We start from the raw sequence: 144,179 nt of genomic DNA on the forward strand, positions 1-144,179 counted from the left end.
ACTTTATAAAATGCTAGTTTAGTGCACATTTTTGGCTTAATTGTATAAATGGACTGAATAGCAAACCTATTAGTTCCAAAAAGATGGCATAGTCACAAGAGGGATATGAGCAGATCAGGGCATTCCTGCAATTTATTCATGCTGTTATTGAATAAGAGGGATCAGCACCTAATTTAGGTGCAAAGATTTACACCAGGATTTAATTGGTGTAAATTCCTGCACTCTGCTTTAGCCAGTTAGCATGCCATGATTGCACTGTGCTAGCTGGCTAACACTTCCACACCCACTCTCTACCCATGCCATGTCACTGCCTGGAAAATTCTGAAAAATTTGTATGGAGTGGACCTTCATGTATCAAGCAATGGATTGGTTTGGTATTGGTTCTGGTTTTATTCAAATGATTCAAACCTTGTATAGTTCCCCTTTTGCTAGATTATATATTAATAATACTTTTTCAGAGCGTTTTCGTTTGGAGAGGGGAATTAGACAAGGGTGTCCGTTATCTCCTTTGCTGTTTGACATTGTACTGGAACCCTTGCTATTGGCTATTCAACAGTCAAAGGAGATTCAGGGTATTCCTTATGCAGGTTGGGAATATAAAGTCTCTGCTTATGCAGATGATATTTTGCTTCATTTGAGGAATCCTTAAATACCATTCCACATTTACTAGATTTGATTGATAAATTCAGAAAATTTTCTGGATATAAAATAAATTGGAGTGAATCAGAGGTTCTTCCGCTAAACGTATAGAGAGGCATAATAAAAAAGTCCCCTTTTGGCCTAAGGCCCTAAACGTTGAAAGTAGAAGCAGGAAAAATGTCCATTATCAAAAAAAATGGCCAAAAGGAGTTTTTTAAAAATAATGGCCTGCCTCTACGTTCATCTGTTTAAACGTCCAGACCACCACTACGTCTAAACTTACACCATATAATCAACCTAAAAAAAGCCTAAATCCCAAACGCCCAAAACAAGAGCTTTTAGGCGAAGGAGGGGCCAGTCCTTCGCCCGCTGATCCGATTGGGCCAGGAGGGAGCCCAAGCCTACATCGAGTGTGTGTGTGTGTGTGGGGGGGGGGGGGTCGCTTGGGCAGGAGGGGTTGGGCTCCCTCCTGCCCAGATCGTTTCAGTGGGGGGCAGTCACCGGGCCAGGAGGACTTGGGCTCCCTCCTGGCCCGATCGCTGTCGGCAGGGTGGGGGTCACCTAGACAGGAGGGCTTGGGCTCCCTCTTACCCCGATGTCATCAGGGGGATTGGGGATCGCAGGGCAAGAGGACTTGGGCTCCTTCTTGCCCCGATATTGTCAGTGGGGGTGGATTCTGTAACCGGTGTTGTATTTGACAGACACCGGTTACAGAATCCAGATTTTAGGTGAAGGACTGGCTCCTCCTTCGTCTAAAAGCCCTTGTTTTGATCGTTTGGGGTTTAGGCTTTTTATAGGTTAATTATATAGTATAAGTTTAGACGTAGTGGTGATCTGGGCGTTTAAACAGCTGAACGTAGAGGCAGGCCATTCTGAAAAAATCTCCTTTTGGACATGTTTTTTTTTTTTATAATGGACATTTTCCCTGCTTCTACTTTCAACGTTTAAGCCCTTAGGCCAAAAGGGGACTTAGAAGTTTTTTTTAATTATGCCCCTCCATATGTTTAGAGGCAGGGGAAAGGCCTAAGCTGGTTTTAGATAAGTCTAAAACCAGCTTTGGTTATGGGTAATTGGACGATCAGGCTTTTTGATCGTCCAAGTATCCATTCAGGCCACTTTTTCGACGTTGTTTTTTATTATTATTATTATTATGAGCCCCATACTATCCAAAAGGATTATTTGATACATTCCCTTTTCTTTGGAAGGAAGAGGATGTAAAATATTTATGCATTTGAATTCAGAAAACGTTGGAAGAGACGATGAAAGTAAATGAAAGATCCTTATTGCTGAAGGTCACTGAAATATGTGAGCAATGGAACGCATTACATTTGTCTTGGTGAGGAGAGTCTAAATGGTTAAAATGATTCTGCCCGTGGTTTGTTACCAAATGGGTATGTTGCCAGTTTATTTTCAGGGGTCTTTTTATAAGAAATTAAATAGCATTCTTACCAAACTTATTTGGCTGGGTAAAAGTGCGAGAATTGCTTTAGTATCTTTAAAAAAAACCAATTGCAGCGGGTGGGGTAAATTTTTCTAACTTTTATAGGTACCATCAGGCCTATATAATGCATCAGAGTATGTATTGGATCCTCCTTGAGCTCATGGAACATCTCCCAGATTGGTTATATTTAGAATGGAAACTTATGTCCCCTATGTGACTATCTCATGTGTTGAGTATCAAATTACCTAGATATGCTAAAGACAATATTATTCTATTGGACACATGGAAAACTTTGAAATTTATTGATTAATTGACAGATGTTCTAGTGGAGAAATCTACTTTTCATTCCTTATGGTTAAACTCCAAGATTCAAATTGGCAAGTCTGGGATCTTCTGGAAGCAATGGATGCAGGCATGCATACGTACACTAGATGATGTTACATCTGATGGGAGAATACTTGAGTTTTCACAACTGCAATAAACATTTGGTATTGGTAACTCTCAAAATTATAAGTGGTTACAGTTGAAGCAAGCCATTCAGAAGGGGTTCCCTGATTGTCAAAATTTAAAAAATCATTATAGTTTTCAGGTCTTTTCCTTCCAGATGGATTTATTAGGACATCAGGCTGCTAGATGGTATAAATTAATATCTGATTTCTTGAATAAAAAAAACAAAAACTGGTCTTCATGACATTTGGAGCATCGAGATAAAGCAGTTTATTTCTGCATCTCGATGACCACGTATTTGGACTTGGAGGATGAGATGTACAGCGTCAGCATCTATGAGACAAACATGTTTTTTTCTATGACATAGATCTTTTTGGACCCTTGTTAGGTTGCTTAGGTTAGACAGTTCTAAATCTAATAGATGCTAGCACTGTCATCTAGACATTGGGACACTGGATCATCTGTTGTTCTATTGTCCTTTGATACTTAACTTCTGAAGGTCAATATGGGGTAGAATTAACAATATATTGGATTCATCAATTCCACTGACATATGAGTCGGTCATATGTGGAACATTGTTACATATTAAGCCCCCAATGGATCAACATAAGAGCCGCCTTTATGACGGGATTGCCATCCAGATGATTACCCAAAATTGGAAGAATTGCAACCATTTAAATTTCCCTTTCTGGTGGGCAAATCTGTGCTTCAGTTATAGATGTGAACGAATGAATGCTGATAATTTGGGGCACAGTAATTCATTTAGATTGGTATGGGATCCATTGACATCTTATATTTCTTCAATATAGTAGGTCTTTGATCATGTGTTAGTTTTTATTTGTTTTCATGCATATCCAGGAAAGGGGGAGAAGGGGGGATTATTTCTGTCTTAATTTTGTTCTTTGGGGTATTGCACTTGGGTGGGTGATTGGGAAGATTTCATTAATTGGATTAAGGTAAGGTTTTTTGTGATAATCTAAGTTTTTATGTTTTATTGAATAATTATTGGGTGGTGGGTGGGTGGGAGAAAATGGTTGGTTATGAATTTATGTAAGCTGAATGTGCTTTTATTGTATTAGTATATGTTACATTTTATGTATTGCACTATTGAAGTTTGTAAATCAATAAAGAATTGTTTTTAAAAAAAGAAAATTCTGAAAAATTCAGTGATGTGGAAACAAACTACTGCAAAACCCCTTAATGTGGTTATGTAGTACAGTAGCCAACTTCCATGCATTAATCATGTAAGTGCATAACACACTTTAATGGAAGATCCCCAATAACTAACAGCAAAAAGAATCACTTTCTTTTGAAAAAGGTTTCAGAAGATTATTTAATACAACTTTGCAGTTGTTTTAATGTTGCAAAATATTTATCTGATTAGATGAGAAAATACTGAGGATTTAGAGAAAGGGGTTGGAATTTGATATACTAAACTAATCTAATCTGAATTTATGTATTGCACTTATCCAGTGCAGATTCAAGGCGATTTACAACTTAAGATGCCCATTAAGAGCATGGGGAATATTGGTTACATCACAACAATGATAATAGGGTACATTGTTACAGGTAGATATTGGCAATGGGAGGAAAAGGTAACATAAGCACAGAAGGAAGGTAAATACGGTAACAAGGGGAAGGCACTGAAATAAAGGGAATATAGTGATTGAGTCAGATGAGGTAACAAAATGCTGACAGTTCTTATCATCGGAGAGAGGCTGAGTTACTGAGTTGTTAGGAACTTATCAAATAAGAATATTTTCAGCATTTTCCTGAAAGTGAGGTAGCGAAAGTGAAAGTGGAAGATGACAGAAGGTAGTGGTCAATAGATATCGCTAAGAAAAGGGATGTTACCAGTGCTGTGCCTCAAGGTTCTGTTCTTGGGCCTGTTCTTTTTAACTTTTTTATAAGCGATAATGCTGAAGGGCTGTCAGCCTAAAAAATCAGCACCAAAAAGGATGGTGTGTAGTGTGATTCTATAAATTGTTTCTTAAGTTAGGTATAATTTATAGAATCACGCATAGTGCCCATCCATGGCCAAATTCACTAAACCTCCAAACCGTGCACGATCCGATTCCATTTGCGAATTCAGTAAAGGCCTGCATGCAAATGGGGACGATTGTTAACATGCCCCCTACCCATGGCCAGAGTAATCCCTGCTCATGCGCACACCCTGACAGTAGTGACAGGAGAAGCAGCCTCCTGTCATTGCTGTCAGGACTCAGTCTGATCTCTCCTGCCTGCCCTGCTCTGCCCAGATCGCTCTTGCCTACTCCCGGACTCTCCTGCTCTCTACAGCCGTTCCCTGCAGTGCAAGCCCATGATTTTAAAGCGGGCCTGCACTGCAGGGAACGGCGGCAGAGAGCAGGAGAGTCCGGCGAGCAGGGAAGAGAGATTGGGCACTGGCCTGACACACAGGCCCTGCCCGACACCTCCCCCCCCCCCCCAGGCCCCGATCACCAAAAAGTTTGGAGCAGGAGGGGTGCTCAGTCCCTCCTGCTACTAGGCCTTCCATCCCCTGGCCCACCTCTGATCGGCCCAGGTGGTTGAGCCTGGCCCACCTACCCTGGTACCTTTAAAATAATTGGGAGCAGGAGGGGGAGCAGTCTAGGGAAGTCTCTGATTGGCCAAAACAATGGCCAATCGGGGACTTCCTTAGACTCCTCCCTAAGGAACTCCCTGATTGGTTGAGGTGCCCCAGGCCCGTCCAAAGGGAGGATCCTGAGGCACCTCAGCCAATCAGGGCCTTATGCCTCTCCCCATGCATCAGATGATGCACGGGGTGGGGCCTAAAGCCATTATTGGCGGACAGCCGGAGCAGCAAGAGCAGGAGGACTTTCCTCCTGCTCCCGAAGATTGGTGGTGTAGGAGTAGGAGGAGGGTCCGGGCACCCCTCCTGCCCGAAGATTGGTGGCGTAGGAGCAGGAGGAGGGTCCAGGCACCCCTCCTGCTCCCAATTATTTTAAAGGTACCGGGGTGGATGGGCTGGGCCCAACCGCCTGGGCCGATCAGGGGTGGGCCGGGGGTGGGAGGCCTAGGAGCAGGAGGGACAAAGCACCCCTTCTGCACCCAACTTTTTGGTGCCGGGGGTGGGTGGGCCATGCCAGGAGGGGGGCGAGGGCCATGCCAGTCATGGAAAGGGAGGGTGAGGGTCATGCCGGTAGGGGGCAGCAGTGCTTGGGGGGGGGTGTTTGTGTATGGGGGCATTTTTGACAGGCCTACCTGTCTTTTTTTATTCATTTTTTTTTTTTAGGGATTAGATATTTTGCATGTGTAAGACACGCAAAATATCTGTGCCATGAAAAAAAATGAATAAAAAAGACAGGCAAGCCTGTCAAAAAACCTGCAGACTTGACAATATCTCAGTTATTGACAAGTCTCAGCAGTCGGGTTTGTCAGTAGTAAAACCTGACTTAAAATAGCCAAGCAATTGTTAGTGAATCAATCACTTGGCTATTTTGCATGGGGTTTTGCTAATTTACAAGGGAGGGTCGGGATCGGATCACTACAGGATTTAGTGAATGAGGTTGAAGGGAAATTTGGTCGCAAAAAGCTCGCAAACCAATCGGTACACGATCGGTTTGCTTAGTGAATTTGGGCCCTTGTGCCTAACATTTAGATGCAGCCATTTATATCAGTGAAACCAGGTCTAAATACCTAAGTTGTACATGGATCAATATTCTATAATAGTGCACCTAACTTTTAGAAATACTTAAAACCCATCCATGCTCCTATCCTGACCATGGCCCCTTTTGAGATCTGTGCACTAGAATTCATACCAATTATTACTTGCTAATTAGCATTTATTAAAACAGATTTAATTGTTAAACAATTAAGTAGTGCATGCAGATCAGCAATGCACATAGATTTGCGTGCATAACTTTGGTCACACTATAGAAAATCAGGTCCTTAGTGTGTGGGAAAGACCTGGTTAAGGGCATGCTAAACTGATTTACTAGCAGAGCTTAGTAAAAAAAAAAAAAAAAAGCCCTTTTATTTGCTATAGTTTTTTAAAATAAAAATAATAAAAGTATATTAACAATAGAAATAAGCTATAGATATTCTTGTCTCTTCTTGATATAGGTAATATGGATATAGATATTGAGTAAAAAATAATTCTTGATATCTTGCTATATATATCTAAATAAACTAATATCCTTAAATCTGTAAGTAGCTTACATCTGTATTTCCAGACACATAGACACACACATAGAAGAGCTTTGCATGAAGAAAACATGTATTAGACTTTTTAGGAAGGTGAGCAGAGGCTATGACATTGCATATGAAGTCAATAGTGTAGTTGTTATTATTTATACATGAGTAAAGATTACAAATGCAGGCACTAGCTCAGATCTCTCACCCCCTGGATCTGTGAAACCTGTCACTCAGTCTCCTGCGGTGTGTCTTCCTGTCTCCAAGCCATTGGACCACCTGCTGCCATGACTCTCATCTATTGCATCGCCCGAAGGCTTCGATGATAACAGCATTGATTCCAATGTACATCTAATTACTTCTCATAATCTATTCATTTCACAATAGTGCAGTGAAACATCTGTCACATCATAAACTCTTTAGTATCCTTATCAAACCACCAAATCACTCTTTGTTGCCAATTGGAAGCCACCTTGCTTTATTGCTTATTAACATGACAAAAATACCTACATTTTGGTGCTTTAGCTGCATTTCCCTAATGAACAGTGAAAGAAAACTGGAAAACTATGGCATTAAGGTATCACACATGAGGAAGTGTTATTATTCCACTAGTGCCATCTGAAATACCATTGTTTCTTAGAGACCAAACCTCCAAACGGTGTGCTAACATTCATAGTCATGCAATATACAGTATGTCTCTTCCCAAGCTCAGTGTGACTGATTAATTTACTAAATTAAGTATCTTGGGGATTACTGCATTGTATTATCTAGAAATAAAACCCCTTTTCTTTAATAGTTTTGACTTTACCTGTGGTTATGGCACTGACTATTTCTTCTTACCATTACCAAGAGCATGAGACTGACCAACACATATTTTTAATATATCCACTTGGATGAGACTGTGGAAACAGCCTTTTCTAATACCATAGGATAGTGACAAAGCTACAGGATATTTGGGAAGTTGAGGAAGGTGTTAATAAGAAATAATGTGTGTGATACTCATAGAACACAAAAAAATTATATTATCAGTTAGTCCTACAGCTTTATAGGAAAGGATAGTTTACCATTTTATCATAAAAATAATGGAACACTTTCCTCCAAATGCCTGCTCTTCACATACAAGGGACAGCTGAAAAGTTCTCAGCCCAATGAAGAAGAGAATGATGTGGAGCCATAAAACTTACAAGTTATTCCACACTTTCTTGACACTTTTCATTTCAATGATATGAAATATTAGTTGTTCTGTCTATCTGCTGTATATGAAGTTATAATCTTGTTGCTAAACTTTCTACTGTATATGTAAACTTGTAAATGGTTCTGGGCTCTTCTGGGAGGTTGGGCTAGAAATTTGACTAAATAAATAAGTTGTTACTTTTCTATCATATTTTGTCATTCCTTTCATATATGTACTTTTTAGACTATACAATGCTTTAATATGCATTCACAGTAGTTAAAGGTGGTATAGAAAGTTTGGAAAATAAATATATCAGTTCATATGGAAATTTCTAGATATTTGCTCTTTACAAAATTGATACACTTTTTTAAATTTACATGGTGTTAGCTTAGTTTTAAATTGAAAACTAGATCAAGTACTGTATATGTGAAAAGAGTGGAAAAACAAACTTTTTAATAAAGATTTTTGTTCAATGAAGACAGGAGTGCAATAAAAAAATGAAGAATTTCTGAATGATAAAATTAGCTTTTGAGGAAATAAGCTGTCACTTTTACCTTCTTTCCACCTACCCCCTTAACTCTTTCTACCAACAGATACAGTAGACTGCAAGACCATTTAGGATTAATTTCTATGTATGGTGCCGCCAAAAAGTGCTATTCTATATGCCGTGCTTAAATTTAGACATAATTGGCCTTAGTTCAATTTTTAATATTATTTTTTGATTCTAGATCCTCTGTGTTCATCCCATGCTTCTTTGAACTCAGTCACAGTTTTACTCTCCACCACCTCTCTCGGGAGTGCATTCCAGGCATCCACCACCCTCTCCGTAAAGTAGAATTTCCTAACATTGCCTTTGAATCTACCTCCCCTCAACCTCAAATTATGTCCTCTGGTTTTACCATTTTCCTTTCTCTGGAAAATATTTTATTCTACATTAATACCCTTCAAGTATTTGAACGTCTGAATCATATCTCCCCTGTCTCTCCTTTTCTCTAGGGTATACATATTCAGGGCTTCCAGTCTCTCCTTATACATCTTCTGGTGCAAGCCTCCTATCATTTTTGTCACCCTCCTCTGGACCGCTTCAAGTCTTCTTACGTCCTTCGGCAGATACGGTCTCCAAAACTGAACACAATACTCCAAGTGGGGCCTTACTAATGACCTGTACAGGGGCATCAACACCTTCTTCCTTCTACTGGCTACGACTCTCTTTATACAGCCCAGCATCCTTCTGGCAGCAGCCACTGCCTTGTCACACTGTTTTTTCGCCTTTAGATCTTCGGACACTATCACCCCAAGGTCCCTTTCCCCATCCGTGCATATCAGCTTCTCTCCTTCCAGCATATACGGTTCCTTCCAATTATTAATCCCCAAATGCATTACTCTGCATTTCTTTGAATTGAATTTTAGTTGCCAGGCATTAGACCATTCCTCTAACTTTTGCAGATCCTTTTTCATATTTTCCACTCCCTCTTTGGTGTCTACTCTGTTACAAATATTGGTATCATCTGCAAAAAGGCACACTTTTCCTTCTAACCCTTCAGCAATGTCACTCACAAACATATTGAACAGGATTGGCCCCAACACCGAACCCTGAGGGACTCCACTACTCACCTTTCCTTCCTCCGAGCGACTTCTATTAACCACCACTCTCTGGCATCTGTCCGACAGCCAGTTTCTAACCCATTTCACCACTTTGGGTCCTAACTTCAGCCCTTCAAGTTTGTTTAATACCCTCCTATGAGGAACTGTATCAAAGGCTTGGCTGAAATCTAAGTAAATTACATCTAGCATATGTCCTCGATCCAGCTCTCTGGTCACCCAATCAAAAAATTCAATCAGGTTCATTTGGCACGATTTACCTTTTGTAAAGCCATGTTGCCTCGGATCCTGTAACCCATTAGTTTCAAGGAAGTACACTATCCTTTCTTTCAGCAACACTTCCATTATTTTTCCAACAACTGAAGTGAGGCTCACCGGCCTGTAGTTTCCTGCTTCATCCCTGTGACCACTTTTATGAATAGGGACCACATCCGCTCTCCTCCAATCCCCAGGAATCACTCCTGTCTCCAGAGATTTGTTGAACAAGTCTTTAATAGGACTTGCCAGAACCTCTCTGAGCTCCCTTAGTATCCTGGGATGGATCCCGTCTGGTCCCATCGCTTTGTCCACCTTCAGTTTTTCAAGTTGCTCATAAACACCCTCCTCCGTGAACGGTGCAGAATCTACTCCATTTTCTCGTGTTTCTTTGCCAGACAATCTCGGTCCTTCTCCAGGATTTTCTTCTGTGAACACAGAACAGAAGTATTTGTTTAGCACATTTGCTTTTTCCTCATCACTCTCCACATATCGGTTCCCAGCATCTTTTAGTTCATCTTCCTCCTTTCACTAATATATCTGAAAAAATTTTGTCTCATTTTTTTATATTTTTAGCCATTTGTTCTTCCGCCTGTGCTTTTGCCAGACATATCTCTCTCTTGGCTTCTTTCAGTTTCACCCTGTATTCCTTTCTGCACTCCTCTTCTTGGGTTTTTTATATTTCACGAACACCAACTCTTTCGCCTTTATTTTCTCCATATCAGCTTCCTTTTTCTGTTGTTTGTATTGATTTTTTTTCACATAAAGATCCATAGCCAATTTTATCGCTCCTTTCAGCTTACTTGTTTTAAGATTAGTTTGCTCCTAAACATTTTTAACATGTTTGTATATGGTATAATATATTGAAGGGCTAAATTTGTGTTCCAAGGGACTTTTCTTGAAACAGCCTTCGGGTGAAACATGTCGAAATGACAGGTCCCTTCCCGATGTGAACAAAACAACAATACATTCCCTCTCATTCCCATTCCAGTGATCTGACATCTCTTTCTTCTGTCCTTTCATCACCCTTCTTCAGAATCTGACATCTCTCCCTTCTTTGAGTCATCTCTCCTCCTTCCAAGTGTAACATTTCTTCCTCCCTCCTCTCCACCATTATCATGTCCAACAATTCTCCCTCTTCCCCATGTATACCATCTCTTCTTTCCCTCCCACTCTACACACCTATGTCCATGAATTTTCTTTTTCTCTTCCCTCACCCACTGGCAGTATCTCTTTCCCTTCCTTCCTAACCCCCAGCCCCATGCAGCCTCTGTCCTTCTTGCTTTCCCAACCCCCTTCCCCGCAACATGTCCTTCCCTCATTCCCATCCCCAGCCCTCCCCTCTCAACAGTCCCCAGTTATTGTCTCCCCTACCTACCATTGAAATTTAAAATCTTCGGGCAGCCAATGTGAAGCCAGCCTCCTGCCATTGGCCTGTTCCAGAAGTGTTCTTTCTACAGCACTTCCTCTTCCCACCCTTCCCTCTCAATATCCAATATTTCTCCCTCCTTCCTATCCACCACTAATATGTCCAACAATTCTTCATTCCTTTTCCCTCCCCCCACAGCATTTCTTTCTCTCCCTTCCCACTACCCCACCTGTGCAGCCTTTCTCTTTTCCTCCTTTCCTAACCAACCCCAGCCCCTGCATTTGTCCTTCCCAACCCTCTCCCAGTACATGCAGTATATGTCTTTCCCAACCACCCCCCAAAGCCCCTGAGCATCTGTCCTTCCTGCCTTCCCAACTCCCTAACCCCAGCCCATGGCATGTATCACGTTATTTCCTTCCTTTGCCCCTAGCGGGACCCTGCTTCACACCCTTTTTCTTCAGCTTTTGACTCTCAACTCCCATTTCCCCCATACCTACCTCCTCCCCGGTGTTTGGTTTTTTTTTTTTTTAATCTTTGGGCAGCATCGGCAAGATCAGCATGCTACCATCGGCCTGCTCCAGAATCCTTCATTCAACAGTAGCCCGCCTATGCGGAAACAGGAAATCACTGCTGAATGAAGACTTCCGGGGCAGGCTGATGGCAGTATGCTGATCTCGTGACGCTGCCCAAAGATTTAAAAAAACAAACACCGGGGAGGAGGTAGGTGTGGGGGAGTCGGACATTGAGAGTCGAGAGTCAAAGGTTGAAGAAAGAGGTCATGTGGCAGTGTCCCGCTAGGGGTGAAGGAAGTAAATACCTAACGTGATACACACCGACCAGTGGGGTAGCAGATTCGCTGCCAAGTTTGGGGGAGGCCACAGCCCCTGTGCCCCCCCCCATTCCGATGCCTATGAGTTGGGCTGAGTATTTTACAGTATCCCTTCGTATGCTTTATAAAGTATAAAAAACGAGGATAGTGTAATAGTCAACTGAGAGTGAGGGACACAAAGTTTTAGACCAAAGATTTTGACAGTCAGTTACTTCTGAAGAGATGCTTGTTCCCAGTCAGATTCTAAAGATTTACAGGAATTAGCAACAGATATTGACAAGGATTTGTAAATCTCTGATGCTATTTTGGAAGAGATTGAGAAAGTTTAGCACCATGACATTAATTTGTGAGATACAAGGATTAAATTCAGCAATGTTTATGAGTTTACAGATATTCATAGTTATATTCTGCCAGTTAAGGTATTCAGTGTAGTAGATCATAACTGACTTGTAGGGACTTAAAAACAAGTATGATCCATTGTGTACATTGTTTGATATAGACCAAATACCTACTTTTTTTCCCCACACACGCCAATTTAAATAAGATTTGTCTTTTCTAAAGGTACAGCTAAACCATAGTGATATATCATTGAATATTTTTCCTTCAATTAAGTTTTTTTAGTAGTTCTTTAATGATTTGAGAAGTAGATTTTACTACATAGGATTTGGAGGGGACATAAAATTTGCTCATGGGCAGTGGCGTACCAAGGAGGGGAGGGCGGGAGGGGCGTTCCGCCCCAGGTGCGAGCCCTGAGGGGGTGCTCCGGCGTCCGTTCCCCCCCCCCACCCGACGTCTGGTTCTTCCTCTCTGGCTTCCCCGCACCATTAAGAGTACTGAAGCAGCCTGCAGCAAGATCGCGATGTCAGCAATCTTGCGCTGCTTCATGCTGTCCTCCGCCACGGTCCCGCCCCCTCCACTGATGTCAGAGGAGGGGGGGCGGGTCCGCGGCGGAGGACAGCACAAGTAGCTCAAGATCGCTGACTTCGCGATCTTGCTGCAGGCTGCTTCTACTCTAAATGGTGCGGGGAGGCCAGAGGGGAAGAACCGGACATCTGGATGGGGGGTGGGGGGGCGAGCGGTCCTTCGGGGTGGGGCGGGCAGGCAGGCCTTCAGGGGGAGATGCAGGCCTTAAAGGGGGGGGGGGACAAGCCTTCATGGGGGAGACAGGCTTTTGGGGGGGGACAGGCAGGCAGGCCTTCAAGGGGGGGGACAGGGGGTGGGACAGGCCTTAAAGGGGAGGACAGGCCTTCAAGGAGGTGCAGGCTTTCGGGGGGGGTGCAGGCCTTCTGGGGGGGTTCAGCCTTCAGGGGGGTGCAGGTCTTCAAGGGGAGGGACAAGCCTTCAGGGGGAGATGCAGGCCTTAAAGGGGGGGGGCAAGCCTTCATGGGGAGAGACAGGCTTTCAGGGGGGGACAGGCAGGCAGGCCTTTAAGGGGGGGACAGGCAGGCAGGCCTTTAAGGGGGGTCAGGGGGGTGGGACAGGCCTTCAAGGGGGGGACAGGCCTTCAAGGGGGTGCAGGCCTTCGGGGGGGTGCAGGACTTAAAGGGGGGACATGCCTTCATGGGGGGAGACAGGCTTTCGGGGGGGACAGGCAGGCAGGCCTTCAAGGGAGGGACAGGCAGGTAGGCCTTTAAGGGGGGGGACAGGCCTACAAGGGGGTGGGACAGGCCTTCAAGGGGGGGGACAGGCCTTCAAGGGGGTGCAGGCCTTCGGGGGGTGCAGGCCTTCAAGGGGGGAGGACAGGCCTTTGGGGGGGACCCTGGTATAGAAGTACACAGAGGGAAGGGGGTGTTCAAAGAGATTTGCATATGCCAGACTTTGGGGGGAAGAAATAATGGGTCTGAAAATAGAGGAGAGGGAGAGAGATGATGGACCATGGGATTTAGGGAGAGAAGGAACAGAAAGGGCGAGAAATTGGACACAAGGGATGGTTTGGAGGAGTGATAGAGATACTGGATAGGAGGGTAATTGGGAAAAGAAAGGGAGAGATGGTGGGCCCTGGGGTGTTGGGGAAGGAGGGAGAGATGCCGGATGAAAGGGTAGTTAAGAAAAGGTGGATCTGTGGAGGGAGATGAAAAAAAGGAAAGATACCAGACTTCTTTGGGAGGGAAGGGAAATGGAAAGGGAGGACAGAGATGGCAGATGGATGGTTAGCATGAAGAAAGAAGGAGACCCTGGCAAGCAAGTTATCAGAAGACAACCAGAGCCTGGGACCAACAAGATTTGAAAAATAACCAGACAAAGGTAGAAAAATTAATTTTATTTTCTGTTTTGTGATTACAATATGTCAGATTTGAAATGTGTATCTTGCCAGAGCTGGTGTTAGACCGCAAACGTGAGCTAGGATTTAACAGAGAGAGGAAAAGTCATTTTTGTTTCTTTATTTTATTTATACCACAGCGCCAGTGTGGTTAGGAGAAGCCAAAGGGGGTGAAAAAGCTATAAAACACACCAGGAATTTTGAAAAAAATCACCCAACTGGGCAGAAAACTCGAATCGAAAAACCAATTAAATAGGCTGAATCAAAATTTTTCTTCCTGAATCGGGCAGTTTGCGCTACTGTCTCAGACTTTAGGACCTGGGATTGGGGAGAGATGGCATCCTCAGTACTTTATAATACAAGTGAAATGAGGATTTGGTCAGACTTTTGAAGGGTCTGCAGAAGAAAAATATTGTATAGGCTGGGGACATGAGACAGCAGGAAATGGGAACTTTTCTTTCTTCTATTTTTGTGAATGGAAAGGCTGAGAATGTCAGAGAGTTCAGTTAAAATATGTGCTTTATAAAAAAAATATAATAATGTGTTTTATAAAGTTTATAAGCATTGCTTGCCTACCCAGTGAGGTGTTCCTAGTGATGGTGGTGGTGGCGGCGGCAGTGTGTCAATGTGTTGAGAGGAAGAGGTGGTCTGGGAAATTCTCCTGAGCAAACTCCGGGCCCATTTCCACCCCCCAGTTAGTCCACTCCACTCAACTGGTTCACACACTGAGTGGGTCTTTGGGTATTGTGCCTAGGTAGTTGTTTTGGGATCTCTTCCAGTGGTTTGTCAGTATCTCCTTGTGGTCCAAGGAAGGAAACTTTGTTAACCTTAGCATTGACCTTTTGTAACAGTGCTGCTTGTGTGGCATTAGGCTATCTAGTGATCGAAAGAAAAAAAAACAGACCTTTGCACATTTTTGCACTATAGGTGGGTGTATGAGGAGATTCACATTTCCTGCACAGCTAAGTCCGTGTGAAGTTCCCTTGTGTTGTATTTGACATCTAGCAAGGTCTCTGTTTAGAAGGAAAGATCTAAGCTTAAAAATGAAGTGGCCAGAAGTTATGGTAAAAGCAGATAGCTTAGCTGGTTTTAAGAAAGATTTGGACAAATTCCTGGAGGAAAAGTCCATAGTCTGTTATTAAGACATGGGGAAGTGTCTGCTTGCCCTGGATTGGTAGCATGGAATGTTGCTACTCTTTGGGTTTTGACCAGGTACTAGTGACCTGGATTGGCTTCCATGAGAATGGGTTACTGGGCATGATGGACCATTGGTCTGACCCAGTTAGGCTATTCTTATGTTATGTTCTCATCTGTAGGGGCCTTTGGTTTCACTTCTTATTTTAATGTATTTTTTTCTGGGAACTTATCAGTGTTTTTTATAATGGGAACAAAAATGGAAGAGAATTAATGTGTGTGGAATGGGGGGGGTAACTAATTTCTTCAGCTAAATAATTAAATGCACCTCAACCAGACATAGGAGAACTCGCACACCATTCACACACACCCTCCAACCAAAAACGTCAAAAGAAAAAAACTGTTCCACAACCTCCTAACACTCGACCCCCAACTCTACAACCTATTGACCTCGACCACAGACTACAAAACCTTCAAAAAAGAAATAAAAACCCTTCTATTCAAAAAACACATAAAACCGAACTAACACAATCAGAACTGTCCCAAGCATCACCTGCAACTACTCCATACGTACTTCTGATGTCATGACAATTCAGACATAATTTATGTTATGTTTGGAATAATGGTTACATATATGAGGTTCAATAAAATAATATTTTCACTCCCTGTTTCTATTCTGACCATTTATACCGTTTCATGGTTATTACAAAAAATATTTTTTACATGGAGGGTGGGGGGGGTGTAAAAAAATGATGGGCCCCGGGTGCCACATACCCTAGGTACGCCACTGCTCATGGGGAGCAATAAATGCAATTGATATGGGTTGCTTAAAGATTCTTCAAATGTGATCCATCAGGGAAGGCTGCACATTAAGGATTGACCAAACCATTTAACTGCCTGTGAAGCTTACAATGCAGTGAAATGTTTTGAAATCAGGGAAATTGATGCCTCCTTTATTTTTTAGGGAGTTTTAGTTTGGCAAGGGCTATCCTTGGAACTTTTTTCCCCAAACAAATTCATTGAGCATACTATCTAGTTTTTCGTAAAACCTGAATGGAAAGTAAATTGGAATCATGCTGAGGATGTGGAGGGGCATTTTCGATAGGACATCTAAGTCAGAGAGTGGATGTTTTGAGAAAAAACATCCAAAAATCAAATGGCCCAGCTAGATATTTTGTCCAGCTAGATGTCTAATTGTTTTTGCCATTAATTAAAGAGGTCCAAATTAAAAAGTCCAACACAAGCCATTTGTATGTAAGAGAGGCCAGCACTTTTAATGTACTGGCCACACAGACATGCCAGCAGAGAAATGGGGCACCCTAGAGAGTACTGCTGTGAACCTCACATAAGGGTGCCAGGTACACATCTCATCAACACCCCCCCTCCCCCAAACATTAAGAAAATAAGAACAGCCTTACTGGGTTAGACCAATGGTTCATCTAGCCCAATATTCTGTCTTCATGGAGGCCAATCCAAGTCACAAGTACCTGTTTAAAACCCAAATAGCAACAGCATTCCATTACACCGATTCAGAGCAAGCAGTGGCTTCCCCCATGTCTGTTTCAATAGCTGACTATGGACTTTACCTCCAGGAACTTGTCCAAACCTTTTATAAAACTAGCTACATTAACTGCGCTTACCACATCCTCTGGCAATGCATTCCACAGCTTAACTATTCTCTGAGTAAAAAAAATATTTCCTCATATTGGATGTAAAAGTATTATTCTGTAACTTCATGTAACTTCATGTCCCCTGGTCTTTGTAAATCTTGATGAAGTAAAACATCGATCCACTTGTACTCGTTCTACACTACTCAAGATTTTAGATTTCAATCATATCTCCTCTCAGCCATCTCTTTTCCAAACTGAAGAGCCCTAACCTCTTTAGTCTTTCCTCATATGAGAGGAGTTCCATCCCCTTTATCATCTTGGTCACTCTTCTTTGAACCTTTTCTAGTGTCACTATATCTTTTTTTGAGATAAGGAGACAGAACTGAACACAATATTCAAATTGAGGTCATACCATTGAGTAATACAGAGGCATTATAATATTCTTAGATTTGTTTATCATCCATTTTCTAATAATTCCTAACATCTTGTTTGCTTTTTGGGCCGCCAATGCACATTGGGTGGAAGGTTTCAGCATAGTGTCCATGATGACACCCAGATCTTTTTCTTGAGCGCTGACCCTGCAAGGTGGACCCTAGCATCCATGTTTTGGATTATTCTTCACAATGTGCATCACTTTGCATTTGTTCACATTAAATTTCATCTGCCATTTGGATGCCCAGTCTTCCAATTTTCTAGAGTCTGCCTGCCATTTTTCACAGTCTGCATGCATTTTAACAACTTTGAACAGTTTAGTGTCATCTGCAAATGTAATCACCTCACTCATAGTTCCAATTTCTAGATCATTTATAAATAAGTTAAAGAGCACCGGTCTCAGTGCAGATCCCTGCGGCACTCCACTGTTTACTCTCCTCCACTGAGAAAAATGATCATTTAACTCTACCCTCTGTCTTCTATCAGATAACCAATTCTTAATCCACAACTGAACTTTGCCACCTATCCCATGACTCTTTAATTTTCTCAGTAGCATCTCATAGGAACTTTATCAAAAGCTTTCTGAAAATCTAGATACACTACATCAACCAGCTCACTTTTATCCACATGTTGCCTGTTGTCCTCTTTTTGCAATCTTTTTTAGTTTGTGAAAACTAACCTCTTTTTCCTTACCCTCTCAGTTACTACTTTTCAGAACCAAAGCAGCCTTTTTATCCTCTTACTTTTCTTACAAAATGGTAATTTGCCCTTACAATAGCTCCTTTCAGTTTTGCCCACTGCTTTTCTATTTCTTCCAGATGATCCCATCCAGACAACTCATTGACCTAATCCCCCATCTGAACAAAGTTAGGGCTCCTTTTACAAAGGTGCGTTAGGGCCTTAATGCGCAGAATAGCGCATGCTAAAATGCTGCGTGCGCTAGCCGCTACCTCCTCCTTTTAAGCAGGTGCTAATTTTTTGGCTAGCGTGCACTAATTATGCTAGCGCACCTTAGTAAAAGGAGCCCTTAGTCTTTGACAGTCTAGAACCCTTACTTTCAAATGAACCCTTTCTACACCTGTCTTATTATTAAACTACTGCAATTCATTTGATAATATTCAAAAACTTTATTTCTCCAATGTCACAATGATGCATACATAAGAACATAAGAACATAAGCAATGCCTCCACTGGGTCAGACCTGAGGTCCATCATGCCCAGCAGTCCGCTCACGCGGCGGCCCAACAGGTCCAGGACCTGCGCAGTAGCTCCCTATCTATACCCCTCTATCCCTTTTTCCAGCAGGAATTTGTCCTATCCTTTCTTGAAATCCAGTACTGTACTCTGACCTATTACGTCCTCTGGAAGTGCATTCCAGGTGTCCACCACACGCTGGGTAAAGAAAAATTTTCTAGCATTTGTTTTGAATCTGTCCCCTTCCAATTTTTCTGAATGCCCTCTTGTTCTTATATGTTTTGAAAGTGTGAAGAATCTGTCCCTCTCTACTTTCTCTATGCCCTTCATGGTCTTGTAGGTCTCTATCATATCTCCTCTGAGTCTCCGCTTTTCCAGGGAGAAGAGCCCCAGTCTCTCCAATCTTTCAGTGTATGAGAGGTTTTCCATGCCCTTAATCATTCGTGTCGCTCTCCTCTGGACCCTCTCAAGTGTTGCCATATCCTTCTTAAGGTACAGTGACCAATACTGAACACAGTACTCCAGGTGCGGGCGCACCATTGCACGATACAACGGCAGGATGACTTCTTTTGTTCTGGTCGTAATACCCAACATTCTGTTTGCCTTCTTCGCGGCTGCTGCACATTGTGCCGTTGACTTCATTGTTGTATCCACCAGTATACCCAAATCTCTTTCAAGGTTACTTCCCTCTAATACTAATCCTCCCATTTGGTAGCTGAACATCGGGTTCTTTCTCCCTATATGCATGACCTTACATTTCCCTACATTGAAGTTCATCTGCCATTTATTCGCCCACTCCTCCAGTTTGTTTAGGTCCCTTTGTAGGTCCTCACACTCATCCGTAGTTCTAACCCTTCTACAGAGTTTAGTGTCATCCGCAACGATTCAATGATTCGACATGTACATGTTTCAGCAAATAGGCCTGCCTCAGGAGTCTTAAGAGTCACAAATGTGGACATTTGAAGTGTACTGCCGCTCAGATAGATTTTATACAGAATTCAACCATACCAGAATGTCATCTATGTCTTCCTGTAGTATGAATGCTGTGAACTCGCAACGAGCGTCCCGCTACAGTAGTTAAGATAGGCTGGTCAAGTAGTCATGAAACAAAGATGCAAATGGAAGAAAAAATAGCCAACATGATAAAATGGGGAGACAAGACATTTTTTTAAGCTATGTTAGTGATAGGAAGAAATTCAAAAATGGCTTTGTGAGACTCAAAGGTGAAGGGAAGGAACATGTAGAATCTGATAAAGATAAAGCTGAACTGTTTAACAAATATTTCTGTTCAGTGTTCACAGCTGACGCTGGGAAATGGACCACAAAAGATAAACACAAATAGACATGGAAGTATGGTTAGGGTTACCAGACATCTGGATTTCCCCGGATATGTCCTCCTTTTGGTGGTCTATCGAGGCATCTAGGCGGCTTTCCTATTTGCCCTCACGTCCTGGTTTCAATGTTTAGGGAGCGGCAACAGCAGCAGGGATGGAAGGTGGCAACGTCAGCAATGAAGGGCAGCTATGTGGTGGGCCATGACCCGTTGATTGCCCCCACCCCTCCCTCCATGAGATCTCAATTTTTGAGCCTCATAAAAGCAGCGGTGAACAGGCTGCTCCTAGCCTACTTGCTGGGGCCTTCCTTCTGCCATGTCACTGATGACATCACTAATGATGCAGCAGAGGGAAGCCCTGGCGGGCAGGCCAGGAGCCCCTGATCTTATAGTGTAACAGTATCGGCAGCAATTTCCACACTCTGCTTGCCATTGAATCATAAGTCTCTCCGCAGGAGAGGGAAGACATCCGGGTTAGCGGCAGGCAGCATGTGAGAGTCACTGCAGATACCACGACCCGAAGAAGCAAACCTGGAATACAGGGGAGGAGAGAAAGGAAAGTTGGTGGCACAGGTGGAGGGAAGGGGTGAAAGGAACTTCAGGAAGGAAAGCTGGTAGCACAGGAGGGGAGGAGAGAGAGACATGCATGTTGAGGGGAGAGGATAAAATGACACATAATTGAGGGGTGGAAGGGAGAGATGGTGCGTGGAGGGAGATAGAGAGATTTGAGATAGGACACAATGAAGGGAGAGAGAGAGGTGTTAGACATGGTGGTAGATGAGAGGGAGAGAGATATACAGTAGGTGGAAGGGGAGAAGGCGGGAGATGGATCCATGAGCAGAAAATACTGTCATGGAAAGGATGGTAAATGCTTGGAATGGTAGTGAAAACAAAAAGTATATCTGAATTCAAGAAAGCTTGGGACAAGTACATTGGATTTCTAAGGGAGAGGAGGGGATAGTAGAAGGCATGGTTAGGCAGACTAGATAGAAACATAGAAAAATTAAGGCAGATAAAAACAATTTAATCTAAGTTAAATCTGGGTGGCCTGGCCACTCTGAGCTTATGCGATCCCAGTCAATATTCAACTGGAGATATGCAGCCTGACTGAATAGCTGGTCAGCCAATAGCCCGTTAGAGCTCTCAATCCCTTTACCAAGTCCCTCAACCATGTCTCCAGCCCCCTGTAGTACTGCAAGCTGCTTTGAGAGGTTGCAGCATCCATTTTGTGAAACTAATGCAAGGGGTAGGAATAAGGAGGTTGTGCTCTTGCCTCTCCCACATCCTCCACTGGATCATCAGGTATGGAAGTAGGCCCGGGGGGGGGGGGGGGTCTTGGGGGGTAGGGAGGCCTTTTGCCACCAGAAAGGAAAGGGGGAGGGAAAGGGAAAGAGGGGCATGGTGAGGGGGTAAGAGGGGGTGCAAAAACTCTTTTAAATTTAAAAAAATGCTTATGTGAGTCCTGGCCTGATATTCAGCCAGGGCCTAACTAAGATAAGTTGGTGAATTTAGGATAGCTTTTGAGGTATGACTCCTCACACACTCTCCCATTGGTCACTGACCCCTTCCCACTCCCTAAAAATCTGATTGAGAGTACATACCTGTCTCTAGAACAGCAGCACTTAGTATGGAAAAACCTAGCAGAGCATCACACAGGTGTCTTAAGTAATCTGGTGGGTGGGGTAGTGAACCATAGAGAGGAGAACCCAGGCCCATAAGCCACTCTAACCATTTGTGGTATGAAGTGTGAGGTAACCAAAACCCACCAAAATCATACTATACTGCTATATAGGTATAATAGGTTTGGGGGTGGTAGACAGATGGATATAGCAGGTTTTGGGGGCTCACAATAAATTATAAAGGATTATAATGAGATGTACTTCTGGTACACTTATGTGAAGTTCAGAGCAGTGCCTTCTAAGGCAGTGGTTCCCAACTCTCTCCTGGAGGACCACCAGGCCAAATGGGTTTTCAGGATAGTCCTAATGAGTATGCATGGAGCAGATTTGTATGCCTGTCACTTCCATTATACGCAAATCTCTCTCATACATATTCATTAGGGTTAGCCTGAAATCCTGATTGGCCTGGTGGTCCTCCAGGACAGGTTTGGGAACCACTGCTAAGGTGTCTCACTGCTCTTTTGGCATGTTTGTTTGGCTAGTCCATCACAATGATGGCCATTCCAAAGTCCAAATGGTCTGGATTTGGACATTTTCAACTTGGACAATTTTGTGGTTGAAAGTGGGGTATAAAATTAGGTGTCCTACGGGTTGGATGTCCTGCCGGTCTAGATGTCCAACTAGGCAATTTTAAAAAATATATATATTTTGGATGTCTAGTGGTTCATCTTTCAAAAATTGACCTTTCTGTGCTTCCAACTTTGGATGTTTAGCAGGAAATGCCCAAGTCAGACTTAGATGTCCTTTTCGGAAAAGACCCTTTACTTGTATAGATTTAGGAACAGGATTTTCACTTAAATTTTATGCATGGGTCCAGAAAGAAGGAGTAGAAATGGATCATGGGCTGATTGTGGGCATTCCTTGATTTTATACTTGTAGTTATAGAATAAGGGGGATCGATGTCTAATTTAAGCACAAGCATTTATCCCACATTTCAGTTGGTGTAGATAGCCACACCTAAAGTTAGGCATGGTTACTGATGTTAATCACTATTCTATTCAAGTTGTGCAGGAGGCTTCCTTTGTCCATCATTGAGCATATACCAGAAGTCCTGAGAGTGGTGAACTACCACTTAAGCATACTTTTGACACATCTAGCATGGACTATGGTAAAATAGTCTATGCATGAATATCTACTTCAAATATTAGAAAATACAGGCAATGAAAAATGCATCCATTAGGCTCCTGGGGAATATATCAAGGTTTGATTGCATAACTCCTTTGTTTGTTAAATTTCATTGGTTACCAGTTTGGTATAAAATAATTTTAAACTTTTGACATTGGTGAAAAGTTCTCAGCCCAACCAAGAAGAGAATGACATGGATATGGTTCAATCAGTGATCTGAAACAATGTCAAAACATAGAATTTTGTTCCGCAAATTGGCACTTAACAAAATAAGCTAACACTCTTTTCAGCTACAGTAGCTATAAAACACAACACTCAGAATTTAAAAAGTTGGTTGGTTGGACTGAGAATTTTTCAGCATCCCCTCATAGGGCATACTATAGCCATCAATCTGTTTATTTACATTCTTTAGTAATACCATATACAGTGGTGCCTCACACAACGAACTTAATTCGTTCCAGGAGCAAGTTTGTTATGCGAAAAGTTCGTTATGTGAAACGCGTTTTCCCATAACAATACATGTTAAAAAAAATTATTCGTTCTGCAGCATAAAATATGCTAAGATGACATAAAAAAAGATAAATTTGTCAAAATGGTGAAAATGGTGGTCTTGCTGAGGCCAAACTCTTTGACGAGGTCACACTGTTTTACCCCACATTCACTCCTTCTAATTATTTCCCGTTTCATTTCAACAGAAATCACCTTCCTGCTTTTTTTAGAAGCCATGATATATAAAAAATATTGAGTTTATCTTAAAAGGGCGACTGCCGTGATACGTGCGTGCGTGCGTGATTTAATTCGTAATGAAGAATGATTGCCGCGATACGTGCTTAAGTTAAGCGCAGTGACTAACGACTGCCTGCAGTGCCTGCGCGGAAGGATGCAATACATCGGCAGCGATTGTGGAAGCTCGGGCGACTTCGTTGTGTGAAACGAAGTTCGTTGTATGAATCATGACATGAAGTTCGTTGTGTGCAGCGTTCGCTGTGCGAGGCGTTCTTTATGCGAGGCACCACTGTACTCCTGTTAGGATTTTTAGATCCTTACAGGACTATAAAATAGTTATACCTCAGATGTGGAGAAAATGGGAATTTACCCACTCAAGAACTTATTGTTGGGTGGCACCTGTGTTCAGGGAAGGATTAATAGGCCAATAGGCCAAATAGGCACGTGCCTAGGGCCCAAAATGGTCAGGGGGGCCCGATGAAGAAGGGCATCAATATTGTTTTTTCCAAACGGCAATGGGCCCCTCCAGCATCGATCAGCAACGCAACGCAGGAAAGAAAGACAACGGGAACTGTAATTGTGCAAGTGGTGCTGCTTGCCCAAAGCTTCCCTCTGACACAGCTTCCTGTTTCTGCCTGGGCGCATGGTGGGGTGGGGCGGGGCAGGGGGCCCAGTGTACTTGTGTGCCTAGGGGCCCTCGATGAATTAATCCTGCCCTGCCTGTGTTATGGAACTATCTTCTATGAGTGATAAGAACAGAAACAAGTTTTATAAAATTAAAAAGACTGTTGAAGACATATTTCTTCAGACAGGCATTGGGGAGCATTGAGACATTCAAAGACAGATACATTAGTGGATCACTACTATAAACTATAGATATTGATGTGATTGTGTGATTGTATCTTGAATGAATGATGAATCTTTCCTATCTGATAAAAATTGAGTTCTTTTAATATAAGTTTTTCTTAAATTGTGAACCACATTGTACTGAAAGGTTTAGCAATATATCAGGTTTCAATAAAACATAAAACATACAGGCGATAAAACTCTAAAAACAGCTGGGAAAAGTCTAGTACACCATTTCAGAGTGGCAGTAAGAAGGAGGTGCCACTGATGTCAACAACCCTTAGCTCTGTCCACTGATAATGTGACTGGGCTAGTTAGACTTTCTGATATTTTTCTAAGAAGCACTTATATGTGTAGTAGAAGGCTGAATATTGAGTTCATGGTGTATGGAGACATTTCTCTGACTGTACAAGCCTTTATTTTCTCCTGTACTGTATCATTATATATAAAGGGAGATTTGGTCTATTTTTTATTGAAAAAGATAAATGTTTTCAGGATTCCATGATTAGGATAGGTAGCTGTTATACAGAATAAAATATCTTCACAGTATAAATGGTTATTGTCATCAGCTTCTTTTTATGAGACCCAGTTGACCCGCTAACCTGCCCTGTTACATTTCTGGATCTAAGTTTGTTACTTAGAAGTTTACTGGTGCTCCAACTCTAGCTCTGATTCTCAGGGACTAAATGTGTTCCCTTTACCATTTTTTCCCTGTGAATCTGTTGTTTAGGTTACTATGTTTAAAGAAAAGCTTACAGTTCATTCTTGCTTTACCTTACCTCGATTTGACTTTGCTTCTTCCATAGAAAAGAATATGAGAGGAATTCTGAGGTGTTGATGGTTCCACTGACTGGATATTGTTTTAGCAGTCTCAGTGCAACTCTAACTCAGATGAAGGCTTGCATTAGTTGTACTATTATGGCAGCAGGAGTGATAACGGAACCATTGACCTTATTTTCACATATTCAAACAATGGCTGTATCAATACATTTCAGCAGGAGTCCAAGTTTTCCCTGAGTCCAATTTGCATAGAGGAGAACATCCAGGCATTGGCAATAGAATAAGGTGGTCCACAGAGGCAATAGCCCTATCAAAGTTTTGCCCCCATGAGCAACAGCAACCAGGAAGACTTGGAACAATGAAAGAACTTAATCCATTGGCCATGCCAAGTAAAAAAGATGTTCTATTGCCTCTGGGTCTAGGTCTAGTCCTGGCTGGCCTTTTGAGGCATTTAGGATGCGAGTCATCGCATTCAAATTCACAAACCTTGGCAGACTCAGTTTAAACCTCTCTCTTTCTCTCTCTCGTCAGTAGCTGTTTCTTTGGAAATGATTTCTTCAACCAAATATCTGGCTGGCAAATTTAATTTTCATTCCTTCTTATGGGAATACAATCAATGAAAAGGAAAACTTCAGGACAGATTATGCTTTACTTTCAAGGAAGGACTAAGAATGGTGGTTATCAATGTGGGCTACCATTAAGACATGCTATTTTACCATAACACATGCTGTTTTAATACAGGTCCCATTTTACGCAGTGAGACCTGTTTATTAATAACTGGGATTGACAGTAAAATAACACATCTTGATAATGTTCCCACATAGATAATTTTCCCCCTTAGTCATCTGCCTTCGCTACGGAGGATCCCTATTTTCTACATGCATTTGCTTTTCACATTGGGGGTAAATGATTGCTATCTGTCAGTGCAGTGTTTCTATGCCACCAGGAAGGGAGTTCCAGTTAGCATAGGGTTACCAGACGTCCAGATTTCCCTGGACATTTTTTCAAAACCTAGCACTTTGTGAAGGTTTTGAAAAGCTTCCTGTAAAAATTGCATCGGGAGGGGGCATCCAACATGTCATTGCATCGCGTCCATCATTGTGTCGTGTCGCATGCACGGATGCCGTCTGGGGGTGTGGCGGAACGATGCGTGATACAGGTGGAATGGGGCAGAAGGTGGGCCTGTGAGCGTGGCCATAGGTCCGGATTTTCCTTTGGGAAAATCTGGTAACCCTAAGTTAGCAGACTTTTCATATTGTATTATTTCTGCAATATTAAATGTTAAAGATACACATGTGAGATCAAAAAAGTAGGAGGAGTGAGATATTTCCAACTGGGATCTTTATTACAAATAAGAACTCAGTGCAATATAAGCAAAGACTCAATGCTACAGGCATTTCGGTACTATAGCAATTCGGTACCTTCTTCAGGAGTCTGTAACAAAACAAATAAAATCCACTTATTCATAGATATACATATAAAAAATAAAACATAGTAAAATATCCAATATAAAAATGTATTAAATGTCCTACATAAAAAGCAAGTGATGCAAACACTAAAATAAATGAAATAGTATGAATATGCAAATTAACGGTCTTATACAAACAGTCACAAAATAATGATGAGTATATGGCTAAACATGGATACCTGCAAATATGCTGAGAATAAGAGTATTAATTGTACAATGACAGCAATTCCACAATACACTTTGTTTCCAAATACGTGAAGTTGGGGATTGATTATAAAACCCTGAAGCTAGAAATCAGTTTACTGGAAGCATGATTAGATTCTAATAGTGCTCTGATCTCTAGATTGATTTGGAATAGCATGCATTAGAAAGGCAGAACAAATCTCTAATGTGCCAATATTCTAACTCATGGAATCCTCAGCATTTTACGGGGTTTTATGTATTTAGTGCATATTTACAAAGGTTTTTACAGATTTTGTCAGTAGTAAAATGTCATGCATAGTCTGCAGTGTGCAAAATTTTATTCAGATTTAAAGATAATGAGCTGCTGTAATAAATTTGCAAGCAATGTAGTTGATTACTTATGAACCCAAAACCAGCTCACTAAAAAGGCCTTGTATATCATTTCTCACAAAACAACACACAGATCACTAAGGTACAGGAAATCCCATTGATCTCTAAGTAACAACTACATAGGTAAAAATTTAACTGGAAAGCAGCGTGGCTCAACTTATTCTTATCTGCCATTGTCAGCTCCTTTGTATTCCTTTGTATTACCATCTCCATAAAAAGAAATCTAGAGAAAAGTACAAATTTGTTAAGTGAATCTTAGATTTCAGTCAAGTCATTCAATTTAAGAAATATTACTTTACAGAACATCTATGTCAGGGCTGCCCAAGTCCGGTCCTCGAGATCTACTGGCAGGCCAGGTTTTCAGGATATCCACAATGAATATGCATGAGAGAGATTTGCCTGCACTGCCTTCTTGGTATGCAAATCTCTCTCTCATGCATATTCATTGTGGATATCCTGAAAACCTGGCCTGCCAGTAGTTCTCGAGGACTGGACTTGGGCAGCCCTGATCTATGTTATAGATAGTAAGTTGGATATAGTCGATACCCTTAAAGGGGTAGTTCTGTAAAGCGGGAACTAATATTTATATGCTGGTTATGTGTGTAAATGAATAGAATAAAGGCATATATAGTCATACATGTGCAAATAAATGTTAAAAATATTGCCTAACCTGAATTCTGCAAATATGTACATAGCTTCCACAGAATATACACATAGGTGAGGTCAGGGCAGACCATGGGTGGGACTGACACTTCTGTGCATAATTTATAGAATACCACAAGTTACAGGCTAGAGTGATGATTTTGGCGCCCAAATTTGTTCACCAGGATTTACAGATTACAGATTAAACTTAATATGCTGCCTAGTCACCAAAAAGGCAAATCCTGCAGTGATGCAATTAAAAAACAAAAATAAAAGATAGAAAATAATTACATCATCAATAGGACAGTCTCCCCTCTAAAAACATCCACCTGGAAAACAAATCAGATAAACCCTCAAGTTTTAAACAAATTTACTCATACACTCTCTGTGCTCCACAGTATTTGACACCATGCTGCATCAACCATCTGACAATAGAATCCCAAATGTTTGCTGAAAAAAGTAAGCTTTCAAATGCTTCCTAAAATGAACCCCTGTGATTTCATAGTAAAGAATTCCACAGAACAGGAGACAAATAATAAAAAGTCTATTTTCATGTACTTGTCAATCGAGCGACTTTAAGAACTGGAACTTGAAGCAACGAGGCCTGACTGGAATGCAGATCCTGAGAAGGAATATATGGTGTAATTAATTTATACAAAGTACTAGGCTGCCCTGTTCGTAAAACTTTGTACATATATTTACTGACTTCATGAACTGCATGTTCATTTACTCTTGGCCAAAACTCACCACGATTATGTGAATCGCACCTCTGGAGCTGCCTACCAGCGCCTAACACCACTTCTGGTGTTATCCATGTCTATAGTGGTGTTAGGTGCCTCTGGAGGTATAATTCCAGTGCCATTTGTTTAGGCACCTTCAAATTTTATTTAAGTATCATTTAAAATGGCATTTTCCTCTTAACATAGGCACCAGTAGGGTGCCTACTGGTGCCTAAGTTAAGCTGCTGTTTACAGAATTTCACTCTATGTCCCTCATGTCAAGTGGTCATATGTCTGCAAACTACTAGATTGCCCCAAACAAGAATCTTCAATCTTAGCATGCACACACACACACAAAGCAAATTCAGGATGTTGAGTGGTCATGTGACCACAGCCTACTTGATTGTCCCAAATAAGGCTCTTTACTCTTAACACACACACACACATACACACAAGAAGTTCAGGATAGCAGCTGAGGAAGATGAACCACCTCATAGCATTTGCTCATCACAGATAGATGAGAACTAAAGATAGTGGTTGATAAAAACAGATGTAATTCCTGGTGCCCAATTTGAGCACACATCTAATGAAAAGATAGCCACACAGAAAAGTTCTACCTTACACATTGCAGTTGGGTGCTGTGTATTACAACATATAGTAACATAGTAAATAACAGCAGATAAAGACCTGAACGTTCCATCCAGTCTGCTCAGTAGTCACACTCATTAGACATTCATGCTTAATTTGTCCTTTTAAAAAATATTTCTGGGCAATAGACCATAGACGTCCACCCAGTACTGCCTGTAGGTTCCTACTGCTGGAGTTGCCATTGAAGCTCACTCCAGCCTATCCTAACCATTTTGTCACTGGCTCACTCCAGCCTATCCTAACCATCCTGTCAAAGCCCTCACCAGCTCATCCTAAACCAAATCACCATATATGGGACACAGACCATATAGAGTTGCCCAGTACCAGCCTCAGTTTGTTTTATACATGTATCATTCATTTTCTAATTAGAGATCCTCTTTTTTATCCCACATTTTTTGAATTCCATCACAGTTGTCATCTCCACCACCTTCCTCGGGAGGGAATTCCAGGCATCCACCACCCTCTCTATGAAAAAATTTCCTAACTTTACTCCTAAGTCTTTCACAAGTTTATATACTGCTATGGTCATAGTGCAGGATACATTTTTTTTCTGTTAAAGGTTCATTCTGAAGTCATAAGGGTTCTAATTTCATAACAGGGCACCTATATGCCTTTATAAAATAGGCTGCCAGAATTATCCCTAGTATTACACAAATTCATAGTAACATACATGTTCTTCTGAATCGGGACCAATACTACTCCCCATGACATCACCTGCCACCTCCATCATCTTTTTGAAGTAAATCTAAATTCTTTAAATTTGTATTGCTTTTATAATATTGTATTGTAAACTGCTTAGATCTGTGTAAGCTGAGCAGTCTATCAAGTTTTAATAAAGCATAAAACATAAACATCCTTAGTATTCCTTAACACTGCACACAAATTTTTGGAATGCCTCCTACCCACCCATGCATCTCCTATGGTGATGCCCCCTTTTGGGTTACGGACTATAGGTTTTGGACGTACATTGTTATAAAATAGTATGTAGCACCAATTATTACACACTAGCACCCAATTACTGAACTAATTGGTTCCTCGGTCAATTTAATTGTTTACACATCTAGGACTGGCATCCTATTTGGGACATCACAAACAACCATACTCTCAAAATATTTGCAGCACAGTAAACACACACACCACGTGAATGCTAAGGAGTAATCCACAAATAGTCTCCCAAGAGTCTGAATAGAAACAAAATAGGGATTGGCAAGCAATAACCAAACGGCTTAATATTGTGAAAATTATCATGAGGTAGGAAAAAGCCTCATATCCCCTCCTCCAACCCAACAATATGTTAAAATTGTAGATAAATAGGAGGCTTTATGGGGTTTAATATAATCACTGGCATAAAAAACCTCCTCTATAATATTTCACTATATAAAAGCCTTGTGCAAAGCAGTAGAATCCCTAAGTTGTTTATGCTGCATTGAGAGACTACAGAAATGATTAAGCAGCTAATGCTTCATCAGAGCAATACTAATTGTGTCTGGAAGAGATATACCACCCGTCGACGATGGCCAGCGTTTTGCTTCAAAAAAGCTGCCTCAGGACAGACAGGTAACCAATCTCTTAGTGAAGCTCCGAGTCAAAAAACATGGTGGCTTCTCAGACCTATATATATATATATATGGTGCCTATTTGGGGCACCATATATATAATCCAGGGGTGCATGCATATCTTCAGCATTTAGGTGCAAGCGCTTACACCAGCTATATGGCTGGCTTATGTGGTTTATGTACTCCTGCCTAATTTATAGACATGTATCTAACCTGTTATGGTAGTATTCTATAAATAAAAGATGGCATTAAGGGCCAGATTCTATAAATGGCACCTAAGTGCATCTACATTGTAGGTGCTGCTCCACACGGTTGTCAATCAACTGCTAGGCACAGCTTATAAGTGGACCTAAGATGACTTAGGTGTTGCTAGGTGCTGTTGAGCTAGATACTGGAATATTAGACTATGTTTTACTGAACCTAATTTACCAAGACCTAACTCAGATGCCTAACATTACCTAAGTCAACCACACCTACTTTTCAGGTAGGCGTCTGAGGACGCTGCTCTGATTTCCACACAAAATTCTTAATTGCTTAATTTAATTTTTTTTAATGTATCTATTAACATCAATGGCATGTTCAAGTACCACACCATTTAAGCTAATTAACATAATTTGGATTGCACACAGATTTTAGTTAGGTGTTGCTAGTCGTCCGCAATCAGGATGCCTAGCAACGCCTAACGTAGGCAGCATTTATAGAATCTGGCCCTTAATTTTCTTTATATAATAGGTATCACATAGGTGGAATTACTCCTAAAGTGACTGAGAATGTTTCTCTGTTCTTTTAATAATAGAATGAGTTCTTGAAGTGGGGGAAATTATGGTTGTTAATTGTCTCGCAGAATTCTCTATGGGTGAATTTTTGACATTGATAAGGAAAAGAAACTAATTAGAAATAATGACTCAACAGTACATATTTTTCCTGGCAAATCTCAAGCTACTCGGGTAAGAAGTAAAAAATGATGGCACATTATATCTGACAAAATTCTGGGTCAATATTTGAGGTAAAAAGTCATTGTTTATTGATGTAATGAGGTCTGGATAATTTTAGATGTGAAACTTAATAAAATTAAGGATTTCAGCACAGTAATTGTCAAGGACAGTATCTCCAGAAGTTAGAAATCAAAAACCCAAGACCAGAGCTTGAAGACAGTATCAATAACATATGTTTTTTGAGAAAAGGAATTCAAAAATTTAACAGTATGTGATAAGTTTTGAATATTCAGAACCTTTGTCTTGAAGGACATTTTGGTTTCTCAGCCACTTTTTTTCCTTTCATTCAAAGGTGCAAACAGTGATTTGGAAGAAAACTGGCCTGTAAATGTGATTAGACCATATTTGGGATTGGTAGGCTCTTATTTTAGAAGCTCTATTCACATTCTGGATGTCTGAGAACTGGTGTTTAGACATTAAGTTTCAAGTTTGTTTTTTTTAAATTCTTTATTCATTTTCAAAATTACATTAAGTGTTAAATATATTCATTCAGATTAACATGAAGTTTTTCAATTTTTTATTTCAAGTTATATACTGCCTATCAAAGTTATCTAAGCGGTTTACAATCAGGTACTCAAGCAATTTCTCTAGCTGTCCTGGTGGGCTCACAATCTATCTAATGTACCTGGGGCTATGGAGGACTGGGTGACTTGCCCAGGGTCACAAGGAGCAGTGTGGGATTTGAACCCACAATCCCAGGGTGCTGATGCTATAGCTCCAACCACTGCGCTACACACTCCTCCGGGATAAGCATGTGTAAAACTGCAGTACCGTACTTTTTTATGGCAAGTAGGTATGGTCTGGGAATGTTTTGGGTGAGACTAGGAATGTATCCAAATATGGATGTCTAACTCCAGTGTCAGAAGGAGAAGGGCCACCTATGTCCAAGAATTTGGAATTAATATTTAGACCTGCTACTGGTCATGTCCAAATTACAGAAAGGTGTTCTTACTGAGCGGTCCACTGGAGGGATTAAAACAAGTCTCCTCCTTATTCCACCAGTGATTGCTAGCCCCCTTCCCCCATGTGAAACCACCAAGAGATATACTTCTGTTTTAATGGCCATGTGCTAATGTTGCTAATAGTATGAAGCCATTTAAAAGAAAATTAGAGTGTGTGCATTTAATGTCTTCCATTTTGTAGGTAGTAAAGACTCATTCCTGCACCAATCAAGAATGCCCACTTTCTGCCTTCAGATATATCCCCTCAAAAGAAATTGAAATACATATGCATATTTGGCTCTTTTCACAGGAGTTCAAGCATGCAATATGAAACAGAGGTTTCTCCAGCGAGGGAATCCTAGGCAAATTGTTCAATAAGCATACTTGAGGGCCAAATATGCTCAGAAGGATTTACAGTTGCAATATAAACAAGACAAAGTAACTGATGGTAACATTATGTTCATTCAAAAATTCTACCCCCCTCTCCATCAGGATCAATCAAATTATTTTGAAGCATTGGTGTGTAGCAAAATTGAAAGGTGATATAATTGGGGATAAACCATTGTTCTCCTATCATCGTTAAAAGAATATAGGTGAAATTATTAATTTGAGGATTCAAATAAAGAAGCCACAACATTGAAAAGGCTATCATACTAATTGTGGAAATTGTCAATGATAGGAAATTCACTATGATAGGAGACAATTGGTTGGATCCAAATACAGGAAAGATCTATCAAGCAAGAGCTATAACCGACTGTAATACTTTGTATGTAATATATTTGATACAATGTCCCTATCAGAAGATATACAGTGGAAACTTGGTTTACGAGCATAATTCGTTCCAGAAGCATGCTCGTAAACCAAATTGCTCATATATCAAAGCGAGTTTTACCATAGGAAGTAAGGGAAACTCGCTTGATTGGTTCCACCTTCCCCCCCCCACCTTCCCCCCCCATGTGGCCACCAGCACTGCTCCATTCCCCCCCACCCCCCGCAACCTCCCCCCAAGAGCCGGCATCGCTCCTGCCCACGAATGCATCCCTGAGAACCGGCATCACACCCCCATGCAGGAAGCGGCATCCCCCGCCCGCTCAAACAAGCCCCTTACCCCATCTGACACTGGCACGAGGCACCAACCCACAGGACGTGCCGGTGCCAGTGAACAAAGATCCTGCCTCTTGCCTGGGCTGGGCTTTGAGCATCTGCGCATGCTCAAGGCCTTCAGGCTCTCGTTCTCAGCCTTATTAAATATTGCATCTCCGACCCTGAGGAAGTAGTTGAAATGTGTCAGAAGAGGTGTTGCTGCGAGAAAAGCTAAGTTAAAGTTATAGCAATAAGAATGAGGCAATAATAAGAATGCTATTTATATAAAAAAATATAGTGATATAGGGTGGAGGATCAATGAAGATTGTGGCCATCATAGTTATATTGCTCGGATGACAATCTGAGGATCCCCGTGAGAGTATGCAAAATATGCACATGAGAGAAATAAGCATATTATACAGGCATTAAGATTGTCATAAAGAAAAATCGTACACAAGTCTGCTATAAAGAAAAAAAACCGTTCTTGTTGTTTGAATGGTTTCTGCAAATTAGCACTTAACAAAATAAGGTAACACTCTTTTCAGCTGCAGTGGCAAAATAATGCTCAGAATTTAGGAAGTTGGTTGGTGTGGGCTGAGAATTTTTCAGCACCCCCTTGTACATTATCTTTAAGTTTACAAACTTATCATTTACAATGCAAGTTGTACTGTTTTTAAATAGTACAAGACTGAGCGGAATTTATTTTTTTGTAAACATCATTTAGCATGCCACTGGTACAAATATGTTCATGTAGTTTCAGTTAGGTGGCCTTACTTAAATTACTTAACTATTTGGTTAGCTGCTGAATATTATTGTTTGTAAAATAATCTCACTTTTCCCTGCAACTATATGGGTGGAGGGCTATTTTTGGTAGTTTGTCTAAGTCCGATTTGGACATCTTGAGAAATGTGCCCAAAAATTGGGAGGCAAAAACATTCATTTTCAAAACTGCTAGATGCCTATTTTTTTATTATTATTATTCAAAAATTGCCTATCTAGACATCTTGGTCCTTAAGACATCCAACGTTTTCAGCCATTTAAAAAAATAAAAATATCCAAGTTCAAAGCATCCAAAACCAAGCCATTTGGACGTATGTGGGGCCACAATTTATTCTACACTGGCCATACAGACATGCCAGCAGAGCAGTATGATAAGCCCTCCCAAAACTCCCCCAAAACCTACTATACTCACTTGTCTACTCCCGAGCATCCCTTATGGTTATAGATGTCTCCTATATGGCAATATAGGAGGTTTTTGATGGGTTTTGTTTGTCTCATACTTTCCACCATAAATGTAGTACGTATGGAGGGATATGGGCCTGGATCACCCTCTCTGTGGTTCACTACACCACCCACCAGACTACTCCAGATACCTGCTTGCTGCTCTATGTGGGTTTCCTATACCAGGTGCTGCTGTTATAGAGATAGGTATGCACTGTTTCTTTCACATCTTTGGGAGGTGGGAGAGAGTCATTGATCACTGAGAGAGTGTGAGGGGGCATGAAAATCCCTCCAGTGGTCATCTGGTCAGTTTGGGTACCTTTGTAACATTCAGACACTTTTAAAACAGGTCTAGCTTGGGACATCTAAATGGCATCCTGGGTGTCTTGGGAAATGTTTGATTATCACTGCAAGACATCCAAGCGCTAAGCTTACCCAAACCCTTCCCATAACATGCCTCCAACATGCCCCCTTGAACTTTGGATGCACTGCAAACAAAAAGCCTAGCAAGAAGTAGGTTTTGAAAATCAGCGATTAGATGTTTTGGCAAATAAAACATCCAAGAGCTGGTTTTTATAGAAACATAGAAAAATGATGGCAGATAAAGGCCAAATGGCCCATCTAGTCTGCCCATCTGCAGTATCCATTATCTCTTTCTCTCTCCGAGAGATCCCACGTGCCTATCCCAGGCCCTTTTGAATTCAGCCACAGTTTCTGTCTCCACCACCTCTTCTGAGAGACTGTTCCATGCATCTACCACCCTTTCTGTAAAAAAGTATTTCCTTAGATTACTCCGGAGCCTATCACCGCTTAATTTCATCCTATGTCCTCTCATTCCAGAGTTTCCTTTCAAATTAAAGAGACTCGATTCATGTGCATTTACATTATGTAGGTATTTAAATGTCTCTATCATATCTCAAGTTTCAAGTTTATTTTTAACTTATTGAATCACTTAATTTAATTTGCTAAGCGATTTACAGATAAAAACAAAAGGTGTACACATAAGCTTATTTATAATAAATTACATGAGTTTGACATATTGACATATAAACTTACAGATACATAAGGGAGAAAGGGCAGAACTACAAATGTATTTAATAAAGCATAAAAGAAAACATGAATGATGAAAACAACAGGAAGACGGAATAAGATATAAAAAAGAAGGTAATCGTTAGATATAATTATAAATTAAAGGCGTCTTTAAAAAGGAAGCTCTTCAGATTGTCTTTAAAATGGTTTAGGTCATTTTCTTCTCCTGCCTTTCCTCCAAAGTATACAGTCTGTCCTCATGCGCCTTATGATGAAATCCACATAACATTTTAGTAGCCTTCCTCTGGACAGACTACACTTCCCCCTCCCCATTTGCGGTTTTGACACTCACAATTTCACATATTCGCGATTTGGGGGGGAAAGGAGACACCCCCCCCCCCATAGTTTAGCACGTTCCTGCCTTTCTGCAGCCTTCCTCCCAGCATCCCTGCCTTACCTGGTGGTCTAGCGGACTTTCAGGGCAGGAGCGATCTTCCTACACTCCTGCCTCGTGTAGATCGCCAATAGGAAATGGCTGCCATGAGCTGCTGTTTCATCCCTGTGTCCATGTCAAAGCGGATCATATTGTGATCACTGGTTCCCAGCATCCCCTCTTCTTCTACACCGTGTGTCAGTATTCGTAGTCCATTTTGAATTAAGTCCAGAATTGGGTTTCCTCTCTTATTTTCTTTGACAAGTTGTTCTAGGAAGCAATCGCCTACAGCATCCAGGAACTTGGTCTCCCTACTGCAGCCGGAGGTGCCTAGGTTCCAGTCTATCCCCAGATAATTGAAGTCACCCATGATAACTGCGTTGTCTCCCTTGCAGTTGCATTTAATCTCGTCCGTCATTTCGCCATCAATTTCTTTGGACTGCCCTGGAGGTCGGTAGTAGATGCCGATCTTCATTTCTGTTCCATTTGGTCCCGGAATTTTGACCCATAGAGACTCTAACTTATTCTTTGTGTTCTCTCTGGTAGACTCAATTCACTCTTTGACATATAGGACAATGCCCCCACTTTTTTGAGCCACTCTGTCTCTGTGGTATAGCTTGTATCCTAGTAGCACAGTGTCCCAGACGTTTTCCTCATTCCACCATGTTTCCATGATGCCGTTGATGTTAAGGTTATCTTTTTGTGCCATAGCTTCTAATTCACCCATCTTATTCTGACAGGATTACGGAAAGCTGACAGGATTGACGGTCAGTCTAGAGGAGGTATGTAGGCAGATTGATAGGCTTAAGAGCGATAAATCCCCGGGACCGGATGGCATCCATCCGAGGGTCATCAAAGAACTGAAAGGGACCATAGCTGAACTGCTTCAACTAATAGCCAATCTGTCGATCAAATCGGGAAAGATTCCGGAAGACTGGAAGGTAGCGAATGTTACACCTATCTTCAAGAAAGGTTTGAGGGGAGATCCGGGGAACTACAGACCGGTGAGTCTGACCTCTGTACCGGGAAAGATGGTAGAGTCACTGATAAAGGACAGCATCATTGATCACCTTGACGGAAATGGGCTGATGAGGACCAGTCAGCACGGTTTTAGCAAAGGCAGATCGTGTTTGACAAACTTGCTGCACTTCTTTGAGGGAGTAAACAGACAGACAGACAAGGGCGATTCAGTCGACATTGTTTATCTGGATTTTCAGAAGGCGTTCGATAAGGTTCCGCATGAATGACTACTTCGGAAAATTGCAAGCCATGGAATTGAGGGTGAAATACTCATGTGGATTAAAAACTGGCTGGAGCATAGGAAACAGAGAGTGGGGGTAAATGGACAATACTCGGACTGGAAGAGCATCACCAGTGGGGTGCCGCAGGGCTCGGTGCTTGGACCCGTGCTCTTTAACATCTTTATAAATGATCTGGACATAGGTATGACGAGCGAGGTGATTAAATTTGCGGATGATACAAAGTTATTCAGAGTAGTAAAGATGCAGGGGGATTGTGAAGATCTGCAATGTGACATAATTAAGCTCGAGGAATGGGCATCGACATGGCAGATGAGGTTCAACTTGGATAAGTGTAAAGTGATGCATGTCGGTAACAAAAATCTCATGCACGAATACAGGATGTCTGGGGCGGTACTTGGAGAGACCTCCCAGGAAAGGGACTTGGGAGTTCTGATCGACAAGTCGATGAAGCCGTCCACACAATGTGCGGCGGCAGCAAAAAGGGCAAACAGAATGCTAGGAATGATAAAGAAGGGGATCATGAACAGATCAGAGAAGGTTATCATGCCGTTGTACCGGGCCATGATACGCCCTCACCTGGAGTACTGCGTCCAGCACTGGTCGCCGTACCTGAAGAAGGACACGGTACTACTCGAAAGGGTCCAGAGAAGAGTGACTAAGATGGTTAAGGGGCTGGAGGAGCTGCCGTACAGAGAAAGATTAGAGAAACTGGGCCTCTTCTCTCTCGAACAGAGGAGATTGAGAGGGGACATGATCGAAACATTCAAGGTACTGAAGGGAATAGACTTAGTAGTTAAGGACAGGTTGTTCACCCTCTCCAAGGTAGGGAGAACAAGAGGGCACTCTCTAAAATTGAAAGGGGATAGATTCCGTACAAACGTAAGGAAGTTCTTCTTCACCCAGAGAGTGGTAGAAAGCTGGAACGCCCTTCCAGAGGCTGTTATAGGGGATAACACCCTCCAAGGATTCAAGACAAAGTTAGACAAGTTTCTGTTGAACAAGAACGTGCGCTGGTAGGGCTAGTCTCAGTTAGGGTGCTGGTCTTAGACCATAGGGCCACTGCGTGAGCGGACTGCTGGGCATGATGGACCACTGGTCTGACTCAGCAGTGGCAATTCTTATGTTCTTATGTTTAGGCTCCTTGCGTTCATGTACATACAGTTGAGCTTACGGCCTGTTACTTTCTTATATTTCCTTTCCTATTGTGTCCCTTTCGAACCGTCAGGATTTCTGTCTTGCCTTTGATCCGGTGAGTCTTCCCCGCTGTCTTTCTGCATGGTATCCTCTGAGTATACCAGTTCCCGACCCATCGACTCTCGGTTGACTGTCGGATTTCCCCTTCTTTTTTTTTAAGTTCAATCAGTTTTATTAGCATTTTGTCATAGAAATACAAGCATAGACCTCAAACTTCTCAATTTCTCTCTTGATGTTGCCTGCAAGTAGCCTCGTTCCGTCTCCACTGAGGTGGAGTCTATCCTTCCTGAATAGCTTGCAATTCCCACAGAACATCGTCCAGTTGTGCACGAAGTGGCATACTTTTTCCTCACACCAGCCCTGCATCCACGCGTTGACTGCTTCCAGCTCTGTCTGCCTCTTCTCGTCGGCCCTGGGTACCGGCAGGATCTCTGATAATGCTACCTTTTGTGTTCTGGTCTTCAGCTTCCTTCCTAGCATCCGGAACTGGTCTTTCAGTACTTCCCTGTTGTAGTTCCTGTTGCTCACGTTGTTTGTCCCCAGATGGATCACCACCGCCGTATCTTCCTCTTCCATGCTGTTGATGATCCTGTTAATGCGGCTCACTATGTCTTCTACCTTGGCTTCTGGTAGGCAGGTCACCAGTCGATCCTGTCTTCCTCCCACAATGTGGCTGTCAACTTGTCTGATGATGGAATCCCCCATGACGATTGCTGTCCTCTCTATCTTCTCTAGCCATAGGTCCATATCCCTGGTGTATATCCATCTCTCCAGCTGTAGGTCCATGTCCTCTGTGCACTTCCATCTTCAGCAATATCATTTATAAAAATGTTAAAAAGAACAGGCCCAAGAATAGAACCTTGAGGCACACCACTGGTAACATCCCTTTTTTTTTAAAATGAGCCCCATAGTTCCAGAAAGATCAAAAGAAAATTTTGGCAGCACTATCCACATAGAGCCACTGAAAATTCACAGATTGGATATTTGTACATTTAAAAGTTGCTGCTAAACACACAAGTCCCTTTGAATATAGACCATATTATGTATTTCTTATTGATATATGTTTATTTCTTGTCCTATGTATGTTTCTTCTTTATATGCTATCTTTTTATTAGAATAGCAATTGTATGCGCAAAACTGATTCTGTCTCACTTTGTATTAAAAAGATTGACATATTGAATTTAAACCTCAAGGAACCACAATCAGATGCCCTCCAACTCCTTTTCCAGTATCTTCAGCAGCCATCATCCCAACCCTCAGAAAAAGCTGACCTTCATCACATAAGCCTCTATTACCACACTAGTTAGAAGAGATGATGAACCCCTTACAGTGCAGGATATCACAGAAAACTCATTGCTTGATGCAGAGGCTGTACATACCTTCCCAGATCACACTTGAAAGCAGTGCATGCACATTGAAAGTATTGAAAGCAGTGCATGCGCATAGATTTCATGCATATTCATTGGGGAAATCCTGAAAACCTGACTGGATTTGGCCCTCAAGGAGGGACTTTGGGGACCCCTGGTCTATCCAGTCCGATCAACAAGATAAACTCACAGCATATTGATCTTAATTTGTGATGTGCAATCTAGATCCAAAGGACTCAACAAGAAACTTTTAAACCGGTAAAGAAACTTTTGTCATTCAGTTTGACCTTTCCAGAGCTTTTGATGTAGATGAGGTCCATAGTGTAGCCTATTTTAGTAAGAATCTATATCATACTTTTCATCAATCAGTTTTATAACTAAATATAAAACTGGAAACGTCTCACTGCTACTTTCTGGTGTTACTTGTGCACAGTTTGGGTAAGTATAGAGGGGTAAGTTCCATATATGATGCCTAAAAAAAACAGTACAGAAAAAAATGACCAGCACTATTCTATAAATGGTGCTTAAAGTTAGGTGCAGTTTATAGAATAGCACTTACACCCGGGACCCTCCTCTAACTTTAGACGCGGCCATTTGCACCAACTGAAATGTGGTACAAATCCTCATTCCTAAATTAAACATGGATCCCCCTTATTTTATAACTATGCACATAAATCCAAGAAACCCTCCCAATCCATCAACCCATTTCCATGCCCCTTTTTTGACTTGTGCATAAAATTTGCATGCAGATCCTATGTCTACTGTAAATTTGCATGTATAACTTTAAAATACAATTAATTAGCACCAATAATTTCTTGTTAAGATCCCAATTATTGGTGCTAATTGGCTTGTTATTCAATTAAACTGTGCATGCAAATCGGACATGTGCATAAACTGACATGCACAACTTTTTAATGCTTTTTATAGAATTCAGGAGAAAAAAGCTGTTAATCATGATTTTTTTAAAATATGTTCTCACAAGGTTCCTGTTTCAAAGGATTTTTAACTGCATCTGCATTGACTTGGGAACCTAAACATGCCCGTCCTATTGGGAAGTACTTGTTAAAATAGCTCTCACAGTTCTCAGCCTGTGCTTGCAGTTCCTGGGACTAGAGGGTAACAATCTCCTGAGAATTTAGCAAAGGGCTGATGACTGCAAGCTCTGACAGTCCCCAGTGAGTCTCATTAGTTCACATTCACAGAACCAGATTTAGATTTTGGTTGCAGCTTCAACCAGGCAATATGTTTGGGCTGCAGTTTTGTTTTTTAGGCCAAAAATGTTTAGACGTTTCAATTAGGGTTACTGGGCGACCAGATTTACCCTCTTTTTAGAGGACTGTCCAGGCATCCTGACAGCTTTTCAAAACACGGCCCTTTGTCCAGGTTTTGAAAAGCTCTGAACTCATGGCCATGTCTGGAGGGCATCTGCGCATGCACGGATGCAATGTGGTGACATCACATGTATACATGCATGCATATGACATCACCGTGTCGCATCCATGCATGCGCAGATGCCCTCTAGACATGGCCCAAAAAGATGAGGTTTGTGTGGGGCCGGAATGGGGCAGAGCTGGGAGTGTAACAGGGCACAGTTGTGGGAGGAATGGAGTGAGGCCGCACATCCTCTTTTTCCTCAGCAAAAATCTGGTAACCCTAGTTTCGATAGCAGTTTCAATTTCATCCTAAACTGAATAAAACAGCTTTTGCAGCCTCTACAAGAAGAGAATGGAAGCCAGGACTGCAGCCATGTTATTTTGACGGGAAAGATGGGATATAATAGAAAATGTAAATACCTCCATGGCATAAATAGATGAGATGGGCATCTTTCACTTGAAAAGAAGATCTATGTAGAATGAGGATGCATGGGATGAAGGTTTAACGGGATAGCTTTGGAGGTTATCTATAGTAAGCAAAGTAGTAGATGCATGGCATGGACTCCCAGCAGAGGTGGTGGATCTCTGAGACACAGAAAGGGTTTGCAGAGCGCAGTACTTGGTATGGATGAGTAGAATTGGTAGGCCATATGGTCTTTATCTAACCATCATGTTTTCTATTTCTCTGTTTTAGATGTCGGAACCCAGGCCATTTAATTCACCATTTGGTATTCCTAATTTTCAGTGACACTGTACTGATTTAATTCAAGGTATTAACGATGTAGCTCTAAATTAAAAAACAAAAGGTAATCCTTGTTGAAGAATCTACCTAGAAAATAGAAGAACACATGCACATCTTATACACTTTAATAGCAGAATATAATGAATGCCTGAGCTTCTACTGTGTATTATTATCTAGCAAACGACTTACACATTTAATAAGGTTTTGCTGTATAAATTATAAATGAAATAAACAATTCTGTCACCATGGTGTGCAATGAATACACCACATGTTATATGTAAATATATTACTCATTTGCGTTGTGTTTATGGGTAACAGGAATGTATCGTCTTCCTGGTGTACTTTCTATTCCCTATGGGCATCTTCCAAAGTCATTTCAAGCCTACACATACCAGCCTTTTCAAGTGGAGTGCTGCTGTTATTGTCCTTTTTCTGCCCAGTTTTAATAACACCTCCTTTCGTGCCAGTCTCATTTACTACTGCAAATTGCAATTTAGTTCTTGCTGTAGAGAGAAGACTGTTAAAGGCAGCAGAACTAGATAAAATAATCTCCATTATGGATCCAGGGAATGCAAATATCTTTTTTCTTTCCTCTTTCAAAAATTAAAAACTATCCTTTGTAAAAAGTAATCTTCTAATAGACTTTTCTTTTATCTGCTCATGATTGCTTTTATGATGTAGGAAACTCAATATTTTTGTGAACTTCAGCCCTTTTGGTTTTAGTCGACATCAGATACTGTAGATAAAAGGCCTAAGCAAACCTGCACTTTTGGGGCAAAAGTATAGATGAAAGTGGATGACTGTTGCTGACAAAAGCACTGAGCGTTCAGGAATAACTCCGAATCAATGACAATTCTGGCATAATGATCCTAATCAATAATGCAGATTTTCTCAGTTCCGTCACTGCATGGCCATGCTGAAAATGATGTGCAATTTTTCAGTGTTTCCAACAGAGCTCAGCTTCAGTTCAGATGACAGGTCATACCATTTCTGAAGCAGCTTGAATTGCAAATAAGTTACAAAAGTCAATGAGATATCCCCAAGAAAACAGTCAGCACCTCCTCCATCATTAGAACAATTATTATCAAAGGGGATGGAATTTGATATATCACCTTTTTGTGATTACAGAGTGATTTATGTATTATATACATACACTTATTTTGTATCTGGAACATTGGAGAGTTAAGTGACTTGCCCAGAGTCAAAAGAATTGGGAATTGAATCAATTTCCCTTGGTTTACAGGTCATTGCACATAGAGAGAAACACTTGAGTACCTGAATGTAACCGCTTACGTAATAAGTGGTCTATAAATACTAAATACATAAATAAAATTAGACTACTCCTCCACTGGTTTACAACTTGTGTCTTGGAGCTGATTTGAGGATTTAGAAAAAGCTAGAGTCATTTGCTATCTTAGATTTTGTGTGTGTGTGTTAAAGGAATTTAAAATGTTTTGTCCTATATAAACCTTCAATGTATTAGGGTCTCCAGTTTTCCAGACTGTGCCTCAGAATGGATTATGAAAGATGTCTAGCTCATAAACCACAAAGTGGGCACTTAAATTTACATGGAATTTAATGTCTAAGCTACCTTTTATCAGCTCTATCTGTGCTCTCAAAGCACTTACCTACAGCATTTGCAGGGCTGTATATAGATGTCAGTTAATAGTGAATGGCCTGCTGTAAGTAGTGAGCTCCTTCAATGCATACAACAAAATATTTCCTAGCAAAGATTCCAGTGGTAATATTTTACTGTTTATCCTAGCTGTCAGCTTGTAGTGTATCATACATTTCAGCTGGTTTATATTCTGTGTCGAGATTTGTACTTCAGTGATTAGATTTAAATTCCTGAAAAGATGCGTCATTTCAAGCACTGGAACAGGATCTTGTCATTAATCCCATCCTATTTGCCTGTTATTAATAAGGCACTGTACAGTGAAGTCTGCAGCAAAACTCCACCAGGCATGACTAATTCACATAATTAATTTGCTCGAACATTAGCACTATCAAATGAGTCTGCTAAACCGGTAAATTTAAAGTAAATTAAACTTAATTTGCAGGTTATTGCAATTAAGCCTGCCTTGTCTTTCTGAGGGATTTCAGTATCCTCGGTATTTAAGAGGCAATCATAATGCATGCAAGGAGGCGGGCTTTTGGGCTAATTAACACGAGAGTCTAATCTGCTTTTCAATTAGGGGGGATGTTTATAATGTGTAAGTGACAGTGTTGCAATTCAGAGCAGCAGAACAGGAGAGCATGGCATAATTATAGCTGAAAGGAGAAGCTCACGCAGGGCCTGTTTAGGGGTTAATGAGACATTGGCAGCTTCCAGCTGAGGGGATCCAGCCAGTTTAGTGCAGCTTCAAGAAGAAACCACCCATAGGGGTTTCCTTTGAAGTGTCAAAAGGTCCCCTTGTTCTGGGTGGCTTGTGTTTCATTTGTCTGAGTGGCATATAAAAAATTGATGAGCTGCCAGCAGCAGTCCTCCTGACATTAATTCACCAATTGTGTTTGTAATAGTTTCATCCTTAAATAAATTTGGCTGATAATGCTAAGGGGGAAAAAATCAAGCTTTTGGAAACAATGGGAAAGAATCTGCTCTTCTGAGAAAGGTGCTCAGAGTAGGTGAAATGTAACAGCAGTCAGTTCCAAAGACAGTGGTGACCTGGACTGTACTTTTTTTTTTTTGTAAAGCCCTGAGATAAAACAGATGTATTTGCAATAATTGATACTTCAACTAATGCTATCTTGAAAAAGTGACACAAGAGTGACTTTCATTTGCTCTTATAAACAATCTTATATCTCACTACATTAAATAAACTTGGAGTCAATAAATGCCTTGTGAAGAGTAAATTATCGACCACCTTAAAAGTACTTCAGATGAGCTGATGTTCTGTCCAGTAAATATAACAGCAGCTATAAAACAAACATGGTGAAGGAGAAGAATATAACAGCATTTGTATTATGGAATTTTTCATTAAGAGACATTGCAAACTGCATTACTAGGGTCCTCTAAATGAACACTATTTCAATAAGAGAAATGCATATGCATCAGTATCAAATGGATAAAAATAATGTGATCTCATATATCTACAGTATACAATATATCTAGATTGAGAGAGAGAGAGAGATGTGCAGAAGCAGATTGACTAATGATTTCCTTAGTGAGGGCATCTTTGAACATTAAATTCACATTTTCACAAGTTTATATATTGCCATGGCCATAGTGCAGGATACTTTTTTCTGTAAGGGGTTCATTCTGAAGTCATAAGGGTGTTAATTTCATAACAGAGCACCTACATGTCTTTATAAAATAGGGGGCCAGAATTGTCCCTAGAAGCACACAAATTCTCTTGCACAAATGTACATCTGTTCCAAAGAAAGTATAAATGTGTATGCATATTCCCCCAAACCTGATATATGGCTCAAAATAGCATGTGGAAATTTGGGCAAATGCACAGTTCCCAAACATAATTTAATTGAATGAACCAATTAGCACCAATTGGTTGCTAACAATCAATTATCAGTTAATTGGCAACAATTAGAATTTTCTGTGCGCATCTTGTTGAAAGTATTCTATAAAGAAACACATGTAAATTCTGCTGCATGAAACTGAAAATGGGGTATGGCCATGAGCAGTCCAAGAATTTGTGTGCAGTGTTATAGAGCAAACCCAATTTGTACCCATTTTTACTCACAGGAATTTATGCCAGGTTTCAGTTGGTGAAAATCTTCAAGCCTAAAAATTAGGAATGGTTTCCGACCCTGGGTGCTAGTCTAAAAATGGTACCAAACTTGAAGTGCCATTTATGCCATATATATAATTTTGTCCATTGTCCAAAATCCATACAATAATTGAAGATACGTTGAGGGGCATTTTTGATATGACATTTAAGTCCGAGTTTGGACATTATATGCCATAGCTTAGTACAAACGCATGGTGCATATGTCAACTATACAAAATCTTATCAGCACATCTATGTGTACTCAGCTGCACTTATTTTACAAATTATTTTCTACATGTAAAATATGCTTTATACATAGAAAAATACTTTTAAAAATTGCCCTCAAATGTAGATGATTCTATACAATAGATGCTAACATCTATAAGCATCTATAATTTAAGCATGAACATTTATACCAGCTAAAACCTAGTGTAAATTCCTGTGCCTAATTTCCATAGTAACATAGTAAATGACAGCAGATAAAGACCTGAATGGTCCATCCAGTGTGCCCTGTAATCACATGCATTACAATTTCATGGTTTTTTCTTTGTTATTTCTGGGCCATAGGCCTTCAAAGTCTACCCAGTACTCTCCTTAGGTTCCATCTACTGGAGATGCTGTTAAAGCTCACTCCAGTCTTTCCAAACCATCTCCTTTGCTTGATTCAGACAGTGAAAGTTTGCCCATTCATATTCTAATTAGTAATCCTGTGTTCATCCCACACATTTTTTTTTTAATTTCATCACAGTTTTCCTCTTCACCACCTTCCTTGGGAGGGCATTCCAGGCATTCCTAACATTACGCTTAAGTCTACCACCCCTCAACTTCATTTTACCTCATCTAGTTGTTTTTTTTATAATTTTTATTGCGGTAGCAGCCATCACCATAACAAGGAAACAGAGGCTACAACACAACAGTATTAAATAACAAATAACAAAACAGGCAGGCCTGGGAGGATGACAGTAACACTCAACCATGAAAAGACAGATGTTAAAACCCCAGCAAGTAAATGTGTAAGTGATGAATAATGCAAATATACAATATCAATGCCTCTAGTTTTACCAATTTCCCTTCTCTGGAAAAGATTTGGTCCTATATTAATATCTTTCAAATATTTAAATGTCTGTATCATAACACCCCTGCCCCTCATCTCCTCTAGAGTATACATGTTGAGGTCTTCTAGTCTCTTCACATACTTCTTTTGTCTCAAACCCCATATAATTTTTGTCACTTTCCAATGGACTGCTTCAGGTCTTATATCCTTGGCCAGATACGGCCTCCAAAACTGAACACAATACTCCAAGTGGGGCCTCACCAATGACCTGTACAGGGGCAGCAACACCTCCTTTCTTCTGCTGCTTATATCTCTCTATACAACCTGGCATCCTTGTGACTACAGCCACTGCCTTGTCACACTGCTTCATCACCTTCACATTCTCAGACACTATAACCCAGTGGTCTCATACTCAAACCCTTTGGAGGGCCACATTTTGGATTTGTAGGTACTTGGAGGGCCTTAGAAAAAAATAGTTAATGTCTTAATAAAGAAATGACAATTTTCCATGAGGTAAAACTCTTTATAGTTTATAAATCTTTCCTTTCGGCTAAGTCTTAATAATAATATTGTAATTTATAGCTAAAGAGATATATGATCAAGAAACTGTTTTATTTTACTTTTGTGATTATGATAAACATACTGAGGGCCTCAAAATAGTACCTGGTGGGCTGAATATTATCCCCAGGCTGCGAGTTTGAGACCATTGTTATAACCCCAAAGGCCTCTCCTCCTCCATGCATATCAGCCTCTCACCTACCAGCACATACATCTCCCTTAGATTTCTACTCCCCACATGCATTATTTTGCAATTCTTTGCATTGAATTTTAGTTGCCAGACATTAGACCATTCTTCCAACTTTTGCAGATCTTTTTTCATATTTTCCACTCCTTTCTGGAGTGTCCACTCTGTTGCCAATCTTGGTATCATCTGCAATATCACTAGAAGTTTTGTGTGTATATGCAGTGGCAAAGCAAGGGTGTGAATTGCTCAGTGCAGTGGCACCCCACCCTCTTTTCTACTAACTCCCCCCCCCCAACACACACACTGCATGTAGTGCCTTCCCTTTCCCTGTACCTCTTTAACTCTTCATTGGTGTGAGTAGCACCTCTAACCTGCTGTCTATGCCGACCTCATGAGCAGATCTTGGACAAATTTTGCATGCATATGCCTTAAAAGGACTTAGGTACCAGTATTTAGGCCAAGAAAACCCTGACATAAATAAGGGGTGCCTAAGGTTTTGACACCTACCTGTGCCTAAGTGTAATTTATGCGCTACTAGGCATGATTCTATAAAGGGTGACTAACTCATGATTGAAATGTACTATTTGCCACGTTCCTTAGTGGCTATGCTTTAGGCACCATTTATAGAATTGGGGTATGAGTGCTATTCTAGAAATAGCACTCCAAGTTGGGCACTGTTTAAACAGTAGAATAGCATGTAGTACTGGGATCTGTGCCCAACTTTGGGCAACGGGATTTACACCAACTGAAACCAGGTGTAAATCTTTATGCGTAAATTAGGTGCTGATCCCCTGAATTCTATAATAGTTCATGCATCTTTAGAGAATGTCCTTGACCCACCCATGCCTCTTCCATAGCCATGGCCTCTTTTCAATTGAGTGTTAAAAGATTTACACCTAAGTACCAAGAATTGAATGCTAGCACCTAATTATTGATGCTAATTGGCTCGTTACTCAAGTGCACATTTGGTGAACCTATCCTTTCAGCCAAGTTTCCTGGGAACTAATTCATTTGATCATGTGCACTATTAATGGGGTGTGTATTTTATTTGGTGTTTCCATGTTTGGCCTTAAGCAACCTTGGCCAGTTAGAGCCTTAGACCCCTTCCTGGTACATCCCAGGATGCACTGGGAAGGGGAAAACCCACCATTTTGTAAGAGGCAGGCCTGTCAGCTGGAACAGGTAGGCATTTCTCCAGCTGGACTTTTTGAATAAGGTGTGTGTGTGGGGGGGGGGGGTATCATCGGGGGCATGGGGAGAGTTGGGGGGTTGGGAAGTGGCAGGAGAGATTGGGCATCTCTCCCACTGCGGGGGATGTAGCAATGATGGATAATTGTGCAATGAGCCAGGAGAGAGTGGGCATCTCTCCTGCCGATCTTCAATTTTTTTTATTATTTGTATGTGTGTGTGTGGTGGTGGTGGTGGGGCTTTGAGCTGTCAAACCTTACTTTCCTGTCAGTACCTGAGCCAATCAGCGCTCAGGCACTAATCAGAAAGTAAGGCTATGACAGCTTAGACCTGTCAGCAAATTTTGGCCTCAAATATGGCACAACGAAGTAAGGGAATCACTTGGTGATTATAAAGAAATACTCGGAGTGCTCATTATAATATTAATGACCTCTTTGTACTACATTTGTATGACAGTATCGGAGACTGTTAGAAAACTCAGAAAAGACCATGGTAAGCTGTTTTGATAATCCACCGCTTAAATACATGCACGCTTAACCGGCTGGAACTGGTTTATCTACCGCTTTAATGTCAACCTTAAGTATTGAGAATCTGGCCCTCAGTGTCTGGTCTGAGTTGCACAATTACAATCACCAAATCCTGGAAGCAGAGTTCTCCCAAAACTATTATGGAGTGAATACATAAGTCCGGGGATGTGTCTATAATAGAGGAATGAGCTAAGTATGGGGCCCTTTTATTAAATTGTATTAAATTTAGCAGTTACCATGGCAGAAAAGTAAGACACAGTGGCTGCAAATCTAATGTAATTATTGAGGTTGCCCAGCTCCCTGCATTGCAGGACCTGCATTAACATTTTTATTAGCTTGCGGTAATCAAGTTGCAGTTTCATGCATAAATTAGGCAGGGATCCCTTGAATTTTATAATACTGCATGCACTGAAGAAGAAGCTGAGGAGAGGCCTCAACGATGAGAAGAGCATACACAACAATGGAGTCGTGAAGATGAGATGTCAAGTAATCAGCCACGGATACAGTATATAGTTTGAAAGTCACTTTATTAAGTTTATTATTAGGATTTTATATACCGCCTATCAAGGTTTTCTAAGCGGTTTTTACAAATCAGGTACTCAAGCATTTTCCCTATCTGTCCCGGTGGGCTCACAATCTTTCTAACATACCTGGGGCTATGGAGGATTAAGTGACTTGCCCAGGGTCACAAGGAGCAGTGCGGGGTTTGAACCCACAACCCCAGGGTGCTGAGGCTGTAGCTTCAACCACTGCGCCACATATACTACAAAAACCCATACAGTATATGAGCTTTTATAGCATGGTTATCAATAAAGTAACTTTCGAACTACTGTATATACCCGTGGCTAATTACTTGACATCTCATTCTCACGACTCCATTGTTGTATGCTTCATGCAGCATTAGTGAAAACTTCTGACCCGTCCATGCCCCACCCCTGAGCATGCCCTCTTTTCAGCTGCAAGATGTGTGTGCAAATCCTAATTGGAGCCAATTAACTGCAATAACTAGTTGTTAGAACCCAATTATGGTTAGTTATCAACTCATTGCTCAATTAAATGGCACATAAATTGGCATATGCCCAAATTTGCACAAGCAATTTGGGGTACCATATACAGAATTTGGAGGTTAGTACCTCCCATTTAGGAGGTGCTCAGTGGGCCTGTACTAACTGCAGAAATGTTTACATTACCTATAAAACAATTTCCATGCACTTTCTGTGTCAGTGCCCTACCTCATTACTGTCCCCTAACACCAAATGCCCATAATGCGTGGTTTAGTGTGTAGTAGCTGTCAAAATAATGCAAAACCTATTACAACTCTTGTGTGGTAGCAGTTACTACTGGTAGCTCCGCTGACTGATCTTTTCAATGTGTCTCTAGAGTTGGGACTGGTACCGGAGGACTGGAGAAGGGCGGATGTGGTTCCTTTCCACAAAAGTGAAAGGAAGAAGTAGGGAATTACAGGCCAGTAAGTCTGACTTCTGTGGTAAGCAAATTAATGGAAATGCTTTTAAAACAGAGAATGCTCAAGTTTCTGTAATCCTGTGGATTACAGGACTGGAGGCAATATGGATTCACTAGAGGTAGGTTTTGTCAGACAAATCTGATGAATTTCTTTGACTGGGTGACCAGAGAATTGCACAGAGGATGTACGCTAAATGTGGTATTTAGATTTTAGCAAAGCCTTTCACAGTGTTCCACACAGACATCTAATAAATAAACTGAGTGCCCTTGGGATGGGTCCCAAAGAGACAGGCTGGGTCAGGAACTGGTTGAGTGGAAGGTGACAGAGGGTAGTGATCAATGGAGATCACTCTGAGGAAAGGGATGTGCCTCAAGGTTCTGTTCTTGGGCATGTTCTTTTTAACATTTTTATAAATGATATTGCTGAAGGGTTGTTGTGTAAGATTTGCATCTTTGCGGATGATACCAAAATCTGCAATAGAATAGGCACACCGGATGGTGTGAATAACATGGAGAAAGATCTAGCGAACCTTGAAGAATGCTCTGAAATTTGGCAGCTAAAATTTAATGCTAAGAAATGCAAGGTTATGCATTTGGGCTGCAAAACCAACGGTACAGTTTAGGGGGTGAAGAACTTATGTGCACGACGGAAGAGCGGGACTTGGGTATGATTGTATGTGATGATATTAAGGTGGCCAAACAAGTTGAAAAGGTGAAGGCGAAAGCTAGAAGGATGCTAGTTTGCATAGGTATGGCCAGTAGGAAAAGGGAGGTATTGATGCCTCTGTATAAGACTCTGGTGAGATCTCATTTAGAATATTATGTACAATTCTGGAGGCCACACCTTCAAAAAATATAAAAAGGATGGAGTCGGTCCAGAAGAAGGCTACTAAAATGGTGTGTGGTCTTCGTGATAAGGCATATGGGGGAAAGCTTAAAGATCTCAATCTGTATACTTTGGAAGAAAGGTGGGAGAGGGGAAATATGATAGAAAAGTTTAAAAATGCTACTACTACTTATCATTTCTATTGCGCTGCAACCACATATTAAACCACATCTTAAGTGCCTAACATACTTTAGTGAAAGGGCCTCAATATGTTCCACTTTTTCTATAAAATTAATAAAAAGATGTAGGAACAACAACTACAAAAGGAAGATCAAAAGCATCTACTAGAGGAAGTGGTAGAGTGGCAATAAAGAAAACATCACCAAAACTCATGGTGATATCAGCAAGGGGAAAAGTTCATCATAAACAGTTTCAGTGGCCACAAGAAGTAGGGGGAACTAGACAGATATGTATTAGGGATGATATTTCTGCTCCTTTTATGGATGACTATTACATTATTATGGATATGTAATAGAATTGTACATATACTCTAAAGGGAGAATATTGTCTTTTATGAAGGAAAACTAAATGATTTGAATGGAAATAGTTTTATAGGAACCTAGGTTTTTCATCTATTCATTCAACTTTTCAATCAAAACTGACATTTTACGAACAGTTAAAAATGTCAAATGGGAACAAATAAACTAAGACTTATGATGAATTCATGTGAAAAGTAATGCACCGGTATGCATATGATGCCGGGAGCGGAAGGTGGACAGCAGTGCCGATCATCTTGGATGTGGAAGGAAGGGAGGAGAGCAATACTGGTAGCCTTGGGGGGAGGAGTTAGAGTGGTGGATAGCAGCACCAGTGGTACTCGGGGGGGGGGGGGCAGGGGGAGAGAGGTTGGCATGGAGGAATGTAGTGCTGATGGTCTTTGGGGGGGGAGTTGAACAGGCAATAACAGTGGTCATATGGTGAAGGGGTAAAGTGGTATAGTGAGGGTGGGAGGCACCCGGGATGATGGCACCCCCTTGCCCTCTTCTCTGCCCCCACTCCCCCTGCCACATGCACTTCCTTTCCTTTCCCTGTACCTGTTTAGCTTCCCTGGTGCAAGCAGCATCTCTAACTTGCTGCCCGTGCAGGCGTTGGCTCTCCCTATGATGTCACTTCCTAGTTACAGGAACCATAAGTAATGTAAAAAGGGAGTGCTGAGGCTGGCGCAAGCAGCAGGTTCAAGCTGCTGCTCGTGCCAGCAAAGTGCTAGAGGTATGGTGGTAGGGAACTGAAGGTGCGCAGACAGTGGGGGAGGAGTGGGAAGGATTGGAGGGCGGAGAGGAGGAAAGGTGCCAGGCTAACGCCCCCACCAAGACAGCAACTGGGGCAGTCTGCTCCTCCCCCTTACTATACCGCTGGGGAGGAGTTAGCTTATACTTGAATATAGACCTTCCAGTTTATATTGAGTTAATAGTTTTCCCCCTTTTATGGAGGAGGGGGGGGACTGCTATCTCAGTTTATACTCAAATAGGTTTATATTCAAGTATATGTGGTAGGCACTTTACAATGCTCCTGAAGCTGGGTTGAAAACATAGGAAGGAAAATAGTGTTTTTTGTGAGAAATTTGCAGTGTTAAACACTCCATTGTTTACTGTACATGTTTCACTTTTGTTTTCACAGTTGATAAAATAATTCTGTAATACTGTATGTATTTTGTAGCCAATACACTGGGTCTCCCACAATTCTGGGCTACAGTAGGGACCATATAATCCACCTATTATTGCATAATTCCTCATTCACTCTGGAAGTCACTGAAATGAGGCCAAAGGCTAGAAATAGCCAGAAACAGTGGCAATGGTAGCCTACATATCTTTTCTCCTGGGCTAAGCATTGAAGTACTGTGAATCTGGATTAGCAGGGAGAGTGGATGGAAAGGAAAGAGGAGATCACTGAAGTGGAGAGAATTATCATGGAAGTAGGATGGGGAGATGAGAGCAATGGTAGAAGAAACATTTGACATATGCAAGAGTAAGAGAATTGAAGAGGCTGTAGGGTAAGTATGTGATTGGAAAAAAAATCAAAGGAGGTTTGGAGAAAGTGAATAAGTAGACTTGGAGGATGTGTGTGAGTGTGTGTTTGAGAATGATTGCCATTTTATTTATTTATTCATTTTTCTATACCATTCTCCCAGGGGAGCTCAAAGTGGTTTACATGAATTTATTCACTCAAGCATTTTTCCCTGTCTGTCCCGGTGGTCTCACAATCTATCTAATGTGCCTGGGGTAATGGGGGAATTAAGTGACTTGCCCAAGGTCACAAGGAGTAGTGTGGGTTTGAACCCAAAACCTCAGGATGATGAGGCTGTAGCTTTAACCACTTTTTCACACTCTTCCCCTCTTCCATCAGGAGGATCTTGCTTTGTACCCATAATAAACGAATGGATTGATATTCAAAGCAATTTCAATGGCCAAGAATGGCTCTTGGCTGGTTAAATTGTCTGTTCAGGATTAACACTGTTCAGATACTTAACTGGTTAGTACTGAAAATAACCGGTTAATGCTGAACTTAAAACTGGCTATTTTGGGGGGCATTCCAGGAGCAGAGTCAACACTTGGCTTGTTAAGGTTAACTGCATAAATAGTTAAGGTTAACTGCAAAATAGTTTTATTTAGTAACCCAAAGCCAGATAACTTCTGAGCATCAGGTTTTGTGTTAGCTGGCTCCACAAACTGAAAATTCAATTCCAGTGCCTGGACATGGTCTGACATTGAATCTCCCAGTTTAACTCCAGTGGCAGTCTGCAAAATGTTGATTGCTACTACCTGAAAATTGAGCCTGCAGCTCCTTAATTTGTCCTGTTTATCTGTCTTGAATACATTATAACCTTTGCTGAGCTGTTATAGGGGAAAACACCCTCCAGGGATTTAAGACAAAGTTGAACGGGTTCCTGTTGAACCAATATGTAAGCAGGTAGGGCTGGTCTCAGGGCACTGGTCTTTGACCTGGGGGCCACCATGGGAGCAGACTGCAGGGCATGATGGACCACTGGTCTGACCCAGCAGCGGCAAATTCTTATGTTCTTATGTTGTATAAGTTGTAAAAGTAGAAAATATGTGTGCATTATTTTATATGGCAAAGCAAAAAAACAACCAACAGAAACTACAGTAAGGATGCAGAGCAGAAAACCAAAAAACAAAACTGCAGAAAAATATACAAGGTGCAGGAATTTATTCAATAAAAGTCATAAAAACATATATAAACAGCATACATGAAATAAATGTATCCAAAAACTGGTTCTTGTTCTCATGTGTACCAGACCCAACACGGTCCATGTTTCGAAAAACACTTCTTCCTCAGGGGTCGTACAAGAAATGGTGTAGTCAAGTGTGAGGAATCAAGTGTTGGAATCATGTGTCAGTGATGTGAAAATATTGTGAAAGCATGAAGACAATGGTGCTTTTAAAAGAACAATGTAAAGGGAGAAATTATAAGAGTGGAGAAAAGTCACTGTGCAGGTATGTAAAAGGAGTGATAAGGTGTCATGTTATGAAAACCAGGCTACTTGAATTTGAACAACGCTGTACGGATATAAGAAGGGGGTGCCTTATACATAAATAGGTAATGAAAGCATGGACATTAGATCAGAGACCATGCTATAGTACTATTTTCTATGGAGAGTCTATAAAAATTTTCTAACTCAAGTGACAGAGCCTTCCTCACCACAGGAAATTGAGGGCTATGATTGATTCTGGAAGCCTAAATTTATTGGCATTAAAGTTCAACTTGATGTAATGTGGAAACTTGATCCATAAAGACAGAATAATTGCAAAAATAGAAATTTTATTCCCCATCCTAATCCCATTAGACTTTAGACTTTACAGTTAATGTTTAATTGATTCTTATGTAAGCTCGGCCACTGTGCAATTAGAATAGAAATAAAATCAAGAATATTAGAATTTCCAGACTGAGCAAGACAAAAGTTTCATCTAATGCAGCATCCTGTCTCCAACGGTGACAAGCTGTGGTTACTAGAAGAAATGTATAAGAAACTCAGCAAACATAGAACTGTCTGTCCACTGTCATAGAGTAACATAGTAAATGACCATCCAGTCAACCCTGTAATTACATGCATTACACTTTCATAATTAAAATGTAATTTTTTCTTTATTATTTCTGGGCTATAGACCTTAGAGATCCACCTGGTACTGTCCTTAGGTTCAAACTACTGGAGTTGCTGTTGAAGCTCACTTCAGCTTATCCAAACCATCTCATTTGTGGGGTTCAGACTGTGAAAATCTATCCATTCGTATTCTAATTAGAGATCCTCTGTGTTCATCCCATGCTTTTTTGAATTCTGTTACCATTTTCCTCTCCACCACCTCCAGCATCTACCACCTACTCCATGAAAAATAATTTTCTAACATTACTCTTAAATCAACCACCTCTCAACCTCAATTTATGTTCTCTAATTTTACCAATTTCCCTTCTCTGGAAAAGATTTGGTTCTATATTAATACCTTTAAAATATTTAAATGTCTATATCATATCACCCCTGTCCCTCCTCTTCTCCATGTTGAGATCTTCTAGTCTCTTCTCATACATTTTTTGGCACAAACCCCCCTACCATTTTCATTGCTTTCATTTAGACCACTTCAAATCTTATTATATCCTTGGCCAGATACGGTCTCCAAAACTGAATACAATACTCCAAGTGGGGCCTCACCAATGGCTTGTAGAGGGGCATCAACACCTCCTTTCTTCTGCTGGCTATGCTTCTCTTTCCACAGCTTAGCATCCTTCTGACAACAGTTACCATCTTGTCACACTGTTTCTTCACCTTCAGATCCTCAGACACTATCACCTCAAGGTGCCACTCCCCATCCATGCATATCAGCTTCTCACCTCCCAGCACATACATCTCCCTACTCTCCAAATGCATCACTTTGCACTTATGGTAGAATCTGTAAGCCTTCCAAAATCCACCCATATCCCACTGTACCTACATGTAGGTGATACCTGCAGATATAAAGGCTATTGCCACGGTATACAGTAGGGATATCCAAGCAGCCAAGAGGTGACCTGGGAAACTACAGACCGGTGAATCTGACCTCGGTTCCGGGGAAAATGGCGGAAGCATTGATAAAAGAAAACATCTATGAACATTTTGAAAGAAACGAACTTCTGATAACCAGCCAACATGGTTTCTGCAAGGGGAGATCGTGCCTAACGAACTTATTGCACTTCTTCGAAGGAATTAATAAACAGATGGACAAAGGAGACCCCATAGACATATATCTAGATTTCTAAAAAGCCTTTGACAAGGTGCCCCATGAACGCCTACTTCGGAAACTGAAGAACCATGGGGTGGAAGGAGATGTACATAGATGAATCAGAAACTGGTTGGTGGGTAGGAAACACAGGGTAGGAGTGAAGGGCCACTACTCGGACTGGATGAGGGTCACGAGTGGGGTCCCACAGGGCTTGGTGTTCGGGCCACTGCTATTTAATATATTCATAAATGATCTAGAAACAGGGATGAAGTGTGAGATAATAAAGTTTGCAGACGACACCAAACTATTTAGTGGAGCTTGGACTAAAGAGGAATGTGAAGAATTGCAAAGGGACTTGAACAAACTAGGAGAATGGGCGACGAGATGGCAGATGAAGTTCAACATTGAGAAATGTAAAGAATTACATGTGGGAAACAGAAACCCGAGGTACAACTATATGATAGGAGGGATGTTATTAAATGAGAGTACCCAAGAAAGGGACTTGGGGGTAATGGTGGACATGGCAATGAAGCCGATGGCACAGTGCGCAGCGGCTGCTAAGAAGGCAAACAGAATGCTAGGTATAATCAAGAAGGGTATTACAACCAGAACGAAAGAAGTTATCCTGCCATTGTATCCAGAGATGGTGCGTCCGCATCTGGAGTAATATTGGTCGCCGTACCTTAAGAAGGACATGGCGTTAATCGAGAGGGTTCAGAAGAGAGCGATGCGTCTGATAAAGGGGATGGAAAACCTTTCATACGCTGAGAGATTAGAGAAACTGGGTCTCTTTTCCCTGGAAAAGAGGAGACTTAGAGGGGATATGATAGAGACTTACAAGATCATGAAGGGCATAGAGAGAGTAGAGAGGGCATTCTGAAAAGTTGAAAGGGGACAAATTCAAAATGAATGCTAGGAAGTTCTTCTTTACCCAATGTGTGGTGGACACCTGGAATGCACTTCCAGAGAACGTAATAGGGCAGAGTACGGTACTGGGGTTCAAGAAAGGAGTGGACAATTTCCCGCTGGAAAAGGGGATAGAGGAGTATAGATAGAGGATTACTGCACAGGTCCTGGACCTGTTGGGCTGCCGCATGAGCGGACTGCTGGGCACGATGGATCTCAGGTATGACCCAGCAGAGGCATTGCTTATGTTCTTAGCAAATTAGTCACAGATAGCCAAGCAGAGCAAAGCAGAACAGAGAGGCACTCTAGAGGATACTGCAGTGAGCCTCACATTAAAAAGTCCCAGGTAGAAATGTCACTATAACCTGCTTATATTGTATTGTGAACTCTCCAAAATGAACCCAAAACTTCCTATACCCACTTGTACACTACAATAATAGCCCATATTCCTGCAGGTGTCATCTTTATTTAGGTACGGTAGGATTTGGATGGGTTTTGGAGAGCTCGAAAAACTTTTTAATGTGACATTTACTGCAGTACTCCTTTGAATGCCCCTCTGATCTGCTGAGCTTTGTATCTATGGCCATCTTAAGCTGTAATACAGGTTGGAATGAACTGTTTCTTTCACATCTTTGGGTGGTGGAAGGGGGTTGGAGACCACTGGGGGATTAACCCCCTTACTCTACCAGTGGTCACCAACTCCCTTCCCCTTCCACCAGTGGTCATCTGGACAGTTTGGGTACCTTTTTGACCCTTATTCTTTTTTAAAACAGGTCTAGCCCAGAATGTTTACATTAAGGACAGCATCTGTGATCATATCGAAAAAAATGGACAGCTAAGGTCGAGCCAGCATGGGTTCTGCAAGGGTAGGTCGTGCCTCACAAACTTGTTGTACTTCTTCGAGGGGGTAAATAGCCAGGTGGACAAAGGTGAACCCATAGACATAATTTACCTGGACTTCCAGAAAGCCTTCGATAAGGTACCACATGAGCGGTTGCTCAGGAAGCTATGGAATCACGGGGTGCGAGGGGAGGTCCACCGATGGATCAAAAACTGGCTGGCAGACAGGAAGCAGAGGGTTGGTGTAAAGGCCACTACTCGGACTGGCAAGGGGTCACGAGCGGGGTTCCTCAAGGGTCAGTGCTGGGACCGCTCCTGTTTAACATATTCATTGACGACCTGGAGGCGGGAACAAAATGTGAGGTCATCAAATTTGCAGATGACACCAAACTATTCAGCAAGGTTGAAACCACGGTAGATTGCGAGGATCTCCAAAGGGATCTTACGACACTGGAAGAATGGGCGAAAAAGTGGCAAATGAGCTTCAACGTAGGGAAATGCAAGGTCATGCATATAGGGAGAAGGAACCCGATGTTCACTTACAAAATGGGGGGATCAATGCTAGGGGTCAGTAAGCTGGAAAGAGACCTGGGAGTGATGGTAGACACGACATTGAAGGCGTCGGCACAGTGCGCCACAGCCTCGAGGAAAGCAAACCAAATGTTAGGTATCATTAAGAAGGGTATCTCGACCAGAACGAAGGAAGTCATCCTGCCACTGTACCGGGCTATGGTGCGCCCGCATCTTGAATACTGTGTACAGTACTGGTCACCGTACCTCAAAAAGGACATGGCAATGCTTGAGGGAGTCCAGAGAAGAGCAACTAAACTGATTAAGGGTATGGAAAACCTTACATACACTGACAGACTGAAGAGGCTGGGGCTGTTCTCCCTGGAAAAGCGGAGACTCAGAGGAGATATGATAGAGACCTTCAAGATCCTGAGGGGCATCGAAAAGGTTGACAAGGACAGATTTTTCAATTTGAAAGAAACCACAAGAACAAGGGGACACTCGATGAAATTGAAGGGGGACAGGTTTAGAACAAACGCAAGGAAATTCTTTTTCACACAGAGGGTGGTGGATACATGGAACACCCTTCCAGAGCCCGTGATAGGAAATAGCACAGTACATGGTTTCAAGGAAGATCTGGATAGGTTCCTGGAGGAAAAAGGGATTGAGGGGTACAGATAAGAGCAGTGGAAGGTTTAGAGATAAGTGTAGAGGTAGGTATAAAATTAGTCAGGGACCGCTGCTCAGGCAATATGCCTGATGGGCCGCCGCGTGAGCGGACCGCTGGGCGGGATGGACCTCTGGTCTGCCCCGGCGGAGGCGACTACTTATGTACTTATGTACTTATGCCCTAGACATTTTGTTAAAAGTTTAATTAGCCCTGCATAACATCCAAGTCCTAAATCTGCCCAAAACATGCCTCTAGCATGCCCCCCTTAAGATTTAGATGCATTGGGGATAAAACGACCAGAAAGACAGCTAGAAAGTGTTTTGAAAAAGGTTGCTTAGATGTTTTGTCTAGTAGGATGTCAAAGTGCTAGTTTATGCCAACTTTTGGATGTCCTATGTTTGAATTAACGATGCACCATCCTATGTTTGAACTAATGATGCACCACCCATCTGTGCAGCAGCAGATAGGCAGTATTGGAGGTAGAGAATTGTGTTTGATGTGGCAATGGCAACAACATTGAATTTATACTGTGCAGAAGAAAGGCCCAGAAATATACTTCTATATTTTGCCATGAAAACTTGATGATTTTCATCAAGTCACTAGGACTCAAACATGAATCAATAGAACCTAAGAACAAATGTTTGAACTTACATGTCAATTCAGTTTGCTTTTTGTAGACTAGAAGAGTAACCTAGTGATTAGAGCACCATGCTGACCACCAGGGAGGCCTGGTTCAAATCCCACTGCTACTCCTTATATCTTGACCTTACATTGCCTCGGGTATAAAATTAGATTATAAATACTCTGCAGACTGGGAAATACCTACTGTATCTCAGTGTAACTTATCTTGAGCTATGACTGAAAAAGATGTGAGATAAATTTATATTGCCCAATATTGAACAATATTTAACTGGTAAAAATGGCTCCTGTCCGGTTAAATAGCATTTAGCCAGCTAAGCACTAATATTTAACATGAGATAGTTGCTGAATATTAGCAGCGGTTAGTCCAGTCACTGGCTATGTCACGTAATATAGCTGGTTAGCACCAATATTCATTGGCTGACTGGCTAAGTTGGGCAACCAGATAGACCAGCATAAATAGCAGGTCTATCTTTACAACTATAACTTAGCTGGTCAGCCAAAAAATATTGGCTTAACCAGCTATGTTAATAGTGGCTAAAAACAAACTGGAAATTCAATGGTGGTCACCAAATATGGCATGGTATTGAATTTCTGGATTTATTCCCCCACCATAGGAGTCAGTCCAACTAACTTCTGCAGTCTGAATATCAGACCCATAGTCCTTGATTCTAGCCATTGAAATCAGTGTTACATATGTATTTATTAACTGCCTTTTCATGAATAGATTCACCCAAAGTGGTCTACAATACATTGAATAGTAATCAGGCACTCTTAAATATTTTCCCTATCTGTCCTGGCAGTCTTATAATCTAATTGTGGTACCTGGGGCAATGAAGGGTTAAGTGACTTGCCCAGAGTCACAGGGAGCTGGCTGGGATTGAATTCACAACCTCAGGGTGCTGAGGGAGCAGCTCTAAACAATAGGCCACATGTATCAAACAAAGGCCCGTGGGCCGAATTCGGCCCACCTGGCCATTTTATGTAGCCTGTGATGACTGTGCACCTGACACTACAATATAGTGAAACCCTCTCCAAGTTGCTGCTTTATAAATAATAATAATAATAACAACTTTATTGTCTATACCGCCAACACCCAAAAAGTTCTAGGTGGTTCACAGAATAAAGAGGACTGGACATTCCAGTGATGATACAAAGCATACAGAAAAGCAGTACAATATTTCAATAGTGAAAAATACAATAAGAAACTATGACATAGTCGTCAATCAATGGGAGTGGTACGTAGATAAACTACTGAAGTTGCTTTCCCAACCCCTTCCCCCCACAGCCTGTGCAGCATGTCCTTCTCTCATTCCCAACCCAAGTCCTCCCCTCTCAGCTGGATCCTAAGGTATGACCTGTCCCCAGTTCCCAACTCCCCCACCTGCCACGTCCTTGTCACTGAAATTTAAAATCTTCGGGCAGTCAATGGTGCAACGAAGCCAACCTCCTGCCATCGGCCTGCCCCGGAAGTGTTTTTTTTCTGCAGCATCTTGCCTATGCAGGAAGAGGAAGTGCTGCAGAAAGAACACTTCTGGGGCAGACCGACGGCAGGTGGATGGCTTTGCATCGACGTGGTAGGTGGGGGAGTCGGGAACTGGGGACAGGTCATACTATAGGATTCAGCTGAGAGGGGAAGACTTGGATTGGGAATTAGAGAAGGACATGTTGCATGGGCTGCGAAGGAGGGTGTTGAGAAAGCAAATAGGACAGAGGCTGCACTGGCTGGGGTTTAGGAAGGGATAGAAAGAGAGATGCTGCAGTTGGATGAAGGAAGAGAAAAAGAAAATTCTTGGACATAGGTGTGTGGTGTGGGAAAGAAAGAGAGATGGTATATATGGGGAAGAGGGAGAATTGTTGGACGTGATAGTGGTGGAGAGGAGGGTGTGAGAAATGTTACACTAGGAGGGAGGAGAGATGACTCGAAAAGGAAGAGATGTCAGATTCCAGAGAAGGGTGATGGAAGTAGGGAAGAGAGAGATGTCATACCACTAAAATGAGAAGGAGAGAGATAGAAATATCAGACCACGGAATGGAAGGGAAGGAGGGGAGAGAGAGTGATGCCAGACTGCATGAAGGAGAGATGCCAGACTGCAAAAAGAAGAGGAGAGCTATGCCTCTTTATATGAAGTTGCATAGCTACATGATCAAGGTTCCACCCCGGAAAATGATCTCAATGTCATTTGATATGTTGAAAACCTTTTTGCAGTGTGCAATAGTGGCTAGGAAAGCAAATAGAATCCTGATAATTATTAGGAAAGGAATGGAAAACAAAATTAGAATGTTATAATGCTTTGTATCACTCCACAGTGTGACCTCACCTTGAAAATTGTATGCAATTCTGGTCACATATCTCAAAATGGATATAGCAGAATTAGAAAAGATAATGAGATGAGATAAGATGACTTCCCTATGAGGAAAGGCTAAAGCATCTAGGACTCTTCAGCTTGGAGAAGAGATGGCTCAGGGGAGATATAATAGAGGTCTGTAAAATACTGAGTGGAGTGGAATGAATCAATTGTTTACTCTTTGCAAAAATACTAGGACTAGGGGGCATGCAATCAAGCTACTAAATAGTAAATTTTAAATATATCAGAGAAAATATTTATTCACTCAACACTTATCAAAATCTGGAATTCATTGCCAGAGAATATGGTAAAAGCAGTTAGCTTAGCAGGGTTTAAAAAGGTTTGACTAATATCCTAAAAGAAAAGTCCATAAGTTATTATTAAGATAATGGGAAAATCCACTGCTTATTTCTAGAATAAGCAGCATGAAATTGGCTATACTCTTCTCAGATCTTCCTAGGTACTTGTGACCTGGATTGACCACTGTTGGAAACTAAATCCTGGGCTTGATGGACAGTTAGTCTGTCTCAGTATGGCAATGCTTATGTTCTTAAGAGACAGAACCTGGCAGGCCATGAGTGTGCAGTACTGGAAGATCTGGCACTATGATGTGTTTGATTTTGATATAGGCTGTAGATCCAGAGTACAGAGGTAGTATGAGAGTGGCAGAGAGAAGAGAAGAGAGTAGAACTGCTGGAAAACTGTGGAAGTAGAGAGATGCTAGATTTGGGAAGAGTAGGGAAAGGACTTCTGGGTGGCAGGAAGGGGAAAGAGAGATGTTAAGCAACTGGGGAAGGAGGTACAGAAAATGCCAGATACCTGGGGAAGGTAGGAAAGGGGAGATGCTAGATAGCAGCACTAGGCAAAAATAAAGTAAATTATTCAGAGCTTAGGAAGAGGTAGAAATGGCTGAGCTGCTTGATTCTGTATCAGAAAAAAACAATTTAAGGTTGTATGTGATGTAATTGCAGATTAAACAGCAGAAAACAGACTCTATTGTGAAAGGTTTAACTGTCAAAAAAGCAAAGCACTGGCATGGAGAGGGAAGGGAAAAGCTGGGCAAAGGGCATACACACACACACTGTCTTTGTAAGTGTGAAATTCACTCTGCCAATAAAGTTAGGAACATTCTGTGAATTCACATAAATGGAGGTTATGTTCAGAGTGTTGCAGTGTTACAGTATCCTTATTAAGCAGGGCAGAGGGCGTACACATACACTTACTCTGTGGATGTGAGAGTCACTGCTAATGAGGTCAGGCATCCTGTGAGAGTGCACAGAAGTAAGTGATTTGGCTACATTATCATTGTTAAAGGGTAACATAGCTTTCTCAACTCACTTTAATGAGTCCAAATAATTCAAATGACTATAAAATCAGAGTAACATTTTTTTCCCCAGTCAACAACCTTGTGGGTGTATTTTGTACAGCATTGGTATGATTAAAGTTAACCAGAAATATGTTGTTCAATTACCTTCCCAAGATGACTGAAATATTATTATTATTTAGGTATTTATATACCACCTATCAAGGTTATCTAAGTGGCTTACAATCAGGTACTCAAGCATCTTACCTATCTGTCCCAGTGGGTTCACAATCTATCTAATGCACCTGGGGCAACGGAGGATTGAGTGACTTACCCAGGGTCACAAGGAGCAGCACAAGATTTGAACCCACAACCTCATGGTGCTGAGGATGTAACTCTAAACACTAGGCTACTCCTAATATAGTTCCATGCCACCTAATTTTCAAACAATTTAGATGGCCAAGAGAGACTCCAGCCTGTTTAAATCACTCAGGGCTACCTAACCACCAATATAGCACAATTATTTACCTATAACAGGTGTTATCTAGGGACAGCTGGCAGATATTCTCACAGATGGGTGACATCATCCATGGAGCCCCGGTATGGACGGTGCAAAAGTGTACTGCTACTTTAACTTCTTTAGAAGTCTCGAGACTGCCCTTACTACTCATGCGCCTGTGCTTTCCTGCCCAACGTTGGCTCGCGGAACCTTCAATTCAGTAAAAAAGCTAAGAAGCCAACTAGGAGATGAGGGAAGGTTGTGAGAATACCTGCCTGCTGTTCCTGGATAGCACCTATTACAAGCAAGTAACTGTGCTTTATCCCAGGACAAGTAGGCAGCATATTCTCACAGATGGGACTCCCTAGCTAATATTGAAGGGATGAAGGAAAGTTGGCACCTAAACAGCAAATACATTTTGTAGAACTGCATGGCTAAACTGACTATCTCATCTGTAATATGTCTCCAGACACTAGTAGAATGTGAAAGTATGAATTGAGGATCAAGTTGCTGCTTTATAAATGTCCTCAATGGGACTCGAAAGTAGATAAGCTACTGAAGTTGTCATTGCTCTTAATTTTATGTGCTGGGACATAACCTTTGAGTGGCAGACCAGTCCGAGCATAGCAGAAGGGATACAGTCCGACAACCATGCTGAGATTGTTCTCATGGTTACAGGAGCTCTCAGCCTTTTAGAATTGAATAACAGGAATAGCTGATTGGAATTTCTATAAGGCTTGGTCCAATCCAGGTAGTAAGCCAAAGCTTGTTTACAGTCTGAATGCAGTGCAGCTTCACTAGGGTGAGGATGTAGTCTTGGGACGAAGACAGGTAGAAATATAGATTGGTTGAGATGAAATTCTGAAACTAATTTAGGTAGGAATTTCGGATGAGTGTGAAGGACAACTTTATCATGAAAGAATGTTGTATAAGGTGGATCTGAGACAAGTGCTTGCAATTCAATAACTCAGCATGCAGATGTGATGCAGATTAAGAAAACCACTTTCCAAGTGAGGTGCTTGAGCAAAGAATTTGTTAGTGGTTCAAACAGAGGCTTTATCAAAACAGAAATAATAATGTTGAAGTCCCAAGCAACTGGAAGAGATTGCATCTTCAGATGGGGGTTACATCAAGGAATTGTTGTCTGGATGGGAACATCTGGAAGGAGTAGAAATGCAGTGGGCAAAACTAAAAGGAGTTATTATAAGGGTGACAAATCTTTTTGTGAGGCAAGTAAGTAAGAGGAAAAGAAGGCCATTTTGGTTCTCAAAAATAGTAGCTGAGAAGGTAAGGAATAAGAGATTAGCTTTTTAGCTACAAAAGATTGCAGAAAGAGGAAGACAGGCAAATATATCTGGAGAAGTTAAGAGATGCTGGTTGAGTAGACAGGAAAGCAAAGATACAAATGGAAGAAAAAATAGCTGGCATGGTAAAATGGGGAGAAAAAACATTTGTTTGATATATCAGTGATAGGAAGAAGTGCAAAAATGGCATTGTGAGACTCAAAAGTGAAGGGGAGGAATATGTAGAAGCTGATAAAGACCTAGAACAATTGCTTTCGCCCACTACTTATGAGGAATTTAGGAAACGTCTGAAAACACACCTGTTCCTAAAGTATCTAGACAACTGATCCTCTCTTCTCTCTCCCCTCTATAGCAATTAACTTGTTCTATTGATCACTCTCTCCTCAAAAATGGATTTCCTGTCCTATTAACCCTCTTTCTTCCTCTCCTCTTAAAGTCAATCAATTTGTACCTTTGCTTAATCTTTGTAAACCGCATAGAACTTCACGGTATTGCGGTATATAAGCTGTTATTATTATTATTATTATAAAGAAAAGGCTGAATTGCTTAACAAATATTTTGGTTCTGTGTTTGTGAGTAGCTAACTAAATTAAAGGTAAAGTTATAGGGCTGGATGGTGTACATCCAAGGGTGTTGAAGGAACTTAGGGAAGTTCTGGTAGCTCTGCCAACTGACCTTTTCAATGAGTCTCTAGAGTCGGGAGTGGAAGACTGGAGAAGGGCAGCTGTAATCAAATTAATGGAAACGCTTTTAAAACAGAGAATGGTGAAGTTTATTGAATCCAATGGATTACAGGACCAGATGCAACATGATTCACTAGAGGTAGGTCTTATCAGACAAATCTGATCAATTTCTTTGACTTTGTGACCAGAGAATTGGATAGAGGGAGTGCACTAGATGTGGTATATTTGTAGATTTTAGCAAATCCTTTTACAGTGTTCCACCCAGACATCTAATAAATAAACTGAGTACCCTCAGAATGAGCCCCAAAGTGATGGGATGGGTCATGAACTGGTTGAGTGGAAGATGACAGAGGATTAATGGAGATCGCTCTAAGGAAAGCGATGTTACAAGTGGTATGCTTCAAGGTACTGTTCTTGGGCTTGTTCTTTTTAACATTTTTATAAGTGATATTGCTGAAGGACTGTCAGCTAAGATTTGTCTCTTTGCAGATGAAACCAAAATCTGCAATATAGTCGACACCCTGGATGGTGTGAATAACATGAAGAAAGACCTAGCGAAGCTTGAAGAATGGTCTGAAATTTGGCAGCTAATACTTAATGCTAGAAATGCAAGGTCAAGCATTTAGGCTGCAAAAAACCAAAAGAATGATACAGTTTAGAAGGTGAAGAACTTATGTGCACGACAGAAGAGCGGGACTTGTGTATGATTGTATGTGATGATCTTAAGGTGGCCAAACAGGTTGAAAAGGTGATGGTGAAAGCTAGAAGGATGCTATGGTGCATAGGAAGAGGTATGGCCAGTAGGAAAAATGAGGTATGGATGCCCTTGTATAAGTCTGTGGCGAGACCTCATTTAGAATATTGTGTACAATTCTGAAGTTATCTTAGACAATAATGGGAAGATATACAGTGATATTCTGTGAACTGCTATCAATTAGCTTGCTACTAAACTTCACAGTAACTGACTCTTTACATTCGTTTGTATTTATCCATATAATAGATATATATCTAAAATTATTATGGTGATGTGCTCAGACCTGTAACCCAATTAATAGTGAAGCCACTACCATGAGTTTAACAAGGGGACCATCATTGCAACCACCTGTCCCCGACCTGCCCTTAATGATCTAATAGCTGTTCAGATACTATATTTGTACTTATCTGAATTGGGAGGTTTTAGCTGTTGAACTTGGTCTTGTTAAATCTCAATGGTGACTGTGTTGTAACAAATAAAGTGAAGATTAAAATTCAAAGGTGATTGTATTTGTCCTCATCAATTCCCGTCCCCCCGACTCGAGTTTCGTCTACTTCGTCGGGGAGGGACACTGGAAAATTAAATCAAAATATATTCATTAATTCTACTTTTCTCGAAGATCATATAAATCATTATAAAATACGATCTAAGCTGCATCTCTTCTAAATTCTCTATCAATGCTTAACTAATAAAATTATCATATTATATTACCTAATACCGGTTTACTGAGACCAGATTCGTTCAAAATCTTCGGGCCATCTGGATAACTCTACTCAGCCTTTATTCTTATATAGGGAAATGAACGGAAAGGGCTGGTCTTGTTGAATCCCCGGATGTAAACACCGCCAGGGAAATTCCATGTTGTACTATATAGCTAACCACTCAATATCCACATTCAAACCTTGTGGATGCAAGGTCTGCCAGTTATATATAAACCGCTGTTCTTTCTGGATTAACATTTTCGAAATATCCCCCTCAGTGCTGTGAATCTGTATTAAGACTGTATATTTGAGGTCATCCAGTGCATGTGATTTTTCCATCCAATGGGATACCAGGGGGGCGGAGACACGATTTTTTCTTATATTGCTCAGATGTTCTATGATTCGTGTTTTAATCATACGGATCGTTTGGCCTATATATAGTTTTCTACAGGGACATTGTATGCAATAAATTACTTTTTTTGATTCACAATCTGTTCCTGTATTTAATTTAAAGTGTCGTCCTTCCTTCCCCGGTATTTCGACGTAATCCATGTCTAATATATAACGGCAGACCCTGCATTTACCACAAGGTTTGTGGGAAGGCTTATTCCTAATATTATAATGATTTAAATTATGTTTTAACTGTTCACCTATATTTTTAGCTCTGGAAAAAGCGAATTTGGGTTGGTTATATAAAGATGGATAATATTGCAATATTCTCCAATGCTTCAATATAATCTGTTTTATGGCGTTGCTTTTGTTGGTATAAGGCATAACGCAAACTATATTTTGTTCTTCTTTCTTGTTTTGCTTGTCATGCATTAACCAAGATCGGTGACAGTTTTTTGCCCTTTTCCATGCTTTCTTAACGGTTTTTGCAGGATACCCTCTATGTATAAATTTATAATACATTTCATTAGCCTCTTTCTGAAAATCAGTTTCCTCAGAGCAGATTCTCCGTAATCGGAGAAACTGCCCAGTAGGAATACTGTTTCTTAGTGCCCGGGGGTGGAAACTCTGATACTGTAATAAAGTATTTCTGTCCGATGACTTTTTGTGTAGAGAGGTGGAGATGTATTGATTTTGTTTGATAATCTTTATATCTAAAAATGTAACTTGATTTTTGTTTATTGTATGAGTGAAAGTTATATTTTCATCTTTTTGATTAAGTTCTTCTAAAAATATGTTTAAATTTTCTTCACCACCTCTCCACACAAAAAAGATATCATCGATAAAACGCTTCCAGCAGACAACGTGCTGGAAGTGTGATGATGTATAGACATGTTTTTCCTCGAACTGAGTCATATAGAGGCAAGCTAATGTAGGGGCCACCGTGGCCCCCATTGCTACCCCCTTTGTTTGAAGGAAAATATCATTTTCGAATTTGAAATAATTATTGTATATGACTAATTCTGCTAGTTTTATCAGTAAAGATGTTTTCAGATCTGTTAATTTAAGTTTTAATAATTGTGTTTTCACTAAGTTTGTTGCTTCCTTCTGTGGAACATTAGTATATAATGCCACTACATCGGCCGTGACTAATACAATTCTGAAGACCATACCTTCAAAAAATATTAAAAGGATGGAGTTGGACCAGAGAAAGGCTACTAAAATGGTGCATAGTCTTCTTCATAAGGTGTATGGGGACAGTCTTAAAGATCTCAATATGTATACTTTAGAGGAAAGGTGGGAGAGAGGGGATATGATAGAGATGTTTAAAAATCAATAATTTTCAAAATGTTACTCACCAGCACTGGGTTTTACCTAAGAGATCCACATTAATCAAAACGTTGGAGAAAAAGCCTCAAGATAAATTGTTCACGCAGCAATCAAAAACGATTTCAAGCTGGCGTTTCTATTGTCATTGCCATAAAAAAACTCACATCTAGAAAAATGTCAAGATCTAACAAGGATAATATCCCACTACTGTGCACCCATAAACTTAAGATTGAAGAAAAATTTGACTTGGCTCTGACACATGGTGCAAAGTGCTACAGCTGCACTGTAAATGCCATTCACTCTTCATCGGCGTTAGATTCGCTCAAAGCTCAGTAGCAAAAAAGCTTACAATATCAGCGTAAGAGCTCCTAGGTTCTCCTACAAGGCCTTGTTTCACCAATATATGGCTTCCTCAGGGATTCTCATATTGCTACTTCTTTCCAAATAATATCATGCACAATATCTTCTTGAAAGACATTTAAATACCTACGTGGTGTAAATGTGCATGAGTTGAATCCCTTTCATTTAAAAGGAAGCTCTGGAATGAAATGGCATAGGATGAAGTTAAGGGGTAATAGGCTCAGGAGTAATCTAAGGAAATACTTTTTTACAGAGAGGGTGGTAGATACATGGAACAGTTTCCCAGAAGAAGTGGTGGAGACAGAGACTGTATGAATTCAAGAAGGCATGGGATAGGCACATGGGATCTTTTAGAGAGAGCAAGAGATAATGGTTGCTGTAGATGGGCAGACTAGATGGGCCATTTGGCCTTTATCTGCTATCTTGTTTCTATGTGTCTATGATTGGAGTTCTTGAATGTAGTAGGCCTTTCATGAATCTGGAAACCAAAGGGTGTGTAGCCAGAGGTTTATTGTTCAAAGGTATATGAAAAGTGCTCATAGTTTCAAGTTCCAGGTTTCAAGTTTATTTATGCTTAATATCCCACAAATTGTATTAAAGCTAAGTGGCTTGCAATAAAATTATTAAGGGTGCAAAAAACTAATAGTAATAAAGATAAAATACTGTAAACATTAAAATAAAGTTAGAAACATCATGCAAAAGAGTAGGATAGGGGGCAGGAAATACAATTTATAATAGGAAAGCAGGGGAAAGGATAGAACACAAAGTCAAAGAATGGTCTATATCTCCAACTGGTATGATCTACATTATAATAATAAAATCAAATGCATAAGGGAAAGCATCAGTAAATAAAAAAAGTTTTGAGATCGCTCTTAAAAATATTCAGAGATGTCTGAAGTCTAAAATAACTTGGAAGAAGGTTCTATAATTCTGGACCCTGAAAAGAAAAGATTGATTACGGATGGATTTTGATTAAGAGATCTTAGAGTTTGAGGGGGAGTATAAGGTGTTAAAAATTTACTGAGAAATAAAGGGTTATCTGTAGAATAAATTTTGATACTAATAAAATAATTATGTAGGTGATTCAATATTGGTAACCAGAGTTGGAGAGATGTAAAAGATATTGTAGAATTAATGGCAGAGTACATGTTCCTGGAAGTAATGCTTGCTGTTGACACCTAGGGTAAATTACCACTTGAAATGGTAACAACATTGAGGGGACGGTTTCCTGGAAGCATTTAATATGGCTGATATTGGAGCAGAGAGATCAAATTCATCTATTAATTGGGAGAGAAGTACCAGGCTGTGAGAGCTAGGGAATATAGATTGGGATGGAGAAGGGATCCTTTGTTCTGAGTCAGCAGAGTCGGAAAAATCCATAGTGGAATGTGTTTTCCTGTGCTGAAGGATAATGGGAAACCAAGGTAGCCATGAAAATGATGCTATGAAAATCATGATGCTATGAAAAATAATGCTATGAAAATCATGGCAGGCAGCTCTTGTCTCAGTTTGAAGAGTGTCTTTCCTATTAGAGGAATTGGAAGGAACGCATACAGAAACTTGTTCATCCAATCTAGCAGGAATGCATCCAACTCCAGACATTGAGGTGAGTGTAGTCTGGAACATAAGTGTGGAAGTATGTGATTGCTGAGAGATGCAAAAAGATCTAATTATGGAGTTCCCCAGGTTGAGAAGATCTGATGTAATACTGTGGAGCTGAAAGACCAAGCATGAGGTTGAAGGGATCTGCTCAGTTTATCTGCCAGAGCATTTTGCTTGCCTGCTAGATATACAACCTTGAGAAAGATATTGCAGAGGAGGTGAGAGCCTGTGCCTCTTTGCTTGTTTATATGGTACATGGCTACTTGATTGCCGCACAGATCAATATTATTTGGTTGAGCAGGCGATCTTGAAAAGTTTGAAAAATATTACAAATCATTTGTAGCTCTAGGAGATTAATGTGAAAAGATTTTTATTGAATACTCTAAGAGCCCTGAGTGTGAAGGCCATTTGGTGGTCACCCCACCCATACATTGAAGCATCTATTGTTAGTATCCTTTGGAGAAGTTTGTTGGGTTCAACCACTACTGAAGGAACTGATGGAGTGGGGAGGTGACCTTGAGTTGTTGGGAGAGCAGATCTGTGGATTGTGACCACTGAGAGGCAAGAGTCCATTGAGGATCTCTGAGATGAAGATGTGTGAATGGGATTACATGGACGGTCATTGCCATGTATCCTACGTATCACATCATCTGCCATGCTGTGATGGTTTGGAGAGTAGATATATACTTACAGAGATTAAGTAGAATATCTAGTCTCTGTTGAGGAAGGTAAGCATGAGTTTGAGTTGTGTCTAGGAAAGCCCCAACAAATTTCAGATTCTGGGTTGATTGGAGATGGGACTTTTCGTAGTTGACTGCAAACCCTAGAAGTTTTTGAACAGCTTGAGGTGATGATGCCTTTATCAACCAATCATCCAAATAAGGGAATACATGATAGCCATAAGAGCAGAATGTTTCAGCCACTATAACTAAACACTTTGTGAATACTCTGGGTGCTGATGCTAGGCCAAAATGTAGTACCTGTATTGGAGATGATTTGTTCTTATTCAAAAGTGCAGCTATTTTCTGTGGGCTAGAAGAATGGGAATATGTGTATATGCTTCCTTGAGATCTAGAGAACAAAGCCAATCATTCTTCTCGAGAAGGGAATACAAGGTTCCCAGGGAGATCATCTGGCATTTCTCATTGACTAGGTATTTTTTGAAAGTGCAAAGATCAAAGATTGGATATAGACCTCCGATCTTTTTAAGTATGAGGAAGTGTTTGGAGTAGAACCTCAGACCCTGTACTAAGAAGGTACTGCTTCAATGAACAGTAAAGGGGATGATATTGGAGAAGAGCTGGTGGTTATGTGGGCGTCAGCAATATTCAGTGCTGGAACTCGCATAATTAAACTGGCCAGGTTAGGAAAGCTCAAAAGCTGTCCTAACTTGGCCAATGTAGCTATGGTGAGACCCAGCACTGAATATTGGTAAGGATTTGCATAAATTTGTTTTCTTTTTGCCAGTCCCTGAAACAGTCCCTTCCTTCCAGGAATCCTCCCTCTTCCTCAGCCTGAAACACTACCGATCCCTCTTACCTGCCCAGAATGTTCCCCTACCCGCCCAGGTTTAATAAGCCCCCCCCCCCCAGCTTACCTCCTATCTCTGGTAGTCCAGTGAGGGCATTGGGAACAGGAGTAAAGCCTACTGACTTCTGCCTTTTGAAGCTGCCTTATGAAAATGGCTACTGTGCAGTGGCAAAGTAAGGGTGAGTGGCACCCAGAGCAGTGGCACCACTCCCCCTGCCACACGTGCACCTCCTTCCATTTCCCCATACCTTTTAAACTTCTCCAGCATGAGCAACATGCTGTCAGTGTCCACTCACTCTTTGACATCACTTCCTAGGTGTGGGTCCCAGAAGTGACATCAGAGAGAGTGCTGATGCCAACATGGGCAGCAACCTCACACCGAGGAAGTAAAAAAAGGTACGGGGGAAAGCAAGGAGGATGCGTGCATGGCAAGGAAAGTAACGGGGAACAGAGAAGAGGAGGGATGCTGTGCCTTTAGGAAGGCTGTGCTCGGGATGGACCACCCCCCCTGCTCCTCCCTTATTAAGCCACTGCTACTGTGACCTCTCAAGGAAGTCTCATGGTACTACACAAGAACCTCAAATGAGAATTCACAGCAACCATTTTCTTAAGGCAGCCACAAAAGGCAGGAGCGAGTGGACTTCACTCCCACCTCCATCACCTCACTAGAGCACCAGAAATATACTATAGGCCTGGGGGGGGGGACTATCGATCCCTAGAGGGGTGAGAGAACATTCTGGGAGGGGGGAGGATTGGTAATGTCATTGGTTGGGGAAGGGTGGCTGCTTCAAGGGTCAGAGAAGAAAAAAAATAAAAGTTATGCAGGTCCTGGCTAATATTCAGTCAGGCCTCACATAATTGCCTTATGTGGGCTTTAGCTGAATATTGGCCTGGATCCGCATAAGCTCCAGCACTCAGCCCAACCAAAATTAGCCCCTAGTATTCAGTGCCAGTGCCCAGATATGGCCCAGCACTATATATCTGTGGCTAATTCTGCCCACAGTTGTTAGTGTCTAAAAAATACTGACTGAATATCTACCCTTGTTTCTTTACTGACCTTAGGAAGAAAAAATAACTCTTGAAAACTGATTACAGATGTACTTAGTCCATGAAAAAAAAAACCCTCAATATAACTTAGAAGTTGTTTATTGTTCCTTATTTCTTTTCAAAATAGTTTTTAAACATACTAATAAAGTTAATTGCTACATCAATGAATAAATAAATAAATAAATAAAAGCCACCAATGAACAAGACACAATGAGGAAGAAACGGATTCCAGAAATGGATAAGTTGGTTTTAAACAGAATCTAGATTAGAACAAATGTGTTAATATTTTACAGGTGCTCTAAATTTGTTAGGTAAATTAGGCAATCAAATGTGTAAAATAGGCTTTTGGAATAAACAGTATGATGTTGGAAATGCATGTTTAAGAATTGTTTTTTTATGTCAATATCAATTTCAGATTTAATTATTGAAATCATAGCTATGCCTCTGTGATTTTATGCATTATTTATTCAACACATTAAAAAGTGGACACTGAAAATTGCTTTACAGATATTACTGCTACAAGGATTTATCTGAAAAATGTTATTCATATTATGGTTCAATCGTTCCTTATCTGTGATTTAGATTGAAAGCATCATATTTTCTTTACTTGTAATTATGCCAGTTAACAAATCCCAGGTAAGATACATTAATAGATCTCATAGACAGCACTCAGTTTTTATTTACTGATTAAGAATGCTGTTAAACCAAGTTTTTCGCCTATTGTAGAGCTATATTTTTTCCTGCCTTGATAATTAAATATTACTATCCTCCTCAGTTACTGGAAGAGTAAATTGCCTGTGAAACTACTACTACAACTACTATTATTTCTAGAGTGCTGCCAGACATACGCAGCACTTTCCAGAGTCATAAAGGAGACAGTCTCTACTCGAAGGAGCTTGCAATCTAAACAATCAAGACAGGCAAACAGGATGCCAGGGTAGGGGTTACAGTTAGAGGGGATGATTAAACTGCTGACTAGGGTGGTGAGCAGGGGCAGAGTGGAGTATGGTTATGAGGGCTGTCTCAAAAAGATGGGTTTTCAGCCTACTTTTGAACAAGGGAAGGGAAGGGGTGTGTCAGACAGAATCAGGTACTCTAGGTATATGGGGCAACGAGCAGAAAGGAATAAAATCTGGAATTGCAAGTGGAGGAGAGGGGTACAGATAAAAGTAATTTGTCTGATGAACAGAGTTCTCGGGGAGGTGTATAAGAACAGACAAGAGCGGAGTGACACTGAGGGGCTGCAGAATTAACCCACTTGTAGGTTAGTAATAGGAGTTTGAACTGTATACAGAGGCAGATAGGGAGACAGTGAAGTGATCTGAGGAGAGAGGTGAGGTGAGTGTAGCGAGGTTGGCAGAAGATAAGTCTTGCAGTAGGCGGTTCTAGAAACTGTTCTGAAATGAATACCAAATGCATTGTGAAGAATGTAAACAAGAAATTTATAGTATTTTATAAGAGATATGCATTTGAAAATTTTATTATGTTTCATTTCTCATAAAAGAATGTTAAGAATTATTTAAAAAGGGATGGTTAACTAGACTAAGAATGTTATAATGCCCCTGCATCGCTCCATTGTGTGACCTCATCTGAAGTATTACTTTCAATTCTGGTCTCCTGATCTCAAGAAAGATATAGTGGCACTAGAAAAGGTTCAAAGAAGAGCAACCAAGATGATAAAGGGGATAAAACTCCTCTCGTATGAGGAAAGACTAAAAAGGTTAGGGCTCTTCAGCTTGGAAAAGAGGGGAGATATGATTGAAGTCTACAAAATCCTGAGTGGAGTAGAACGGATACAAGTGGATCGATTTTTCACTCCATCAAAAATGACAAAGACTAGGGGACATTCGATGAAGTTACAAGGAAATACTTAAAAAAATAAATAGGAGGAAATTTTATTTACTCAGAAAATAGTTAAGCTCTGGAATGCATTGCCAAAGGTTGTGGTAAGAACATATAGCGTAGCTGAATTTAAAAAAGGTTTGGACAATTTCCTGGAGGAAAAATCCATAGTCTGTTATTGAGAAAGTCATGGGGGAAGCCACTGCTTGCCCTGGATCGGTAGCATGGAATATTGCTACTCCTGGGGTTTTGGCACCATGAGAATGGGCTACTGGGCTTGATGTACCTTTGGTCTGACCCAGTAAGGCTATTCTTATGTTTTTATGTAAAAGGTTGTCGATAGTGCCTATTATTTTTCAATAGCACACACTGGGGCTCTTTAACTAAAATATAGAAGGTGTTGCAGCTACATCATGTTTAACTCAAGAATCAACATGCGGTAACTGGAAAGCGTTTGTAGTAAATGTTCATCATCTGCCTAGCATTTATCACACAGGGAAGATGCTTTTAATACCTCAGGTCACTGTTACATGCAGTGGCAGATACGAGGGGATGCTGAAAAGTTCTCAGTCCATTCAACTTCCTAAATTCTGAGCGTTATTTTGCCATTGTAGTAGGGAAGAGTGTTATTTTATCATGCAAAGTGCCAATTTGTAGAATCATAATGCTATGTTTTGCATTGTTTCAGATCATTGATTGAACCATGTCAACAAAACGTGTGGATTTTTCAAGTATGGAACTCTAAGCCATCATGAAATTCCTAAATGTATCTTATATTGTTGGCTCTCTTCTGAACCCCCCTCCTTTTGGCTTTGGAGGAATCGACTTCATGAACTTATGGGCTGGGAGGCCTGTTTGACCTGTTCTTCTCGTCGCCGGAGCAGAGACTTTGTCAACATTTGGACTCCAAACTTGAACATTTTGTCCCCTACGAGTCGTAGCCATATCCTGAATCGGGTATACTTGTTTGATATCTGTCCCCCCCCACCCCGTTTGTGGGTTGTAGCAACTCTCTTGGTGGGGGTGGGAGGGGAAAGAGGGTGGGTGGGTTTCTTTCTGGGGGGTGGGGTGTTGCTCATGCTTTTGGAGGACATAAGAGTCCAGTCCTCCACGGAAGCTGGTTGTTATTGTAAACCTTGTTTTCTGCTTTAGTTGTATCTTCTGTTGTTACTGTTTAATAAAAAGATTTAAATAAAAAGAAGAAAACTCCAAAGGATATCCATGAATGCAGTGGCGTACCAAGAGGGTGGTGGTCCGCTCAGGGTGCATGCTCCAAGGGGGTGCACAGCCGGCCACCCTCCCTATTCTGCCACTGCTGCTTTCCTTAACCAGCAGCAGGGGCAGTAAACTTCAAATCAGGGATGTCCGCCGCCCAGCTTGTGCTCCCTCCAGCAGGTGTTTAGTTTCTGACTGGCTCCCCTGCAGCAGTTTTTCCGCTCAAAAATGCAGCTGAGAGAAGGTTTCCGATGCAGCCGTGGATCACGTAAGGTATTGATGCCCGCAGCTTTGAATGGAAAACCGGCTGCAGCAAGGAACTGGCCAGAAACACTGTTGATCCACAGGGCAGGGATGAGAAATGTTGCTGCTGCAAAGGCAAGGGGAGGGAGAGAAATGCTGCTGCTGCACAGGGAAGGGGGGAGAGAAATGCTGCTGCTGCTGCTGCACAGGGAAGGGAAGAGGGGAGAGAGAAATGCTGCTGCTGTAGCACCCAATTGGGGAGACAGAGGGAAGGAGGGAGAAGAAAGACAAAGGAGAGGAACCAAAGATGCCAAGTCCATGGGAAGGAGGGAAAGGAAAGGAGATACCAGACCATGGAGGGGGAGGGAGAGAAGCCAGGGCTTGGGGGGGGAGGGAAAGAGATAGATGCCAGACCAATGACGGTGAAGGGAGAGATGGAAGGAGGAGGCATAAAGTTTCTGGAAGGGGAATAGAAGGAGAGAAGATGCCCTATAGAAGGGGCAGAGAGAGCGTAGACAGTAGATGAAAGGAAGAGAGTGACAAGAACATGAGGAAAGCAGTAACCAGAGAAGACAAGGTAGAAAAATGTATTTATTTTTTTGGTTTTAAGGGACATGTTTTGCTGTTTCTGTGGTGTTGCATTGTATGCAGAATCCAGCTTCTTGGTGGTTCAATTTAACCTTTGTCTACATCTTTCTATTTTATCTCCCCTTTTACAAAACTGTAAAGTGTTTTTTTAGCTTTGGTCGTGTTGGTAACAGCTCTGATGCTCACAATTCTATGAGAGTTTGAGCTGTTACCACCATGGCTAAAAACCACACTACAGTTTTGTAAAAGGGGGAGGGGTTAGTTTGTGATTACATATTCCATACTAGGCGAAGGTGTTTTCTGTGTTCTGTGTGTTTGAAAGACATGATTTTCTGTTAGGATTTACAGAGCAGGATTGATCTGTACTAGTCTGGCTTGTTTAGTTCTACAATGGGTGTATTGATGTTGTACTGCTCACTGCAGTATGTAAGATGCTGCATTTTCCTAGCTACTCATGTGTGACGTGTGGATTGTTACTAAAAATCATGTTTTTCATGTAGATGAGGGGGGGGGGGTGTCAAAAGATTTTGGGCCCCGGATGTCACATATGATAGGTACGCCACTGCATGAATGTATGATGCAAACATTGAGCAACAAATGCCCATCATACCCCACAGTTAAGAAGTAGTGTGCAAGCTTTCAACATGGAGATTTTGAAACCGAAGATGCAGCAAAGTCTGGGAGGCCACAAATGGTGTCTACTCCTGAAATTGTTGACCATGTCCATGACCTGATTTTGGCAGAATGGCGAATATCAGCTAAAACAATTATGGAGACACTACAGATATCCAGGGAATGTGTTGGATGTATAATTCACGAGCAGCTGGGTATGCAGAAGCTGTCAACCAAGTGGGTGCCTATAAGTTTGAATGCTGACAAGAAAGGGCATCAAGTGGACACTTCCAAGTTGATTTTGCAGCATTTTCAGTGAGCTGGTGCCAACTTTTTGGAATGACTAGTTACTGTTGATGGAACATGGTTACACCACTATGATCCTGAGACAAAACAACAGACCATGCAATGGCGGCACTCAGGTTCTCTAAGCCTAAGGAAATTCAAGACCCAAAAGTCAGCAGTAAAGGTCATATCCATAGTGTTTTGGGATCAGGAAGCTATTGTAATGACTGACTATCTTCCAAGGGGCCAAACAGTTAATGCAGACTACTATTGCAACTTACTATGCTAATTAAAGGAAGCATTTAAAAACTGGCTAGCGGATAAGAAACAGAGAGTGGGGATAAATGGACAATACTCGGACTGGAAGAATGTCACCAGTGGGGTGCCGCAGGGCTTGGTACTTGGACCCATGCTCTTCAACATATTCATAAACGATCTGGAAATGGGTACGACAAGTGAGGTGATTAAATTTGCAGACAATACGAAGTTATTCAGAATAGTGAAGATGCAGGGGGGATTGTAAAGATCTGCAACACGACATAACCATGTTCGACAAATGGGAAGCGACATGGCAAATGAGGTTCAACGTGGTTAAGTGTAAGGTAATGCATGTCAGTATCAAAAATCCCATAAACGAATACAAGATGTCCGGGGCGGTACTTGGAGAGACCCCCCAGGAAAGAGACTTGGGAGTACTGGTCGACAAGTCAACGAAGCCGTGTGTACAATGTGCAGTGGCGGCGAAAAGGGCAAACAGAATGCTAGGAATAATTAGGAAGGGGATCACGAACTGATCGGAGAAGGTTATCATGCCACTGTACTAGGCCATGGTATGCCCTCACCTGGAATACTGCGTCCAGCACTGGTCGCTGTACATGAAGAAGGACACGGTACCACTCGAAACGGTCCAGAGAAGAGTGACTAAAATGGTTAAGGGGTTGGAAGAGTTGCCGTACAGTGAGAGATTAGAGAAGCTGGGCCTATTCTCCCTTGAAAAGAGGAGACAGAGGGGACATGATCGAAACATTCAAGATAATGAAAGGAATAGACTTAGTAGATAAAGACAGGTTGTTCACCCTCTCCAAGGTAGAGAGAACGAGAGGGCACTTTCTAAAGTTAAAAGGGGATAGATTCCGTACAAACGTAAGGAAGTTCTTCTTCACCCAGAGAGTGGTAAAAAACTGGAACGCTCTTCCAGAGGCTGTTATAGGAGAAAACACCCTCCAGGAATTCAAGACAAAGTTGGACAAGTTCCTGCTAAACTGGAACGTACGCAGGTAGGGCTGGTCTCGGTTAGGGCACTGGTCTTTGACCTAGGGGCCGCCGCGTGAGCGGACTGCTGGGTGCGATTGACCTCTGGTCTGACCCAGCAGCAACAATTCTTATGTTCTTATCTAAAAGGAGATGGAAGCTGCTTAAAGGAGTTCTATTTTGCAAGATAATGTACCTGCTCACAAGGCTGGCAAAATGATGAATGATTTGATGCAGTTGGGGTTCTGCTCACCAGATCTTGCTCTGTCTGATTTTCTGTTTCCAAACCTTAAAAAGAGTTTGGAAGGGTAAGCATTTTTGAGTGATTCAGAGGTGACTGAAGCAGTGGAGCAGTATTTCAGTGACCAGATATCAGAGTATTTTGTGCCACATATGTTGAACTTAGGAGTGAATATATGGAATAACTTATAAGTTTCATGGCTCCATGTCATTCCCTTCCTGGTTGGGCATAGAAGCAACAGTGCTGTCTTTGCATGTAACCTGGTACAGAGTCAGCTATCAATAAATAAATAAATAAACTGTCCTTGCACAGTGGGTAAGCATTCTTCCTACTGCACCTCTAAATCCAAAGTATGAGCCCCCACCTCCACCCTGGTACCCTGATCTGGTCAGTGTTGTATAGTAACTAAATAAATGTAACTAATTACTGTACTTAAGTAAAAGTTTTCTTACTTTTACTTGTAAAGAAATACAGGATAACATTTGTTACTTTAACTGAAGTAATAATTTTGCCATTTTACTACTACTGATTGCAGTTAATAATAAAAAATAAAAGCAGAAGGAAAATGTAAATGACAATTCCTCAGTAAACCAAATGAAACAGCAAAACTGGGAACATGATTTTGTATTGCAAACCTAGCCATCTTAAATTTTTCTGTTTAGTGAATATAGCCTATAAGAACAGTGGAGTTTCTTGTGTTTGAACTTGTTACTGGCTTCCAGCCAAACAGTGTGATGAGCTGGGTCATTTTAAAGCAGAGACGAAGCTGCTAGCAATTCTTGGTGAAGAGAAATTGTAGTTGTGGCACTTTTACTTTTTCCTCAAAAAGTACTATATTAGGCAAGAACTATTTTACTTTTACTTAAGTATTAAAATATACATTTATTTTAACTTTTATGTAAATACTTTGACCTAGTACTTGAAACAACATTGGATCTGGTTGAACTTATCCTGGCACACTTAATCCAAAATTTAATTCCCCCAACACCCCCAATCCAAAGCTTAAGCCATTTTCCCCAACAATCGCCCCCAACATAAAAGCACCATCTTTGCTCTAAAAACCTAACTTCCCTCTTATCAATCATTCCCCTCCCCCCATCCAAGGGTTTACTCTATGGGGATCTATATCAGTGTCCAGGCAGCAGCAATACCCCCCCCCCCTCCCTTAACTGTGGTTCAGATAGGTGCTGGAGTTCAAAATTGTACCAATAACCCCTAGCAGTAGTCTCACGGAGTTTTATTGAATTTGCTGCCTTTTTAATGCAGGAGACAGTAGCATTGGTATATGTTACTGTCTATCATGTGGTAAACTTCATGTTAGTTGTTTAATGCAGGTTAGAAAAAGGGCCCTATTATTCTTTGCTAACACACTCTAAAAAAAATAGAGTGTACTACAGATAGCACAACAAAAGCACAGCATTTCAGGGGTTTTGTTATCTTTTCATTTTTAAAGCAATCTGAAATGAAATAGGAAATGCTATTGAGTTGCTGAAGGAATGGATAGTGAATTTCTTAGAATCTAATGGATTACAAGATCTGAAGCAACATGGCTTTACTAAAGGTAAATCATGCCAAATAAATCGTATTGAATCCTTTGACTTAGCAACCAGAGAATTGAATCAACGACATGTGCTAGATGTGATTTACTTAGATGTCAGCAAAGCCTTTGACACGGTTCCTCATAGGAGGTTGCTGAATAAGCTCAGAGAAGGGAAAGGTGAGTAGTGGAGTGCCTCAAGGATCGATGCTGGGGTTGATCCTGTTCAATATGTTTGTGAGTGAAATTATCAAAGGGTTAGAAGATAAGGTTTGCTTTTCTGTGGATGATACTAAGATTTATAACAGAGTAGACACCAAAGAGGGGGTGGAAAACATGAAAAGTTAGAGGAACAGTTTACATGAATTAATACAGATATTCAAGCATGTTTCCTTGTCTGTCCCAGTGGGCTAATAATTTATCTAATACTAGTGTTTAAGCCCGTTACATTAACGGGTGCTAGAATATATGCCTGTCTGTCTATCTTTATTTCTGTCTCTCTCCCTCCTGCTATTTTTTTCTCTCTCTCCCTGGCACCCTTTGTCTGTCTTTCTTTCTGTCTGTCTCTCTGGTCCCCTGTCTGTCTTTATTTCTGTCTGTCTCTCTCCCTGGCCTCCTTTGTCTGTCTGCATTTCTTTCTGTCTCTCCCCCCCCCCCCCAACTTTCCTTTGCAGAAGCAGCAGCGGTATTTCCCTTCCCCTCTAGGTCCCTGTGAAGTAGTAGCAGCATTTTCCCTCACCCCCCATTCCCTTCTCTCTCCCCCCCCCACTTTCCTTTGCAGAAGCAGCAGTGATATTTCCCTTCCCCTCCAGATCCCTGTGAAGTAGTAGCAGCATTTTCACACACACCCCCATTCCCTTCTCCCCCCCCCCACTTTCCTTTGCAGAAGCAGCAGCGGTATTTCCCTTCCCTTCCAGGTCCCTGTGAAATAGTAGCAGCATTTCCCCCCCCATTCCCTTCTCTCTCCCCCCCACTTTCCTTTGCAGAAGCAGCAGTGATATTTCTCTTCCCCTCCAGATCCCTGTGAAGTAGTAGCAGCATTTTCACACACACCCCCATTCCCTTCTTCCCCCCCCCACTTTCCTTTGCAGAAGCAGCAGCGGTATTTCCCTTCCCTTCCAGGTCCCTGTGAAGTAGTAGCAGCATTTCCCCCCCCATTCCCTTCTCTCCCCCCCCCCCACTTTCCTTTGCAGAAGCAGCAGCGGTATTTCCCTTCCCCTCAGGTCCCTGTGAAGTAGTAGCAGCATTTTCCCCCACCCCCCATTCCCTTCTCTCTCCCCCCCCACTTTCCTTTGCAGAAGCAGCAGTGATATTTCCCTTCCCCTCCAGATCCCTGTGAAGTAGTAGCAGCATTTTCACACACACCCCCATTCCCTTCTCCCCCCCCCTTTCCTTTGCAGAAGCAGCAGCGGTATTTCCCTTCCCTTCCAGGTTCCTGTGAAGTAGTAGCAGCATTTCCCCCCCCATTCCCTTCTCTCCCCCCCACTTTCCTTTGCAGAAGCAGCAGCGGTATTTCCCTTCCCCTTCAGGTCTCTGTGAAGTAATAGCAGCATTTTCCCCCACCCCCATTCCCTTCTCTCCCCCCCCCCACTTTCCTTTGCAGAAGCAGCAGTGATATTTCCCTTCCCCTCCAGGTCCCTGCTGAAGCACTTCCCTTCTCTTACCTGAGCTGTCCTGCTCCGTTCTGCCCCTCCCTGTGATCTGGCCTGCTCTGTTCGGCCCCTCCCCCTTCCCTTCCCGCGGGCTGGCCTGCTGCGGCCGAAGGTTTTTGTTTTAAGTTTTAAAAGTGCCGGCGGCGGCTCCTCTGACACTGCTAATCCTCCTGTAAAGAGCAGCCTGCGATGGTGGCCGGCTTTAGCGAACCTCGCAGGCCGCTCTCCAGCCTCGGTAGCACGTTCCCTCTGACGCACGGGAGCGTCAGAGGGAATGTGCTACCGAGTTGGAGAGCGGCCTGCGAGGTTCGCTAAAGCCGGCCACCATCACAGGCTGCTCTTTACAGGAGGATCAGCAGCAGCGGCGGCGGCGGCAGCGGTGAGTGAGGGCCGAGGTGTGTTCCCTGCCGAGGAAACGGGCAGGGAGAAAGTTTGCCTGGTTTCCAGGGTGAGTGAGGGCGGGAGGAGGGGAGTGGCCACAATGTTCCCTGCCGCTGGGTTGGCTGCCACAGATCACACACCACAGGGGCAGGCAACACGAAATCTTAAGTGCGCATGTGCGTTTAGTCGTTTATTATATAGGATACCTAGTAGACAGTGCGGCAAACATAATATGGTAAATACGGCGCATAGTATAAGAACATAAGCATAGCCTTACTGGGTCAGACCAATGGTCCATCTAGCACAGTAGCCCATCCTCACTGTGGCTAATCCAGTTCACTAGTACCTGTCAAAATCCCAAAGAGTAGTGACATTCCATGCTACTGAACCAGGGCAAGCAGTGACTTCCCCCATGTTTGTCTCAATAACAAACTATGGACTTTTCCTCCGGTAAATTGTCTAAGCCTTTCTTAAAACTAGCTACGCTATCCACTCTTACCATAACCTCTGACAATGTGTTCCAGAGCTTATCTACTCTCTGAGAGAAAAAAATATTTCCTCCTATTGATTTTAAAAGTATTTCCCTATAACTTCATTTAAGTGTCCTCTAGTCTTTGTAATTTTTGACAGAATAAAAAATCAATCCACTTGTACCTGTTCTACACCACTCAGGATTTTGTAAAATTCAATCATATCTCCTCTCAGCCATCTCTTCTCGAAGCTGACGAGCCCTAACCTTTTTAGTCTTTCCTCATACTAGAGGAGTTCCATCCCCTTTATCATCTTGATTGTTCTTCTTTGAACCTTTTCTCGTTCTGCTATATCTTTCCTGAGATAAGGTGACCAGAACTGAATGCAATACTCCAGGAGAGGTCGCACTATGGATCGATACAGAGGCATTATAACATTCTTAGTCTTGTTAACCATCCCTTTTTTAATAATTCCTAGCATCTTGTTTGCTTTTTGGGCTGCCACCACACATTGGGTGGAAGGCTTCATCACATTGTCTACAATGACACCCAGATCTTTTTCTTGGGCCCTAACCCCCAAGGTGGACCCTAGCATCTGGTAACTATGATTTTGGTTATTCTTCCCAAAGTGTATAATTTTTAATTTGTCGACATTAAATTACACCTGCCACTTGAACGTCCAGTCTTCCAATTTCCTAAGGACTGCCTGCAATTATTCACAATCTGCATGTGTTTTAACAACTTTGAACATTTTAGTGTCATATGCAAATTTAATCACCTCACTTGTCATTCCAGTTTCAAGATCATTTATAAATAAGTTAAATAGCACCAGTCCCAGTCAAGGCCAGAATAATCAATAGGCCCAATAGGCATGTGCCTAGAGCCCGAAACTGTGAGGGGGACCCACTGATGGAGGACGACTCACCTAGCCATTTTTTAAACAGCAACAGCCCCCCCCCCCGGCATCAATGGCAATGGTCCCCCCCACACAGCAACGGCAATGTGCTCACCACCCATAGCAAAGGCAACACCCCGCCCCCTCCCCCCCCCCCGCAGCAATGGCAATGGACAGGCCCACCCACCTGCAGCAATGCAGCCAGATCTGTTACAGGAAGGTCCCGCGATGGCTGCTTCTGCTGGTCCATCACCCTCCAACGTCACTTACATGCTCCGGAAGAAGTGACGTTGGAGTGGGATGGACCGGCAGAAGCAGTCATCATGGGACCTTCCTGTAACAGATTTGGCTGCGTTGCTGTTGCTGTGGGGTGGCCCGTTGCCATTGCTGCGGGGGGGGACCGTTGCCGTTGCTGCGGGGCGGGCCCATTGCCGTTGCTGCGGGGGGCTGTTGCCATTGCTGCGGGGGGGACCGTTGCTGCAGGGGGGGGAATTGCCTTGGGGGTAACTCGTTGCCATCAGCTGTTCTAATGCTGCTTTCAAGCAAAGGAGCTCAGCGGGCAGAGCCAGCAGCTGCAATGTTTGGAGGGGGAGAGAGACAGGAGCATGGAAGGGTGGTGGAGGGAGAAAAAGGAGGCAGGGTGGTATGGAAGGGTTGTGAGAAGGATGGTATGGAAGGGTGGTGGAGAAAGAGAAAGGAGGCATGGTGGTATGGAAGGGTGTTGAAAGGAGAGAAAGGGGCTGATGGAATTGGTGTGCAGGGGAAGGGGAGAGATATAAAGGGAACGATACTGGATGGAATTGGGTTGAAGGGAAAGAAAGGGGGCAGATGCTGATGGAATTGGGATGCAAAGAAAGGGGAGAGAGACATAAGGTGGAAGGATCCTGGATGGAATTGGGTTGGAGGGAGAGAAAGGGGGCAGATGCTGATGGAAGTGGGAGGAAGGGAGAGGAGAGAGTGAAATGCCCAACCATGGGGGTGTGGGAGAGGGAAGGGAAGGAGAGGAGAGGAGAGAGATGCCAGACCATTGGAGGAGTGAAGGGAAGATGATGGATGCCACACCAATGGGGGAGGGGGCGGGTAAGAAGAGATGGAAGGGAGAGGAAGACAATTTCTGGGAGAGGCACAGAAGGACAGAAAATGAAAGGAAGAGAGTGACAAGAAGATGAGGAGAGCAGAAACCAGAAAGACAAAGGTAGAAAAAAAATTTCTATTTATTTATTTTTATGCTTTAGGGGACATGCATCGCTGTTTCTGTGGTGTTGCATTGCCATGCAGAGTCCAGCTTCTTGGTGGTTTTATTTAACCTTTGTCTATGTATTTCTATTTTATCCCCCTTTTCCAAAACTGTAGAGCATTTTTTAGCTCTCTATCCCGATCTTGCCTGATCTTCCAGCCCTGCTCGGTTTCTATATGCCGTTGCTAAACTCAGCTCACAATCTCCACTTCCCCCTGCTCTTTGCCGCCCAGACTGATCTCTGCTGCCCCAACTCTTATTCTCTGCCTCCTTCCCTGCAGTGTAAGCCCACGAGTTTATAGTGGGGCTGCACAACGGCGTGTTCCATGGGCTCTCACTGCAGGGAAGACGGCAGAGAGCAGAAGAGTTGGGGCGGGTGAAGGCCTAGTAGGATTCTGCTCTCATAGGACTAGCCATAACATCTGAAGCTGTCATAGAGGCAGATATGCAGTGGCGTACCTAGGGTATGTGGCACCCGGGGCCCATCATTTTTTGACACCCCCCCCCCCCCTCATGGAAAAATTTTTTTTTTTTTTTTTTGCAATAACCATGAAATGGAATAAATGGTCAGAATAGAAACAGGCAGTGAAAATTTTCTTTTATTGAACCTCATTTATGTAACCATTATTCCAAACATAACATAACATAAATTATGTCGGAATTGTCATGACATCAGAAGTACATATGGAGTAGTTGCAGGTGATGCTTGGGACAGTTCTGATTATGTTAGTTTGGTTTTATGTGTTTTTTGAATAGAAGGGTTTTTATTTCTTTTTTTAAGGTTTTGTAGTTTGTGGTCGAGGTCAATAGGTTGTAGAGTTGGGGGTCAAGTGTTGCAGCTCGAATGGCTAGGAGGTTGTCGAACAGTTTTTTTTCTTTTGACGTTTTTGGTTGGAGGGTGTGTGAATGGTGCGTGAGTTCTCCTATGTCTGTTTGAAGTGGATTGAATTATTTAGCTGAAGAAATTAGTTACCCCCCCATTCCACACACATTAATTCTCTTCCATTTTTGTTCCCATTATAAAAAAACACTGATAAGTTCCCAGGAAAAAAATACATTAAAATAAGAAGTGAAAACAAAGGCCCCTACAGATGAGAACATAACATAAGAATAGCCTAACTGGGTCACACCAATGGTCCATCATGCCCAGTAGCCCATTCTCATGGTAGCCAATAGTGCTGCCCGATTCAGAGAAAAATATTTCATTCGATTCGATTCACCCTGTTGAATCGATTTTTCGATTAGATTCACTGTTAATGACACCGCTTTTTAAGTTTAAACAAAGTATAACAATAAATTTCACAACAACAATAAATTTCACAAAAAAATCACATTTTTCCATTAAAGCAGTTCTGGAGACATTTGCTTGAACAGTCTTTTTTCCCAGTCCATAAGCAAGCAATATGAAAAAGATTTCCTTAATTATCTACTCAAACATTTTTGCTATTTACTTTCATTGTACCTAGACTATTATTCAGTAGAAAAAAATTAGTTTGTTCAATCAAGCAGAACATTCACTCATAGAAGTCCAATGTCCACACAGGATTTGATTGAACAAACCATATTTTTTCTACTGAATAATAGTTTAGGTATACTGAATAGCAAAAATGTTAAAGCCACACAGAAAAGCAGTAAAAGTCAATAGGTTCTCCAAGTGGGAACAACCTGATGTCTCAGCACTTGAGGAAAAGACCACGTAATAATGTTTATAAGATAAATCATATAAATGATTATACTGAAGCAGGGTGTCCTCAGCGTGAGAGGTAAGCGAGAGGAGAGAATTCTCCAGTGCTTTACACAATAAGGCTCCTCTGCCTGCAGTGCACACCATCATAGGACACCTCAGGTGTGCTCAAATTAATCAATGTGATAAATTAAACAGTGATAAACAATTGGTCAATCACAAGAGTGCAAGATCAAACAGGTTGTTCCCACTCAGAGAACCTATTGACTTTACTGCTTTTCTGTGTGAGTAGATAATTAAGCAAATTTCTGATAGCCTACAGAACTGATTCTCACCTTCCATCCCCAGCCCCCAAGACTTACCAGACCCCCCCTGCCGATGCATTTACTTACTGCCTGAACTGGATATTAAATCGTGGGGAAGAGAGGAGAAATGCGGGGAAAGAGCCAGCCAAAACTAGTATTTGTTGCTGCTGAGTGCACCAATCCAGGGCAAGCAGACGCTTCCCCCATGTCTTAATAACAGACAATGGACTTTTCCTCCAGGAATTTGTCCAAACCTTTCTTAAAACCAGCTACGCTATCTACTTTTAACATAACTTCTGGCCACTTCATTTTTAAGCTTAGATCTTTCCTTCCAAACAGAGACCTTGCTAGATGTCAAATACAGCACAAGGTAACTTCACATGGACTTAACTGTGCAGGAAATGAATCTCCTCATACACCCACCATATAGTGCAAAAATGTGCAAAGGTCTGTTTTTTTCTTTCGATCACTACATAGCCTAATGCCACACAAGCAGCGCTGTTACAAACATATTCTGAAGGTCAATGCTAAGGTTGACAAAGTTTCCTTCCTTGGACCAGAAGGAGATACTGACAAACCACTGGAAGAGATTCTAAAACAACTACCCAGAAATAACACCCAAAGACCCACTCAGTGTGTGAACCAGTTGAGTGGAGTGGACTAACTGGGGGTGGAAATGGGCCCAGAGTTTGCTCAGCAGAATTTCCCAGACTACCTCTTCCTCTCAACACACTGACATGCTACCACCACCACCAACACTAGGAACACCTCACCGAGTATGCCAGCAATGCTTATAAACTTTATAAAACACATTATTATATTTTCTTATAAAGCATATATTTTAACTGAACTCAGCCTTGCCATTCACAAAAATAGAAAAGTTCCCATTTCAAGCTGTCTCATGTACACTTTTCAAATCTAACATATTGTAATCACAAAACAGAAAATAAAATTATTTTTTCTACCTTTTGTTCTCTGATCAATATTCAAATCTTGTTGGTCCCAGGCTCTTGTTGTCTTGCTTGCCAGGGTCTCCTTTCTCCGTGCTAACCATCCGTCTGCCATCTCTGTTCTCCCCTTCCGTTTCCCTTCCCTCTCCCGGAGATCTGGCATCTTTCCTTTTTTTTGTCTCCATCCACAGATTCACCTTTTCTCAACTCCCCACCACCCCAGGATCCACCATCTCTCCCTTTCTGTTCCCAACTATCCTCCTATCCAGTATCTCTATCCCCCCTCCACACATCCCCTGTTTCCAAGTTCTCTCCCTTTCTGTTCCTTCCCTCCCTAAATCCCATTATGCACCATCTCTCTCCCACTCCTCTGTTTTTAGACCCATTATTTCTAACCCCCAAAGTCTGGCATATGCACGTATCTTTGAACCCCCCCTTCCCTCTCTCCCTCTGTGTACTTTTACACCAGGACCCCCCTCCCCCGAAGGTCTGTCCCCCCTCAGAAGGGCTACACCCCACCCCTGAAGACCTGCACCCCCCGAAGGACTTTACCTCCCACCCGAAGGTCTGTCCCCCTCTGAACGCCTAAACCCCACCCCTGAAGGCCTGCACCCTCCCCGAAGGATTGTACCCCCCACCCGAAGGTCTGTCCCCCCCTGAAGGCCTGCACCCATCCCGAAGGCCTGCACCCACCCCGAATGCCTGCACCCACCCCGAAGGCCTGCACCCACCCCGAAGGCCTGCACCCCCCCGAAGGCCTGTCCCCCCACTTGAAGGCCTGCCTGCCTGTCCCCCCCTTGAAGGCCTGCACCCCCTTGAAGGTCGGCACCCCCCCTGAAGGCATGCACCCCCCCTGAAGGCCTGTCCCCCCTTGAAGGCCTGTCCCACCCCCTTGTAGGCCTGTCCCCCCCCTTGAAGGCCTGCCTGCTTGTCCCCCCTTGAAGGCCTGCACCCCCTTGAAGGTCTGCACCCCCCCCAAAGGCCTGCACCCCCCCGAAGGCCTGTCCCCCCACTTGAAGGCCTGCCTGCCTGTCCCCCCCTTGAAGGCCTGCACCCCCTTGAAGGTCGGCACCCCCCCTGAAGGCATGCACCCCCCCTGAAGGCCTGTCCCCCCTTGAAGGCCTGTCCCCCCCCCTTGTAGGCCTGCACCCCCTTGTAGGCCTGTCCCCCCCCCCTTGTAGGCCTGTCCCCCCCTTGAAGGCCTGCCTGCCTGTCCCCCCCTTGAAGGCCTGCACCCCCTTGAAGGTCTGCACCCCCCCCCCCCGAAGACCTGCACCCCCCCTTGAAGGCCTGCCTGCCTGCCTGTCACCCCCCTCCCCCTTGAAAGTCTGCCTGCCCGCCCGCCCGCCCCACCCTGAAGGCCTGATGCCCCGACCCACCCCGAAGGACCATTCGCCCCCCTGGCCTCCCCGCACTACCTATGAAGCAGCCGCAGCAGGATCGCGACGTCAGCTATCTTTGCGCTGCTTAGGAGCTGCTTCCTGCGCCGGGCTACCTTAAGCTACTGCCCCCCCCACGCCCGAAGGACCGCTCGCCCCACTGACCTTCCAGCACACCTATGAAGCAGCCCGCAGCAGGATCGCGACGTCAGCAATCCCTCAGCTGCTTGGGCGCTGCTTCCTGCGCCGCGGTCCCGCCCCCTCCTCTGATGTCAGAGGAGGGACGGGACCGCGGCGCAGGAAGCAGCGCCCAAGCAGCTGAGGGATTGCTGACATCGCGATCCTGCTGCGGGCTGCTTCATAGGTGTGCTGGAAGGTCAGTGGGGCGAGCGGTCCTTCGGGCGTGGGGGGGACTGAGCGGCAAGGCCGGGAACACCCCCTCAGGGCTGGTACCCGGGGCGGCCCGCCCCCCCCCCCCCCCCCCCCCTAGGTACGCCACTGCAGATATGTACTGTTTCATTTACATCTTTGGGAGGTGTGAGGGATTAGTGACTACTGGGTGAGTGTGGGAGGATTATGCTTACATCCCTCCAGTGGTCATCTGCTCAGTTAAGGCATCTTTTTGGCACTTAGGCATGGATTCTCATCAAGACGCCAAAAGTTAGGCATCCTACCATGGCCTAACTTAATTGTTTTAATTGGTGCTAAACAACATGGTAACTGACCAATTAAAAAGTAATTTAAAAATAAGGTGTTGTTATGCGGCCTCCGTGACTAGTACCTAAATCCCTGTTGGCTAGCAGTATATAGTGACAATGAAGTCCAGAAGTGGGTGTGGTTAGGGGAGCAGTGCTGTACTTTGGCAGCACTATGCACCACTGGCTGCAATTTTGATGGGACCCTGGGCACTGGAAATGTAGGTTTGTGAAACCCTGATCTACATTTTCGGCATATAGGGTTCCGTCAAGTCTCGATTCTAGAAGCCTGTTGGTGCCTGTTGGTGATTGACATGCAGCAGATGCTCATTTTGTAGTCGCTTGCCATGGAGGTCTTGCTTACAGAACCAGCCCCTTATTTGTTATTAAAACAAGTCTAGCCCCAAACTTTTAACTTGTGCCTTAGACATATTCTTAAATGAAAAAAAAAGCCTCAGAGTACTGACGGTTTGAACCCACACTCGCCTACCCTTACATCATCGGCAGAAATAAACTTTCGCACAGAGGTTAAATAAGCTTTGAGGCAAGCAACTAACTACCAAATTGACACACACTGTTTTAACATAGATAGCAGTGATAAGAGCCGACGATCATTTCGTGGCAGAATTGCCACTGTTTCAGGGCTACCCACTAGAATTAGCTATCTGTTCAGCGGTCTCTCAATGCAGCAAACAGTTGAGAGAGAGACTGCTGAACAGATAGCTATTTCCAGTAACTGTGTTACCGACAAGTCTGCCTGGGTTTGTTTGTTTTTTTTAAATGGCACAGATATTTGCATGTATTACACATGCAAAATATCTGCCCAATAAAAAAAAAGGAAAAAAAAGCCTCCTGACAGCGCCCCCCTCCCCCCCGACAAAGCATCCCCTCCCTCCCCAAACCCCCAAAAATGGCAAGATGGATGCCCACTTCCTCCTTCCACCAGATGATCCTCCCGACACTCCCCCCCACCAAACTTAAACATGGCAGGAGGGATGCTCACTCCCTCCTGCCATCGGGCCCCCCATCACCACCCCCCTAGTTGCTTCCCCACCTTTAAGTTGGGAGCAGGACAGATGCTCAGTCAGTCCCTCCTGCTCCTCTGCTGGCTGCTGGCTGCAATACGGGCCTTAGGCCTCTCCCCATTGCATCATCTGATGCATAGGGAGGGGTCTAAGGCCCTGATTGGCTCAGATGCCTCAAGCCCCTCCCCTTGGGTGAGATCTTAGGCATCTGAGTCAATCAGGGACTCCCTTAGGTTTCCTCTGTATCCCGGATACATGGGGAGGAGCCTAAGCCTAAAGCTCCTCCCCTTTGTATCTGGGATACAGATGGAGCCTAAGGGAGTCCATGATTGGCTCAGATGCTTAAGACCCCACCAAAGGGGAGGGGCTTGAGGCATCTGAGCCAATAAGGGCCTTAGGCCCCTCTTCGTGCATCAGATGATACACTGAGGAGGGGCCTAAGGTCTGCATAGACATCGGCCGGCAGAGGAGCAGGAGGGACTGACTGAGCACCCCTCCTGCTCCCAACTTAAATGTATGGGGGGGAGATGACAGGGGGCCTGATGGCAGGAAGGTGTTGGTATCCCTCCTGCCATGTTTAATTTGGCACAGGGGGTGGAGTGTCGGGGGAGTGTCTGGTGGCAGGAGGGAGTAGGCATCCCTCCTGCCATATTTAAAGTTTGGCGCAGGGGGAGTGTCTGGTGGCAGAAGGGAGTAGGTATCCCTCCTGCCATTTTTTGGGGTTTGGGGAAGGAGGGAGGGAGCGCTTTGTCAGGTTGAGGGGGCACTATCAGGAGGCTTTTTTTCATTTTTTTATTGGGCAGATATTTTGCATGTGTAAAACACGCAAAATATCTGCCCGATTTAAAAAAAAATTAAAAAGCCGGCAGAAGCCCTGACAGCAGTAACAGGAGACTGCTTCCCCTGTCACTACTGTTAGGGCTCTGTGCATGTCTCAATCGCTCACTGTGCAACTGAGTCGGTGCATTTGCATGCAAATGATTTGTACCTCCATGCACTAAATTGGTTAGCGCGCCTTAATAAAAGAACCCCATGATTAGGTATGGGATCCGCACCTAAATTTTACACAAGTCCAAAAAGGGAGCAGAGAAATGAGAGGATAATGAGTGGAGCAGGAGCATTCATTGAATTTCAGTGCATATTTATAGAATAAGGGGAATCCATGCCTAATTAAAATAAAATTATTATTTTTATTATTATTAATTAAGCACAAGGATTTGCACTACATTTTATTTAGTGTAAATGGCTTAGCCTAAAGTTAGGCACAGTTCCCCGCTCAAAGTGCTATTCTTTTCAACACCATTTATAGAATAGCAGTAAGTGCTATTTTTTGGCGCTGATATTTTGGTACCATTTATAGAATCTAGTCCCATCTGTGTAGTGGCACTGAGTATATAAATTAAATTCTGGAGCTGTCATTTAATTTAAAATGCTGACTGTTGCCTCTGAAACTTATCTCCATAAATTTAAAGGTATTTAAGGCATGTATGAATAAATCAATTTTAAAAATTTGGGGCTTTTGGGCTTCTGGTCTGCTATGTATTGTAAAACAAGATTCTTAGAACTACATAGATAGGAAGAAACTGCTAAACAGAGCTTTTCTCTCTTATAAAATTCCAACTAAAATAAATATCTGCTTTGATTTTTTTTATTTGGCTTTCTTTTTAGTTAAAAGGTTTTCCATGCTGTATACTAAAAATGAAACCCATATGTGAAAAAATGAATTTATAAATAACATGTAAATCTAATACTGTTATGATTGATTGGAACAATTGATCACAGTGTTCCAAATTATTATTTTTTTAATCTTATGAAACTGTAAAACACAATTATAGTTCTAGTCTTCATGGCAGCATCCCAGGTTTGCAAAAGGTAGACAAACATTTTCCTGCACCTATTATTAGATCAGTCATGCCACTTCTCCGAGTCTTACCAGATTGGTTTTGATAATAATTACTTGGGAAGTGTTTGATCTCAATGATGAATACATGATTACTTTTTCATGAAATCAGTCAACCACACCACTCAGCATTGCTCATGTGAGACCTGGTTGATTTAGCTGTTGGAAAGCACCATGGTCTCCAGTGTAACGGACATGAGATGCTGGTCTTTGGGGAAAAAAAGGTATAGAAAGGGCAAGTTTATGGGTAATGATATTGCAGTGTCAGATATTTAAGATTTGCTAATTCGCCTCTCAATTATGTTCCTTCCTTATCTCACTGCCCTTGCCTGATACATTGCTACAGAATCAATTTTGCTAGTGGAATATATTTCTCCCTTCTTTCAAGAAAAGGTTTCATGACACTATTGTCATCTTGGAAACCCTTGGAGAGTTTTGCCCTGATGAATAATATTTCATATGTGGAATGTTTATGTGATTTTCACGGAGCGCTAACCTCGCTGTTGCCTAACTTTGATGCATTGAGATGGCTGCTCTCCCTTACTAAAATGCTTTTACACACCACCTCCTGCAAATTGACTTAGGAGTTGGAAATGGAAGATTCAATACAACTTGGACTCTCAATAGAAAATTGTCTAGGAAAAGATTTTATACTTGAACTGCAATCTACTGACTCTTTTATTTATTGAGGCAGTATTTCTGTTCCTTTAGCCTTTTGTGTTGTACAGAATATAACTATATCTTGAAAAAAGCTTAAAGCAAACATCTTTTGTATTTCAGAAATGGAAAAAAAATGCTAATTTTTTAGTACTAGCTAGATTTAAGAGCTTAGGGCCCTTTTTATCAAGCTGCGCTAGAGATTTTTAGCGCAAGCTGGTGCAATAAATGCTCTGACACTCATAGAAGTCCAATGAGCATCAGAGCACTTACCTTGCCAGCCCATGCTAAAAACATCTAGCACAGTTGATAAAATGTATTGGGGGTGGGGTTAATTATTTGTGCATTTATTTAACAAAAAGTGCAGATTAAAACACTTATAATTCTCTGCACGTCCTCTGGTAAATTCCGAATGTGTGCATGTAAACCACACACTAAAAGAATATTTTTCTGGGAGGGGGCCTGACTGTGCTAATCATTTAGGTCCTGATTCTATAAAATCTGCCTAAAGTTAGGCACTGATATCAGCACTGATTCTATAAAATTTAGGCACTCATTATAGAATCATGCCCAGCATCGCCTAAGCATGCTTAGGTAGAGCTCAGCACCCTAATATTTACGCGTCCCAAATTCATACCAGGGTTTTCTATGTCTATTTGTGGTCTTTTTTAGGAGCCTTCTATGAATCAGCAGTAGCGAAACATGATTTCATGTTAGAGAAATTGGGTCTCCTATAAAGTGCCTTAAGGCAGTGTTCGTCAACATCTATGGACCGGCAGAAATAAAATAATTATTTTGTGGACCGGCAAAAATATATAAGGAGTAAGTGTGTAAAAATTAAATGTCTAATTAATGCATTAATTTTAAACAAAAATTAGACTACAGCATACAAAGAACCAATGAGAACATAAGCAATGCCTCTGCTGGGTCAGACCTGAGGTCGATCGTGCCCAGCAGTCCACTCACGCGGCGGCCCAACAGGTCCAGGACTTGTGCAGTAATCCTCTATCTATACCCCTCTATCCCCTTTTCCAGCAGGAAATTGTCCAATCCTTTCTTGAACCTCAGTACCGTACTCTGCCCTATTATGCTCTCTGGTGTCCACCACACGTTGGGTAAAGAAGAACTTCCTAGCATTCGTTTTGAATCTGTCCCCTTTCAACTTTTCTGAATACCCTCTTGTTCTTTTATTAATCAAAAGTTTGAAGAATCTGTCCCTCTCTACTCTCTCTATGCCATTCATGATCTTGTAAGTCTCTATCATATCCCCTCTAAGTCTTCTCTTCTCCAGGGAAAAGAGACCCAGTTTCTCCAATCTCTCAGCGTGCATGAGAAAGAAAGAAAAATGAAAAAGAAGGAACAAATGTATAAACCCAGGCAGAAGAAACTGACTTGAAAGTCGAAAAAAGGCACAAATTACCTCTTGATACCCTGTTAGGGGCCTGTTATGGTACCTTAAAACGCTAAATCAAAAATACAGGATATATTTAAACAAAGCTTGTGAAAAACGCTTGTAAAAAATGTTTTAAGAAGTTCCACATACTTAAAGAGGCAGTCAAAATTAGAAAACAAATCCAAAAGGGCTTACCAAATTTGTAGAACGCTTGCAGTCTTCCGCCTGAGCTGAAAGATGTCACTGATAAATGAAACCATGCGTGAAAATGAAACTGATTTAAACCTTCAAAAATAAAAAGGATTAAAGAAAGAATGATAAACTTAAAAATATGAAATGTAAAAGAAAAAAGCAAAAGTTGCAAACTCCATGTTTCCAATTCTTCATGAACTGGCAGGAAATTTTGGGACTGGCACCGGTCTGCGGACCACCGATTGAAGAATATTGCCTTAAGGCATATGATGCACCTTTAAAGATAAGTGCTTCACTCAATTTATTTCTATTCAAAGAAGATGTTTAAAAAATATGCTTAGAATTAAGTTATATGAACATTAAACAACTTTGGGAAGAGTCGGCACACAAGTTTCTTTTGAAACCATATTTCTCTGAAAGTCACCACAATTCAAATTTGCTGTTAACATATGACTAGTGCTGGAGGGGATATTTATGAACACATTAGTAAACTAGACACAACACAGTTTTACATTTAACTAATTAACAATCACTCTAATGCTCACATTCTAGTTTTTCAGGTTACCTATTCACTATTGCTTATTGAGATTTCACCACAGATCAATAGGTTGGATAAGTATCTTTGAACAGATATATGATTCCATGAATCTGTTTAAACTCTATTTCTTTCCTTCAATTCTTTGCTCACATATGTACCCATGTTCCAGCTTTTCTGCTTCATCTTGGTAATTTAGGAAATCGCCCCCTCCTACTATCCGTGTCTTTATGCCAAGGGTGGCTATTAATTTCCTATCATAGCTCTCTAACTTTTTCTCCTATTCTGCTACTACTATTTATTATTTCTATAGCGCTGAAAGGCATGCGCAGCACTGTCCATTTTAACATACAATAGACAGTCCCTGCTCAGAAGAGCTTACAATCTAATTTAGACAGGACATTTCAGGGTTAGGGAGATAATGGTAGAGGAAATGATGCAATGGGTCTAGGTATCTGACAGCAGTGAGTGGGTGCTCTTCCCACTGTCTCTGCTCATTTTTAATTGCCATTATCTATGTAGCTGGTTTTAAGAAAGGTTTGTACAACTTCCTGGAGGAAAAGTCCATAGTCTGTTATTAAAACATGGGGGAAGCCTCTGCTTGCCCTGGATCGGTAGCATAGAATGTTGCTACTCTTTGGGTTTTAGCCAGGTACTAGTGACCTGGATTGGCCACCGTGAGAATGGGCTACTGTGCTTGATGGACCATTGGTCTGACCCAGTAAGGCTATTCTTATGTTAACTAAATCATTTCTAGTTAGAGACATTCTCCTCTGCCATCCTCATTTACTGTTCTTCCTCACAGAGACCTGGTCCATGAATGTGAGGACACAATATCTTCCTTCCAAATATTGTGCCTTCTCCACTCTGCAATCCACTAGAAGAGGATGGAAGAATTGAAATTATGGTGTTGTCTTCCCTCTCTATCTCTAATTTGATACCCCAATTTCTTCCTTTGCCTGAGTCCCTTCTGATTAGGTTTAACATCTTCCCACCCAAACATCTTTTCCAGGATTTCAATGCTGTTGACCTTTCTTCTATTCCACATCTATTCTCTTCCTTCCCATCTGATTTCTTTGTTGCAGAACTTTCTACCCAGGCCCTGCTCTGGTATTGAACTCTATCATCATCATTAGAATGCTCAGTCACTCATAGATCATGGCTGTCTCATCCCTCTTGGCAATCATGGTTTCAATGTGACCACTATTTGACCAAAAGGCAGCTGTGTTATACAGAAAGATGGTGGCATTATTATTATTAAAAATTTCTGCTGATCTTTCCCACTATTGAGCCATTCTTTTATAATATCATTCCCAATTAAAAGCCTCCTATTGCAATTATTAGACTGCTCTGATTGAAAAATCTGCTAACTTCCCCAATTATTTATGCTGGTTTCCCACCTCAAAGCCATGGCCCCTTTTTTACCTATTCCCTCTTCTGTATCTACCTCAGACTTTGCTCATTTTTTAAATAAAAAATCTAGACTCTTTTTGTTCCTTTTCCACTATCAACCACAACTTCTTCTAATGAAGGATCTTCATCAACCCCTCCAAGTTCAGTTCCTCTTGATCTTTTGTCCCCAACAGATGCTAAAGTACTGCCTCCCTCCATCTTGGTACTGGATGGTCACACTTCAATTTGCCCTCATTAACATCTATCACCAAAACATATGATTCTTCCAGGAAATCCATATGCCACCTTAATCCAATTCCCTCTGCTTGTATTGGAATCCCTACCCATATTCTTCTCCCACTTGCTCTTAATATGGTTAGTAGTAATTTTTCATCAAGCCTGGTGCCCTCATCCTGGAAATCTGCAATTATGTTTATGTTTACTGTTGCTTGATATACTGCTTTAACAGGTAGGACAAAGCGATTTACAAATAAAACCAATCACATCAATAGGAAAGGAATGTCAATAACCATAGGAAAGTTACCCTTGATTTTTCTGCTGATTGTAACTATAGGCCATTTCCAACATCCCCTTTCTTGACAAACTCATAGAGGAGGTAATTGTAACCAATGGTTAAAATTTTTATTTACATCATGGGGGAGGGGGGTTCCATGGTTCTTTGGAGCTCTGGGTGCAGCTCAGGTTGGAACCTCTTTTTTGGTTTTAAATTATTTCCAGAGTCCCTGGAGGGCAGAGATGTAGAATTCGTAACTTGCTGTATTGAACACCAGCCACAAAGTGAAAGTCGGCTGGACAGAAGGAGCTAGGAAAGGCCAGGGATGTGGCTTAGTCTTTGTTTGTGTTTGAGCATGTGCTAGAGTTTGCACATGCTCAGTTTGCGCACAAAGCTCTGGTAGACCGTAATTGAAGCCTGGCCTTAATTTTGGAGGTATCTGGCCTAGGCTTCCACAGAATTCACATCAGGCATTGGCAGCATCAGGAGGTCATCAGAGGTTGCTCTGGATTGATATAGCTGGCAGGGGTCATCTTAAGAGCCTATTGTGACTTAGAAAAGTTGTTTTTGGGCCACTGTTGTGTTTAATTTTTTTAATTTGTTTTTTGGTTTGTATTTCGTGATGCTGCAGGGAAAATTTTAAAGTCTTAATTTTTGTTAGAGGGGGTCTCTAGAGTAGGGTTACCATATGGCTCCCAAAAATGGAGGACGGATTGAGACATCTTATTAAAAGCAAAGGAAGTATGGTAAGTAGGATAGATTGAAACAATGTGGGTTTTACTTCCATTGAAAGCAATGGAAATAAAACCCGGATGTCTCAATCTATCCTCCTTTTTTTGAAGCCATATGGTAACCATACTCTATTGGATCTCTTAAGGTGAATTATGAGGGTCTGGTATTGTACAAAATTTAAATATGCCTATTAGGTGGATAATTAGGTTGCAGAGGCCTGGTGGGTTTTTAGTGCATATTTGACGGTTTTGATGGTGGTAGTTGGTAGATAATAATTTTATTAGATGTTCGGGAAGTTTTGTGAGGAAAATGCTTGACATTCACGGGATGTCATAATAGATGTGCTTAAGTGATTTACCTAGTGGGAAGGTTTTAACATTAAGGTCCCCTTTTATCAAGCGGTATTAGGGTATTTTATTGCCGGCCGCTGCATAAAAGTTGCAATGCTCTTAAAATTCCTATGAGCATTGGAGCTTTAACTGCAGTGACTCGTGATAAAAAAGCCTAAATACAGCTTGATAAAAGGGAGCCTAAAATTGGTAGTTATTTAAAAAAATGTTCCTTTCCCATTATTTTCTATGGGACAAAATGGAGCCTGGGACCATGAAAGTTTAGATTCCATAACATCAGGCTCAACTGCAACTTATGAATCTCACTCACTGATTGGTCACTAGGGGTCAGGTGGCAAAAACCATGGTAGCATTGCCAAAGCAATGAGTCCAAGGGCTCTGGCTCATTTAGAAGTTATAGAAGGAGCAGGTAGGATGCTGTTTGGGAGCTGGCACCTGTAGCACATCAATTGGGTTAAGAGTATTTGTGCAGACTAGGTTGAAAGATAGCCTGAGTGTAGGGTTATGAAAGTAACTCTCACGGATGCCAGATTAGATCATGGGCTTTGATTAAAAGCCAGGAGTTTAAGAAATTAAGTGTTTTGGGGTTGTTGTTTTTTACTCTTCTAAGGGTGTTTATTGGAACTAAACAGCAGCATTGATAAAGGCTGAACAGTTAGCACAGTCAGGGAAGATAGAGCTGAGCCTTGGGGTAAGGGAGGCCTAGGAGTACAGAATAACTGAGGTTGAGGGCTGAACATTGGAAAGCCTGGAGAAATTTAAATAGCTTAAGTTAAAGAGGCTGAGCAGAGTGTGAGTCTAAGTTATAGGACTAAGGCCCTCATTTACTAAGGTGCCCTAATCGAATTAGCATGTGCTAAACGCCAATGCATGCATGTTAGTTTATGGATGCGTTAGTGTTTAGATTGCACTAATCGGTTAGCACACCTTAGTAAAAGAGGGGGTACGTTACAAGTCTGTGTTAACAGGTTACACAAGGCTTTCTACCGCAGCCAAGGTTCTAAACTAAACTAAACCTTAAATTTATAGACCGGGTCATCTTAAAAAAAAATGAAGCTCAACTCGGTTAACAATCATAAGGTGAGCCAGTAATAATAAAACAAAAAAAACAACAACACAAATCAACCTAAATATAGAAGTAATAAAAAAGAAATTTAAACAGCACAAGTTGCTAAATGCTTAGAAAATAAAAAAGTTTTAGTGCTTTACGAAATCATTGAAGAGAGTTCAGGTCTCTTATCATAGATGGGATTGAATTCCAAACTTCTGTAAATTTAAACATGTAAAAATTCATCAGTTTTCCTTAGATCTAATTCCCTTAAAAGAAGGAAAAGAGATTTTAGGGCTTCTTTTATTAAGCCGCATTAGTGGGGTTAATGCATGTGACTTTTCATCACGCGCTAACCCCCGCACTGGCCTAAAAACTACCACCTGCTCAAGAGGAGGAGGTAGCAGCTAGCGCGGCTGGCGGTTTAGCGTACGGTATTACACGCGTTAAACCGCTAGCTAGCACGCCTTTGTAAAAGGAGCCCTTAATCTTTGTGTATTTTGCGAGAAACAAGATCGTTGAGCATTCCAAGGGAACCAAAGGAGTGAAAATACCAAACAAGAGTTTAAAGACAATACAAGCACATTTAAATTGAATCATGAAACAGACAGGGAGCCAGTGTAGCCTTTCTAGCAATTGGGATACGTTCTCTAATTTCCGTTTCCCAAAAATCAGCTTGGCCGCGGTGTTTTTTTATCAATTGCAATCTTTGCAAGTTGCCCTTAGTTAATCCCAGGTAGATAGCGTTGCAGTAATCCAACCACGCTAGAATAATAGACTGTACCAAAACTGTAAAATGTTGATGATGAAAAAATGCTTTAACCCTCTTCAGCATGCGCAAACTAAAAAAAAACATTTCTTGACCAGAGAATTTATTGGATCTGTAAATGTAAGTGAAGAATCTAAGAGAATTCCCAAAACGTTAGAAGAAGATTCAATTTGTAATTTAATTCCTGAGGTTAGTGGTATCTAGGAGGGAGATAATCAAGATTTGGCCAGACTGAGTCCAGACTGGGTAGGGTTACCAGACATCCGGATTTACCCAGACATGTTTTTCAAAACCAGATAGTTTTAAAAAACCCGGCACTTTGTCTGGGTTTTGATAAGCAGATCACATCACATCGGGAAGGGGTGACTAACAAGAACAGGCTGGGGCGTGGTGTGGGCGTAACAGGGCAGCAGGGCAGGGATAAGTGGAACTGGGCGGGCCTTGGGGCAAGTCTATGGGTCCGGATTTTACATAAGTAAAATCTGGTGACCCTAAGGCTGGGAAGCCCAAAGTTCCAGAAGTACCTGAACTCAAAAGCAAGACAGCCATCCAACACAAGTACAGATCACTTTGAGACATTTGATTTTCTTTTCTTTTTTTTTCAACCGAGTACTCAAGTGACTGGTTTAGACTGGAATTGTTAAAAAGGGGTGATACAGTTCTGGGTTACCTAAATTGTGTTTTACTTACCTGTGGGTGGGATGACGTTGCCTTCAGGGTGCTGTCACTTGGGCTGTAAGAGAGATAAAGAAAATTTACCCACAAAGAACTGATTGTTCTATGTAAATGTTAGAGTGAATTTGTGGAAAACATAAAACAATACTTATCTGATGTTAATGTTGTCTAGTAGAACCTGAAAACTTAAGATCTAGAGGAAAAAGAAAAGAACTTTAGCACTCATGATAATTTAAACATTGAGTAATTTTAAATACAATTGTTTTTACAAATGTTTAATAAATGTTTTAGCAATTGTTTTTAATTAGTACCCTGTTTCCCTGAAAATAAGACCTATCCCGAAAATAAGCCCTAGCATGATTTTTAAAGATGCTCCTAATTTAAGCCCTACCCCCAAAATAAGCCCTAGTTAAGATCAACTCCCGAAGCCACCCTTCCCTCCCCACGAATGTCTCCGACACTCCCCGACTCCATACCTGACACTAGTGCTGCCCGATTCACTGATAAAATCATACTCGTCAGTTCTGCAACCCCACCCTGGTGAGACCTGACATATCTCCACTCTGAGGATTCCTAAAGCAGCGGCAGCGCTTTGAACAGGCTGCTTAGTGGCTTTCCCTACCGGAGTATTCCAGGGGAAGGCCTCAAAGCAGCCCGTTCAGAGTGCTGCCGCCACCGCTGTTTTTGGAGGCCTCGGAGCAGAGGTATGTCAGTTTCACGGTAGGAGGGTGGATGGGGTTCTGCTGCACAGGGGAATGGGAGGGAGGGATAGAAAGATGCTGTACAAGGGGATGGATGAGAGGGGAGGAAATATGCTGCACATAGGGGGAGGAGAAAGGAAATAGGAAGAATTGGGATGGAGGAGAGGAAGGGAGAGATGATTGTTGTACATGGAAAAAATAAGACATCCCCCCAAAATAAGCCCTAATGTGGTTTTTAGACCCAAAATTAATATGACATTGTCTTATTTTCAGGAAAACACAGTAATTATCAATTGTTTCTAACTGTAACTTATTTTTGTAAACTGGATCCAGTTAGGGTTGTTTTTCTTATATTTTTCTTAACAACCCTAACTGGATCTCTGACTAAACATTTTATAAAAAGAAACATTTTATAAAAACTCTTGTTTTTCTGTTATTTATTTACAACTATTTATTGTAAAATATTGTCATCTAAATTCTTACCTGTCCAGCAACAGTAGTTTGTTGTATTCCCCATTTCCCTTCCCTATTTTATTGTGACAAATTCTTCAGAGTGAAGTATTGTTTGAGGTATTGGCCCAGTAAACAACTACATAGCGGGTAAGCTAAGGCAGGAATATTGCTTGGGAGGAGGGGGGGTTAAATAATCTAGATTCTCAAAACTTAACATGCCCGATAAAACGTAAAAAAATGTTTTCGAACGTTCACATGTTGTTATAGGAGGCTTGTGATCCCTAAATCAGTGGTTTTTTTTTTTATTTTGACATTTTAGTAACTTTTGGGGAGGATGTTGTAAAATTGCAACGCTGGGCCTGTAAGGTAGCAGAATTTCAATAGTGTCACTCTCTCTCTGAACACATGTAAGGAATAATTAAAAGTTTATTTGTACTTTACAGCTTATAAAGACCCACCTAAGTTTATGTATATACACAACAACAATAGTATAATAAAGAAAAAAGTAATTTTTATTATCAATTTAATACAAAAAATGAGTATCATATAAAAACGCAAATTTTTCCCTGTGAAGCGCCCATTGACTTCTATCAGCGGTAATCAAGAAATTTCGTGTTTTTGCACAAAAAATTTCATGTTAGCGCAAATACGGGTAAAAACGGCCACGCTATGAAATAGCACTTGTGCTATCTTCATAGCACGGTTTTGTGAATCGAGCCCTATATGTGCATGTTTTATTTGTTCATTTATTCAGTTATGGTAGTTCCAAAAACAGTTATTTTGCTCTGAAAAGCACAGGCGAACATTGCACTTCCTGCAAAGTGTGTTGGTATAGCCTTTTGCACAGTGTCGGCACCGTCCTCTATCGGCTTTGATGGGAAAATGTCCAATCATGTCCTTGCAAACTTCCTTTGGAGGGTGTGCATTTGACTTTTTGGCTGTCATGGCAGCTGAAGAACCTCCATCATCTGTAAACTGCCTCTTTTGGGAAGTCAAGGTGCCCCCTCTTGATGAAACTGGGCTTGCAGATGGTCGCCCTCGCTTTGACACTGACCCAGCCGTTCCGATCAGGATAAGAGAAGATGCCAACTGGGCCTGAAACATTCTCCTGTTTAGCATCTGTTTCTTTGGGATATCCAAAGCTTTGCAGTCCCTTTTGTACAGGAGCCAAGCATTGATCACAGCTAGGTTAATGGTGTGCCAGAAGATGTAAAGGTACCAGCGGTAGGACTTCAGTGGAAACTTGTATTTTGCTGCAAATGAGTCTAACAAATCCACTCCGCCCATGAATTTGTTATAGGCAGCCACGATATAAGGCCTCTCAACTTCAACAAATCTTTTGGCAGTTTTGTCCCAGCGTTGAATCTTCTCCACTGGTTGTGGGCCAGCAAAGGAAGACACAAGTGTAACCTGTCTGTTGTCAAACCATTTCACAGCACAAATGTTGTGATTTGACTCCACTCTGACATCAAAGCTTCCTCTTCCCTTTTTCTTCAAGCTTTTCTCATCCTCAAGATTACAGTTTGGAAGGCGCACTTGTCTGGCTGTTCCTGTGTAATGAATTCCACAATCCAGCAGCCTAACTATCAATGGGATGCTGGTGAAAAAGTTGTCTGCATAGATCTTGTAGTTGTGACTATGTGGAAGTGTGGAAGCAAGTTTCATCACAACATCCCCTGATAGTCCAAGTTCAGATCTTGCCCGTATTCCATTCACACTGCCTTGGTACACATCAAAATCACAAAGTATACCAGAGATTCCAGTCCTTGCCCACAGCTTGAACCCCCATGGGTTTGGCTTGCCACGCATGTACTGTTTGATGCTGCTGAATTTCCCCCTGAAAGGGATCATCATTTCATCAACAGAGTTATGTTCTTCAGGGACCACTTTTAGGCATTTCTCTCTGAAAGCATCAAGCCATGGTCTGAGTTTCCAGAGTTTGTCACTTTTTTGTTCCATCTCAGACACGGTTAGATTGTTCACAAAATGTAATGATGTCAACAGAGACTGGAATCTGTTTCGTGACATTACATCAGCGACAGGACTGTATCTTGTGTCTGCTTCCCAGTACATACGGACTCCAGGCATTTGGACAAGACCCATCTTCAGATACATGCCAATCATCTGCTCTATTTCCTTTGTGTTTGTGTTTATAGATGATCCTTTCTTCTGAAAACTGTACTGATTTGTGTTATCTGCCAGAGCGTTGATCATATCTTCTGTCACAAACTTCTGAAAGTACTCCAGTGGTGTGCAGAGGGAATGGACATCATTACTCCAAAGCAGGCAACAGGGTTGTATGACTTCATGGCCAGATAAACAGACCTATTTACACATTCAACCATCCAATGGTGTTGCAGAACTGAACAATAGGTTCTATTAGTAATGTACATGAAGTTTTAAAAAGAAAAAAAATGGGGGAGGGTTTATTTTGTAGCCTTAAATGTGATGTTGTAATATTACAACACTGGGTCTCAGGGGAGTGCAGACAAAACCTTGCTATCACTTTGACCCACTGTTGTAAAATTACAACATAGAAATAACCAGCTCTAAATCTCTTAAAATCAGTATATTCAATGATGTCATAAAATCTGCATGATCTACACATATTAATGATCACATAAAAAAATATTTCAAGCTTTTTACTTACTTTAGTCCTGATGTATCCCGTCCAAAACAACAAGATGATATACTCCAAAGCAGGCAACAGGGTTGTATGACTTCATGGCCAGATAAACAGACCTATTTACACATTCAACCATCCAATGGTGTTGCAGAACTGAACAATAGGTTCTATTAGTAATGTACATGAAGTTTTAAAAAGAAAAAAAATGGGGGAGGGTTTATTTTGTAGCCTTAAATGTGATGTTGTAATATTACAACACTGGGTCTCTGGGTGTTTATGATGGTCGCTAAACAGACTCCAGCTGGTTTAGCATGGCAGTAATTTACCAGCCAATTTTCAAACCAGCTCACCTTGGTCTTTTCTGAGCTTCCTGGCAGACTCCAACTCTGCCATGCAAATGTATTTTAAGGGGGTTATGAATATTAAAGTAATAGTAGATGAGCTCATCAATATTTAAATGAGCACTCCGGGCGATTCTCTATTATCGCCAGGTGATTCTTTAAACACAGTGCTGGCTTTTGATGACCAAAAATTACTGGCTAATCTGGGGATTGCCAGTACCACACAAAGCACATCTCAGGCGTGTGTTTCTAGCTGTGGCTCACCATCCACATAAAATATAGTAGTTTTGACAACCAAAAATTACCAGCTAGTTTGGGGGTGCAGGTATTGTGCAACTGCAAAAGCACATCTCAGACATGTGTTTCTGGCTGTGGCTCATCATAATTTTTTTTTTAGTACACCATTCACATAAATTATAGTAGGTGTTTTTTTTTTTGGGGGGGGGAAGACCTCAAAAGCACACTTGTTGAGCGTGTGTATTAAAAGTGTGTCCTATCTATGTATGTTGAAAGCTGATGCTCGCAAATTCCCTCCCTTCCCTCCCCTTCCATCCAATAGCACGCCTATGATTGACACAAAGAGGTAACTTTTGCTGGTAGTTCCCTGCACATGCACACATTTATGCCTCTTTTTGTGGTCTATTCTGCGCATAGGCTGATCACTATCACCAGCAACGTATCTCATGTAAATTTGGCAACCCTCTGTGAACTTAATTTGCATGCATGGATTTTTGAGAATCACTCGTCTTTTTTGAAATCGTTACATTTATGGCCACAATAGCGGCCCATCAGATTTTACTGGCAATATTAGAGAATCTTTCTCTGAATCATCTAACCTCCTAAAACAGACTCAATTGGGTTTATACCCAGGCCACTCTACAGAAACAATAATCACTTTCCTATTCAACGACATTCACTCTGCATTGGTGAAACTATTCTGTTGGTTTCTTAATTATTAGGGATGAAAAGCTGCTCCAAATTGGTTGATTGTGGTTGTACTAAAACTGAAAGCAGTTTCATATTTAAAATATGCAAAATTTTAGGAGAAAAATTTCATTAACTCATTCTCCTATACATACCTATGCCCTTAGTAACTTAGATAATTTAACAAAATGCAAAATGGGGAAAGGTCTTTTGGTTCATCTGATCCAGAGTCACTAAAATTTGAAACCATACTGTTTTCTTGAGAAAAGCAAAGCATGCAAATGGTTTTGTCACTGAGTGCAACACTGCTGTCTAACATTTTCATTTAGAGTTTTATCTCCCAAGGAAGAAATCTCTTATAAGAAGATACGATCACCGTAGCTATTAGAGCAAAAATACCATGGCAGTTGTAGCAGGAATAATACAGCTTGGTGTTTTATTGCTATGACATGTTTCTAATAACATTAGACACCAGGTCACCTAATTGATTAATAAAATGCCTTTAATGAAGACCAAAGGTTGAATTGCCTACCCAACCCATCATGTTTATTAGTGTGTCAGTAGTTTCTAATTACTATCATAAATATTGCTGCTTTCTAGGATTATATTGTTACCTTATCTGTAAAAGGCAAAAAGTAATGGATTCAATATAAAATAATCCTTTTTAGAATAAACATGATTTGAAACCTATGAAATGAGGGGAAATGATCAGAAAATGGGAACAATAACAGCTTAGCATCTTTTACTTTGAAAAAGGTTTCATTTGTATTTTGACTCTTAAGTAGAAGAAATTTTTGATTAAGAAAAATTCACTAGAAGCCTGTACAAATAAGCAGATGCAAATTCTGCTGCTATTAACTTGTAATGTGGAACTGTAATCTATTGTAATGATGACCACATTGCAATAAGATGCTCATTGGCTCTTCATTTATCTGCTAGCCATTATTGCCTTCCAAAGGAAGCACAGAGTGAAGCTAACAACAATAATAAAAAAAAAATCTATAGCATAATACCATTTCTGTCATTGGTTGCTAATAAATGCTTTTTAGTATTGACTACCAAGGAGCCTAATAATGACACTGACTTCACTCATGTAGAGAAATAAATTTGAAGACATTCAGCCTTGTTTTAATGAACTAAGTCCACACCTTTTTTCACATTAAGAAAATATACAACAGCAGTTGAACTCAAGATCTTTTTCATCAGCACTGACCAATCATGGAAAGCCTCTTTGTATCTTTCCAAGGAATGCTTCCTTTGATTCTGCAAGAGAATAGTGGGCCTGATATTTCGCCACAATGGTCAGAAGTTAAGTAAAATACTATCTTCCATGATTAAAATGAAACTGGAAATTCAGCTTCAGTACGGCACTTGAATACTGGCTAGCACTGAATATAAGGTATCAGTGCAATCTGGTTAGTAGCCATATTCAGATTAGAGAATGACACGGGGACAAATTTTTCCCTGTCCCCCAGGAACTCATTTTCCTGTCCCGTCCCAGAAAGTTTTTTTCTTGTCACTGCCCCATTCCTGCAAGCTCCATCCTCATTTGAACAAGCCTCAAACATTTAAAATCATAAGTGTTCAAGGCTTGTGTGGTTAAGGCAGAGCTTACAGAAATGGGACAAGAACAGGGACAGAGATAAAACTTGTGGAGATGGGATGGAAAAATTGTATATGGATTGGATATTGGATATGAATTGGAATGGAATGGATATTGGATATGAAATTGGATATTGGATATTTGTCCCCATATCATTCTCTAATTCAGACTACTAACTGGATAGTAGTCTGAATATGATCAACAACCCCAAATTCTGTAAATGGTTCTAAAATTGCATCTACACATTTGGATATGAGTATATTTTAATTGAAAATGAGACAACTAGTGTCAATAATTGGATTCTAACAATCAATTTTTGGTGCTAATTGGAATCAATTAAAAATCACGTGCATATTTTTACATGCCTGGATCAGTGCAAAAATTTTACGTATAGCATCCAAAAAGGGCCATGGGAAGGTCATAGGAAGATTGAGGACGTTTCTGCAACTTATGCATGCTACTACAGAATAAAGGGGATCTGCACCTAATTTAAGTACAAAGATTTATGCCAAGTTTAGTGGGTGTAAATGGCCATGTCTAAAGTTACGTTAAAGGCTTCAAAATGATAAAGTCTTGATAGAAGGGTGAATCATATGCAATGCTTCAGAGGGTTGTTGTGATTCAAACCTCCCTTAAACACCTCCTATTCCAATGAAGTCTTATCAAACAGTTACCCAGGCCCTCAGCGGTGCCACCAAAGGTTCAATATGTTATCATAACCGTTGGATTTATGCCCCTAATCGTCATCGGGTTCCTGGTATTCTAGTATTTTATCTTGTTTTATGTGTTTTTTTCAATAAGTTAAATACTTTAAATAGTAGTAATGCTCAGATAGTAAATACTATGCACTTAGCTTGGGTGGTTAGCCTAGAGGGTCAGAGTCGCCAACATGTTTCACCCCGTTAGGGTTTCCTCAGGGCAAAATCCCTCATAACTGATACTCAACACGACGCGGATCACATTACGGGTGGCCGCGTCGTGTTGAGTGTCAGTTATGAGGGATTTTGCCCTGAGGAAACCCTAACGGGGTGAAACATGTTGGCGACTCTGTCCCTCTAGGCTAACCACCCAAGCTAAGTGCATAGTATTTACTATCTGAGCATTACTACTATTTAAAGTATTTAACTTATTGAAAAAAACACATAAAACAAGATAAAATACTAGAATACCAGGAACCCGATGACGATTAGGGGCATAAATCCAACGGTTATGATAACATATTGAACCTTTGGTGGCACCACTGAGGGCCTGGGTATCTGTTTGATAAGACTTCATTGGAATAGGAGGTGTTTAAGGGAGGTTTGAATCACAACAACTCTCTGAAGTATTGCATGTCTAAAGTTAGGCACAGTTCTCCGTACATAGTAACATTGTAGATGACGGCAGATAATGACTCGAATGGTCCATCCAGTCTGCCCAACCTGATTCAATTTAAATTTATTTTTTTTTATTTTTTCTTCTTAGCTATTTCTGGGCAAGAATCCAAAGCTCTACCCGGTACTGTGCTTGGGTTCCAACTGCCAAAATCTCAGTTAAAACCTACTCCATCCCATCTAAACCCTCCCAGCCATTTAAGCCCTCTTCAGCCCATCCTCCCCCAAACGGCCATATACAGACACAGACCATGCAAGTCTGCCCAGTACTGGCCTTAGTTCAATATTTAATATTATTTTCTGATTCTAGATCCTCTGTGTTCATCCCATGCTTCTTTCAACTCAGTCACCGTTTTCCTCTCCACCACCACTCTTGGGAGCGCATTCTAGGCATCCACCACCCTATCTGTAAAGTAGAATTTCCTAACATTGCTCTTGAATCTACCACCCCTCAACCTCAAATTATGTCCTCTGGTTTTACCATTTTCCTTTCTCTGGAAAAGATTTTGTTCTACGTTAATACCCTTCAAGTATATGAACGTCTGAATCATATCTCCCCTGTCCCTCCTTTCCTCTAGGAGCACCTAACTTTGAGCATTGTTTATATAACAGCATTTAGCACATATTTATTCAGTGCTGATTTTTTGGCACCGTTTATATAATTTAATCCTAACTGGATAACCTCTGGCTCTGCCCATGGACCACTTTGGTACTCTCATTAGGTTCTAACTATTGGAGTTGCCGTTGAAGCTCACTCCATCCTATCCAAACCATCTCCTTTGTGGGATTCAGACCTTGAAAGTTTGTCCATTCAAATCATAATTAGAGCATTTCTGGGTTCATTGCATGCTTTTTTTAAAATTCCATCACCATTTTCCTCTCCACCACCTCCATCGGGAGGGCATTCCAGTCATATAACACCCATTCTGTGAAAAAGAATTTCCTAACATTACACTTAAGTCTACCACCCCTCAACCTCAATTTATGTCCCCTAGTTTTACAAATTACCCTTCTCTGGAAAAGATTTTGTCCTAGATTAATACCTTTCAAATATTTGTCTATTATATCACCCCTGCCCCTCCTGTCTTCCAGAGTATACATGTTGAGGTCTTCTAGTCTCTTCCCATATTTCTTTTGGAGCAAAATCCCTATGATTTGCATTGCTCTCCTCTGGACTTCTTCAAAACTTCTTACATCCTTGGCCAGATACGACCTCCAAAACTGAACACAGTATTCAAAGTGAGGCCTCATCAATGACTTGTACAGGGGCATTAACAATTCCTTTCTTCTGCTGGTTATGCCTCTCTCTATATATATAGCCTAGCATCCTTTTGCTATAGCCACCACCTTGTAACATTGCTTCATTGCCTTCAGATCCTCAGAAACTATAATCCCAAGGTCCTTCTTCCTATCCTTGCATATCAGCTTCTCACCTCCCAGCACATACATCTCCCTCAAATTTCTACTCCCCAAATGTATGACTTTGCACTTTTTTGCATTGAATTTTAGTTGCCAGACAGACCATTCTTCCAACTTTTGCAGATCCTTTTTCAAGTTTTTCACACTCTCCGGGGTGTCCACTCTATTACGAATCTTGGTATCATCTGCAAAAATGCAAACATTTCCTTCTAAACCTTCAGCAAGCTGCATTGCTACTGGATCCAAGATGGCTGCAGTACAGACGTGCTGATCCGCTCAGTCCCGACTTGTTTTTTCTTGCCCTGAAGGGTCTTGTAGCCTGGTTCTTCCAATGCCGAAGCGAAGAGGTAAGAGAGCCGCTGGTGCCTCGCGGCCCTCCGAGGTCCCAACTTTCGGCAACATAGAGGATTTGTGGCGGCGGATGCAGGGAGTTGTAACCCCAATGTCGGAAGTTGACCCGCTGAGGGTGCCTGGGCCAGATACCACACTTAGTCCCGATGTCAGAGCTCCACCCCCACGACCTCGGATCACCAGCTCTCCCAGGGGCGAGGAAACCCCTGAGATGGGGGAGGTTCTTTCCCCAGAGGCGGTCAGTGAGATCTTGGAGAGTGTGGAGAAGGAATTCCCAGTTCAAGGAGCAGCTGTTGGAGATTCTGGGACTAAAATAGCAATGGGAGGTGAAGAAAACCAGCCAGAGCAAAGCCAAGAACTTTCTTCAGAGGGTGAGCATTTTTTCACTCAGCAAAAGTTTTCAATTCTGGAAAAGCCTCCACAAGTGACCCTGGAGTCCTTATGGGACTTAATTGCAAACTTTTCAAAAAATATTAGCTTTTCAAAAAATATTAACTTTTCAAAAAATATAAACTGATACAACATACTAAAGAGCTCAAAGAATTAAGAGAAGATCTGACTGTTACTAAATTATCAATTCAAAAGCATGACCAAGATTTATTATTGGATAAACAAGTACAAGAGTCCCTAATCAAGGATAATCTTAGTCTTATAAAGAAATTAGAGACACTTGAGAATAATTCAAGAAATAATAATTTGAGACTAATTAATTTTCCCAGACTAACAATGATATCTCCCAGAGAAATGCTTAGGAGATATCTGGTGGAAGTTTTGCAAGTCTCAGAGGAAAACTTACCACCATTTACACAAGTGTACTATTTACCAAATAAAAATGGGACTCAATCACAGGATAAAATATCTGTTCAACCATTGAATGTATCAGAAATTTTAGAAACGTCAGATAAAGAAATAGCAATACCTTCTGCATTGATACTAACTGCAGCTCTTTCAATGGATAAAATGTGGTTATTGAGGCTTTTCTTTAAAAACAAAGAGTTTCTTGGATGCAAAATTCAAATGTTTCCTGATCTTTCAAGAGAAACTCAGAAACGTCGTCGATAATTTCTTCTTCTGAGACCTGGGGTCGTTGCTTTGGGAGCAACATTTTATTTGAGACATCCTTGCAAGTGTATCATATGCCACCACTCAGTTAAATATGTTTTCTTGAACCTCAACAATTAACTGCTTTCTTGGCTTTTTCTCGACTGGATGAAGTAAAAACAAGTGCTCAATAGTTTAATAATACACTCCTATCTCAGCTCATTCTGTAGTTTATCTTGCTACATAGATTTATAATTTTCTTTAATTCGCCTTTATGTAATCTTGGATCCATAATTGTGGATTTGAGTTGAGTTAGCCTTATATATATTATTTATTTTTGTTATGAAGTCATGTTAAATGGTAATGTGATTTATTTTTCTAATGAAGTTATAATTTGACTAACTTACTTTCTGTACAAGTGAATACTTGATATGTAATTTGAAAAATTTATAAATAAATAAATAAAAAATCTTCAGCAATATTGCTCACAAACATATTGAACAGAATTGGCCCCAGCACTGATCCTTGAGACACTCCATTACTCACCTTTCCTTCATCTGAGCATATTCCATTAACCACCACCCTCTGACGTCATGTCTGTCCGTCAACCAGTTTCTAATCCACATCACCACTTTGGGTCCTAACTTCAGCCAGTCAAGTTTGTTCAAGAGCCTCCTATGAGGAACCGTGTCAAAGGCTTTACTGAAATCTAAGTAAATTATATCTAGCACACTTCCTCGATCTAATTCTCTGGTCACCCAGTCAATCAGATTTTTTTGGCACAATTCACCTTTAGTAAATCCATGTTGTGTCATATCTTGTAATCCATTATTTTCTAGGAATTTCATTATCCTCTCTTTTAGCAACCCTTCTATTATTTTTCCAATAGCCAAAGTGAGGCTTACTGGTCTATAGTTTTCCACTTCATCGCTGTGACCACTTTTGTGAAGAACCACCACATTTGCTCTGTTCCAGTCACAAGGACCCATAACTCTCTTGCTGGTACTTCTCCAGTTAGCAGTGCTTGCTAACAAGAAGAGTGCCTTTAAATATTGGCCCCTGCATATTTTGAACTGCTATCAAAAGGGTTCCTTGCTTTTGCAGATCAATTATAATTCCAGGAATGAAAAATAATTTTTTTGTAAAATTTTCTAATGGTCCATTGTAATTCTAATAATTGCTGCTTCCAGTTTGCAGAGCACTCAAGATCAGATCCTTGATCATCTCCCCTGTGAGTTTCAGTATTCGATAAAAAGGGTTTCAGTGCCATTTTAGAAAAGTCATGGATGTTGGTATAGAGACATTTTAGGTAAAATATCTAGAGTCTATGACTTATTATACAAACACAGGACTAAATGAAGAAGCCTAATGTAAAATCAACATATCTCCATACCCTGAACAAAGTATCCTAGAAGTATTCAAAAATGTATAGAGTATCAAAATGTGGTAATATAAAACAGTCAAAACAAAGTGTACTCAAGGGCGCCAATAAAGCTGAAAATGTCCTACACAAGCTCACGGAACCAAAAAAAGAAGGAACAAAGCCTTGAAATGCTGTGAGAAAAAGTAGCAAGAAGAGGCACTGGAGACGTAGAAAAAGTAGCAAGCTCATACCATCATACCCTGTTCCCATAGAACAAAGTGCACAGCATCTTCAAGGGTACATGAGCTTTGGGTGCTGACATTTTGGTGTCACCATTTCAGCTCTAATAGGACTTATACTCACAAGAATTTTGGGTGTTAGAATGTTGTAATCCAAAACAGCAGCATCCAAGGATCCCTCCCACACACACATACATCTTGTACATATATGCACACAAACTCCATGTATGCACTGACCTCCAGTATTGTCTGGAGTAGGGCTGCACCTGCTCGCTTCCATAGTCAAGGGTCCTTGATCAGTAGGGCAATGTTAGCTGCCCCAGGGAAGGACAGAACAGGCTTCCTAAAGAACTATCCTTTCTCGCGGGTGCCCTTTGGGGCACCCCATATCTCCTTTCTGCTCAAGAATCCCTGGCTGAAGCATTATGTTAGTTTAAGAAAGCATGAGTCAAGTATGCTTGCTCTCTAAGGGAGAGGAGGGGATAGTAGATGGCATGGTTAGGCAGATTAGATAGACCATATGATCGTTATCTGCCTTCATTTTCCTCTGTTTCTATGTTTGCTCCTCAATAATATGAGAGCTGGGACAATGCTACTTAATCCCCAGTTACGTGAGAGTTTGGAGAGTGCCACCTGCTTCTTTGTACTATGAAATTTTGTTTTTTACAGTCTTCTATCTTGCATTATCCATAACCCTAGTTGGAAGGATACTACCTGCTCCTAAGTACTGTGATCTGTGAACTCAAATATCTGTGCTCAGAAAATTGCTGGACAGGTTTGCTTATTGCTTCCTGCCATTCTTTAATTTCATTTTCTGTTTTGCTTATTGAGAGGGACAGATTCTTCAAACTTTTGAAAAATAAAAGAACAAGAGGGCATTCGGAAAAGTTGAAAGGGGACAGATTGAAAACGAATGCTAGGAAGTTCTTTACCCAACATGTGGTGGACACCTGGAATGCGCTTCCAGAGGGCCTAATAGGGCAAAGTATGGTACTGGGGTTCAAGAAAGGATTGGACAATTTCCTGCTGGAAAAGGGGATAGAAGGGTATAGATAGAGGTTTACTGCACAGGTCCTGGACCTGTTGGGCCGCCGCTTGAGCGGACTGCTGGGCATGATGGACCTCAGGTCTGACCCAGCAGACGCATTGCTTATGTTCTTATGATCCTTGCCATTCTTTAATGCCCCTGTTACTGGATGCCCTGAAGAATGTGATAAATGCTACCATATAATAGCGACCTGTTGATGTCATAGGTGAGAACTTCCACAGTACCAGCAGATCAGAGACCTATTAGGGCCATTCCACATTGTCTATTAACTAAAGCCCAAGTTTTTGTTCATTTCTGATGTGTATCCTGGAATTTCCACTTCTCTGGACAGCTGAGCTCTTCTGTATAAATAGCAAATAGCAGCTGAGCTTCTCTATCAGCAGATGGAAAGTATACATCACTTGGGGCAGCCCATATCTGCCAAGGACCCCCAGCTGCAGAGAGCATCCTTAACATATGTTTAAAAAAAAAAAAAACTGTCAGGGGAGACCACATGATACCTTGAGCGGAGCAGGACATGTCTGCCCGGTGCTGCCTAGAGGACCCCCCGGAATCCCTGATCATCCTCCATCCCTTATGATTTTGGAGTTTTTTAACACCCTAGCAGTGTGTGTGTTTGAACCTATGGACAGATATATCATCAAATCTCCAGAATCGATGGCATCTAGAATCTCTAAAAAGAACAAGTCAGTGTACATAAAGGCCACAGAAGATAAGATGGCGCCTAACTCCCCTCAAAAACTGGACAATACTTTAAAAGATGAAATTACTGCTGCAGTTGTAGGTGCAATGGACTCTCACTTTCAATCGTTTACGTAACAACTTATCTCTCTTCATGGAGTGTGTTCTGATATTGCTAAGTGCACTGGTGAGCTGGACTCAAAGGGGGTAGTTTGGCAGTCCTCTGGACAAGAGATGTCTGCCTCGCTGGCATCCATGGTGGGTGGGCAGAGGAACTGTAGACAGTTCCTGACCAGGATGAAGCTGTGGCTTCGCTGGTAGAAAAGGTATGACGGGTCACAAAGGTGTTGAAGGACGTGCTCCCTTGCTGGCTTTTCATGGCGGGGAGCAATACATCAGGAGTGATGCAGGCTCAGGTGCTACCTAGAAGCAGTGGTTCCCAACCCTGTCCTGGAGGAACACCAGGCCAATTGGGTTTTCAGGCTAGCCCTAATGAATATGCATGAAGCAAATTTGCATGCCTATCACTTCCATCATATGCAAATCTCTCTCATGCATATTCATTAGGGCTAGCCTGAAAACCCGATTGGCCTGGTGTTCCTCCAGGACAGGGTTGGGAATCACTGACCTAGAGTGTTGTTTACATGTGTGTTTTAATAAGTTGTGGCCTTTTGTTCCCATAACATAGCCATTGTCATTTTGTTATGAAAGTGGACCGGACTGTGTGCAGCATGCCTGTGTTGCTGCATATATTTCCAGAATACTATAAATACTATTCTGTTCGATTATGCTGCAGCATTTTGCTTTGCATTATTTTGATTTTTGGTGCATAATTCACTGGACTGCACAAAGTGGCCCTGATTCTGTTTAGGATGCCGGTCTCAGCGGCTGCCTAAGAACATAAGAACATAAGAAGTTGCCTCCGCTGAGGCAGACCAGAGGTCCATCTCGCCCAGCGGTCCGCTCCCGCGGCGGCCCATCAGGCCCATTGCCTGAGCAATGGTCCCAGACTATCCCTATAACCTACTGCTACTCTTATCTGTACCCCTCAATTCCTTTATCCTCTAGGAACCTATCCAAACCTTCTTTGAAGCCTTGTAACGTGCTCCGGCCTATCACAGCCTCCGGAAGCGCGTTCCATGTGTCCACCACCCTCTGGGTGAAAAAGAACTTTCTGGAATTTGTTTTAAACCTGTCTCCTTTTAATTTTTCTGAGTGCCCCCTTGTACTTGTGGTTCCCCATAATCTGAAAAATCTGTCCCTGTCTACTTTTCCCTATACCCTTCAGGATCTTGAAGGTTTCTATCATGTCTCCTCTAAGTCTCCACTTTTCCAGGGAGAACAGCCCCAGCTTTTTCAGTCTGTCAGTATATGAGAGGTTTTCCATACCTCTTATCAGTTTAGTTGCTCTTCTCTGGACTCCCTCAAGTACCGCCATGTCCTTTTTGAGGTACGGCGACCAATACTGGACACAGTACTCCAGATGCGGTCGCACCATTGCACGATACAGTGGCAGGATGACCTCCTTTGTCCTGGTCGTGATACCCTTCTTAATGATACCCAACATTTTGTTTGCTTTTCTTAAGGCTGTGGCGCACTGTGCCGACGCCTTCAAAGACGTGTCCACCATCACTCCCAGGTCTCTTTCAAGGTTACTTACCCCTAGCAGTGATCCTCCCATTTTGTAGCTGAACATCGGGTTCTTTTTCCCTACATGCATGACCTTGCATTTCCCTACGTTAAAGTTCATTTGCCATTTTTTGGCCCATTCTTCTAGCGTCGTTAGGTCCCTTTGCAGATCTTCGCAGTCTTCCATGGTTTCAACCCTGTGGTAGAGTTTGGTGTCATCCGCAAATTTAATAACTTCGCAATTTGTTCCCGCCTCCAGGTCATTAATAAATATATTGAACAGGAGCGGTCCCAGCACCGACCCCTGTGGAACTCCGCTCGTGACCCCATGCCAGTCTGAGTAATGGCCCTTCACTCCAACCCTCTGTTTCCTGTCTGCCAGCCAGTTTTTGATCCATCGGTGGACCTCCCCTTGCACCCCGTGTCTCCACAGCTTTTTAAGCAGTCTTTCGTGCGGTACCTTGTCAAAGGCTTTTTGAAAGTCAAGGTAAATGATGTCAATGGATTCCCCTTTATCCACCTGTCTGTTTACCCCCTCAAAGAAGTACAATAAGTTTGTGAGGCATGACCTACCCTTGCAGAAGCCGTGCTGGCTCGACATTAGCTGTCCATTGTTTTCTATGTGTTCACAGATACTGTCCTTAATCAGTGCTTCCATCATTTTTCCCGGGACCGAGGTCAAGCTCACCGGCCTGTAGTTCCCTGGGTCCCCCCTTGAACCCTTCTTGAAGATGGGTGTGACATTTGCAATTTTCCAATCCTCCGGGATCTCTCCAGTTTTTAAGGATAGGTTACATATTTGGCGAAGTGGCTCTGCTATTACGTTCCTTAGTTCCTTGAGTACCCTTGGGTGAATGCCGTCCGGACCTGGCGATTTGTCGCTCTTTAGTCTGTCTATCTGCCTGAGGACATCCTCTTGGCTTACCTCTAGTTGGACCAGCTTTTCATCCCGATCCCCATTTACGATGTCCTCCAGTTCCGGAATATTGGATGTGTCCTCCCTCATGAAGACTGACGTGAAGAACTTATTTAACCTGTCTGCTATCTCTTTTTCCTCTTTTACCACTCTTTTTTTGTCTCCATCATCCAATGGCCCCACTTCTTCCCTTGCCAGTTGCTTCCCCTTCACATATCTGAAGAACGATTTGAAGTTTGTTGCTTCCCCTGCCAGTCTCTCCTCATATTCTCTTTTAGCTTTTCTAACCACATGGTGACACTCCCTTTGGTGTTCTTTGTGCTCCTTTTGGTTGTCCTTTGTTTGGTCCTTTTTCCATTTTTTGAACGATGCTTTCTTGTCACTTATCGCCTTTTTCACTGCAGTTGTTATCCACGCTGGGTTTTTTGTTCGGTTTTTTTTGCACCCCTTCCTGAATCTGGGGATGTACAGGTTCTGTGCCTCTTGCACTGTGCCCTTGAGTAGGGACCAGGCTTTTTCTACAGACTCCATCTTCCTTGCGCTACCGTTGAGTTTCTTTCCCACCAATTTCTTCATGCCATCATAATTCCCTTTTTTGAAGTTGAGTGCTGTCGCTGTGGATCTTTTCACCTTTGATGGTCCAATTTCCAGCTTGCACTGGATCATGTTGTGATCGCTGTTTCCTAGGGGTTCTAGCACCGCCACCTCCTTTGCAGGTCCCCCTAGCCCATTGAGGATTAGGTCGAGAGTTGCATCCCCCCGTGTTGGTTCCGTGACCAGCTGTTCCATGAAACAGTCCCTCGTGGTTTCCAGGAATTTGGTCTCCCTTGTGCAGTTTGAGTGTCCAATACTCCAGTCTATCCCAGGGTAGTTGAAGTCTCCCATCACCATCACGCTTCCGCTTTTGCATATCTGCCTCAGCTCAGCCTCCAGGTCCTGGTCGAGTGCTTCCGGTTGTCCAGGTGGGCGATAGTACAGGCCCAATTTTATGTCTGCTCCAGCTCCTCCAGGTAGCTTAATCCATAGTGATTCCAAGTCGTCCGCCCTTACTGTTGTTTCTATCCTGGTTGAAGGTATGGAGTCCTTTATATAAAGCGCTATTCCTCCACCCTTCTTGTGTGTCCTGTCCCTCCTGTAGAGTTTGTACCCTGGTATGGCCACATCCCATTTGTTGTCGTCAGTCCACCACGTTTCTGTGACTCCTATTATGTCCAGGTCCTTTGTACTGGCTATGACTTCTAGTTCTCCCATTTTGGCTCTTAGGCTCCTAGCATTAGTGTATAGGCAATTTAAGTCCTGGTTGTTTGCCTTTTCTGCTGGTTTTCCTCGTGGTTTGGCGCCCCTGCCAACCTCCTCATGGGTTGCCAGCCCCCGAGCTTTGCTGTGTTCATCCCCATCCTGCGGTGTGTCTATGTTGTCCTCAGCCTGCTCCCCCATGTTTGGATGACCCTCTGGCTCCTGTTGCTCTCTCTTAATTCTGCTTGCTAGGTTCGTTTGTGCATTGGCTCCCTGCATTGCGTCCTTGTGTCCTTTTCCCAAAAGTTCCCTCTCAGTCCCGAGCCCTCTTTTACAAATTTCTGGTTCAGTATCCTTGTTTGATACTTTGGTCCGATGTGTCGAGGTCAGGTCGACTGTCGGCTTTCCCCTTCTCCTCAGTTTAAAGCCAAGTCTATGCTGCTCTGGACGTTGCGTGCCAGCAACCTCGTCCCAGCTGTGCTCAGGTGCAGTCCGTCCCTCCTGTAGAGCTTGTTCTTCCCCCAAAAAGTTGTCCAGTTCCGTACAAAGTGGAAACCCTCCTCTTCGCACCATCTCCTCAGCCAACCGTTTACTGCTTGCAGCTCGGTCTGTCTCTTAGCATCTGCCCTCGGTACTGGCAGGATCTCTGAGAAGGCTATCCTCCTTGTCCTCAGCTTCAGTTTCCTCCCCAGGATCCTGAACTGCTCAGTTAGTGTAGTCCTGTTGTAGCTCCTCCTGCTGATGTCGTTGGTTCCAACGTGGATTATCACCGCTGTCTCCTCTGTTTCAGCTCCGTCCAGGATTCTCTCTATTCTGTCAATGACGTCCTTCGTTTTCGCCCCCGGGAGACATGTCACTAGTCGGTCCTCTCTCCCTCCTGCTATGTGACTGTCCACTTCTCTCAGGATTGAGTCTCCCACTACAACTGCAGACTTCCCCTTCCTTGGTTGTCTCTCTGGTCTCAGGTCCGTGTCGCGATCCGCTAGATTTTCCTCTGGGTTCTGTTGGGTCACTATCTCCTCTGTCTGTCCAGCTCCTCCGCAAGGTCCTACTCTCATGGCGTCTGGTGGATTCTGTCCAATTGTTGGTTCCACTCCGATGTGCTGTTTGTCCTGAGCCGCCACCATCCTGCAGGCCTCCTCGATGAATTTCTCGAGCTCTCTTACTTGCTCCGTGACGTGACTCTCTCCGGTGGTATCCTCCGTTGTCCAGCACGGTTCCTCTAAGGTGCACAGTCCTTCCAGCTCTTGGACCCTGGCCTGCAGTCTCCCGACCTCCTTCCTCAGGCTATCCAGTTCCTGACATCGACCGCATATGTATGCCTGCCTCCCGGAGGGGAGGTAGTCATACATATGACACTCGATGCAGTACACTGGGTAGCTCCGCTGGGTTCCTGCAGCCTCCATTTCTTTTTCCCTGCTCCTTTGGTTCCTCGGTGTGTATGAGTGGTGTCCGGCGTGCAGCTAGCTGAAAGGGTAGAGAGAGAAGAGAGTAATGAGAGAGAAAAAAAAGAAGCAGCTGAGAAATGTGTATCGGCGTTCTTTGCAGAATTATGTCTGCCATAAAGAACCGATGTCTAACTCCCTGATTTTCCAGCCATGTCAACTGATGCCGTTTAGAGAATTGTACCTTTCAATTGTAAAAGTAGATGCATCGGAAGAGCTGAATATGGCACGGGAATCCCCAATCAGCTGAGCCAGCAGAACTCCCCAAAACCATGGCTGATCCATTTGGAACTGCCATTATACAGTAGAATACTAGCATAAGTCCACGGTTTTGTTCCTAATTTTAGGCATGAGCACTTGTGATATGTCAAAGGCTGGTGTAAATGCTTGCACCTAGCTGTAGGCAGTTAAACATGTAACTCCTAATATTCTATAACTTGCGCACTTAACTCCGAGGCATGATCCTGACCTACAGATGCCCCTTTGACAGTCGCAGCCCCCTAAAATTTGGGCACAACAAAATTTGTGAATGAAACATCTGGAATAGTGACAAAGGGCAATCGGGAGCATATCAGCTAATTGGTGGCACTTAGTGCCAATTAATACCAATCTAAGCCAATAGTTGTCTGTTAACTCCAATTAGCTACCAATTACTAAATTAAGTTGTGCAGGCATCCAACCTTATTCTTTAAAACGCATGAGAAAATTTGCATACTAGGCATAAATTTGGGTGAATAGGTTTATAGAATTAGGGGAAATATGTGCAAAGAAGTATACTGTTCTTAAAAAGTATGCACTATGACTATGTGAAGAAGGCACACTCTATTCCTGAGAGTGGAATTCCTTTTTAAAAGTTTGGTGTGAAATGTGGAGGAGCATAATCAAAAGAAACGTCTAAGCCCGTTTTGGGCCTAAGTCGCTAGTAGCCCAAAATCAGCCATGTATAAAGTCCATTTTTGAAAAATATGTCCAAAATATATATATTTTTGAAAATCGTCTAACTGTATGTCCAGCCATTTGATCGTCCAGACCTCTAAGTCGTCTGTCTATATACCCCATTTTTGACCAAAAATTCATCCAAGTCAAAAACGTCTAGAAAAAGAACATTTGGGCATGGGAGAGGCCAGAAAAGTGATGGACTGGATACCCAGACATGGCACCAGAGTAGTGGGGTATCTTACAAGGCACTGCTGTGAACTTCACAAAAAGGGTGCCACATAAATATCTCACTACAACTCCCTTATAGGTCATGGTGAGCCCCCCCCAAAACACCCCTAGAACCTACTGGACCCACCTATCTACCATCCCAATAGCACTTATGGCTACAGGTGCCACTTATATGGCAGTGCAAAAGGGTTTGGGTTTTTTGGGGGGTTGCACATGTATCACCATGAATGCAGTGATTAGAGTGGCTTATGGGCCTGGGTCCTCCTCTCCATGGTTCAGTAACCCACCCCCAGGACAACTTAAGCCACCTCTGTGTAGCTCTACTTGGCTTTCCTATGCCAAGCTGCCAGGTGCTGATGTTCTGGAGGCATATATGTAAAGTTGTTATTACAATTTTTATGGGGGGGAGATGGGTAGGGGGTCAGTGATCACTGGGGCAGTATGTGGGGGTCTGTACTTTGTGTATGCAGTGGTTATCTGGTCACTTTGGATACCTTCTGTGGACTTAGACCTGGTTTTAGATGGCCTAAGTCACAATGTCCAAGTTCCGTCTAGGCAGTGTTGTAAAACTATTGGTTATATATGCAGTGCGACTAAGTCTAGGACTGCCCACGTCCCGCCCAAATCCCACCCTCGACACTCCTCCTGAAACGCCTCTTTTAGCTCTGGGCGTACAACAGCACTGTGAAGGCCTAAGTCATTTTTAGATACATCTAAAACCCGGTTTGATTATCGGCACTTGGACAACTTGTGTTACTGATCGTCCAAGTGCCGATTTAGGGCGGTTTTTAGACGTATTTCTGTTTCTATTATGAGCCCCATAGACTCTGTGTCAGAAGAGTCTTCTCTATTTCATCTGTCAGTAGAATCAGTAGAATGGCAAGCAGGGATTGGCTTGTCAGGACTCCAGGAAAGGAAAATTTTCTCTAGGTATGTGCACAGGGCAAAACTGGTTTGCTTTTGTTTCATTTCTCTGTTTTTCTAGTTCTTTTCACATAATATACACACACACATTAAAAATATTTAACATGTACTATTTGACTTACCCTCCCTTTTACAAAGCTGCAATAGTGACTTTCGCTTGGCAATGGCACCAAAGCACATTAACTCCCAATGGGCTTTGTTGTGATTACCATGGGCTACTGTACTAATCAGCTTAGTAAAAGGGGAGGGGGTTAACTTGCTAATTTATAAGTTAGCATGCATTAAATCAATTTACGACCTCTTTCACAAAGCCGCGCTAGCGGCTGCCCTGCGCTAATGGCCCTGAAGCCCATAGAGATTTAAATAGCTTTGGGGCTGTTGCCGTGCGGCTTTGTAAAAGAGGCAGTTAGTGTGCACTAAAGTTTTTAAGACATATTAATGAACCATATATGCACTAATTAATGCACAGTTTTAATGGACATAGATACTAGTCTCTATATATTGAACAATCTGTGGGGGGAAAAAAAAAAGCTCTAAGCACCTGCCAAATATTAGATATCAGTGTTCCTCTAAGAAAAAGATTCTCTTGATAAGAAGAAAGCTATCAAGAAAATTTTTCAATGAAAAAATCGCATAGTCAAACACATTCAAATAAAAAAAAAAAAAAAAAAAAAGCTCACACTGCTCAGACCCTGGTCTGGCAGGGCATATTGTTCCCAATAAAGACCATTTGATCACAGTGCTTTATCATTCAGATTGGACTCCACATTATGGCTAATCAATATTTTGCAACCATTCAAGTCCCTGGATAGATGCATATCTCACAATCATGTAAGGAGGTCTGCTAATTGAAGAGTTCTAGGTAGCATCACCCTCAGGCCAGAGGCCTGCTAATACACGTGGTGTCCTAGCAATGGTGAAAATAAAATCTGCAGACATGACAGCCATGAAAAAGAAGGATCAATTCCTGTCACTTGCCACCAATGTTTACTGCCTTGCTGGGTCTTCAGAGGATGTTTTTCTTTCATAGCTTAGGGGAACTTAACCTTTTCTAAATGGGATACTGGTATACTCATGCATTTTAAATTATACTTTTAACTTGCATGTCCACAATTTGTTGGAAATGTCAACAAAAAATAATTGTTAAAAAAAAATACGAAGTCCAGTTTGACCTTGCCTAAGATATGAGAATACAACAATAAATGTGCTTACCAGCATAATAATATACCACAGTTAACAATCCTGATACCATAGAACTCTGTACTGCTAGCAACAATAATAATTGTTTGTTCCATAATAAGTGATGGTCTTCAGGGAAAAGATTACAGTAAAAACGACCAATATACTTTTATAAACTTCCCCATCATACTGCTTGGTTTTCTGCATGCTAAATCAGCTTCTCTAAGCCTCACTTTCCAGTGGAGAAGAGCAACATCTAGGGCAGGGGTCAGTAACCTTTTTAAAGCAAAAAAGCCATTTTATCCTAAATGTTTGACCCAAGATTTACAAAGAGCCGCAATGGGTAGAGAATGGGGTTTGAGATACAATTTTTAATGTAATATGGGTATATATGCACTTAACACAAAAACAAAACTTCAAGTACTTACAGAAAATAAAGAAAAACAATTTAATGAGACTTTCCACAGAGTTGTTTCATGTCCATTTCTTCCTCTCTCCCCATGCATCATCTGTCCCTTCCCTCCACTCCTATATCCATATCTCCCTCTCTCCCCATGCACTAAATCTTCTTCCCCTCCTCTCTTAAGTTCATTTCTCCCTCACTCCCTATGTACCATCTCTCCCTCCCCTTCACCCCTATATCCATATTTCCCTCTCTCCCCATGTACCATCCCACCTTCCCCTCCACCCTTATGTCCATTTCTCCCTCTCTCACCACTCTCATCCCTCCTGCTACATATTTCCTTCTCCCCCCCAATCCCACTCATAAATATTAGGTTATTTCTTGCTTCAATGGGTTAACAGTGATTTCTACAGCTGCCTGCTGCTAAATCAGAAGCCTCTCCTCTGTTGTGTCCTGGGCAGAAACAGGAAATTTTGACAGCAGCTGGGACATGGCAGAGGAAAGGCTTCTAGGTTTGCAGCAGGCAGCTGTAGGAATCGCTGTGGCTAACCCTTTGAGGCAAGAGAATAGCTACAGCCATGTAATGAAAGAGCCACATGTGGTTCACGAGTCGCTGGTTACAGTCCCCTGGTCTAGGGCATTGGTTCTCAATCCTGTCCTAGGGGTTCCCCCAGTCAGGTTTTCAGGATATCCACAATGAATATTCATGAGAGAGATTTGCCTCCACTGCATACAAATCTGTCTGAAGAATATTCATTGTGGATGTCCTAAAAACATGATGGGAAAACTGGAAGGGCCATTATCTACCATCATGTTTCTATGAAGAGATAATGATTACTGCAGATGGGTTGACTGGATGAGCCATTTGGCCTTTATCTGCCATCATGTTTCTATGTTCCCGAAATCCTACACATGTATATAAGAACATAAGAACATAAGAAGTTGCCTCCGCTGAGGCAGACCAGAGGTCCATCTCGCCCAGCGGTCCGCTCCCGCGGCGGCCCATCAGGCCCATTGCCTGAGCAATGGTCCCAGACTATCCCTATAACCTACCGCTACTCTTATCTGTACCCTTCAATTCCTTTATCCTCTAGGAACCTATCCAAACCTTCTTTGAAGCCTTGTAACGTGCTCCGGCCTATCACAGCCTCCGGAAGCGCGTTCCATGTGTCCACCACCCTCTGGGTGAAAAAGAACTTTCTGGCATTTGTTTTAAACCTGTCTCCTTTTAATTTTTCCGAGTGCCCCCTTGTACTTGTGGTTCCCCGTAATCTGAAAAATCTGTCCCTGTCTACTTTTTCTATACCCTTCAGGATCTTGAAGGTTTCTATCATGTCTCCTCTAAGTCTCCGCTTTTCCAGGGAGAACAGCCCCAGCTTTTTCAGTCTGTCAGTATATGAGAGGTTTTCCATACCTCTTATCAGTTTAGTTGCTCTTCTCTGGACTCCCTCAAGTACCGCCATGTCCTTTTTGAGGTACGGCGACCAATATTGGACACAGTACTCCAGATGCGGTCGCACCATTGCACGATACAGTGGCAGGATGACCTCCTTTGTCCTGGTCGTGATACCCTTCTTAATGATACCCAACATTTTGTTTGCTTTTCTTGAGGCTGTGGCGCACTGTGCCGACGCCTTTAAAGACGTGTCCACCATCACTCCCAGGTCTCTTTCAAGGTTACTTACCCCTAGCAGTGATCCTCCCATTTTGTAGCTGAACATCGGGTTCTTTTTCCCTACATGCATGACCTTGCATTTCCCTACGTTAAAGTTCATTTGCCATTTTTTGGCCCATTCTTCTAGCGTCGTTAGGTCCCTTTGCAGATCTTCGCAGTCTTCCATGGTTTCAACCCTGCGGTAGAGTTTGGTGTCATCCGCAAATTTAATAACTTCACAATTTGTTCCCGCCTCCAGGTCATTAATAAATATATTGAACAGGAGCGGTCCCAGCACCGACCCCTGCGGAACTCCGCTCGTGACCCCATGCCAGTCTGAGTAATGGCCCTTCACTCCAACCCTCTGTTTCCTGTCTGCCAGCCAGTTTTTGATCCATCGGTGGACCTCCCCTTGCACCCCGTGTCTCCACAGCTTTTTAAGCAGTCTTTCGTGCGGTACCTTGTCAAAGGCTTTTTGAAAGTCAAGGTAAATGATGTCAATGGATTCCCCTTTATCCACCTGAATGTGGAATGACATTTCTTTGTGGGTATAATTAGAGTTGTTGGTGTAGAGAGGAGAGTTAGTGGTGTAGTGAGAGGAGTTAGTGAAAAAAAGAGTCTGAGAGAGTGAGAGAAACAGTGAGAAAGACAGAGAGTGCTAGTGTGAGTGTGAGAGAGAGAAAGAGAATGTGTCAGGCTTCTATATTATATCATCTCACTAGTGCCACCCCTCAGACCTGACTCCTTGGTGCAAGAAAAAAAAACACATAACTGTGCCAGTCCCTGACTCCTGACCCTCAGCAGCATTACTATACAACCCATGTATGATGTGGTCACCCTAAATCTATGTCTTTATCACACACAGGTCAACGTCAGCAGGCTGAGAAGGTGGCCCAGGAAAGTGGGCCATGAAGCTGAGGTGGTGACCAAGGAGGGCAAGGAGGTGGGCCAGGAGGCAGGCCAGGAGAGCCATGAGGTGGGTCAGGAAGCCAAAGGCCATGAACAGGAAGTGGAGGTGGACCAGGGCGTCACTCCAGGATGCCAAAGACCAGTCCATCCCTGGAGGGGGATGGGGAGGAGGAGGGGAGGATCCTCAGGGACCACCCTCCCAGACACAAGAACCTGATATTGTAGCAGTGCCTCCTACAGTCCCCACCCCTGCTGAGCCCCATATGCAGCTCCTGCAGCAAGTGCTGCAGGAGTTGCAACAGAAAAAGGCTGGTCCTGAATCAAATTATGGGGCTCCTGTAGCAGCTGCTAAAGATATTCCAGCAGCCTCTTTGAGAGACTGGACAGAGGGACATAGAAGTGGGGCAGACTAGACAGTCCAACAGTCAATCGAGGGTCAGATCCTGTTTCCAACTGTGGCCAATCCACCTCACAAGTAGCTGGCAGCATCCCAGTGACTGAATAGGACATTATTATGCCTATCCTTCCCATATCCTGAGGATTTACAAACTACATTTCATCATGACATATGGATATATGTGGTAGGACAGAAACAAGTTGTTTAAAATCAGGGGATACTGGAGTATGGCCGATGATTGGAGCAAAGGAGCTGAGCAACTACGCTGATAACCCTAGTCAGTGAATACGACTACGCGTAGGCTCCATTACTGAGGCCTCCTCCTCAGAAATACTACTTTGAAGTGATTATATTATGCACTTTTTCATAAAAGTGGGAAGTGTTTGATTTATATCATTTTGTAGGACATTTTCAGCCTACTTGATGTTTATAGCTGCTATCGTGTTTTCCCAAAAATAAAACAAGTGTCTTCTATTAATTTGGGGCCTAAAAAACGCACTAGGTCTTATTTTCGGGGTATGTACATGATCATCTCTCCTTTCCTCTCCTTCACCTTAATTCTTCCTCTTTCCTTTCTCTTCCCCACATGTGCAGCATCTTTCTTCCCCTCCCTCCCATCCCTCGTGCAGCAGAACCCTTGCCCAGCTTCTCTGCTTCCCTCCCTCCCATCCCTTGTGCAGCAGAACCCTTGAAGTACCCCCTCCCCCGCCGCCAAACCCCCGCTGACCCTCCATCCTCCCATCCCATCTGAACCCCGCCAAAGCAGCATCGGGCCGGCAGCACTCTAAACAGGCTGCTTCGGCCTTGTCCACTGAGGAATTCCCTCTGCCGCATTACTGATGATGTCATATTACCATATGGATCCAGAAAAAGGAGGATGAATTGAGACATCTGGGTTTTACAGTATAGATCTGATTCTGCTAAATAACCCAACTTTAAATCTTATTTAGATATGTCATAAACTTAAATGTTTTTTAGTTTTTTGAGTCAAGCTGTCAAGTATGTAAATCAACCTTCTAAAATTCTTATAATACATACCCCTATTCAATTTGGAAAAGGAAGAATAAAATTATTATGAGATCATAATAGCCTATCATTTCATGGAAAACAAAGCATGTAAGATGGAGACAAAAGATTTAAAAATTTGTAAATGAGAAATAAGAGTTTAAACTTATAGTAAACTAATGCAAAAAAGGTATAACCTCATCAAATTTTCTAGCTCCAATAGCCCTTATGACTATAGGTGGCACCTATATAGTAGTATAGTAGAGTTTGGGTGACCACACTTTCCACCATAATGTAGTGTTTAGAGTGGTTTATAGGCTTGTGTCCTCCCCTCTATGGTTCACTAGCACACTCACCAGGCTAATGAAGACACCTGTTTGCTGCTCTACTAGGCTTTTCCATACCAGATGCTGCTTTTCTACAGACAGGTATGCACTGTTTATTTCAGATTTTTTTTTGGGGGGGGAGCTGGTTAGTGAGGAGTAGAGGAGTGGGGGAGTCATACCTTCATATATTCAGTGGTCAACTGGTCAGTTTGGATACTTTCTTGGCACTTAGATGCTTTTAAAACAGGTCTAGCGATAGGTATGAATCTTTGAGGGTGTCTGCTTGGGGACATCAGATGCTGATTCGGAAGGCTGCTGTTTTGGGGAAGAAAATCATACTTAGTGTTTGGATGCAACCAACTGCACCTGCTTACTGGGCTTGGAGGAATCGCTTTCATAATTTGATGCTCTTGAAGCAATGCCATGCCCACTTGTCTCTCAAGCGGAAAAAAGTTTTTTTGCAGATTTGGGACTCCTATATTCAGTTGCTGTCCCCTAGGGCCTGAAGCTTGGTATTAAACATGTTTGAGGGTATGATAAAGCTTGTCCTATGATGCTTCCTCGGGGAGTTTGGTTGTGTGTGGCTGACTGTTATGGACGTGGTGGTGTGTGCTGTTTGTAATTTGAGAAGGATGAGGGTGGTTCCTGTGGGTGGGAGGGTGGGGTTGGGATCGACTCAGTTTGCCGTTTGCTGGGCAGCATAAGAACACAGCTTACTCAGTGGTCATTATGGTCTGGGTTTTGTTATTCAGGGAGGTGAGGGTTGGTGGGGTTTGGGGTGGGCTCTTTTGTGGGTGGCTTGGGTGCAGGTTGAGGTGGAAGTTGGGTGGGGGTGGGGGTGGGAGAATAATTGCAAATCACTTATTGTTGTACTATTTGGGGGGGGGTCAACCTTGTTGTTTGGTTGCAGTTCGATTGATCTTTGGATTGAAAAAATGGGAGCATATTACACCATATTATTTGAAACTCCACTTGCTGCTGATTGAGGCCAGAGTTTTGTTTAGGTTTGCTTGTATTTGTTACAAATCAATTTTTGGTTTGTCACCTGGATACCTTGTTTCCCATTTTTCTTTGAACCACCCAAATAAGGTCACACGCAGAGTTTGTCTGTTTACATTTCCTTTCGCTAAATTATGTTGTTACAAAAGATTTCCGGAGAGAACTCTCTCTTTTCAAGCTGCCAAACTGAATGATTGGTGTGGTAAAATTATGCTAGGATCCTCTTCTTATCTTGATTTTAGAAAACTATTGAAGCCCCAACTGTTTGAAAAATTTGTATCTTAACCGGTTGTTTCATTTAATAATTCTATGCTTCCGTCATGCAATGTATCTTCTTTTAAATTGTATTTTTATTGTATGGTCGGTTCTTATTTGTTGTAATCCGCTTAGAACCATTCTTTTAAATCATATTTTTTACTGTAGGACCAATTCTTATTTATTGTATTTTGTTTTGAATTGTTGGGGTTTTTTTCCTTTTAAATTGTACTCTCCACTGTATTACTTGTGCTTACTTGTTGTAAACCGCCTAGAACCATTTTGCTTTGTTGTATTTGTTTGCTGGTTGTACGACAATAAAAAAACGATTTACACTAAAACAGGTCTAGCTCTGAACATCTAAGTTCCATTCAGGACATCTTGGGAAAAGTTTGATTATCACTGTAAGATGTCCAAGCTTAAGAACACCCTAAGCCTACCCATAATATGCCTCCCAACATGCTCCCTGGATGCACAATGGGAGAAACATCTTGCTAGATGTCTAGGAAAAGGGTTTTGATTATCAACACTTGGACATCCAGGTGATTAGGATGCCCAAATGACAACTTAGGCATTTTTTTTTACATTTTAGTTTTTAATTATGCCCTCTATACAGTGTAAAAAATCTTGTCCTACTATCAGTCCAGTAAAGTGGATGGACCTTTCTGTGGTTACACTCAAAGAAGTTTACATATCATATACAGGTACTTATTTTGTACCTGGGACAATGGAGTACTCATTGTATTTCACCCCTTGCAAAATGAAGTAGAGATGTATATGTGAGGGTTTGTTTGTGTTTAGAGGAGTTAGAGAGTCTAATGGTTAGTGCACTAGGCTGAGAACCTGGGGAACAGGGCTCCATTCCTACTGCAATATTTTGTGGCTCTAGGCAAGTTATTTAAGTCTTCATTACTCAGGTACACATAAGTACCTGTATATGATATGTAAAACACTTTGATTGTAACTACAAAAAAGTGGTATATCAAACCCCATCCCCTTTCCTTTTGTGTGCTTATTTATCCAGTTTGCAATGTGCCTATACTGTATTACATAGAGATTAACATAGAAACATGATGGCAGATAAAAGACAGATGGCCCATCTAGTCTGCCCCTTTTGGCCATTATCTGCCATCATGTTTCTATGTTGATCTCTATAGTTGATCAAGGTAGAGTATAGCTGTGTCTTCCTATTGCCATTTTACTTTACTAGGTTGTATTGTGTTATTCCACTCTGAGCTAGCAAGACGTGGTGGGCCATTTTTGACAAGATGTCTAAGTTCAACTTTGGATGTTTTATGAAATACATCCAGAAATGGGGTAGGAAAAATATCCATTATCAAAACGTCTTATCTTTTTCTAAAATGGACATTTCTAGATGTGTTCACCCTTTAGTGCATCTATCTTTTTTGCCAATTTTCAGAAAGCAAAACGTCCAAATGAAAAAATGTACAAAACAAGTCATTTGGATGTAGGAGGGGCCAGCACACTGGCCACACAGACATCACAGCAGATTAATGGGGCACTAAGGGGGCACTGCAGTGAACTTCACATAAAGGATCCCAAGTACACATCCTACCATAACCCCCTTACATTGCATGAGGAGCTTTCCAAAACTCACCCAAAACCAACTATTCCCATATATCTACCACCTCTGTAGTCCTTATGCCTGCAAGTATCACCTATATGTCAGTACAGTAGTGTTTTGGTAGGCTCATATTTTCCACCACAAGTGTAGTGGTTAGGGTGGGATAGGGACCTGGCTCTGGTTCTCTGCAGTCAAATGCACCGACCACCAGGCTGCTCCAGACACCTGCTTGCTGCTCTAATAGGACTGGCCATTATATATGCTGCTGTCATAGAGACAGATATGTACTGTTTCACTCATATCTTTGGGGAGTTTGAGGGGGTCAGTGACCCCTAATGTAGTATGGAAGGTCATGCCTTCATGTCTCCAGTGGTCATCTGGTCAGTTTGGGTACCTTTTTGGCCCTTGTTCCTTTCTATAACAGGTTTAGTCCCAAATGTCTAAATGGTGCCCTGGATGTTTTGTCAAATGTTTATCACTGCAAAACGTCCAAGTACTAAGCCCACCCTAGGTCACACCCAAAACATGCCTCTTACATGCCCCTTGAGATTTAGATGCACTGGGGATGAACAGTCTACAAAAAAACATCTAGAAAGTAGGCTTTGAAAATAAGCCCTATTGTAATCTAGGATAGACAGGATACAAACCTAAATTTCAAAGTAATAAGAGAGGTGTTTATTAAAGATATTGTTTCCATTCAATGACCAGTGTTACTCCAAAGGGAATGCATTAAAAGCTTAGGGGTCTTTTTTTTTTTTTTTTTTTTACTAAGGCTTAGCACATACTAACAGAATTAGCACACACTAAATGCTGCATGTTCTATTTTATACCCATGAGTCACATGACACTCAGGGCCTGATTCTATAAATGACACCTAACTCAGTAGGTGCCTACCATATGTCTACCATGAGGCCCATCCATATGTCCACCGTAAGGACAGGCTACTGGGCTTGATGGACCATTGGTTTGACCCAGTAAGGCTATTCTTTTAAAGATAGGCACCATTTGTAGAATCATGCCTAGTAGCAACTAAATCAACTTAGGCGCTGGTTATATTAATCCATGGAGTTTTTTGGCCTTATATACTATTGCCTAACTCAATCCATGCCTAAACTCTGTCCCTAACAACACCTACTTTCCGTTTAGACACCAGTAGATGCGGGTAGGCACCTCAGTGTAAGCACCTACTGGTTAGTTCCCACCGCAGACCCCTGGGGCAAGTCACCTACTTTCCATGGCCCCAGGTACACATCTTAGATTGTGAACCCACCAGGGACAAAAGAAGTACATGCAAAGAATGTGTACAGTGCTGGGTATATTTAGTAGCACTATAGAAATGAGTAGTAGTAATTAATTTTTTAAATTTCTTTTTAATCATTTTTTAATGGCATTTCAATTATCGGCACCAATTAAGCCAGTTTTAAAAATTTAAGTAAAAAAACAAGAGAATTTAGATAAATACTATTAAATAAAAAATCAGTATACATAAATTAAATTAAATATGTGCTCAGTGAAATCAACATCAATAAATGGCACTGGAAGGCTCACAAGATGTTGCACGCCTAGATTGTTAGGTGCCCCGATCTAGGTGTCTACTGGTAGGTGCCTTTTATAGAATCAGGGCCTTAGAGCCTGCTAATTTTTAGTAAGATGGCCCATTAATTTGGAAAGAAAGTTGAGTTTGAATTTATTTTCTTTTTACATATGTAAACTTTTCTTATTACCTTTTTGAAAAATGATGTCATAAGTCATTGACTCAGAAACTAAGAATTTCCAGTTTTACATTATTTTTCTTTCTTCTTTATTGAACCTTGCGAAGTTGAGCCATGTATATGGCATTAAATATATTCAAGTAAAGTATTATAGACTAGCGTCTCCGGCTTTTTAAACTTTATACTAGCTAACATCTTAGGCACCTAGTATAAGAGACTTGGGGAGGCTATGCCTCCCCAGCTGTAAGCCCCCAACTCTCATCTAGTTGTTTGGGTTTGGGCCACTCTAGATAACTGCATCTCTCCTCCCTCCATTCCACAAGTCCTGCATATCTCCCCTTTCCTTCCCCTCCTTCAAGTTCTAGCGTTTATCCCTTCAAGTTTTCTTTATTTTTTATATACCGTTTATCAGATGGGTATCTAAATTATTTCAATCACCACTGGTAGAGACACTGCATCAACCAAATCAGCCAGCCTCAGACCTTCAGACTTCCCTGTGATGTTTTTCGCCCCCTGTGACATAACTTCCTGCTTCTGTAAGAGTGGAACTCATCACAGTGAAGACTGAAACCCCATGGCTGGCTGATTTAGTTGGTGCAGTACAAATGAAATAAGTTAAAGGGACCACAGGAAGAAAGGCAGAAGGACAGATGCTGAAACCAAAACGAGTGAGGAGAAAGGGGAGATGCTGGAACTAGGGAGGGTGGAGGAAAGGAGAGACATGCTGGGCCTACAAGATGGAGGAGGAAAGTAAGGGGTTTCAAAGAAGGTTTGGATAGATTCCTAGAAGAAAAAGGGATTGAAGGGTATAGATAGGTATAGACCACTACTCAGGCAATGGGCCTGATGGGCCGCCGCGGGAGCGGACCGCTGGGCAGGATGGACCTATGGTCTGCCTCAGCGGAGGCAACTTCTTATGTTCTTATGTTCTTAAGATCCAAGGAAAGAGAGATGCAAGAGGTGCTGCTCTGCTGGACCTGGGAGGTTGGGAGAGACAGGTAGGAAGAAGTGCTGGACTGAGGAGTTGGAAGGAGAGGGACAAATAGAGGGAAAGTTGGAGGGAATGGGAGATAGGGAAGTAGAAAGGAGGAAGAGTGACACTGAGACTGGAAGTGAGGAAGATAAGGAGAAAGACACTGGACCCTAGAGGGAGAGAGGAGTAAAATCAATAGATCCAAGAAGGAGAGATAGTGGGCTAGGGGGCAGAAAGAGAGATACTGGTCCCAGGTTAGGGGATATGAAAGGAAGCGAGAGAGGAAGGAAAGGGAGACAGTGAATAATTGTTGAAGATGGAGAGAGTATAGGGACAGGGACACAAAAGAGCAATGCTGAACAGAGAGGAAATTGAGGCTCTCAAGGATAATGTTGGACACGGTAGGGGAAGGGGAAGAGAGATGCACTCAGGATAGAAAACAAAACAGGTCAAGAGAGGGACACAGAAGAGAGATGCTAAGGGCACTGAGAGAGCAGATGTGAAAGTAGAGGGAGGGACAGGAACACAGAGGGACAGACAGATAGGGACACAGAGAGAAGATGGGTGGTGGACATGAGAGAGAAAAGAATTGTCAAATGGACAGGAGAGCCTGCAAAATTAGAAAAGAAAAAAGAGACACTGAGACTAAAGCAAATGAAAAATAAAATGCTCAGACTACAAAAGGTAGAAAAAAAGTATTTGTTCTGAATTTATTAAATGGAATATATTATCTTTTGGAAATGCACATAATTTTGTGATGGAACAATGGATGACTGATTTCAAGCTCAAACTCAACCCAGAAAAAACAAAATTCTTTGTTGCCTCTCCTCACCCGCTTGACACCAAAACCCCACTATGCATCAATGAACTTAGTTACCCTATTCAGTCCACCATGAAGATATTGGGTGTAACTCTAGATTGATGCCTGACCATGAAAGACCAGGTAGACTCCTTAATCAGAAAGGGTTTCTTCACTCTCTGGAAACTTAGATCCGTCAAATCATATTTCGATACGTCAGTATTTAGAATCCTAGTGCAATCCCTCGTACTAAGTCAGCTTGACTACTGCAACATCGCCTACTTAGCAATCACGCAAAAGATCATGCGACGTCTTCAAATAATGCAAAATGCAGTGGTCAGACTTATCTTCGGGCTAAAGAAATTCGATCATGTAACACCCTACTACCGGCAGTTGCACTGGCTGCCGATGGAAGCACGCGTAAAGTTTAAATTCGCCTGCCTCTGTTTCAAAGTACTATATAGACTAGCCCCCAAATATATATCGGACCTTTTCTGCTTCTCTACCAACAAACGCAAGAGAAGCACACATTCAAACTTCGTTTCCCCTCCAGTTAGAGGTTGCAAACTGAAAAAACACCACGACCACCTTCTCTCACACCGGGCGGCCCTATGGGGTAAAGACCTAGAGCAATTGCTCTCTCCCACTACTTACGAAGAATTTAGGAAGCGTCTAAAAACATACCTATTCCTGAAATACCTAGACAACTGAACTGTTCTCCCCCTTACTCTCCCCCTTACTCACTCACTCTTTCCGTTCTCAAGTCCAATTATTCTATCCTTTTCTAATCTTTTGTAAACCGCATAGAACTTCACGGTATTGCGGTATATAAACTGTTATTATTATTATTATTATTTCTATTTGTCTGTTATTCTTTCATGCAGAGTCTAACTTTCTGAGGTTTCCAGTTCAGTTTCTTGCCTTCATACCTCTGTTACTGATGTGTGGTTCCAGCTTTTGCATATATGATTAAGGTGTGGTATTCTGCTCACATGCAGTGCCTGTATAGAGATCTTTTTGCAGTCGTGCTTGTTTTGTGTTTTTTCACTAGGTAGTATATTGTTTTGTTAGGGCAAGATGTAATATTTCCAGTGCTGCATTTTCATGCTTTGAGTCTATTGAGATATGGTAAAGTTTCTGCAGTGTCATGTAATGGAGGAAATTTTCACTGGCCTTACTGAAGCAACATCAAAACTTTCATAAGACAGGGTTTTAGAAAATTTAGCAAAATTTGTTGTGTATTTAGATGGTTGTCTTTATAGCAGACATGTTTATGATCATGTTTAAATAATGAAATACTGCCAGATGAGGGTTCTTTAAATATATTTGAATTGTTTTTATAGATTTGAGAGTAGTTTAGTGTTTGAAATAATTGAGTTTAAAATATGTAACTTGTCATCCATGATATAGAAATCCAATTTTACATGTACATGAAGGCATTACTTGTCAATAAGAGCAGCCAACAGCCCTTCCTTGGGCTTCAATCTCACTCATTGACCTTCAATTTCACTTATTAGGATGGTACCTGCATGTCACTCTTCTGGATCAACCAGCTTTGGCGTCTCTGCACTCTGGTCCAGCATATTCCTTCTTTCCACGACCCCCATGTCCAGCAGTTTTCTTCCCTCATGCCTTCCAACTGCACTGTGCAGCCACAGAACATGCACGGGTTGTGATTAATTGTATTTGCTATTCAGCAATTACTTTTAGCTGAAAAAGATTGTTGTTCCAAATTTTGGTGAATCAGGTTAATAATATTGTTCTAAAGTGAACTGCTTTTAGAGCAGAAAAGGTTTTTAAATTTATAAAAGCTGGGCAGACAAGGAGCTCATTATTAAAGCTTAGTAATACAAGAGTTGAGTAGTAGACTAATGGTTAGAGCAGCAGGCTGCAAACGTAGGAAGCCAAGGCTCAAATTCCACTGCTGATTCTTGTGAAAAATTCCATAGAGGTCCATAGAGAGTGTGGTGCAGTGGTTAAAGCAGCCACAAAGCAAAAAGAGAGAGACCTGTGTTCCACAACAATACTAGTGAATCCAAAACAACAAAAGTGGAACAAGAGTCCCTAGATTTCACAAGAATTGTCAAAATTTAAAGTTTGTTTTCAACAAAACATAAAAAGTAGTCTTCAATATAGACAGCACATGAGTAAAATATTCACGATACACTAATTGCTTCCAGGGATAACAAAACTGGAGTTGAGTGGTAGGCTGCAAACTAAGGAAGCCAAGGCTCAAATCCCACTGCTGATTCTTGTGAAAAGTTCCACAGTGACCCATAGAGAGTGTGGCACAGTGGTTAAAGCTGCAGCCTGAATATTCTGTGGTTGCAGGTTCAAATTCATGCTGCTCCTTGTGACCCTAGGCAAGTCACCTAATTCTCCCTAATGCCCCAGGTACATTAGCTAGATTGTGAGCTCACTGGGATAGACAGGGAAAAAATGTTGAGTACCTGCATAAATACATGTAAAGTACTTTGATCTCCCCTGGGAGAACAGTATAGAAAATTGAATAATAAATTTTTCTAAGCTGCAGTAAAACATGGCTTTTAACATGCAGGTCTTCCTCAAGCACTAAGGCCATTGTTACTGCAGCGGCAATTCTTATGTTCATATGTTATTTCCTTTTTTCTAGTTAATGACCAAGTGTTAATGTTACCATTAGCTCAAGGCTATTAACAAAAATTAGCATGTGAGTTCTTACTGCTACCCATTTGGTGGGTGGTAAGGGCTTATGCGCTAATCAGTAAGTGCACAGTAATGTGGCTGCGCTAACTGATTTGTGGTGTCACGTCCATTTTCCGCCCATAGGCATGCTCTCTCTGAGAAAAATTCAAGATTTTTTTAGTATATGTTTTGTGCGCACACATTGTGCATTTATTTTACAGCAGGATGTCTCAGCATATCCTGCAGTAAGTCTTTTTAAGTTGTGGTACGTGAGTGCTTGTGTTTACTGCAGCTTAGTAAAAGGACTCATTAACCTGCTATTGCCTCACATACAAACTTACCCTCTTCTCCTCCCTCCTCTTTTTACATAGTGTGGGTTTTAGCACCAGTCATGGCAGCAATAGCTCCGATGCTTGTAGGAATTCTATGAGCAGCGGAGCTGTTACCGGCACTATAAAAACCACTAAAGATTAGATTTTCTCTTTCTTTCCATTCTCTCTCTCTCACCATCTATAACACTTTTCTCCAACCAGTCTCTCAACCCATCATCTACACCCCAATGGTATTCAACCCAGTCCTCATGGACCACCTGGCCAGTTGGGTTTTCAAAGTCTCTGTCATCCATATTCATTGTGGATATCCTGAAAATCCAACTGTTCAGTTGGTCCCTGAAGACTGAGTTGAATACCTACACCACACTTTCTTCCTTCATCTTCCTCTCATTTATTTTTCTTCCTTGCTCCTCCTTGTCCTCTTTCCCACCCTCCTTATTCTCTCTGCATTTTTTTACTGTCTCTCCTTTTGCACAGGCATAATTTGATGTTTTATATCTGGGAGCAGAGCCTTTAATACCTCTCTTCCTACTCTACTCCCTAAATCATTTTTAGCCTGCTTTGCTTCTCATTTCCCCTTGAGCCAGACTTCTATTTCCCTACACTCCAGTAAGTTCTGAGGAAGGAGGGGAAGAAAAGGCCTTTACAGGCACATACAGGTGAAGAAGGTAAGACCTCCATGAAACTGGAGGTGAAGACAGACCCCTCTGAAATCCCCAGAATAATAGAAATATGACAATACATTTTGTAGGCCTGAAATACACCCTGAACAAACTGTCAGCTCTCACACAATCTGTTTCTGTTGAAATAAGCAAGTCAAGCAAAACGTATTCTTTCACATAGAAACTAGCCCAACATCTGCTGAAGTATTATAAAAACAAGGAAGCGGACATAAGAAGTTTAGCACATATCTTGACCAAGAATATAAAACTGACTACTATGCAAGATTAGTCCTGGAATGGGCAGGCCTTGCTGGGAAAATTGCTGGGAAATAGATAACTTTTTAGTAAACAGGGCATCAAGCGCAGTATGACTCAGAAAAGTAAAAATGTTGTCCAATTAATAAACTGATAAGTGAAATGACGATTGTAAGTAACCAAGAGAAACTAAAAATGTAATATGTACCAAACGTGGTCTCAGACTTTCAGAAATATATAAAAGGAAAGTCTTTTGATGACATAGACAGGACAGATTCCAGGTCTTCGAGCCAGTTTGATGTACCTCTGTTACTCTATATGCTGAAAGATTTATTCTTGTAAGCTGTTATTGTTTATTAATAAAATATATACTACTTATACCATCATATTGAGTGTCGTGAGGTCATTAGTTGAAGACCTATAATAGGGTGGTCTTCAGTTCCAATGCACTTTTCCCTAACCAGTTGCTGTTTGATGTGGATTTATCTCACCCATCCCTTCACTGCTTCCCACTTCTCACTCTCCTCTACAGATGAGACTTCCTTTCCTTGTTAGGTTTAACTCATCTTCAATTTGTGACTACCTATTGACCACAGGAATGGATCATTTCCCTGTTCTGCTCTCCCTGGCTCCAGGCACATTCCTGTTTTCAAGGATTGCTTCTCCATCCTCTTTTGTACTGCAGCAGTTCCCTTGGTATTCACAGATTCCAGGCTAAAGACCACTCTCTGCCTGTAGAGTCTATATGAGATTCTTTGCCACATTCTCACCCTGCATTCTGGAAGCCCAATAAGGATCACAGTTTGAAACCCCATAGATTACAAATTGAGTAGGAAAACATATTCCAGCAGCCCAGGGCATAGAAGCATACTGTATACTCATACTAAGTCACTATATTTAGTCTAACTACATGATATTGTTCCAGTGGCCAAGGAACAATCATCCATATTAGGAAGCTGAGCTGAGATCTTGGAGACAGATGCAGAGATTTACTAAGAGCCAAGAACAAGGATTTAGCAATTAAACATTAGGAACACCAGGGAACCAAACCAAAAAAACACGTGGAGTTTATGAGACAATATATCCTGTCTCCCCCTCCCTCCAACTTTGTCAATGATCTCCTGCCACCTCTTCCTACTACTGCTGCTGTGCTTTTTTTAGGTTCACATGGCTTCTTGCCCATTTCTACCTCCTGTGGGATATAATGGAGAATATTTTTTTAATTTTTGTGAGGAACTGGAACAGTGCTACTCTCCATTCCCCTTCAGTTCAATCGCTGGCCATAGCCCCTCTCAATACCACAGCTATAAAAGAAAGTAAGTTTTAAAAGGCAGATTTCCAATTCATGGAATTCTATGCTTCCACAGCTCATTCCATCTCCCCATCCTTCTAATGAAATCCCTTATTTATTCCTGTAACTCCAAGGTTGGAGGAAAAGAGCAGATGCCTAAAACTTGCCCAGCTAAATTAGCAATATAATATATTCCTACCCAGTGATTCCTGGGCTCATTCAGTTGTGGGAAGCAGCTGAGAGATTTGAACCATGCCTCTAAAATCTGAACATTGTATTTTCTTTGCTTATTCTTGATTTGTTTTCTTTCTAGTTTCACCTCTTCTGCCACTTCCATCCCTCCAACCTGATCCTCTCTCTTCTTAGCCCCCTGCTCTTTGAACCCCACACAGTTCCTCTCCCAGTCCTGTTTTTCTTTCTTCAGCCCATCCCTCACCCACTTATCTTTGTATCATAGCCTATGCCCCCCAGCTTGTATTCACTTCAACTCAGTTCTCCCTTTCATAGCCCATGTGCCTTCCCTCAGCCTCTCTTCCCCTCACAGCTCTCAGTGCCTGTGCTACTCTTTGCTTCCTCATTTTTTTTCAGAGCTTTCCTCAGAACATTTCCTCCTCTCTATGATTGACCTAAGGCAGGAAGCCTGTCTGAACTATACTGCTGCATTTCTTTATTCCCTGCTATTATCCCATTGATCAGATATTCCTTTGATCAGATATTCTTTAGCCAGCCAATAGACTGCAGGGGAAAGCGGGACCAGTAGCTTATGTCCCACTTTTCCCTTTGGCCTATTGACTGGCTAAGGAATGTTTGACCAATGGTACCTCCTAAGCTACTGGTCCTGCTTTCTTTGCATCTTATAGGCTGGATGGGAGGGGATGAGACACTGTTGTATTTTGCCACTATCTGACAAACATATGACAAAATACAATGGTGCGTGTTTTGGCTCTTTGAATATTATATAATATAAAATGTGGCCCCCCAATTGAACAGCAGCAAGATTTGAGAGGCCTCAAATGGTGTCAACTCCTAAAATTGTTGACCATGTCCATGACCTGATTTTGGCAGATCTGCGAATATTAGATAAAATAATTGCTGAGACACTACAAATATACAGGGAATGTGTTGGGTATATAATTCATGACCAACTGTATATGCAGAAGCTGTCAGCCAAGTGGGTGCCCAACTGTTTGAATGATGACAAGAAATGGCATCAAGTAGACACTTCCAAGTTGATTTTGCAGCATTTTCATTGAGCTGGTGCCAACATTTTGGAATAACATTTGGCATAACTGTTAAATTAATCTATCATGCAAACTAATTTGACCATGCCACTCCTCTCCTCCGCAAAGCACATTGGCTACCTATTACTCATCGTCTCTCCTATAAAATATTCCTCCTCACTTTTAAAACAAAAAACTCTAACCAACCGGCGTTCATAGATAAACTCTTGATCCCCTATTCCTCATCCAGAACCCTCCAATCAAATAACCAAATTTTACTCTCCATATCATCAATACGGGAACTATTTTATGATACTACTCGCTAATCCATCTTTTCAGTTACCGCCCCCACTTTGTGGAATGCCCTCCCATTAGACATTCGATTAGAGTACTCCCTGGAAAAATTTAAAACCAAACTTAATACCTTCCTCTTTAAAGATGCCTTTATTCTTTAGTACTAGATTCAGCCTCTTAACTCCTTGATTCATGTGAAGCTTTGAAACATTTGATACTTCTTTTGAAATGATTCCCCTCTTAATGTTTTTACCATCCCCCCATTTTCTGTCCTTTTTTATTAATTTTACGTTGATGTATTTTAAACAAACTTTCCCTCCCCTACTTTCCTTCCGTCTCATGTACGGTAATCCAAATTTGTCTAGTATTTTTAATATTTGATAAAATATTGCTTTTATTTACCTATTTTAATTGTCTCTTACAATCTTTTTATATTGTACACCATTTAGACATTTGTTTTGATCGACAGTATATCAAAAATAAAGAAACTTGAAACTATTGATGGAACATGGTTACACCACTGTGATCCTGAGACAAAACAACAGTCCATGCAATGGTGGCATTCAGGTTCTCTAAGGCCAAAGAAATTCAAGACTCAAAAGTCAACAGGAAAGGTCATGGCCACAGTGTTTTGGAATACAGAAGCTGTCAGCCAAGT

Source organism: Geotrypetes seraphini, chromosome 6 (genome assembly GCF_902459505.1).
Source record: "Geotrypetes seraphini chromosome 6, aGeoSer1.1, whole genome shotgun sequence".
Lineage (NCBI taxonomy): Eukaryota > Metazoa > Chordata > Amphibia > Gymnophiona > Dermophiidae > Geotrypetes > Geotrypetes seraphini.